This window comes from Calonectris borealis, chromosome 2 (genome assembly GCF_964195595.1).
Source record: "Calonectris borealis chromosome 2, bCalBor7.hap1.2, whole genome shotgun sequence".
NCBI lineage: Eukaryota > Metazoa > Chordata > Aves > Procellariiformes > Procellariidae > Calonectris > Calonectris borealis.
Window position 1 is genome coordinate 134858033 of NC_134313.1, and position 144179 is coordinate 135002211.

The following is a 144179-nucleotide window of genomic DNA, read 5'->3' on the forward strand; positions in this document are numbered from 1 at the left end:
AAAATATGCTTTAGCAGACACTTGCATTTGAAACGAATCACACATTGCCACTCCCTGGGAAAACACATGATAGCTGATGAAACGTGTGCTATTACTGGCCACTGTGGGAGATTATTACTGGAGCTAGCGATTCTGCAGCTCGGTGCTAATCCTAAAAAGAGATCTCCTGAGGATGTGTGGGTGCTTTTTCTCAGGATGAGGCTCTAAGAATGGAGGTTTATATTTTATTTTTTTATTATTCCATAAAAAGTAAATTATCACAAATGCAGATACTTACTTAGTTCCATTCAGGCTATTTGTTCAAATTTCTGTAAGCAGGTGCAACCCCAGACAGGAAATCTATTTATCATTGATTCACTAAGGATGTCACCTGGGGGAATCAGAAAGGGGTGATGGATTAAAATCTGCTGAAATTAATTGGAAGTTTTGGATAGTGTATGTAGTTAAACAGAACGGAATAAATGGACAATACTTTAGCTATATGCATTAACTGTTACCTGTCACCTGGGACTGTTCATTTAAGGACATACAACTTTTGTTCCAAAGCCCAGGTGTTACTCCATTAAGGTGTGGTGATGTGACACTTGTGACTATACCCCACAGCCTCAAATGTTCTCTCTTCAGACCACACAGGAAGTACCTGGCTGTAGAGTGGTTTACTTGAAAAGTTTAGTATCTTGAAAAACTACTCCTTGGGTTTCTGCAGACTCATCTATTTCTCACTGGATCGGTCCTTTGGCATCATAAGCAACCAAGTTATTTTCTTCTGGTGTTGCATTGTTTTCAAAGGGCTGAGATACCAGTATTTCACATTGCGGTTCATGAACCTGCCCCCTGTGCTCCGTTGACCACACTTCCCCTTTTCTGCAGTGCTGCTGTTCAAGGTCCCTGCACTGGGGACCTTGGCTTGGAAGCTCCCATTCAGACCGCTGTGACTTTGCAAGGCCAAGAGTGCCAACCCTAAAGCTGCAAAACTGCAGCCAGAAACATGGCAGGGCTGTTGCTTCCAGCAGATTTTGCACGCATGCTACTGACCCTCCGCATTTCTCACCACGGGTGATCCAAGCCAGATTTGAGAATATGTCACAAAAATTTCCTTTTTAATTGTGTCATAAAATATTACCGTCAGGCAATTACCAGTAGGGAAAGGAAGCTGCCTGTGTTATTTGATGGGAAATTACCACGCAAAACCAGCTGTCCCATCCCCTGGCTGAGCTGATGGAACAATCAAGTCCTCCATCTCAGCCCCTTGCAGGGCAGCCCCACATGGAGACCTCCAGCCGGGCATCTGTGCCAGACAGCTGCCCCCAGCACCATGGCACGCCCACCATGACCAGCAGCCCAGGCCGCCCATCCCCTGCGTGCAGCCACCTGATGGCAGGACTTTCAACCCCCGGGGAAGATGAGGCAAGCCCGGTGGAAGCAGGCGGGAGGGATGGCGAGGGAGGTATAAACTGCCCCGGGGTTTTGCAAGCGGACGAGGCCAGCGCTCCGGCCCCAACCAGGCGCAGCCCGGCCGACCTGCCATGTGCTGGGGCGGCGGCCCAGCGCGGCAACATGGCGGCGGCCCCCCCTCCCGCCTCGGCCCGCGCCCGGGGGCGCCGCCACCGCGCCCTCCCCGCACGGCCTGGGCACCCGGGCGGGGCTTGCGCTCCCCCTGCCTCGCCCCTCGCCGCGCCATAGCGCCGGCAAAAAAACCCGTGTCTTTTCAGGGCTTCCCCCCGGCTCCTCGCTGAGCTTCGCCCTCGGGACCTCGCCTCGGGGCGCGGCGCGGCTCGGCACACCCCGCGGGCGGAGCTCGCCGCATCCTCGGGGCCCGGCGGCGGGCATCGCCGGGAAAACCGTGAGTAGGGGAGCGGCCCCGGGGAGGCGGTGGGGGCTGTCCGTGCCCACCTCCCCAGCGCCCGTTAAGGGGCCCCGGCCGCCGCCGCTTCTCCCTTCCCGGCGGGCTGAGCCCCCTGCGTCCCGCCGGCTGGCCGGGGCAGGCGGAGCGGGGCCTCGGCGCGCCGTGTGCCCCCCGCCGCCGCGCCCGACCCTGTCACTCGCTGAGGAGGAGGCGCTGCGGCCGCCTCGCTGAACACCGGAGTCCTGCTTTCCTTCCCTGCCTGCCTGCCTGTGCGCGCCCTCCGGCTTCGCGAGGGGGAGAAGGCGGCCGAATGGCAGCAATTCACCTGTGGTGGTTCTGAGAGGGGTTTAAGCGTGGCGCGGCGGGGCCGCAGGAGCGTTTGAGGGGGGATCCCCGTGCTCGGACGCCCGCCTGAGCCGCCTCATGCGCGGGTTTTGGTGAGGTGGCCTGTTTTGTCCTCCGAGGACACGGGCAGCTTGTCTCCTCCCGGGCCTCACGCCCGTTCCCAAAGCATGCGGCTCCGGCCGTGGCCTTCGTGCCTCCGCCTCGCAGGACGGCACCGGCCAGCCCCGGGTAAGGGCGCCGCGCCCCTCTGGGTGCATCGGGCCGCTGTGCTTTTGTGTGGCGTCAGGTCTTTGGAGGCTCGTGCTGTAAAGTCCTCGAGGCACGAAGGAGGGCTACATCCAGGGCTAAAACTCATCGGATGTATTTTTGGGGACCACATGCGTTCAAGGACTGAAATTCGTTGTGTGGACACCCCTGCTAGGCTTTGTGTATTCGCTTGTATGGCTGTTTTTAAATTTAAATTATCTAGAAAGGAGGTGAAAATAACTGTAAGGTTTTGTAATAAAACACATGTCCTGCTTGTCATCACTTCCACGCTTTAGTTGCCTTTTGGCATAAACTCCGACTTCATTAGGATTCCAAGGCCGTTACTGCTGCTGCGCAGCAGAATTAATGCCTAACAGCTCTTCTGACACCGCGGCTCCTGCGTGGTCATCTTTGGCCTTTGGAGGTTGTATTTCCTTACAACTTGGACTGGCAAAGGGTGTGCTGACATTTGGCAATCCAGTTGTCACCCTCTTCCCAAATTCCCTGGGTACTGTGCCTGGTGTGCTGGGTGATCTTATGTTAAATGGAACACAAATCTTTGTTATATTTTTTGTAAAGGTCAATGTATGTTTATACATAATGTAAGAAGTACCGGGCAACCGTTGAGAACTTGCTTTTGTGCTAACAAAGGTAAACACTGATTATTCATAAAATATTTCTTTGGATCTGATATCCCACTATATTGGGTTAGGGATCTGTGATAAAGGAAAGAAGCAGGTTAAGATCTGTTTGTTTAAGTAAACAGTGAAGTTGCTGTAAATATCTTCACTTGATCTCATCCCCTTCGTTGAATAATCCTCCTGTAGGCCAGGTTCAGGCTAATTTTAAATTTCTCGGTAGACAAGGAGGATACTCCTCCTTCCTCTCCTGCTTTCACACCTAGCTATCAATCTGCAAGAGTGAATTCACTCTGACAGGCTTTTCCTACCAGCTCTGATACCTTCCCTTTTAATTCTAGCAAACCAAGCACAGCTCTAACAAAATTTCTGGAGGAAGAAACGCCAGAGGCAGAGTTTTCTTAATGCTGTGTCCGTAACCACTCCATGTCCATTCAGCCAGCTGCCGTCGGTCCTGGTAGCTGTATTAACTCCCTGATGTTGGCTAAGGGCCATTCAGTTGCTCTATGTCTTTGTTTTGTGAACTACTGAAACAAGATGTTCGGGTACATTTTAGAATTTGTGTTAAAGGCACTATATCCAAAGAGACATAAACAGGAGTGTGGATAGAATATTCTTGCTTTGCAGGTACAGCTGCACCAGCAAATATGCTCCCTGCAAAGACGTTCCCAGCACAGCGAAGTGTGGGAGACGCTGACGTTGTCGCTCTGAGGCTGAAGGCAGTCCCATCTCTCCTTCCTGGTGAGTCTCAGCAGTCCTCGTATGCACTCTGTGGTCTTTCCTGGATGTCCTTTTTGCTAGTCAAAAGCATGGTGTGACCGGGAGAGAAGACAAACCACCATGAATCAGAAGTTTTATAGAAGGTGTTAATGGTTCTTCTCACAAGATTTAGTGAGTGTAACGATGCCAAATCGCAGGAACTGGATTTTGCAATTTGTCTTATCATAATCTCCTCAGAAACTGGTGGGCCTTTTTCTTCTCAGAGGCTATGCCCATGTGAGTTGGTTATGTAGAATGGGATCAGAGTGAGTGAACAGTCATGTAAAGCACAGAAGTGTTTGAAGAAGGTTATGCTGGGGAAGAGCAGCTAATGCAGGCAATGAGAATTTTCTTGATGGTCCCCTCCATTACAAATCAGTTGGCTGTGAAATACAATGTCATGCAAAAGAAGTCCCAGGGAAAAAGAAAACTAGTTTTTTGGGCTGTTGGGGGGTTGGTTGGTTTGTTTTGGTTTTTTTTTTTTCCGCTGCAGTAGAGCTGCATTGCTTATTCTGTTGAAGTGTTCTCACTGAGATTAAAACCAGGGAAATTAAGGAGGAGAAATTTAAGAATGCGAAAAATCAATCTCAGTTCAGAGTTTAGGAAAAGGTCAGAGAACAAGAAAGTCAGTGGAAATATTCCCAGTGCATATGCAGGTGTTGTTGGGAAACACCCTTTACTTGCTTGCGTAGATAACTAAGGGTAGGCCATAGGGGTTTCATGAGGAGGTAGGTACCTCAGCATGAATTGGTAAATACTGTGTGAAATATTATCTGAAATGCGATTTGGGAAAAGCTAATGGAAAGATAAGTTCCCATCTGCAAAAAGGCTTTTTTTTCTCTGTCCTCCAGCTGATACTAAAACATGGAGCCTGTGGTCCAACCACTACTATCTTTATTCAGTTTTCCATTTTCTTTCAATAATCCTGAGTGCCCACTGTAATATCAATTTTTGTTTGAAGTCTGTTCTAAATTATTCTGGCCTGTATTTGTAAATGACAAATCTAACATCTCTGCGGAGCAAGACAGGTAATTAATCATGAACACGTGGATATACAGCTAAGACATCTTATGATCTTCGTTGAACTTTCCAGTCACTGTTAGCTGGAGGATTCAAAGGAATGCTGTCAACTTTAAAAAACTGATTTAATTCTGGAAATATCATTAATTCAAGTAACACAGAGTTGAAAAACTGAAAAAGATTAGATTTTTTTAACAGATCAAAAATTAGTTTATTAGAATTGTGTGTTTAGCACTTGTGAATGGTCGTTTTTACTGTTTCCCCTGTGAGTTTAGCCAGTTTCCCTTGTTGAAAAAGTTCCTTGTAAATACAGCAGTGCATTGCTTGGATAAAGGAAACTTTACACAATAAGAGATGCCAATATTTTTTAATTTAAGACCTTTAAAAGCTAGAATAAGATAATGTATGTAGCTGTTTAGCAGATAGAAATAACAGTTGCAAATAACATATGTTCAGTTTAGCTGTAGTTATACTAATGGGAAGTAGGAAATTGGAAAACATTGAAGGTAAAAAGGTTCAGAAAGAAAAAAATTAATTGGCACTTTCCAGGGGCGTAGTTCAGAAACAAAACATAGTCACAAAGATGCCAGCACAAATATTTGTTGCTTTTTATAGAGTAATTTTTATTATCCCTATATGTGTTTCCTCACTATTAAAAAGATCAAGATAATTTGTGTGAATAATACCCAATTACCTTATATGGAGTAAGATAATTTTATGTTAGGTAATAAAAGAAGGATTCTGCGGGGAGGCAGAAATCCCCTGCCATTGCACTGGTGCTCTTGTCATCCCAGCCGGTCTCTGCGGGGTGCTCATTAGTAGATGCTTTTTCTTAGAACTTCAGGTAAGCTGTGCAAGTTTTTTCTTCCCTAACAGATTAATTACCTGTGAGCATTCCTTGAAGGAACTTTTCAGCTGTAGATTGGAATGTTTATTTTCTCACACATTTGTTTTCTTTCTTCATTATCTGCATGATCATAAATTCCATGCATTATTATTGTAATGTTTAAGCCTTGCATATTGTGTTTGCAGTGCATTGTTCTTTGCTTATTCACGGTTGCTTATTTAAAATTTTAACTAAAACTCTTTTGTCTGTTACTGTGAGAACCTTTTTACTTTGGGATAAGTGATTTAAACTGTATGATTCCCAGCTCAGAGTGGAGAACGTAGGGTGAAAACACTAACTGTTCCTGATTAATACCAGTACTATGAAGAACTTCTTAAAGTAACAATATAAATATTTATACTTTCCAACTGTAGTTGTTGAAAAATGAATGTATTCTTTCAGACTTTAATTGATTCGTGAAGATGTTTGCAAAAGCAACAAAGAATTTTGTGAGAGAAACTGACAGTGGAGGTGACTTGATCCCTGTCTCCCACTTGAACGCCTCAGACAAGCTGCAGCTTCTGAGCTTAGTTACAAAGAGGAAGAAATTCTGGTGCTGGCAGAAGCCCAAGTATCATTTCTTGACAGTCACCCTGAGTGATGTGCTTACTGAAGACAAACCGATAAAACCAGGTAAAGCCATACTCGGGCAGCACAGTTATTGCAGATAAAAAGAATGCAAAGCTTAATCTTTTTTGTTATTATTCTCAATCGTGTTACTAGAGGGCTCCTTTCAGAGGAATGCTCTGAAGTATTCTCCATCCGTGGAAAAGAGATGACTTGACTATTCATTTAACTAAACCCAGTAATAATAAATGTTTGTTTAAAAAAAAAAAGTTTTGCCTAGATAGACTACTGAAATTGAGTGCTGAAGGTTGTCAAGCCGTACAGTCCTACTGTTTAATAACAGTGCTGTCTGCAGCCACAGGAGCTACCCTAGAATATTTTTGGGGAATTCCAGTATGTGATAGTAGTGTGAAACTGTACTGTGCTCCAGGTCGGAAAGCACTGGATAAACAGTGTCTTGTTGGGGACAGTAGCCCAGGGAGTGCTTGCGCAGGCAAGGCCAAGCAAGTTTTACGAGTGCTTCCTTTCTTCTTGCACAGACTGTTAAAAATGGTTGACCCTTGTACTTCTTTCTTCATCCAGCTGCAGCAGTCCTAACCAGGTTTTAGGAATGGAATCCCATATTTCTGGGCATGTCACAATTCTATACGGGAAAATAGATAAGTCCCTAAGTTTAGATGTTAATTGTAGCTGGCTTGGAAGATCAGCTGATTCTGAGTCAGTTCTTTGGTTTATAGGTGTATAAGATTCAGCGTTGGTTTAAGCCAATTAGATACTTCCACTGGTTTTCAGTGAGCTTTGGGACAGCCCTATAATGAGATATGTCAAGATAATGGAAAAATATTAACCCTATTGTACAAGCAGGTCTGCTTTGTAGTTTTTCTTTGTAGCTGAAGTAAGTTTCAATCATTCTTTATAAATCTTCCATAGCATCTGAGCTCAGCATTTCAATCACCTTATGTTTTCTTAAAATGGCAAAATATAAAAGGTGGCGGAGCGAAAATGATGAAAATATGGAGGAAGCAGAAGTAAGAGTTGCAGAGCTGTAGATTTCATTATTTACCTGCTCGATACTGTTCCTTGCCTTCGCTAACTTGTCATATTTTCTGTAAGTTTCTGTTTTTTCAATCACTTCAGGACCGTTTCAGCACTTCTCTTCACAGGTAGAAATGACTTTTATTGCTTTCCTAGTAATTGTGGAGTCTGACTTTGCAAAATATATGGGGAAGTTTGAAGATTTTGTTCAAGGAAGTATTGAAACTTCATTTGGAAAGATCAGCCTGGGAGCTGGAGGGAAGGGCTATGTGGAAAACCAGTCCTCATTTGGAAACCTGAGGAAGCAGGAGGTTGACTTGCAGCAGCTTATGAAAGACGTCAAGGACAGGTATGTTTTTGATGTGGGCATCGTAATGGCCAGGAAAGATTCCTGAGCTGAAAAGACTTGGGCCAGCTGTGGTCAGTGAACAATTGATTCTGTAGTATTGCCATAGTTTGAGAATTATTTTTATTGTAAGCTCTCATTTTCAGGTGATAAATCATATATATCAAAATGAAAAATTCCGGATTTTGAGCGCTTGATGGTCAAACCTTTCCCTTTCATTTTAAAAACATCTCTCTGTGATTTCATCTTACGTATTTGCATGAATTACCATGTGGAACAAGGGTCAAATCCTTCTTTGGGAGACTGTACTGAGGTAACAGTCTGGAAGAACAATGGATTGGTTTCTCTGTGTTACTGGGGAAAAGGCTATGGAAACTGAATTCAGAACTATCAATATTCTTGTAAGCATGCTTTATAATTTTTGTGTGTGTGAGCGACTGTGCTAGCAAATTGGATTATTTGAAGCTGAAGGAGTAGTGAAGGTGAGCAAGCGTGGTCAATGTATGTTCTAGTAGTTGAACAAAATACAGTTTATAGATTGTTGCTTACTGTTATACGCTGTAGTAACTGAGGGGAAAACCCCAGATTTTCCAAACTATAATCTTAATTTTACAAGATATGCAACACTTCCTGTCCTACTGTGAAATGAGATTGATTTAATCTTGCAATAAGACAGTCATGGACCAAAGCCTACTTGGCAACCAGCTGGCAGCTCAGGGGTCTACTCTGTATTGCAGGTCCTGACTCTTGGGAGATGAGGATGGTTCGTTTGTGACAGCATCCTAGATCTGTAGGAGGTGGTGTAATACATTTTAATAGCCTTTCCTGATGCTCTGAAGATAAAGATGATAGGTTTTTGTTATCAGTGTAAAAGTTGTCAGAAGCAGTGTAAATTTTCTTTAGATACACTGATGTTCTAGAAATAATCAATTCACCATTTTCACAGGAACAAATGGGTGCTGTTCTTTTTATTGTGAGCATTCACAAGTCAACAAACTTACTCTAATATGGCATCTCGCTATCTTTGTACTAAATGCCTTATTAAAAGCAGAAAATACTGGGCGAAATGTGTGGACCAGGCCTGTAAAATTAGTATGCATCTAGTATCAGAAAAATAGTGTCAGTCAAGGTTTAGAATCTTGTTTCTAACACTAGATAGAGTCCTACAGAAAACCAAACTAGAGTAATTCTATTTAGATCAGTAAGCTTTTACTTAGTTTTCTGCAGTAATTTACCTACTCAATTCAAACAAATAGTCCTCCCATAGCAAATCAAATTTACTTCAGCACAGGTTATAATCCTAAATGTAACTAAATACTTATAAATGTATTATCTTCTTTTGAGTGTGGAAGATCAGTAGCTCTACACTGATCTGAATATAACTGTAAATGAGGTTAATGTTTATATAAGGAGCTAATTCTTAGATGCTCATAGCTTATTAAGGCTTATGATGCAAAATGTATAATTGATATCCAGTCAGTCTGGCTTCTGCCAGGTCACTGAAAAGGATAAGGATAACATAATTTTTATTTTCTTCTTCAGCATAATGCCGAGGCTCTCTGAAGATTGTGGCAATTCCTTACAAATGAAATTCCAGTTACTCATTCATAAATATTCTATGATTTATGATGGATCATGTCCAAGCTTCTAGCTTTCGTCTCATTCATGGAGCATTGTGTGGAATTCAGGAATTCAGCATTCAGGAGTGCTGGTGCCTAGAAGTTAGTGATTTTTGGATGCAAAGCATTATGGTTCTAAGAGGATGTTTACCCATCAGTCCTTGTGAGATGAGAGTCAGCTAAGTGTTCTTGATTTCATCTAGTGACATACGTTGCTTCTGCTTTTTAGATCAATTGTTGTTTCCTTTATTATTTATATATATTTAGCCTAATTAAATTGCATTTTAAACCGTTGTTCTTGTATTAGGCTGTTTAAGTCAAAGTTGCAGATAAATAGCAGGAAACTCTAAAAAAAAAAAAGGCAAAGCTGATATGGCTTCTAAACTAAGTCTTCAAGGTTCAGCAAGCTGGAAGTGCTGAGTGGCTTCAGCCACTTCAGTTCACTTCTTATGTGAACCTTCTGAAGGAGAATCCTACTGATCTTTTAATTAGATTCCAGATGCCACATTGGCTCTCCTTTTCTGAAAAGGGATGACAACTGAACGATGTGGAATGAGATCCTTCTTGATTTGCAGAAGCAATGACATTTTAAATGCAGAACACACTTCTTAACATAATATTCAATATAAAAATAAAGTTAAATGGCACTTTTAGGTATATAAACTCGGCATAATTTATTTTACATTATTCTTCCTTTTTGTATTACATTGTGCTTGCTAATTCACAGAGTACTGTAACATACTGATTTTAGGTCAGAGTCCTATGCCTTTAACTCAGTGAGATTGCTATGGATTTAAGAGTATATTCCATCTTCTGTTTTAAGGCTTTCAGTACTGTCTGCCATAAGATCCTCATAGAGAAGCTGATGAAGTATGGGCTGGATGAGCAGACAGTGAGGTGGATTGAAAACTGGCTGAATGGTTGGGTCCAGAGGGTATTGATCAGTGGTACAAAGTCTAGTTGGAGGCCAGTGACTAATGGTGTACCCCAGGGGACAATACTGGGTCCAGTCCTGTTTAACATCATTAGTCATCTGTGTGATGGGGTCGATGAGTGTACCCTCAGCAAGTTTGCTGATGACACAAAACTGGGAGGAGTGGCTGATACACCCAGAGGGTCGTGCTGCCATCCAGAGGGACCTCAACAGGCTGGGCTGGTGGGAACCTCATGCAGTTCAGCAAAGGGAAGTGCAAAGTTCTGCACGTGGAATAACCCCAGGCACCAGTAAATGCTGTGGGCTGACTGGCTGGAAAGCAGCTTTGCAGAAAAGGACCTGGGGGTCCTGGTGGACACCAAGTAGGACACAAGCCAACAACATGTCCTCACCGCAAAGAAGGCCAATGGTATCCTGGACTGCATGAGGAGCAGTATTCCCAGCAGACTGGGGGAGGTGATCCTTCCCCTCTACTCAGCACTGGTGAGGCCACACCTGGGGTACTGTGTCCAGTTCTGGGCTCCCCAGTACAAGGGAGAGATGGACATACTGGAGAGGGTCTGGTGAAAGGCCACGAAGATGATGACGGGACTGGAGCACCTCACGTTTGAGGAAAGGCTGAGAGAGATGGAGCCGTTCAGCCTGGAGAAGAGAAGGCTCAGGGTGGGGTTATTAATGTATATAAATACCTTGCATACAGATGCAAAGAGGACGGAGCCAGGCTCTTTTCAGAGGAGCCCAGTGACAGGACCAGAGGCAATGGGCACAAACTGAAACACAGGAGGCTCTGTCTAAACACCAGGAAACACTTTTTCACTGAGAGTGACCAAGGACTGGCACAGGTTGCTCAGAGAGGTTGTGGAGTCTCCATCCTTGGAGACATGATCCTAGGCAGCCTGCTTTAGGTGGCCGTGCTTGAGCAGGGGAGTTGGACCAGATGACCTTCCAACCTCAGCCATTCTGTATTGACCCCTTCAGTGAAAAGGATTATGAGGAGGTTATAATCTCTGTAGTTCTCATGAATTAACAAATTCGCTTATTTGTTTTTACCATTTCACTAAGTTGTGTTGGGTGTTTGAAATAGAAGTACTTGAGAGGACAGCGACAGCAGAGAGAAAGAAACAGGACCATGTGGCAGCAGTCAGTCAGTCCATGTCAGCTGCAGAAAGGTTTGCCTGTCACACTTCCATCATTTCATGTGAATGATTCCTAACTCTATGGTTAGCATATTAGAAAAACAGGGTGTTGTTAGTAGTGTACTCTGGCATGATTGAAAGGTATTTTTACAGCATTGCATATTGCACTTTAATATGCACTTTCATTGATTCAATTATTGTCCACACTGACAAAAATAGGCACCTATTCCTAATCTGAGTACAGCGGAAATTCAGCCCATTTTGTTATTTATTCTTTAAAATTCCTCGAACATTTATGCATATGATGAGAAAACCATTCAGTTTTCTACCAAAGGTGCTACATGGGTAATATGAAGTTGCAGAATGTTAGGAGACAGGATTTAATAAAATCAATTGTCTGTGTCTGTGATTTAAAAAATAAGGAGGGTGCCGAATAGAAAAATAGAGGAACTATCTGTCACTTGCACTCTTAAAAGTCTTTGGCATGCTTGGGGAAGATGTTCTATGAAGTAATTGTCAGGTTATTCTGTAGGGAAAATTGTGACATGCTATCAATAAGCTGACTATAGCAGATACCGTGTTCCAGTATGACTGTAAGAAGTAGGTCAGAGAGGTTATATCTGAAATGAATTAACAAAAGTAATATTATGCGTCTGTGCTTGGTGAAAAGTGGCAGAGTAAGGTCTGGTGGATTTTACTCCATAGCATTCATCTAGACGTCTCTATTAGAGAAGGAGCAAAGCTGGGTGAAGGCTCTTTCTGTGCAGCAAGCAGCATTTGTATGGGAGACATCGGACTATTGCGCATTATAAATGAAGTGGAGAAGACTGAACAAGCTGAGGGATTCTGGCCAAGCAGTGAGAGAGGTTTTGAAGTTAGTTATGTGGATGTTATGGAAGAAGTTGCATTTGGGTGAGGCAGTGAGAGTGGGCCACCCATGTCTCTGCAGCTGGGAGAGGAGATGCGTTGAGCTGACGTTTCCGAGTGCAGGACTGAAAAGGTTTTTCACTCATGTGGGTAGTTTGGACTAGTGAAAACTTGTGCAGGCAGGTAACAGTGCTGACTTCAATGTGAGAATGGAGAGCGCTCACAGCAGTAACCATTCTTTTTGGTATTCGTAGTAAATGGGCAAGCACCTTGCTTTGAGGATTTGTGGGGTGGGTTACTGAGAAGACGAGACAGGATTTGGCAGAAAAATGGTCCTAGCCCCCCTCCTTTGTGGACAGTTTGGTCAGAGATTCTGCGCCTGAAGGAAAGACCCTCAGTCTCAGCTGTGGAGTTTAAAGCAGGCTCCTGCTCTCCCCTTTAACAGTGAGAGTCTGCTCTATTGCCAGGTGTTGTCTGTTTTCTCTTGCCTTCTGTTAGTTTCTGCCTTTCTCCCTTCTTTTCTGCTTCCAGTCTGCAGCAAATTGCCGATGTGCCTCTCTATTCTCCACTGCTTTCCTCATGCAAGAAGAAAAAGGTTGAAAAAAGTGAAGGAAGCCATTGCATTATAGAAGAGTGGAAGTGCTTAATCCAATTAAATATGGAGAGAGTGAGACCAAAACTCAAGGAAATTCTTTTCTGTTCATGACCTATAGAGCTTCCAGTTTAGTAAATCATTGACCTCTGGAAGGTTATTTAAAACCTTAGAACAAACAATCGAACAAAAAACCATAATCCTCATCTTTTAAATGATCTTTATTTATACAGGCTCATACCTTGTGTGTTGATAATGGGACTTAGCAAACCAACATCTCATTGTATTTTATATAGTGTTACTTTTGAGTACTTCAGCTCAGATTCTTAAGGTGGGAAGGAGTACAGTGATGTAGTACAGGTCACACAAGATCGGTGAGGGCTCCTGTACAATAGATGGTGAAAGAGATGGTAAGAGTGATGGTTGCAGAACAGAAATAAAAGCTCTAAAATGTGACCTGTAAAATAAAAAAATGCAATGCAGTTCGTGTGCCTGCATGCATGTATTCTCAGGCGTTTCACTCAGCCATCTCTTGTTATTCAGATATCTTCTTGATATTCAGTGTTATGCTAGCACAGGAGTTCAGCTCTTGCAAAAATACACTCATAGATTCAGCAGCCCTTGCCCTGCAATACTTCAAGCCCTGCTCTGATTGTCAAACTTTAACCCTGATGCATTTTGTTCGATAGCTATTTTCAATGATAATTTAGATAAGCTGGGTATTTGCTTACCTCACGTTGTCTCCTGTTCGAGTCACTGAGAAGATCAGAATGTTTTGCCTTCCCCATGCTGTGCCCCAGTGATAACCTGTGATGTGTCCACACACAACCCTAGAGTCTAAGGGGTTTTATGACAGAAAGTTCAGTGCCAGAAGTCTAGAGGAGAGCATTTAACTGTGCTGTCCTACAAGAAAAGGTGTTTGTAGCTGTTGGTAAGGGTTATGTGTTTTAAAGCTCTGAATCCGGTACTCACTAAACAGTGGGAAGAGGAAGGCATTTCTGCTGGCTTTACAGCGGAACACATCCCACTGAAGTCACTTGAATCCTGGGGCTGAGGCCGCGGCCGTGTCTCTGCCACAGAATGCAGAGGACCCCAGGTTACCTCCGAGACCCAGCGCCTGCGGCGGTGCTGCATCAGGGACCGAAGCCGGTAGCGCTGTGCCCCTGTGGTGTTAGTGTGGCTGCGTAGCCTCTAGTGCTGTGGCAGCTCATCCCGCGCCGCCTCAGAAATTTCTTCGCTGCGGCTCATTGCAGGTTTACCTGTGACTTCTGACTCTTTCCCTCTGCCCCTCTGCTGTTAGTTCTGCATCTGGACCTCAAAGCCAGGAGCATGAGGGAGTCTGAGCCAGTCCCACCTCAGGCGGAATACTGTAGAAGTAGATAGAAGAAAAAAGTCTCTTGAATTATTTTGGTCATTCATTTGTATAGAGTTAAATCATATTCTGTATGCTTCTTATGTTAACACTCATTCAGAAACAGCAAATCTCTAATCTGTATTTTTCTACCTTTGATTGTTTTGTTTCTTTTGCTCTAACTTTTGGGGCTATCCGGTGAGTTTGTCATCCTCTAAAGCAGGGAAAAAATACGTCATGTGAAAACAAATGACAAATTGCTTTTGTGCTTCTTCATTGTATTTCTTCCCCTGCGGCTTCTTAGGTTGAATGTTAAAATTGCAAGTTCTTAGTGCCTTAACTTGTATTTTCAAGGACACTTCTTGAGAATCATAAATAATTATTGTGAAGTATATGGTAGGCTTGATGGTCTGTTATTGTGATAACTAATAGCTCTGGTTTGGCAGACACTTCTAAGAGCACCGGTGTGTGTGATTGCTTGACATTTTTTCAATTTTTGCTTAATCCAAAGATTCATTGCATTCCAAGCATAAAGCATGGCCTTGCAGTAAAAGAAAAAAAGTTATATGAATAAGCTCAGGAATGTTTGGGGGTGCTTTTCTAGTGGCTGCTGCATTGCTTCAGAGGTATTTTCTTTCCCTTGTTTAAACAATCAACTTTAAGGTTTTCAGGCAGTTCATTCCAACTGATTGAACTTTCATATAAGCATGTAACTCTCCAAAGATCAAAAACTGCCTCAGGATATTTTTAATTTAATAAAGAACCAAGCTGACTTCAGACTTACACAGACTGCATAAATCCAAAACTCCAGAATCTAATAAATCTAAAACTTTTTAATTAAAAGTGGAGATGTCTCAATTTAAATAAAGTGGAGTCAGACATGTCTTTCAGTCATATTTTTGGGGAATTGCCATTTAGCCCCATGAATAGCCATTTACAGTAAAAGGGAGGAGAAAAGACTGAATAAGTTGAGCCAGGGATAGCAATCTTAATCTTCCAACTGTCTTGCTAGAGTTATCTGTTCATAGGAAATACGACATCTCATCTGAGGACCTCCAATGGGTATTTTGCAAAAGTATAATATAATTGACACATTTTAATCAATCAAATACAGTTAAGAAGTTGTTTTAACTGTTACCAGAAAGACTGTTAACACCCCAGAAGACAGGGTAGTGAATGTTGTCATCTTTCCTTAGAAAATAATCCTCTCTTGTTGTTTCTAGGCATTCACTTTCTTATTTCTGCTCATTCTAAGAAGTACCTAACTATAGATATAACTCCAGCAGCATTTAAACACACGAATTATGTTGTGGGGTAGGGATGACTTGTTAAGTTGGAGGCGTCGGCTAGAGATTTGAGGTCCCTACCACAGTTAATTATTCTTTTGACTGTAACAGTCCTGGTCATTAATTGTAAATTGTGAGGCTATACAGATGAGTAACACAGGAGTTTATAGTGGGTGATTTTTTAGTAATCTTTTCCAATTCCAAAATCCATGATATCTTTTCTCGTCCAGCCCTTCGAAGTACTTGGTCAGTGCTGATCCCTCTCAGCCGGTTCAGGGTTTCAGTGAACACTGAAACAGCTCCATATCCAGCTGTGAGGCTTGACATTGAGGTGTCGCTCTCTTTGCGGGCTGTTCATCCCTCAAGGAGAAATTCTGGTGACTCAGAATTTGGAGTAAGAACTTAAAAATTCGGCAGCAGCGTGTCAGGGTGCTCCTTTGCCTGCACATGGGCCTTGAGAGGCCAAACCAGCATTCCTAGTGATGGTTGCCTCAAGCTGTCCTAGTCCAGGGTGAATCTGGGCATCAGCACTTGGGTGCAAAGGAGCCCACGTCACCTCCCCTGTCGAGAAGCAACTGATGGCACATCTGCAGCAGGTAGAAGGATCTACAAAGACAGGGGTGAGAGGACTGAATGATGACAAGGAGATAAACGAGACCAAGTTTGGCCAGACAGGGCTGGAAAGCGGTAACAATAAACTGTGAGAAGGAGGGGAGACTAACGCTGGGAGCCATGGGCAGCTGGTGTCATCTGAGGGTAGAAGATAGAGAAGTGAAGTGGGATGGGTGAGCTGGCTGGCTGTGGGACAAAGCTGAGATGAATGAGAAGGAGCGGGAAGAAATGGGACTTGATCTGGTCAGGTAAGAGAGAGAAAACTGAGAACTATTGTAAGGAAGAGTGGGGTTTGATTACAAAGGGAGAAACTAACCGGCCTGGAAGATGGCTTGCCATATATTTCCTAACTTCCACTAGCTTGACTGCAACTTCACTTCACTCTTTCTAAGCAGAGCTTTGTGATGTGTGGATAATATTATTATGTTACATGCTTATTATGTATTATGCTATTATACGTATTTTTATTGTGCGTGTGCATGCATAATGTATGCAGTAGTGTGCTAGGCTGCAGGGAGTTCATAAGATGGACCATGAGCACAGGTCTTCTGTTTGTACTCCCTGGTAACTTTTTTGGTTGAAATAATTCTTTTGAGTAAAGACTGCAGGATGTGACCCATTGACTTACTGAGACTGTTTGTGCTACATGAGACTCTGAAGAGGATGGTTGGTCGGCGTCCCCTGCCGTGGCCAAGTTAATGGCAGTGTGAATTCACGGTAGCAGAGGATTCAATCAGTGTCCATGAGCCTGGCTGGTTGTTTGCATACTACACTGGCAGCTTAATGTTGTCTTTAGTTCTCCCTTGCTTTTTTTGCTTAGAAAGTAGCCAGACAACTGCCATTTTTGCTCAGAGTAGGGAATGAAGAATTCAACATGTGTGTTGGGACTTACTGAGTAATACAGATATTTACTGCTATCAAATAACAAAAGAGGACATAATTTTGAGGAGACTGCATATATAGAAACCATTGTTGTTTTTACAATAAAAGCTTCTTCAAGCAATTAAGAAAATGTTTTTTTCTCAGTTCTAGTATTTATGTTGTTAATGGCTTTTCTTTTTCAGAACAATAAATCTAAACAGTAGTTTACTGCAACAAGTGATAGAAAGAAAACGAGAAGTGTTGTGCATCTTGAGAGAAAAGATAATAACAACTCAGAAGTGTACGATAACTGAACATATCCAAACAGAAGAAAAAATCAGCGGTGTGATGGGATGCAGTACAAAAATAGTAAAGGTAAAAGTTATTAAAAATCTACAAGGAATAGAACAGGTTATCTGAAAAGAAATTATGATTTCTCCAAATAGACTTCAGAGTATTTTTCATGCTTCCTTAACATGTTGAACTCACTGCACTGCTTAGTTGTGAAACTAAGTTGTGAAAGGTAAAATGTTTTTTCCATTGCCTCACTGGCAAAAGATGCCATCTTTTAATGTGAGCCTGGAATGTGGTTTCCATCAATACCGTCAAATTGTGATTCAGTTTCTATGAAGATCCCTGCCTACAGCAGAACATAAACCAACCATACAACAATTCAGTGAAAGTTGAAGAGCAAAAAGCATTGCTGCAGCAAATTTATTTGAAAAGCCAAGTAATCATTCATCAAAAATGTTTACAGTGTCTATTGAGTTTTAATATTTATTGAGAAGATACTTGTTTTCACTCATGGGAGTAGAGATTAACTGCATTATGAGGATATCTGAAAAATTGCCTATGAATTGAGACGGAATTACCAGAGTCAAAACATATGCTCATTCATTGTAAGTTTTTTTTAAAGCTGCAGATGAATCACTTCTGTGTACAGGGTGGCTCCAGTAGCAGAAATCTGGGAGTTGCACTTCAACAACCCTCTGTGCAAGTGCCACCTTCCTGGTACCGGTGTCCAGCTGGGAAAAGGGGTGTCAGGATAGAAGAGGGCAGGGCAGGATGCTGAAGTGGGTGACACAGTGTTTCATGCGTGGCAAAAGCTGCACTTGGAGCTCAACTTTGTAGTAGGACAGGGTAGCTAAGAGTTTGAGAGCCGCTCTTGGCGTTGTGCTTCTACTTCGCTACTCATCTTGTTCCTTTCATAGATGTCAAATGTAACATGTGCTTTAGTTAGACATCATGGAGAATAAAGCACAGTCTTTCTCTGTATTTTTTCCCCTTAATTAATCCTGTGTTTAAGCTACACAATAGCTGAATCAGATAAACGGTGAATAAATCTGTCCTCTAGGTTTCAGTGAGTGAAAATGGAAGTATGATGAAGGATTCTAGTGTGATCCTTGAAATTCCTCCTGCAACCGCTATTGCCTATGGTGTAATTGAACTGTTTATAAAGCACAGTGGCCAGTTTGGTAAGTAAAAAGCTCGTTTTCTGTAGCACGCAGTTTAACTGTGGACAGAGCTGTCTGTTGGGCAATGATTTTTGCATTTCCCTGTGTATGAAGGTGATGATGTTTTATGGTCTCCGTTGCCTTGATAGTTATTTGTGCTGTGAAATGCTGCTCTTCTGATTTAGTAATGCTTTTTCACTTGTTTGCATAAATCATAAACTCAGAATAATTTAGGTTTCAGGGGACCACAGGAGATCATCTAGCTCAAGCCCCAGCTCAAGGCAGGGTCAACTTTTGAAGTTTGATCTAAGTTCAGAGTTAGATCAGATTGCTCGTATCCTTGTCTGTTCAAATTTTGAATATCTCCAGACAACGGAGATTCCATCGCACCTCTGGGCAGCCTGTTCTGATGTTTGACGACCAGCATGGTGAACTTTTCTTTCTTTCTTAATATCTAATGAGAATTCCCCTTTCTTTATCTTCTGTCTCTTGCCATTTGTCCTGTCGTCATACAGAAGAGTCTGGCTCTCTCCGTGCTTCCATTGGGTGCCTGTAGAGAGCAATAAGGTTCTCCCTTAGCAATATTTTCTCCACGCTGAACAAACCCAGTCTCTCAGCCTCTTCTCATACATGATGTTCTCCAGCTCTCAGCGATCTTGGTAGCTGTTTGCTAGATTGCTCCAGTATGTGAATGTCTGTCTTGTACTGGGGAGTCCAAAACTGGACGCAGCACTCTGAATGCAGTCTCCCAAATTGAAAAATCACTTTCATCGATCTGCTAGCTACGCTCTTGCCGGTACAGGCCAGTATGCAGCAAACTTCAGTAGCTGCAAGGGCACACTGCTGATCGTCTCGAATTTGTTGTCCAAGTCTTTTTCTGCAATTTTGCTTCTAGCTAGCTGGCCCTCAGCCCGTGCTGTTGCCTGCACCTATTGGCAGGGAGAGTGAACTGAATATAAATTGATGGTCAACGAGGAATGTTTAGATAACAGTCATGCTAAGAAAAGAATTATTCATGAAGTATAGGACTGAAATTTAAACTTTTCTGTCTATTTTACACTTTCATAAATAGATTGTTCTCAGAATGGTTGCAGAAATGTCCTTGTCATGTTTTCTGGTCATGCTTTACTTGTTTCAGGTCAAATACTTTCAGGTGTCAAGTTAAAAAAGTGTTGAAATTGGCTTTGTGGGGAGTAGTAACTCTTCTCTGCAGAATCCCCTGGGTTTTTCTTTCTTGTCTATCCTCAGTTGAACTCCCTAACCTAAAGGAGGTTTCAGGGGATGTTATGCAAGAAGGAAAAAATCAGATGGACTGTGTAGGGCTGGCAGTCGGAAAGGACTGATGTGGAAAGGAACAGGAGATACGTTGAAGAAATAATTGAAGTGCAGTTGAGATTTGAATCCAGGATGCACTTTATTTGGATAAGAAATGCAGAAGATACTCTCCATCATTCTTCTTCAACTGACTTCTGATATTAAGGAAGTCTGTAGGTTCAGGAATATAAGTAAATATCATGTAACCTCTAAAAAAATTTCTGAAATGTGGTATTGCTCTGACATAGACTGAACACAGAGATATACCAGCGGGCATTGACTTCATGGTCATAATAGAACTGTAATTCAGACTAATCAGGTGCAATTAAGGCTATCTGACTACATAGGTGTATAGGTGATAGCCTACTTATGTGACTTCTAGATGGAAATTCCTATGTCCTGCCAGCTGATAATACATGGGTCTTGTTAATGATCTGTAATTCTCTGCTCCTTTTCCATTTCTGCTTCTTTTTCCGTTTTTTTTTTTCATATTTAATGTTATGTCTTTTAAGCTTCAAAACCATCACAGCTTGTTTCATGTTTTATCTCAAACAACCTATGTCTTGCCTTTTTTTTTAATTTGTGCCATCTTCCCTTGCCTGACTGTCATTGAGAAGGTAAAGTGGAGGAACTAACAACAAAATTATGGTGGAGCCTAATCTTCAACTTCTTAATGTCTGAGCAGTGATCAGTGTCTGTTTATGGAAATAAAAATAGCCTTTGAAGTTAAATCCAGAGACTGATGTAGTCCTCTCACATGAGACTGAAAGTGACCAGTAGCAGGTGTAACATAATGGGGTTCTCTTCACAGATAATTACAGAATAAGGTGCATGTAAGTGTGTTTTGGGTTTTTTTTGGTTTCTTTTTCTTTGCCGTTGATAGTTCTTGAGTCATTCTACAAGAAAGAATGGTATAAAAGCTTTCTTTAAAATGTGCTGGCTAATGTGACTGGACATGCTTGGACATTTTTATAAATAAAAAAAAAAAAAAAGAAAGAAAAAAAGTCTAATCTTTTTCTGATCCCTTTACGATAATGTTTTCCTGTAATCGTTCTGTTTGATTTCTACAGGCTAGTTTTCCACTACATGTAAAAGCTGTTCCTGTTAAAGGCGTTGCTGTTTTGTGTCTTTAAAATTTCAGTGCAAGTCCTCTTGTTCTTGCTTTACAAAACAGGAGTTATAGTAGCACCCGGCTGATTTGCTTTGTTCTGTTGATTGCTATATATGTGACTTGCTTCCTCTTAAATGTCTGTAAATTAAACAGACATTCCTAAGACAATTCCTAATCTTTTCAGCTTCCCCCCGCAAAGGAGTCTCTTTGCCTTTGATTGTTTTCATTGATCATCTCTGGTTTTCTTCCATTTTTGTTAATGCTTCTGAATAATTAACAAGATCTAACTGCACTAGTGGAGGTTTGTCATCGATGGATGTAATAGAATTCAGTAGAGAAAATATCACAGTATTCTGTATATTCTTTCATTCATTTATTTTCCCTTCTCTTTTTTTTTTAAAGAGTATGACAAAATTAATGAGATACAAAATTAATTAACAGTCCTATTAAACAAAACTTACAGAATCCTGTATCTTCCTCTGAATCAAGTCCTATTACAAGATTTAACAGCAGGATCTGTATCTCTTAAAACTTTTCACATGGTGCTGTGTATTGATTTCCCTTATTAGCATCACTCTGCCTTAGAAGGGCAGCTGGTTTATCAGCGCTATCTTCCTGCTTCAGGGTTCGTGTGAAAGCCTTGGTATTATCAATGAAAGTAACATGAGCATATTGGCCTTATGGTGCCTTAGCTGCTGTCCGGAGTCTTGTTGCTTTGGGAAGTTTTTTAATTTGTATTAATCGTTTACTGCTTCTCTGTAGCTCTCTCTTCTCTGTGAAGGCTTATGGAGGCATAAAGGTCTCTGTCGTCTTTCTTTCTTTCTCTGTGGCAGAGATTTCTTTGTCTGCTCTCCCTTTGAAAAAGCTTTCTCTCGGAGTGCTCTCTGTGCTTTCTCATCTGCTTTGAATGTCCTTAATTTGGTGAGACAGACTCTTACAACTGGAGGAAGGTTATATTTAGGGTTTGTGCCTGGTACATGTGAGCACTGAGCTTGATTAGTTACATTTTTTTTCCCCTTTGCTGTCAGGTATTGCTTTAAAATTGAGTTCCTCTTGCTAGCCTGCCTGCGTTCTCCTCAGACCTGGAGCAGAGTGCCAGGGGTACAGTTTCAAATCTTGCATTTGAGCAAATAGAAGTTGCTCAAAATAATACATAGGGCTTTGTTTATATTCTGCATCTTTGGGCGCAATATCGGACACATGAGCACAGAACTTGATATTCCAGATTTCTCAGCATAACTCTTACAAAGGCTCCTGGTGTACCTTCCAGGAGTCCCTTAGCTTCATCAAGTCGGGGGCATTGGGGTGGCAGGAAATCTGCAGCCCTGTTCGGGTGAGTAGGCCAGTGCTCGTCATGAAGACAAAGAGAAAGGGAAATCAAGCCAGGGTGTGTTATTTTCTTCGTGAAGTTGTTCCAGAGAGAGAGTATATTGCAGAGTGATTCTGTCAGTGGACATGCCTGGATGAAGTCCTTTACAGGCTCTGAAAAGCCCCGTTTTCCACTCATCTGGAGAACTTGAGGATGGACCTGTGGCTTAGCTCAGAAAGAGGAGTCGTTTATCAGTGCCATGACCAGAAGAAGTTCTGTGAGTGACTCTCTGAGTTCTGATGAATCTCAGAAAGTGCTTTCAGGTGTCTCCGTCATGAGTGGATCCTGTAGCCTGCATTACAGCACATCTCTTAATTGGTAGGAAATGTGAAGAACTCATACCTGCATCTCTTGAATGCAGCATTCAGGTTTACGGTGTCGGTGAGAAGGTTTCGTGTTATTGGCTGTCTGCATTACGTTAATTCACAGGAGCTGGTGTCACATTTTGTAGTTGGTAGCTGCACCACGGGACCTTTGTACAGCTGCACGCTGTACCAAACATCAGGGCTGCAGTAATGCTCAATAATTCACATACATAGCAACCATTGGCATTCTTCCCATCTAGAAGAGGTGAGACATGGAGAAATCACATGTGAGAACACCAGATAATATAAGCTAGCATCTCATTCGGTAATTGCTTGTGTATTTTATTAACTTTTTTTTTTAATTGAATTTCTAATTACAGAATTTTGTCTGCTAGATGAACAGCAAGGAGGCTTTGAAAAAGAAAGCACAGAAGGCTCAACTTATCCCCATTCAGCACTATTCAGAGATGCTTCGTTTCTCTATCAGCCAGATGCTGTTGATAATAAGATGTACTCTGGGGCTAAAAACCTCATTCCCAGTGATGCTTCTTTAAGTGTATTGAAACAAGGTATTACCAGAAATGCTTTACATGATTACATTACAGTGAGTTAAGCAACATGATAGGAGGAAATAATCTGGTACAAAGTACATAAGAAATTATGTTAGTTCATTTTAATAGCCCTTATCAGAACTCTTGGGGGAATGCACTGAAAGAATAGAAAAATTTACTTCTGCAATAGGTATATGCAGTGGATTGTTCCCTAGGAACATCCTGAATCCCTTTGTCATAAATACGATCCTACAAAATCAGGTTTTTATGCCAGTTCTGTTACATTCCAGATGAGCTCTATAAGCATCATCTATAATGATGATTTATGCTTTCATTCAGACAGGGTCACTGAAAATATTTTTTCATTATTTGGAAAATACTCTCAGTAAAGCTTCTCAGTTAAAGGTTATTTTAAGTCTCAAAAGTTACAAAGACATCTCCCCCACCTTCATTTAGACTCGTTATTTTCTGAGAAGCTTTAGAGAAATCTTTGATAACAGCTAAGGCTGACGAAATCAAAACGTGATTTAAATGGAAGTTTGCAGATTGGTATAATGAGCCGGGCACAACCTGTTTATTGTAGGGATGTGGAAGGAAGAGGCAGGATTGTCACCAGAGGAATGAAAAAGGGGAAAACAAATCAAGGCCTCAGAACACACTTTACTTTTCATCAGTCCTTGGTAGAGTTCTTACAGCTGGTTCTAACGATGAACATCACTTTTGTTATCTCGAAATTTCACCCTTTGTTCATGGCTGTTCAATAGACTAACTGTGACCAAAATAGACATTTGTTGTCCTGAAATAAATTCTGTCATTCTCCAATGTAGACTTGTTTGAAAGCAATACTGTGTCTCCATGTGTATATAAAAAACACTTATTTGTGAAAGAATGGTATGCTACTGTTTTGGTTTGTGTTTTAGCTTGACATACCTTTGTGCCTTTCTTGCTTGAAAGGCTTGGACTCGATGATCTTAGAGGTCTTTTCCAACCTTAATGATTCTATGATTCTAATTAATTAACCTGAACTGTCTCTTGGAAAAAACCTAAAAAAAAAAAATTTGTTTCTACTAAAGCAATTTGAAGTAGGTTTCCTCTTCTGTTATTTGTATAGACAGTCATATGATTGTGTCAGGTAGAAAAAATATCTGCCTGTGGCTGGGCTTTTCTTTTTTTCCAATGAAGTAATTTTTAGATAGAAAAGGCATCTTCAAAGAGAGCGTGTTTCTTGACTGGAGTGACATGAAGGGAAATTTCTTTTAAACAAGGTTAAGAACGCTTGCATGCCCCTATTTTTGGAATGTAGAAAAACATATTCCAACCTTCCAGTTGGCATTATTGACTTGAAAACTTATCTTCTTTTAGAAAAGTGGTAGTTTGATGTCATAAAACATTTTGTTTTAGTGTCATAGTTGAATTGTGAGGAAAGAAGTGCAGTGAACTCTCTTGTGCTTCTGTTGTATGTATTGTAATGGATTCAATATTTCAGTCAAGAAGAGATTTTTGTCCTGATTTTTGTAATAATAATTAGGTCAGAGGTGAAGGGTTGTAATTCTTTGATGCACCTGATGAAATACAAGGACAATAACAATTTAGGATCACAATAGGAACTTCTAGTTCTGTGTGTGGACTCATACCATTGACTTTGTAATTCATATTAACTCACAGAAGTAAAGTTATCGGCAGAACTCTTCATTCTGCCATATAAATGAACAGTCTCTGGAGATGAACTTTCAAGTGAGAAACTTAATATATGGTTAGTTCAGTTAACATTAAAATACTGATTTGTAAAATATTAAAAATACTGTACACAGAATGTTGATCCTTGGTAGCTGTTCTTCTTTCTTAGAATTTTCACTGATGCTTTGTTGGCTCATTAGGGAAATATAACCAGATGTGTTCCAGCCTTGCCTTATAACTTGTGCCGATGGAAATCGGGATGTCAAGATGTGGTGATAAATGAGCTTATGAAATACATAGCAAAAATGTTAACTGTTTTTACTGGCATTTGTGTAGAAATACTTAGTTTTACTTTTTACTGCTTTCTCGGGAAAGATCTGTCACGGTTGAAGACTCAGTTCCAGCCCTTTGTGAAGCTGCCAGAAGACAAGCGAAGAGCTTTATATAAAACCCTTTGTGAACTCTTGCTCCATGAAGAAATGGTAACTGCTCTGGAGGACGTGGTAAGATGAAGAAACTTCTGCTTGCTTCCTAAAAGTAATTTCAGAATAGAGCTAGCATTCTCTTTTGCTTGAACTTTTCTCTTTTCAAGAAATTTTACTTATTCCCTTGCTTCCAGGTAGATGATATCTGCACAGGAGGCAAGCCAGATCTGAAGGAGTTAAAACCTGCACAACAACGAGACCTCATTGACTTCTTGCAGCTCTTAGGATGCAGTTTACAGAGTGAGCCGTTGTTGCAGAAATGTCAGCCTCAGGATGAAGAACTCTTCTCAGCTGCTCACCTCCTCATCAGTGCTATCTCTGGTATGTTGTGAATGAAGAGAAGAGCCCTTTTTTTAAATTTTCCTTTTAGAAGCTCCCTCTGCGTTTATGGCTCTTTTTAAGCAGTTGGTGAGCTGTGTGGAACATAGTTTGTTCTGTTCCTTTGTATAAGTTTGGTATACCATGCTTAGCATTCCTGGCTGTGAATTAAATTCAGCCCTCAATCACTGACGGATTTTGCTTGTAAAACACACATTCCCCCAAGATTGCTCAACTCTACTTTCTGCTGAGTGTGGGCATTTCCAGTTTGGCGAGCTAATTCCTGTTCTTATTGCATACCAGAATTCTTCCCGCCTAAATGCTGAGAATTACAAATTAGGTGTTGTCTTCTGTGTAACAGCGTATATTGTTGAGGTGCAAACTATATTTAGCAAAACGAATTTAACATAGAGACACTGCAATTAGAGGGTTGTTTTGCAGCTGCTGAAAAAGGAGATTAAACATAAATGTCAAACAAATGCCATCCTCACAATCTAGTTGGCACCACAGTGTTCATTAAAAGCTACCTGCAAAGTCCAAGACAGACTTTCCTGGCTTTTTCTCCTCTCTCTCATATATAAAGAATTTCCTGACATTAAGGTAACGAAGGGAAGTCCAGTGTGGTATTAGTTGGATGTGGCACTGTGCAGCAAAATGTCAGTGTGTATCCATATACGCACAGTACCCACGTAGGAAAGCTTAACTCATTTGTGGAGACAGAAAAGAAATAGAGAACAGGAACCTGCTGATGTGGTAACGCTTGTCAGAGGCTATTAGCAGCAGGGCGCAGTTAATTGAGTGTGTTGCATTATCACCTGGCTTTGGACATGTCTGCTGCTAACGTCCAGGCGTAAATGTAGCTGGATCAAGAATCAAAAGCTGTTTTATGCCTGTTGCTTCTATTAGGAATTACAGGAGTTAGAGTTGAAGGGCACCACAGGGATCATTTAGGCCGTCTCCCTGCCCCAAGGCAGTCTCAGCCATGTCATTCCTCTCAAGTGGTGTTTTTGCTGAAGAGTCAGCATCTTGCATAGATTTTGGCAGGGGAGGTTCTTGTTTTATTCAAGGCCTAAATCATTCATCCAGCCTGCAGACTTGGAGTGGAACCCTGGGGAGATACTTAGGGAGGAGACAAGAATGATGGGGAGGAAATCCCCTTTCCTACAAGCTGCCTTTTCTCAAGGGCAGGGGTACTCAGTGTGGGGCTTGTATCCGTCGCCCATCCCATTTTATTCTGCACCCTGGGAAGCAGGCAGGAAAGGGCTGGATCAGCCTCTTCCAAACGTCCAACAGAGCACCCGTGACAACTGTCCTCCGCATTGAATCGCTTTGGTCTCCAGCACCCATTTCACAAGGTGCTGTACCTGCCGGTGGGCCTCAAAAGTGTAGCTTGTCTGTCTTTGCCCAGCAGGAGAACCCCGTAACAGAGCTCACAGTTAAGAAAGTCCCCTTCCCAGCAGCCAGCCTCGTGCAGTGTGCACTGGAAACAATTTTTCCCTTTTAATGTTTCCTTCACAGAGCTGTCTGATTACACGCTTGTCCTGCTGCATGCCTGCTGTGATCTTCAGGTTGTTCCGGCATTGTGTTGTTTGGTGAGTAATCAAAATGTGACTGTGTAGCATGTGGGCCCCAGCAGCACTAATGACTCTGTTCTCTGCCTTACTGTGTTTCTCACCCAATAAAGATGTCAAGCTCCAGCACGGATTTCAGCTGTAGGCATTGCTTAGGCAAGGTCAGAGCCTGACAGTGGCAAACGGTGCAGGTAATTTACTGCAGGTGGATACCTAACTTCTAAAACATTTCTGTGTTTGGGAGATTCCATAGGCTGTGAGCAAAAGAAAATTGTGACTTAAGCTCGAATTTTAATTTACTGACAGTGTCCTTAGCCCATTTTACAGTCTCAGTAACAGTAATCACCTGCCCTTGGGAAACAGAAATTTCACTTTGGCAGCAGCAGTGCTTGGGCCTTGGCAAATTCTGAAGTTCCAAAACTCTGAGGCCATTCGTTAAAACTGCTGAAGGAATGGGGCAGGGCTGCCATTCCCTATGAACTTTTTTTAAGCTCGCTGACAAAAATAACAGTAAAAACCTTTAAATATGTAGAGGCAAGGGGAATGCCACTGTTTCCTGAGAGTGAGAGTTAAGTGTGATCTGCAGTGAGAGAAGTTGGACTGGGCAAAAGGACGCGGTAGGAGAGATGTTTCTCCGTAATAGGTGCCATAGAGCTTTGGTTCTGGATGAGCATGTGGTACTTGTCAACGCTAAATAGTAAAGAGAATCTTGCCCTTTTGCCGCTGCTTTGTAAGCTCTCCAGTGGTTTTGTAAGAAGGAGCTGAGCTATGTGATGGCAGGAACAGCACTGCTCGGAAAACCTTTTTAATGTCTCTGTCTTTTGCTGTCTCTCATAAATACAGCCTAACATCGCTTCAGCCGATGGCACCTTGGCGCTGAGCAGTCCTTTGGTGGCTACTCTCACTGACAGACGAAGATTTGATGTCATGCAAAGGCTGTTTGCTTCATCAAACATTAATTTGGAAATGACGGAGTCTTCTGCAAAAGCTGTAACTATGAAAGAACCTAGATTCTTCCCACTTGTTCTTTATGTTGCATTGTATGGATTTTGTGCCTTAGGTGGGAATGTATAGGAGCTTTGCTGAGTATCCAGTTACTGCTTTAGCCTGTTCTTTCTTCTGTAGCTCTGCAGTGTAGTGTTGGTGTGTTTGAGCTAGCAGTAGAGCCACTCAGTTGAGTACTTAGAGCAGTCCAGCCGGGGGCTATGGAGCTCGGGGTGGGCTCGGCATGCCTGGGGTGAGCACTCTGCGCTGCCGTCAGGTGTGCTACTGCTCTGCGGTTTCACTAACGTATATGTCTGCAGTGGAAAATACATAAATAAGGGATGAAGGGGAAGAATTAAAAAAGACAAGCCTGGAACAGAAATTGAACGTAGCAGTAGAAGCCTGATTGCTTGCATTAATATGCGTGGGAGAAAACTGCAAACAAGCAGGCTGTGGAAATCCAGGGTTCTGCAGCGCAGTAAATGTTTTGCTCGTTCAAGACTCGATGTGCAGAATGCCTTCACTGCGGAGCAAGTGGGATGGAGGGCTGTCAAAGAGGTACTTGATTAGGTTTTCATTTATTAAGTGTAGTTTGGCTTTACGGATGTGAACTGCACACTGCAGGAAATAAAAACACCTCTTTTTCAAAAACTAAGACCACCTTAGGGATTTATGCCTCTGTACAGCATTTCTGTTTTCTAATAAGTTTTTACTCACTTTAGCAAGTTTCAGTTGTTTAAATTGCATTCTGAACTTTCTCTTTGAGGTGTGGTGATAACTTTTGGGGTGTGCACATGAAATGTCCCTGCCGCACTCCACAAAAATTATCATTTTAGCCATATGACATTTTAAATGCAGATGTTTTGCTTGTTTCTTTGACTAACAGCAAAGTGTTAGTAAAGCACTTTGTGCTTTGAGCTATTTTGCCTTTTTTTCATCGTAATTTTTTGTAATTATGTGGATGGGACAGAAATGCAGCAGAGATCACTGTAAATACGGGCTTGGGAAGATGATGTTCCAGGTAAGTGGAGTATCAGCGCTTTCAGATAAGATTGTGAGATGGCTGACAGACAAACAAGCAGGCACCTGTGTGCGCGGGGGGGTGATCAGTAACCAGGCCCTGCAGCTTAGCTGGTGGGTAGGAGTCCTGGGTTCAGTTTTCTGCTCTGTTCCCACACGGGCTTGAGCAGATTGTCTGAGGGGTCTTTAAAAGCTCCTGTCAGTTAAGCTTTCCCTGAGGAAGTGGACTTTGCAGAAAAGCACCGTGGTACCTTTCCATACCCTGAGAGCGCAGGATAGCCTGGCACCCGAGCCGCTGGCCTTTCTGTGTCTCGTCTGTTAAATGAAGCTGATGGTGTTGCCCGAACCTTGCACTGGTGTATATGGAAATGTCCTTTAGGAGGATGGAAGCATGTCACTCTGCTTCTGGGACTGATGTCTGTTTGTAAATGGGAAAGTCTTTTGCCAATCACTACTCAAAAGTTGCCTCTGTAACTAACTAATTTATCAAAACTTTCTATTAAATGTTATGTCAAAACAATAGAATAACTTATAACCTCATGCATGTGATTTCCATTGTTCTTTTTTGGGGGGATTCCAGTCATTCCCTTGGCCTTGAAAGACGGTGCACACAGATGGCAAGTGGATAAGTGGGCATCCACGTAGCGCCGCTGCCCACGTGCTCTGATCTTCCTCACAGAGTTCTGGTGTAAGCCTGACGTGCGCTATATTGCGTGACCGCTTTCAGGGTGCGTGTGCTGTGTCATATATGTGGGAGAGGGGATTTGTTTAAAGGCTGCTGACAAAGCCAGGGTGAGGGCACCCGAGGGGCTGGCAGTGTTTATGGTACTGGGGAGCCCTAGCAGCTTCACAGCTTGACTGCCGGTAGCCGCAGGCAAGGAGGAGGAAGGCGCTGTGCTCCCTCACAGCGTCCTGCTGCTTGTAGCCCTTAGGCAGAGGGGAACTTGGGGAAATGGTGCATGAGGCACCACCATTGCGGCCTGCGTTTATGTGCGATACCTCACCTCCTGTGCAGGCCTGGCACCTGTGCCCTGTGCCTGAGGTGGGAGCAGGGGAGGGGGCAGACGCCCAGAAAGGAGGGAGGGGTCACAGGGGCAGCAGCACCGGGGCCTCTGCTCAGGGGGACAGAGGCAGGAGCCAGGGCAGCCTCGGACTCACGCAACATGGGAGACACTTGGGCAAACGGTGGTGTGCCCCAGAGACCGCAGACTTCTGCTGCTTCCTCCTAGTCGTGACGATGATTGCTTGGGTCTCGTGGCTCCTCGCCTCATTGCTGCCATACTTCTAGGATTGATCGGTGTGTCTGCAGCAGGCATTGCTTGCACTTCAGCCTTGGCTTTGTCCTTTTATGTGCTCTTTGTGGAAGGGTTTCCCAGCTTTCCTCCACTTGGCAGCACTTCTGTGGCCACAGAAGCACCTCCAGACCAGCAGGTAGCCTGGGATGGCCTTTTTAGAACTGAGTTAGCAGCACAGACAGGGAAAAAAAAGAAACACTACGGCAGTTTATATGTTCATCATTTTTCCTCCAGTTCCTTCTTCCACGCTCTTGAAAGCAGAATCCTTATGCACATTAATATTAAAAATAGCTCAGACTGGGGATATGAAGATCGGAAGAGAACAGCAGAAGCAATACATCTCTCTCCAAATAACTCTTGTCCTGCCCTTCCCTAAGCTAAACGAGGATAGCCGAGGGACCCAGCTTTGGCTGCATTGATCCAAATTAATTCAGAACCCACTTTAGACAAGCTGGATGTGCATCCGCTACATCTTAGATAAAACGGCAATTTCTTGTGCCAGGCCCGATATAGAAAATGCTTTTTCAAGGTTAGATGGGGTCTTCCCTAGAAAACGGAAGTAGTAAAAGGGCTGTAGGGTCCTTCAGAGAAGGTTGGAGCTTGTCTCATAACAGGTTCGATTTCACACCCTGACTTCCTTCCCCAAAACGTTGCTTCCCTTTGCTATACTTCCGCATTCCCCAGGAGGAAGGGGAGGCGCACCCACACCTTTGCAATTCAGAATCAGATGAGGGAAGATGGGGTCGGCAGCCTCCTGTCGAGGAGCCTGCGCTACCTCCAGAGGCCAGCAGGCTCAGCCTCGCTGTCGGTAACCAGCACTCGCCTAACACAAGCTGCAGTCCCGCGTCCCTTGGGCTCTTGCACGCTGGCTAATTACCTGCCGAGTGGGCGCAGGAGAATGAGTCCCTTAGTGCTGCAGTGCTCAGAAGAGCCCAAATTCCGCGATGACATTTATAGGATGGGTGAAGAGGCCCCAGGAGCTCTGTACGTTGAATGGGGATTCGGCGCCTTCAGGAACATCAAGCTACACAAAACCAACTGAAACGTTCCTTTTCTGAACTTCGAGCACTACACGGGGCCCAAACACGCTATTCCAGGTGCTGCGCTGAACAACCCAAAGCCCAATCTGTGCAGACGAGTTGGTCCGTGTAGTATTTGGTACTAGCACACCAACACGTTCGTGTACTAGCAGGAAATACTTGGTGTGTTAACGTGGAGCCAGTTTTCAGCAGTAAAGGACTGGGTAAAGATAAAAGGCAGATGTGCGCAGATTGCTTCTCGATAGCTTCCTTATTTGGCCAAAATTCAGAGTATGACCAAAAAAATCAGAAAAAAGCTAATTACATTTTTTCAATATTAAATCTTTATTATGTACAAAAATATTTTGTTGGGAATTAACAGAATTTCACAATTTGTACATTAACATTTTTATGTTTGGCTGTGTTTATTGTGAAAATATTAGCTGTGAAAAAGACAATGGGGGTTTTAGAAAACAAGTCACAATTTAAAAATGTCCTATGTATTAGCTGACTTTATCAATATGAAGTCAGAATGCTAACAAGTCCCATTTCCTAGGCCTGCTCTACAGTATTGTAATCAAATAACGATTAGGTACTAAATCATCTTCAGGTTTACATTAGAAAGTTTAGCTAATAGTTAAGATTTTTTTGTAGGATGTTTTCAGCTGAAGAAAGAGTATTTTTTTACAGGAGAGCAGTTTTTTAAAGTTTCACAAATGTCAAATCCAGTTTAATTTAATATGCTGCAGAAGAAAAAACCACGAGAGCTTCCAACAGGCAAAACCAGCTGTGAGAACAAGCAAGGTAAGGAAATGCGCGGTGACAGACTTCTAATACACATTTAAATCCAAACACTTCACCAAGATTTTACAGTTCTTAACCCAGTTTGGGGTGGGAGAGCAGCAAACTTTCTTGTATTTTAAAACCTAAGGAAACGGTCCCCCTTCTTACACCACAGGACACGAATGTTATACACGGGCAATATATGATGAGGGAGGGGAAGGAATGCTCAACATGCGTTTTTAAAGGGGGAAAAGCACACTTCAACAGTTATCTCCTTATATAATTGTGTACAAGACCTAAACCAACAAAAATCAGTCCAAAAAAATTTTTTTGGCAGCCAAGAATTTTGCTGCCACTCCCAGAACTGTACAAAGCAGTGCCATTCATTTTGCTTTACACTCTGTATCATGTAAGAGGTCAATAATGGAGAAGTTACTTGGGTTTTTGGAAGAGGTTTTACTGTGTTCTAGGTAAATGTTGGCTACATATGGAGTAATACTTGGATCAGCCGTGAGGTCAGCCAAACTTGCATGGACAAGCATTAGCATGGACCAGATGACATTCAAAGGAAAAGGATAAATGGGAGAAAGCGTTTCCAGGACTACTTCAACTATGTTAGCCTGGCAGGTTGGTCAGTAAGTATTCCACATCCAACCACTGCCTTGGCAGCAAAACAACTCCATACCCAACTAGGGTGAGAAAGGGTTAAAAATACTGAGAACAAAATTCACATTTACTTTAAGTCTAATTTATTCTATAAAATACAAATATTGCTGAGACCCTACTTAAAAAAAAATTCTATCTGGAGGTGAAACTACTTAACAGCCTTTACCAAGCTGGAGTTTGTTTTTAAGCCTGTAGAGGTAAATTCCAGCTGCCGTACCAGCAACTCAACTGAGAATTCAGCAGTTTAACGTGACAGTTTGTGGAACAGTATCCCACCATGGAGAATTCAGGAAAATTAGCAGATACTGTCTGAATTACTTGCGGTACTTACCCCTAAATTTTATTTATATATTTATATGCATGTGTGTGCACATCAGTGCACTTTTAGTATGTTTGGACCCCAAAGCTGCCTCTCAAAATTGGTTATTTTACTAGTGTTTTCACTCTTTTTTTTCTTCTTTTTTTTTTTTTTTAGTATCTATCTGTCCTGGGACTGAAAACAGTAAGTCATACCAGTTTTACATACTGATGCTTATATTGACCACTAGTTCCTCTACAAGACACAAGTTGAGAATCCCAGACAATTTCCATCAGTAAGCTTGTTAAAAATACATGAAAACCAAGAAGGGTAGTCCAAAAAAAGAAACCCAGCAAAAAAAAAAATTGGGCCAGGACTTCACCACCTTCAGTAATGACAGTCCACCAGAGAAAGCAAATGAAAGTACCTTTAACTACAGAAATCCTTTTAATGGCCCAGGAGAGGTTTTGTGTGGGGACTGACAGCGGGAGGGGGATTTAAGGCAAGAGGCCTAGCAGACTACAAGTCTTTGTATCCCATAACCACTACCTAGACATCGATAAATTGATTTCTCAACTTTTGCTAAAGTATCATCATGAAGTTTGGCAATAACAATACGGTACTTTAACTCTTCAGAATTTGTGTGAGGCAGGAAACCCTACATGAAGCAAACAGTCCATATACATTTGCATGATAGATGCAACAGACCTCCACCTGTAGTTTGTCTTCAAGCTGTACCTACAGGCACAATGAGTGACGGGGAATCAATCTATCTACTGCAGTAGGCACTATAGATATATTGAGAAACAGCATCTGCCTCCAATGAATGAGTCTGAATGAAGAAGCAAGACTGATGAAGACTGGATGGGAAACCAAGGAATAGGTAAAGGAAGTTTGAATTTGTTTGTGTTTACAACAACAGCTCATGTGTAAAGACGGGTAATAACCCACATCTCATTTCTGGAGTTTCTTGAGCATTCTCCCCTGGTCCTTAAGCACAGCAGCGAGGCAAGCTTGGCTCCAAAGGGTACCTGGCCAGGAATTTTCTGCGTTTAAAAGAGAAAAAGGTTTCCTATTTCTTATCTGAATCACCCTCTTCAAAACAAACAAAAACCAGATGGCTTCCTGAACACTGAGCTGCAGGCAATTTGTACTGCAAGTCGTTTAGGTCTGGTTTGAGAAGATGCAATGAGTTAGAATTGTACAGAGGATTGGGAACAAAGCGTCACATTTTGAGCCTATCCAAGATGTGACAGCTTATATAAACACAGATTCAAAAGCGATGAGCTGATCTGCCATCCTGCTCCACAAAGCTTTGTACGGCTAAGCACACAGAGCTGCACTGATCGGAGAACACGGCACAAGTTAAGGATACTGCACTGGTTATAAATTTGATTTCCCTTGCCTACGTCGGTCTGTGATTCTGCTCCAATTTTACTTTCATTTTATATTTGCAGAACACTTTGAAAGACCTTTATAAACCTACACAAGATGACATATCCCATTATAATTATCCCACTAAACTTCAATTGATGGCATCTTGACACACGATGTAGAACCTAAAGTAGACCTGCTAGTGTAATATTTAGAGACAGCAAGGTAATCACTTGGGTACACATGCACCAAAGTATTTACATTAAAGTTGAGACTGGTGCACATGTAAGGGAATTTTTGGTGCATTTAAGGAAATAACTTGCGGATCTTGGCATACTGACTGTACTTTTTTGTGTAACTTTTCATTCACAGGGCAACTACAGTGTTTCTTCTATAAGTCTCTATATGTACAGAATTTTACAGCACCTCATGCACTGTCCAAAACAGATAGAAATTACAGATAAATATAGAATTTTTAGATTGAAATATCTGTATTTAGAAAAATATACATTAGTAAACACAATAAACCAGGTAGAGAAGTGTACCAGTTCTAAAGTCTCACATGCAGGTACATTTCTGGATTAAGTCATGGTAGCTTAGTAATGTGATAGCAGACGTGAGCATTTTTTGTTTTACCATCCACATACGTACATATACACAGACAACTATTTGATAATTTACTTTTCTAAACTACTTAAATATTTATCTTGTGATTCATACCACATATCTTAAACATTTAGCAGCATCTTCACCTCGCTCAGACACACCTATTGCTATCATTAACAGTCAATACAAAAAGTTTTCCTGTTAGTATATGGAAAATGAATGTTTAGTACAGAATGAGATACATGAAATCCTAGTTACTTTAACTCCTCCAAAATACTTCAAACAGCTGTTAGATGAAATTTTTTCACTTGCTCAAAACTAGCCTTTCATAGTGTCTTTCTCCCCTACCTGCACAATGCACAGGTCTCTATCTAACATCGGATCTAGCGTACCCTGACAGGTAGAGACCATTACTGCTGTGTATTTGACTGAAATGGCAGCGTCATTCTAAGAACCTCCAAGAATACTGTTTTGTAAAAAAAGTAACAGTCATTCTCATTATAGTCATCCTACCAGGTAATGACAAACTAAACAGGAATATCTGATGAAAATCTGATTTTGCTAAAAACCAAAAGAAAACAAAACCCACCACCACAAAAACAAACCAACCCCTCTCCCCCTCCCAACATTATATACCTGCCAATCTGAACTCTCAACTTTCAAGATTTAACGAATAGATGCAAGGAGTGTGGTGTTTGGCTTCCCCTTACAACCTGCATGTGGACATCCAATTAAAACCTGCAGAACTTTGACATGATCTTTACATGCAACCTAAGCAAGCCATCTTCTCTTATTGCTTCAGAATTGTACTTCTCACTAGCATCTACATTAACACCACCAAATGGTCAGCCACGAGGCTCCACTGTGCTAACCGCTTGATTTAAAAACACTCTGTGAACCTGTAGTGAAAGCTAAAGCTTTAGGCTTTAGCAAATACATGGCTATTTGGAGACTGCTAACTCGGCAGGCTCTTTTGACAGTATTCTCTCTGGGATGGAAATAGAAGGAGCAGAGAGGTTTTCCTGACTAAACCTTGGTTTGGTTAAGAAAATTTACGGGAAAAAAAGATGAAAAAAGTGATATTTGCAACATAAAGTACTATGGTGTGGAAACTGAAGAATCTTCTCCTTCCATTCATTGGGGAAGAGTGAGCTCAGCTCACTTTTGGCATCACAAATAGAGTATTTTCTAACTCATAATGAAAAGGCATCATATCTGTCCAGATAGCACATCTTATTTACAGCATATGTACGTCTCCTATTACACAGTACACAAACACAGTTTAGTCACGTTCAGCATATAGTGCCAACAGCAAATCATTAAAATAGTCAAGCAATGGCTCTGCTATCATTGCTGCTACATACAACACTCGATCCATTTCTCAAAGCAGCCTCTGAGCGATAGGATCACAGAACATGTCTCCTGGGAAAGGAAAATAAAAGTCTCATGCTGGTGCCACATTTAAAAGCTCTGCCAAACTTAAAACCAGAGAAAACACATCCTGAAAAGCGTAACAATGAAACAAAACAGTGGTACAAATTTTCCTTAGAGAATTTCAGATTCCCTCTAAAAGACTGAAATCTCAGTATTGAGACCCACAAAGATTACCTGTGCTATACACAGTTTCGACTAACATTTTCCACATACACTGGAATCTCAAGCCCCCCTGCCCCTTTCCCCCCACAATAACCAACTTTATAGGCTTTTTAAAATCATCTGTAGTATACTGGTGTTTTGAGGTTTTTTTGAGACTTACACTTCTCCTATACTGCATCAACTCCATTTTTCTTTTCCTTATGCACAGAGAAGTCTTTAAGAGCCCCAGGAAGCAATACTGTTTTACAGTGTATAAGCCTCTTTTCCTTCAGAAATAGTTCTGAGGAAGTTGCCTTTTGATAGCATTCCATGTCACACTTTGATGTTGAATACAGAAGCCAGGTGCCTGTCACCAGATGGGAGAGAAATTAAACAAATAGATGACTTCAGTTTGGACACCTAACCTGGTAAGTGATGGTGAATGTTACTATATACAACAGCTGACATTGTAATATAAAATATGGTCACAAAAAGAGCTAGTCTTAGCAACAAGTTGTATTTTCATTTTGTTCTTCTTAAGCGGAAATTTACATCAGCATAAGTTTTGATCGATGAACCTAATACGAATTGTCTCTATGAGCCTACTAAGGGGAGAACTGTCACTAAACAAAAGGAAATGTGTTGTAAAACAAAAAGGTATAAACAACATTGCTTTTTAGCAGTTAGCTTCCAATTCACAAGCTATCTAATGAAAAATGCAATTAAAAACAATGTAACAAAAAGCACAGAAATTCCATTACATCACACTCATAAAAATACAGCAGTTGATCCACACACAAATATTCAAAAAGATAATATAGAACCCAGCTAGATCTCACAGGAGATTAAGCCACTGATCACTATACAAATATCAAACAATGTCCTAAGAAAAGAAAATGCCTTTTTTTTTTTTTTTTTATAAGCAATGTGTTTTCATAAGTGTGAATAAGTAGTCCTAAACATTAAGCATCACTGTACAAGGCTCCAAGTTATCAGGTTCTCTCTCAGGCTACTTCACCATTATTCAAATTGCACTGAATTATCTTGCATACAAGCTTTCTAATTTCAGTACTTCAACCATAATAGGTTGGCTCCCAAGAACAGCCTAATAAGCAGCTTGCAAGGTATTGCTTTACGTTATTATTTCAAGAGACACGTATAAGGAAACCTACACAACAGTTGTCTAAATCAAGGGACATCAAGAATTTGTGAAACATCAAGAATGCGCCAACATTAAGCTGAAAGAAGCTGGAGCAATGGAGCTGTGTGTTGGTTGCTGCTTTTAATATTTAAAATTCTGCTCCCATGAAATTATTATTTTTTTAAGGAAGAAAAAAAAAAACCAAGGAAATAAGTGTTCTTTCCTAATAAGAGCTATAGACTTTTGACTGGTTAAACACTGACGTTAACAAGTTTTACAAAAATTGTTTCAAGTATCCCTTTTTTAATCACAGTGAAAATGTAAGACCAAGACGTAAATGTTGAAGTGAATGATTGAAAGTTTCTTAGATGAAAAAGGCAAAGGTACTAAATCAAAACATATAAAAATGCTTAAACGCATTTCCTTCATGTGATATGAATAGAAAGGTTATCTGTAAAAAGTTAGAAAAATTAAAATAAATTACATATTTAAGTACACTTTCCCTTCAACATTTTTATAAAAATTCAGAATAGTGTACTTTTGAATATACACAGAGTAAAAATGCACAGGTGCCGTAGGTTATCGTCGGTATCTACACAACGTCACATTAGCATATTTGCTGCAGTTGATTTTATTTGTTACTTAAGCTCCTCTTGAGCAATCTAATATACCCAGCTAATTGGGACCCACTGTGGTTCCAGCCTCAGTCTCTCGATAGCAGTCTGTAGCTTCTCAAAGGCTTTGTCCAGGTTGTCATTTACAATGGTCAGATCAAAATAGTGGTTGTACGCTCTCTGGATCCGTGCACTTTCATCCACTGTTTTTTTCAAATCAGTGTCCTGTTGAAGAGATTTTAAAGATTACTAGGAACATAAGACTTGGCAAATCTTTATAAACACAGAAGAAGTAGCCCTTCATTACATACTGCAACTGACTATTTAAAGCTATGTACTGAATATATTTTAAAAATAATGAAAATTTTCATTTATAGCAAATCCACACAGAACTTAAGCTAAAATGCATTGAAAGGGCTGAAAATGTTATAAGCTGTGCCAATAATGTTAAACAGGGCAACCAAATGTTTACAAATCTTGCAGTTTTTAAGAAAGTCAATAGGAGCACATGAACTTGGGCTGATATGCACAACGGGCAGTTAGTCATTTTGTATCTGCCACCGACGATCCAATCAGAATAAAATTGATGCTTTAGGAATGACTGAATCAATCAGTTATGCAAATATATTTGTGCCCTTTTTCTATTTCCACAGAAAGCACCAAAAAATCCAAGAATTTAAATCAGTATGAAATGAAAGACAAGGAGAGATACATTTCTAGTACAATAAAGCTCTGGAATACCTCATTGCTTTTAGAGGCTACATTTCACAGCCTTGCTCACCCAACATCAGTTCCTCATTTGTAAACTACTGTTGCATTATTTTAGTTCTGACATGAGGTGCAAAATATGCAGGAAATTTATATTCCTACATTATGAAGCCTTCATAAAGTGCTGCCACTGAGCATGTTTTTATGTTTCATTAGTCCTACATTCTTAGAAAATTCCCCTCCATTTTTGCACAAAAGCAATTTTTTTGTAAGCAGTTACGAGATTGTCCCCTTGACAATATTTATTTTAATATTTTCAAGTCCGGATACAGTTGTAAATACAAAAGCCAAAATGAAAAATTCAGTTTCTAAATAGCCTTTCCTTCACAGTAAATGAAGGAGACAAGCAAATGTAGCACCACAAAAGCCAGAATTTTTGCAATGGAATGGATTAGGATGCTAGAAATAACGTAGGCAGACCCACTAGCAAGCAGAACATAATACTTTAAATGACATTTGTTTTTCATTTGTTCAGGAAGTACAAGAATATAAAATGGGAAATCATACTCTTTATATACATGTGCACAGATATGATTTAGGATCCGTAAAGATATATAAATGTATATTTTAAATGTAAGTATCCTCTTTATTATTCATAAGGACAAGTAAAACAAAGGCAAGGATGTCCCTTAGGGAATCAAATACTAGGAAGTGCAGGAAATTATTTTTATACTTGTCTGGACAGTTTTAACTTTGCCTTCTTGTATATGCATCACAAAATTCAGGATTCATTTGGGGCAGGGAGGAGGAAAGGCAAAGCACCCACAGAGATACTAGAATCCATAATAATCAGAATCCAGGACTAGGACTGGACAGTCTCTCATGTGGTTAAGAGAATGGGATCTCACAGGTTTGAAAAGAAAAAAAAAAAAAAAGACTAAAAATCCCATATTAATTTAGTGGAAATTAACCCATCTCCCGTTTTATTGCTTTGAATGTCCCGTTAACGTTATACAAGATATTGCTACTACCTAAGCCGCAGCACTATCGTGAGTTGTCAGCAAACCATGGCTTTTCTCAGATGGGGAAGTTGTACTGCTGAACACAGAAGATAGTTTTCTTAACTGCTCAACCTGGCTTTTTTTGCTTTGGTCCTGCAGCTGGGAAAGTTCCTGCTCACACAGAATATTTATAATTTGCTGGGCTGGAGGAAGCATGTCTCATTTCCCTCTGCTACACACTGTGTCTCAGAAAAGGAGAGAAGATCTAATGAATAAAATGTGCCACTTCGCTTTACATGACAAATCCAAGGAACTTCAGGGGAAGAGAAGCTATTCAACTCTACTTATTCTGGCAGCTCCCAGCCATTCTCAGTGCAGCATGTGCTGGTGCAGCAGTGGAAACAAGGCCTAGTTGCATTCTGTTGTTGGTTGTTGGTTTTGTTTTTTTTTTTAACGCAGGCTGCAATATCTTTCCTAAGAATTACAGATTCCTTTTTTAAAGCACACCTGTATTATAAGACAAAACTGAACAAAACTTTTGGGGAGGGAGAGGTGGGGAAAGTAAAGGAAAGACATTTACATAAAAGAACAATTGCCACCATCAGATATCTGCCATTTGCTGCAAATAATCAAAGGTGACACTTCCCAAAGAACACATTACAAGTAATTTTTGTAATCAACACTTCTCTGTAAGAGATCTATTTTTAAGAAAGAAGCAATCTGCCTTATACATAGTATTTGATTAACTTCTACTAAGTAATCAGCTAAAGTCTTGCCTAACTTTTCTTAGACACATTACTTTCAGAGCAAATTCCATCTCAAATGAAAAGTAAAAAAAAAAAAAAAAATCTAAGAACATCCTGTTCAAAGCAAACTAAATATGAAATAATCTGCTCACAGTGAGAAGTTTGGTTGTAATTCCAGCATCTACCACAGCCTTGTGCATAGCACGCAAAGTCTCCAATTCTGGAGCAGCAATAAACACTACATAGGGCATGAATTCTGAAGTCCTCAGTATTTTCAGGGCCTAGAAGCAAAGAAAAAGAAAAAACCCTAAGTTTGAGAATGACTCACCACATGTCCCCATTACTTAAGGGGCACTGCAAAACTAGTCTGTTACGATGGGCAGAAACACATAAGTGAAGATTCTTATTTCTATTTTAGAAACTCCTACACTGTCTTTTGAAATGGTCAACATCATTCTTTCCTTGGCTAAGTCTGCAAGACTCCTCTTCCATCCAGAATCTAAGTTGTTTTTTTTCCGTCTTTCTAACTCATTCCAACTAAGTGCCATAAATACAAGAATCCATTTGATATTGTAATCTTTAAACCAGATAAGAAGCCTTCAAATATAAAGACATACCTCTTCAACATTTTACTCCTACACTTGTAGTGTAACATTATAAATTATATACCTGTGGATTCACGTCCAAGATGCAGGTCCTTCCTGTCTGAACAACTTCAAGGATGGAATCAATTTTGGTGCCATAAAGATTTCCTTCATATTCTCCATGCTCTAAATATCTGCCAGCTTTAATATCCATCTCCATTTCACCTCGTGACACAAATCTGTATGCTTGCCCATCCTTTTCATCATCCCTTGGCTTTCGTGAAGTAACTGAACAAAAAATTTAAAATATAAATTGAATGTTTTCTTTTTATATTTGGAATACAAATATAAGACTGGCCTATTAAGTTAGGGAGAATATAATACACATTAATATACAATTATAATTGTTCCATATACAGATTAAATATTCTAGTGTAAGTTTCACAACTGAGCACAGCCCCTTCTGTTCCCTTTATTTCTATTCTTTCCTAAATGTTGCTTACCCACCCATTTACTTATTTCCATTGCATTACTCCTTCACACCATATACAATACTCATTCGTGTCATCGTTTTAATTATGCACTTAATAAAATAATTATTTAAGTGACTTGGAAATCAAATGGAAATTTAACTCTCAAATGCCAAATGTACTTCTGAAAATAACTAAGCATACATCAAAACCTGCCCCACCCTGCCCCCCCAACCTTAGCACATACTTTGCTCACTGTATTTGCTCTGTTATTCAGGGTAGAATTACTGAGTTAGCTATAAAGAAAGTTAGCTTAAATATCAGAAGAAGCCCAGCCACTGTAGCAGAATCTTAGTGGACGCCAGCTAATGCTGCTTTCCAGGACAACTTACCCTTTAAAGTGAGGTAAATTCACTGCAGAGAGATTAAAGCCAGTATTTAAGTAAAACATTAGCAGCCCTCTTGGGTATTGGCTACACTGTGCAGTACAGACATTATTTAAGCAAGAAAGTGAAAATAAAATAAAATAATAAAGTATCTGTTCACTGCTTGAATTTAATTAGATTTGAACTTTAGAACATATTAAACATAACACTGAATGGATCCCTTTGGTAATACTTGTATCACCACTTGGTGCCGTATCACCACTTGGTGAGGAGAATAATAACGTAGGGTGGACTTCTCTGGTCAGCAGTCAAACAGGAAGGGGCAGTTAAAAAAATTAAAGATCTTGTGAATGAGCAAAGTAACTATCTGGAAGGAAGGCAAGAAAACAATACTTCAGTAAGGGAGAAGTTTTTTTTCTGCAGTTTATAGGGAGGAAAAAAGAAAGATCATGGGCTTGAGGATAAATGTATTAAAAGATCAGATTATCATACAAATCTTGGAGATCACAAACACTTCAGTTTTATTGGAAGTTTGTTGCTTTTCCCTACATTTCTAATACTAAAGTAAAAATTTACAATGCCTACGGTGCTTCTAATAAACGGCAGACCTCTGAAACTCCACTGGCTGTTCATTACAAAAGACTACTAGGAACTTCTAGAATCCCCTCAGTAACTGATGGTGACTGACACTGAAGAAACCTTACAGACTGAAATACTGCACATACAAAAATTGTTTTTCTGCAGCATTAGTAACGTTTAACTGCTGTTACAAATATTTTCACTGTCATTATATGTTAGTCCAGTTGTCTGAGAAGATGAAGAACCTTTTGTTTTCCCACTCTATACAATTTTTATACTCTGACAAAATTACTCCTACGCTGAATCACTGGGATAAACATCAGGTATTTTCCAGATAATCAGAGACTCAAAGTATATTACAATAGGAATGCTAACAACTTACATGGCACTGTAGTTCCAAACCTAGTAGGATTCAGTACTATAAATCTGTTCTTCAAACTTCTTCGCCCCACTCCTTGGGCCCCGATTAAGACCAGTGTTTTCCTCTGAAAAGGAGGCATTTTGGCTACTTCCTCATAGATCTGGATTTCATGACGATCAAATTCTGCATTGAGAAGTGTACAAAAAATAGTTAATACACAGTCAGTACTGTAAGAAAAAAAATTAATCAGTCCTGCTATATATCAACAGACCACATGTGAATATAAATAGTAGTCAAAGGGCATTAAGTCTGATACAAGTTTTCTTGCTTTAAATTGGTGTGAGAATAAAATAGTTACCCCTTCATGGACAGCATAAGGTCAGATTATTACCTTTACTTCCAAGGAGAAAATTCAAGATTGATCAGAATGGGAAAACTGTAATTAACAACTAGAGAGTTTCACAGAATCACAGAATGGTTAAGGTTGGAAGGTACCTCTGGAGGTCATCTGGTCCAACCTCCCTGCTCAGCCAGGGCCACCTGCAGATGGTTGCTCAGGGCCACATCCAGATGGCTGTTGAGTATCTTAAAGGAGGGAGACTCCACAACTTCTCTGGGCAAACTGCGCCAGTGCTCAGTCACCCTCACAGTGGAAAAAGTGTTCCCTGATGTTCAGAGGGAACCTCCTGTGTTGTTGCTTGTTGCCTCTGGTCCTGCCACTGGGCTCCTCTGAAAAGAGCCTGGCTCCATCCTCTTTGCATCCTCCCTTCAGGTATTTATACACATTGATGTGATCCTCCCTGAGCCTTCTCTTCTCCAGGCTGAACAGTCCCAGCTCTCTCAGCCTTTCCTCATAGGAGAGGTGCTCCAGTCCCTGCATCATCTTCATATGTCCGTATCTTTCTTGCACTGGGGAGGAGCTCAGTACACTTCAGGTGTGGCTCCACCAGTGCTGAGTAGAGGGGAAGGATCACATCCCTCAACCTGCTGGCAACAAAGCTTTCACTTTTTTTCTCTTTTTAACACAAAGTTTTTCTCTGACTTCCACCTATCAAAAGATATACTCAGCACCACCATATCTTCACTGGTCGCTATTGCTTTTAAACCACAAAAACTATCTGATCTATCAAATTTATAATTAAATATTTTACTGCACATCTTTCAGCTTTGGATACACTAGACTCTGCAAGTTTAGAAGCCTGGAGAACTTTGACTCATATGTAATATTAAGAGATACCTGCATTTCTTGTAGTGAGATACATCATCTTTTTCTTTTTTTTGCTACTTATTGTTCCACAGAAAGGCCCTAGAAATAAAAATTGAGACAAATTCATCATTTTTGTTAAGTGTGTTTTTCTGAAGCTTATTTACATGAACATATGCAAATTTAGATTAATTCAATTTACAGGAACTTTTTTAGAATTTTATATATTCTAGGGCAGGAGACCATATCTATTTTCATAGACGTCAAATGGCATAGTAAGAACTGAACACAGAGAAAAAATTAATTTTCCTAGAAAGCTTTGTATAAAGCAGCAGAAAAATCCATCAAACGTTTAATTTATTAACTTGCATACTATAAAAACATAATTAAAAAAAAAAAAAGCTAATTCTTATGCCTTTCCTACCTTATTTAGCTTTTCCTCAGCAGGTGGCAAAACTGATTCATGTATCTATGAAGACTAAAGATAGACTTTAGTCTTTGTCCTTCAGTCAAAGCCAAAATATAATAATTAGTGTTTTGCAATATTCTGTGTATTCTCACACAGCAGTTTTCTAGTATCTATGAAGGCAGGAAAAGCAAAACAAATGGAGTCAGAGCAAAACCTATTCCTGAAATTCATTAAATCTCACCTGAGTTGTCCCAGTCCCTCCTAACAAAGGCCTTTCTCTTCTCTTCCAGGAACTGGCTAGGAATAAGACCTGCGCTCCCTCCTTCTTTAACATGACTAGCCTGGAAAAAATAAAAAATAAAAATCATAGGTAACTAGTGAGAAGCATTTTTCTTATCGACATGGTATTGACTGTCTTTCACACTGCCAGAGTTTCTTAGTGGTGAGTATTGATACATTTACTACCAAGACTTGGAAATTCAAACGTGGATATTAAAATTCTGTCTTACAGTAACAGTGTCTTGCCATTGAGTATTAAAATTCAGGAAATTTAAATAAATAGATAGAAGTTTCATTACTGGTTCCCATTAAGTTAGTAAGCTCCTATAGCCATAAACTTTTGGCATTAAAATCCTAAATGGAATTCTATGGCTCCAGACATTGAACTCTCAAGTGACAAAACTCAAGACTTTCTAGTACACAAGCACACTTATTTTGTATTCTTGAGCTGTTCCAAACAGGTTCCAGTGCAGCTTATTAACTCTCATTTCATAAACAGTGAATGCCATTAACACATGCCTAATCATGCCTTCAAGCTTTTTGCACTAAGTAACTACAGATATAAAATCTTAGTAACTTAAGTATTCGTGGTAATGAAAGTTTGGCTAAGATTCTCTATAAAATAATTTTATGGCAAGCTCAATTCTCAGCAAGCTTAACACATACAAACACACAGTTACAAAATGTTACACTTTTCTCCATAACTGGTTGGCCTGTCTCTTGCTAACAGGAACTGTTTGCTTTTCAACTTGTACGCTTTTACCTATGACTAACTGATTTTTTACAGTTAGCAAGTTTTCAGTAACAGTCTAGCATTTCTAGAAAGCACAAGGAAAAACTAACTTCTTTTCCTAGTGGCATGATCTACATAGCAATGCTTGCAATACACTATGCTGGTTTAACACATTTCATTTTTCCCACTGATCGAGTGTTTAAGATTTAAGATGTATTTCTCCTGGACTCCCACAAGTTAGAAGCTGGAGAATTTGAAAAGCATGTAACAGAAGATAGCATGTAAGCTAAATGTCAAACTACGCTGGAGTTTTGGAGTGTCTAACTTCTAAAACTAATTAACTTGGCAGTAATAAATTTTCTGCCTTCCCTCACACTTTTTATTTTCTTCCTTTCTGTTATTACTGTCACTGACAAGCAACAGAATTCAGCAACAGTTGTTGATGTATATTGAAATATTTTTGTTGCTTTTAAAGAAGTCATACATGTATTGCTCTCAAGTAACGTTTGGCTTACTATTGCTTGTTACCTAGCAAAGGGTGAGCAATTTAAGGGTGGAAAGGAAATTAATAATGCTAAACTCTTTGCCTAGATTGCCACTGCCACTTGCAATTTTGAGTATCTTGGTTGAGAAAAGTGTCTTAAAGGTTCACTCATCCTACTTTCAAAGGCATGATGATGTTTAGTTGCGTGTATAGTGTCTTGGAAAAATAAAAATAGCAAAAACACTGGATTACATTTCTACTGAAGGACTGACTGTAGAAATACAACCTTAAAGCAGGATGAACTGTTAATATTTGAAATAGTGCCAAACACTTTGATTATGAACATGCATGTTACAGCTCACAGACACTGACCACCACTGTGGAAACAAAAGATACAGCTTCTCCAAATAGCTATTCTCACCCCCTCTTCAAATCCACAGGGTTAATTTCCCTCTCTCTTCTCAACTCTGAGCACTCAGGAAGGGGTCCACTTCTCCCACAGTCACTGTCAGGGAAGGCTTACCACAGTTAACATAGTCAACCTAGGACTTTCTGCTAGAAATTGTCCACTTAAACTGATTTTGGAATGTCTAGGCTTACGATGCAAGAACAAAGACAAATAAATAGTAGTAATAGCAAAATGAGTGTTACATATACAATTTATACCATTCAATTTTCTCTAGTATTTCAATTGTTAATATCTTGATATTAGCTTGAAATTGGATTTTCTCTTATATCTACTGTTAAATGGAAGTAGATCATAATTTAAAGAGTTTATTATTAAGGCAACTAGTGAAGCTTTTTGGTTTTTTATTTTATTTTTTTAATCTCTTTACCAACCTGCCACCAATTTGGATCTTCCCGGTTTACAATCTGAAGAATTTCTCCTTTAGAAAATTTCAAACCTGCTTCTTTGCATGGGATGAGGTTGTCGTTATATGGATTATAATCAAAATGACACTTCACAAAAACCTAAAATATGTAAAAATTTAAAATGTTTAAACATTATAAAACACATTCTTACTAATTTATCTGTCAAACTGAAGTAATGTCTTTACCTACAGCATAAAAAGTTTTGACAAGTTGCATTTGGCAAGTAAAATAAAATCTATGGGAAAAATTGACATATTCCAGCTGAGAGAGTAGAAACAATCAGCAGTGCAAACCCTGGCTGAAGGAGCTTCATGATAAAAATAAAAAGCCAACTGCTCTATTTATGTATTACAATGTATTATAATACATAATGCATGTATTACAATACATAATGTATTACAAAACACTCGTTTTTGCATTTCAGTATATACAACTCAATTAGTATTCCGACTTTAAATTACTTAAAAATATAAAAAATTCTCAGTACGTGAGCACCGTATTCAAGGCTTGTGGAATCTTAAGAACTAATTTTGCCATGAACTCAATGTTTTAAAACAAACAAGATATGTGACTGCTTAAGACTCAAATTTGATGCAGGGGAAGAAACAGGAAGTTGCATCAGTAGACTGGAAACATCTTTTGACTTTTTTCTACCAGGTTGGGGAGCAAAGGGAGCAGTGCACCTGCCTCAAATACAGCACATTCCCTCAGCAGCTGCTCAGTGTAAGCATAGTCTATCATAGTCACGGGCATTAAGACCCACTACCTGAAGGAGTGTCTTACAAGATGTTTCGAATGCACTGTTTTAGAGCAACAAGTTACTTCTGCAGTGGGGAAATCGACAGCCTATAGCAACAACAAAAGGATAAGGAATAGCCACCATCCAAGTTCCTACTTAAGTCAGCAAGTTCAGGCTCATCTGTGAATTCAGTATGTTTCTGAATCCTATGAAACAGATTATTTGGACACTGATCATGTTATAAACACATGCAGTTCACTGCAGTTTCATGTGATTGTGGCTAGGTCATCAGAGGTCACTGGATGTCAAAGAAACATGCTTTATATGTAGTATACAAATACTTATCAATCTTAGATACTAATTTGAATTTTTTAGGCAGGCATATTAGGCATGATATTAATCTACTGAATAAACCCATTTCCAAAATGTACTTAAAGGTGAATACAGGTATCTATATTTTAGCCTTCCTGCTAGCATTAAATATACAAAATAATCAAAATATGTCTAATCCAAAATCTTAAAATAATCTTATGCGATGAAGTGCAGAAGTGCTTTTGACAACATTGTTAGAAATGTGCTACTGACCTGTTGAGGAATAACAGCATCTCTGTAGCTGGGGAGAATCTTCAGCGTAACACTGCCACTAATATTTTTCAGCAGTTCCTGCAATTCTTTTGGATTGTTTCCAACCTCATGGCCATTAACCTCTTTAATAATGTCACCTACATGCAGAAGACCTTGTCGATCTATCATTCCGCCATGAAGAATTCGTGCTATTACCAGATCATTGTTCTCAACTCTAAATGTAACACCCTGAAAGAGGAATGTGACACCTAGTTTACCATTGTTTGAATTTCAGTTTGATTTTACCATTATCTCAAGCAAAAATATACAGCTATGGGATATTCTATCTACCCCACTGAAAAGAGACAGTAATAGTTACTACAGGGTAAGAGTTCCTAATACACAGATAAGCGTCAGGTGACACAAAAGTGCTTTCAGACAAGGTTTTCATATGACTGAACAACAACTGTATTGTTCTTGATTGCATGCAATCCTATCATTTTGTATTGGGACCAAACAGATGTTGTGTTAGTCAGTTATGCTAGCAAGTCATTCAGCCTAGGGACTGCCTATTCACTATCCCATAATTTCTTAAAGAGAAGAGGATGGAGAACACACAAATATATTCTTATTTCAACCTCTCAATACTGATTCTATCACCCAATAAATTACACAACATAATAATGTAAACAATTAAAATGTAATGCAAGAAATTAGGCACATGCAAACGCTTTCACTTGCACTTTAAATTAAAGACATACTCATCTTTAATTACTTACCAGTGGTTCTCCTGCTCTTTTGTGAATGCCAAGAATACGAATAGCATCTACTGGAACAATCTGGTTGTTCACTGAAGAATTATTGACTTCTGGGCTAGAAGGAGGGGAATCGTAACATTTTGAAGCCACAATATCATGTGCTTCCAAGAGTGACTGTAAAGAAACAGAAAAAGCCTTTTTTAAATCATGAAATAAGCATTTGCAAAAGGATTTAGTGCTGAATAACCACTGAAACTGCCCTTTTGGGACCAGATCTTAAAACTCTTTCTTCACATGGAATGGAGCAAAAATTCACTTTCATGTTTGTATGAAATACAGGTACTCACATGGCCTGATAAGCCTACTGTCTTGGCACATATGCTCTCTTTTGTAAATACAAATGCTTCTTCTTAAGGAAGTATAGGAGAAATGTAATGAATTTAGGAGGAATATGTGAACTTGCAGGGAAGAAGATGGAAAAAGGAGTACCTAAAATAGTCTTTCACCTAGTGAGACAGTATCTGAGCAAATGTTTAAAGTAAACGAACAACCCACTGCAAAAAAAATGAAGATAACCCATCATTAGATACTTGTGTCTAATGTAATAAAATTTTCCTCTACAGTAATTTGGAAGTAACTGTAAATTAAAGATAATTACAGGTATGCAAAGATTTCTAGCAATCTGCAAAATGACTGCTTTCTGCTTGCATAAAGCCAAGGCAGAATTCTAGCATCAAATGAATCCAAGTAGACAGAATTCACTTTTTGGAAGACAAGAGCTCAGACCTTACAGTTAATGGTGTTTTCACCAGTCCACATACGTAAGTACAAACCAAAAGATAGAGATCCAAATAAACGTAATCATCTTTGGAAGACAATGCAATTTAGACTTGATTTTCTCGTAAAAGATACTTCAAGATTTAAAGGAAGTTTATAAGACAATACATGCAGGTAAAACAAGATCAAACTTGTGAAATTACACAGTGGAGACTTTCTGTCCTTAAGAGGAAAAGGGACACCCTATAACCACCATATATGGTAGTTCAAGATAAAGCATCCTGTAGCACAGAGTCTCACTGACACACAGGAAAAGGAAAAGAAGCAAGTAGTAGAAGCAAGTCTGATGCCTACTAGGCCTCAAACAACATAGCTTTGTTTCAAACAGTGACCTGATGAGATACGATCTTAAGTTAGATCACTGACTGGTGCCAAGTCAATAGCTAAGGAGAAGACACTGAGGACAGGACATCATAGGGACTATCATTGATAGTGACATGCACATGCCAGAGGAAGACAGCAAACTACTAGAAAGCAGAGCTGGTGAGCAGCTGACATTTAAGCAAATTTAACAATCTTGCTATGCAGTCTGCTCCATCCTTCTGCAAGTCACCTCTAACCTAAAAGTTGTGCAACCGTATTGGTTAGTGCTAAGCTCAACATACAAGCCCTCAAAGTGTCACAAACCTGAACAGTCATTTTAATCTGCCTATTACATGATGACCTTGCTGATATTTCAACTTGAGTTTAGAAGGAGGTACTAATTCACCGATTCTGTCCCTGCCATTAAGACTGTAAAGACAGCTGCTTATCGTGGCTGCTCTGATACTGTGGACAGAAACCAAATCAAATTAAATAGTAAAAACAATCATTTATTTAAATCAAGCAGCTGTCTGATGGTAGCAATTTCTAATTCTTCATTATTCAAGGCACATCCAGTCAGAAACCAGGAGCACAGATCTCTGTTTCCCAATGTTTGCAAGGAACGTTTTTGGATCTTTCTACATTTCCAAAATGAAACCAACTAGTATCAACTACACATTTTAACACATTACCACTGACTAAACCAGGTAGGTGCACCAGTAGGATACTTCCAGTTTTCTCTTTTAGTCACATGCTAGAACAAATTGTTCTCAAACTTTCTGGCCACAAACCACTAGATTTCTCATGGAGCCTTACACATAACCATGCTTGTACAGCCCTCTGCCCTTAACGATCATGTAATTTATGGATTATAATCTGATCCACAGTCAAAAAAGACTGTGCCATCCTTTGCAAATTAACATGCTCTGTAAGATTCTTCAGTTCGTAAATCTGATCCCATCATCCACATTCTGATCCTATTTATTCACTCAGTTTCATGGATAAGCATGAATTCTTTCAACTACTACTTAACCATCTCTCAGTCACAAAATCTTTTTCCTGCTATTTATGTGATGGCTGAGTCACAGAAGCACTATCAGGGACTGTACATTGCTGCCCACAATTATAAAATGATTTAAGAAAAGTAGTTTATTGGTTTCCTTAAAATAAGTCACAGTTAATTTATTACCTTCCCATACCTAACTCTCAGTTCTGAAACTCAAGAATCTATACCAGTTTTACGAGATTGTTTCCAGCCAGCCAGGTGACAGCATACAGTCCTGAAGAACACTTAAACAAAGCCACCCAGCAAGAGGGGCCATGTGTCTGTATCCACTGCCGGACTACTCTCCAACATTTTATGTCGCTCACAGTTACTTTCTTATTTCAGTAATATGGTTGAGTGATCTGAGAAATACAGTTGCATGAATTTCACTTGTTTCTTTCTTATTGTATCGGAAAAAGTGATATCCTGTGCTCCTGCAACTCCAGAGTTCCCCTGGAATCTGACCTTTCCCATACTGGTGCTAGAACATTTATAAAACCACTGCCAAAGTCTGCAAAACAACATGGACTGAATAATCAACAACCATAAAAAGGTTCAAAGTTTCCTCCATACCGCATATGCAAAGAGGATCAGCTGACTACCCAAGACTGGATAACTGTAGAAAGGTTCTCATGGGAAAAATGGCAATGTGCTGGAATAAGGCATTTAGAAGAACTCCCTGTGTATCACAAGAAATATCGCACAATGGACATACAGTCCTGTGGCAGACAGTATGGCCCCTTTGTGAAAGATACTGTCATAAAGTAATCCATAAACTTAGAACATACTGACTTCTTTATAGTAGATTCCTGTGGCTGTCCTTATTTGACAGGTTAAAAAAAAAAAAACAAAAAAAAAGTAATTCAAAATTCAGTAAACAAAGAAACATTAAACATCCAAGGCTCTCTACAGTGCTGAAGCCAAGTTCAAATTCAAAATTTGTTTTTCCTAAAAAAATTCTCAGCACAATCTATACAAGCTATGAAGCATTGCCTGACCTATATGATAACTATTTCCCCAGCTGTGATCCAATAGAACAATTAAATTACAAATTGAGGACTGGGGGTGGGGGGTATACACAAGAGCAGAACAATTCTATGGCCTTGAATTTAGGACTCCTTTCCTAACACTTCAGGCCTCAGAAGTACTTAAAATATTTCTGTTCCTCTTTTATGCACAGTGCTAGTCTTCTGTGATAACACTCTTCAAATATTAGAACTTAATAAATGGACTACAGGCCCCTAATGTACATGTGAAAAGAAGAGATTTTTAAGGGCTGTTCTGGAAAAGTGTGGAAATCATTTAAGATCTTAGACAAATCGGGGAGGGGCTGGTAAGGAGGCATGAATATGTGGGAAAAATAACCCTATAAATTAGATCTGTCTAGGAGGCAACTTAAGATCACTTTTCTAAATGAACCATTTTAAAGGTATGATTAGCCATTATAAAGCTAACTATCAGCAGAAAATATTGGCTGCTTTTCAGATTAAGTATTTTATTGCCAGCAGAATCTACTATTTAGGATAAATGGCTTGCATAATTTTTGGAAAGGTGAAAATAACTGAACAAGCTCTTCCATAAGCAGCAGAAGTGATTCTTCTGCATGTTTAACCACTCCAATGGGGTGATACTTTCAACTCCTCCCTCTTCCCTCAAGGCAACCTTTCTTACCACTCCTCTCTTCTGCTCTCCAGCTACTGTCTGGCAAGACTTGCTGTAGCCTTTTCTATGCACTGCATGTGCCAGGTGGCTCTTCAATACGTACTGGCCTGATGGCCAGCCATCAATACTGTGAAACTCATAAGAATTTAATATCTTCCACACTTGAACCCTGAAAAGTTTAGTTAAAACTAAAAGGAGTAAAAAGTGGAAGGGAAGAAAAAGAAAGGAATGAAAGGAGAGAAAAGGGAGGGAACCGACAGTCAGACATAATAGTATAACCATACATGCACCTGTATTCCCCAAGCCAGTCCCTCCCCAATGTACCCTCTGTAAAAATGTGTAACAGAAATGAAGTTCTATAATTCGGTATTTTCAGCACTAAATGATACATTCAAATAAGCTATTGCACTGATGACTGGTATACCACATTTGATACTTGTGTGTCGAGGTAGGTTACAACTGTAAGATGATGCTGTGATGAAGTGGCATCGTTCATTTGTAAAATACAGAATCAGCCTCTATAAAGACAAGGTGGCTTGTTTACACATTTACTGACCTGGAGAAAGGATGCAAATTACATTTTCTATAATTACAAATGACATTGTATTGTTCCTTTCTTCCTTACAGGTCCTTTCTTGCAGAATTTGGAATATACCTCCTTGCATCAAATGAGGCAGAAAGGATAGCACTTATTTCCTGAATATTTAGTTAATTTTCTGTTTCCTTTTCAGAGAGAGAGATATACAGTCTCCCCAAGCCTTAGAAAGAATATTGTATCCACATTTTGGTCTGCAAATTTTCCTGGAAGCTCTTCTAGAGTGGTCATAACTATGATATCAGTTAAATAAAAACACTTAATCAAAATAATACTACTTTGGCTTCAGTTGTCTTTGTTACCTGCCTCCAGATGGGGAACAGAAGCATAAAATTAAGGGCTGAAAAGTACACCCTAACTTTAGGCTTCCAAACTGAATCACATAAATCTTTTTAAAAAGTAAGTACCTAGCTGCTTTTTGCCTGTATGCAGCAGCCAAAACTGTTCATTGTTTCTGCAAATGAGACTGAAGGCCTCAGAAAATAAAAGGCCTTAGAAAATAAAAAAAAAAATACAAGTTAAAGCTGCTTCAGACTTTTTTTTTTTTTAAATGAACTCTAATTCTGACAGAGTGAAGGATAGGTTAGTTCTCCAGGGCAGCATTTAACTATCTTAACCATCAAATAGTCTTTTCTCTTCCTTTTGTACTTAATTCTTTCTGTACCATCCAGGTTTTGCAGCAAATGAAGTAGGGAGCTCTAGAAATAGCTTATTTCTCTTGACTCGCTCAACAGTATAGTGAAAGAAGCAGCATGCAATCCTGTTCATAGCATGCAATAATCATGACATGAATTTTTAAACTGGGTTAGAATCATAGAATCATTAAGGTTGGAAAAGACCTCTAAGATCATTGAGTCCAATCGTCAACCCAACACCACCATACCCACTAAACCATGTCCCTAAGCACCTCATCTACACGTCTTTTAAATACTTCCAGGGATGGTTGACTCAACCACTTCCCTGGGCAGCCTGGTCCAAGGCCTGACCACTCTTTCAGTAAAGAAATTTCTCCTAATGTCCAGTCTGAACCTCCCTTGGCACAACTTGAGACCATTTCCTCTCGTCCTATCGCTAGTTACTTGGCAGAAGAGACCAACACCCACCTCGCTACAACCTCCTTTCAGGTAGTTGTAGAGCGTGATGAGGTCTCCCCTCAGCCTCCTCTTCTCCAGGCTAAACAACCCCAGTTCCCTCAGCCGCTCCTCATCAGACTTGTGCTCCAGGCCCTTCACCAGCTTCGTTGCCCTCCTCTGGACACGCTCCAGCACCTCCATGTCCTTCTTACAGTGAGGGGCCCAAAACTGAACACAGGATTCGAGGTGCGGCCTCACCTGTGCCGAGTACAGGGGCATGATCACCTCCCTGCTCCTGCTGGCCACACTATTTCTGATACAGGCCAGGATGCCATTGGCCTTCTTGGCCACCGGGGCACACTGCCGCCTCATGTTCAGCCGGCTGTCAACCAGCACCCCCAGGTCCTTTTCCTCTGGGCAGCTTTCCAGCCACTCTTCCCCAAGCCTGTAGCGTTGCCTGGGGTTGTTGTGGCCGAAGTGCAGGACCCGGCACTTGGCCTTGTTGAACCTCATACAATTGACCTCGGCCCATCGATCCAACCTGTCCAGGTCCCTCTGCACAGCCTTCCTACCCTCGAGCAGATCAACACTCCCGCCCAACTTGGTCTCGTCTGCAAACTTACTGAGGGAGCACTCAATCCCCTCATCCACATCGTGAATAAAGATATTGAACAAGACCAGCCCCAAAACTGAGCCCTGGGGAACACCGCTCGTGACCAGCCGCCAACTGGATTTAACTCTGTTCACTACAACTCTCTGGACTCGGCCGTCCAGCCAGTTTTTTACCCAGCGAAGAGTGTACCTGTCTAAGCTGTGAGCTGCCAGCTTCTCTAGGAGAATGCTGTGGGAGACAGTGTCAAAGGCTTTACTGAAGTCCAGGTAGACCACAAGGGTTCCAAGGAAGAATCAACAAACTGCAAACCAGTAAGTCTGATGTTGATACTGAACAGATTAGAAGAAGTTTCCATAAAGAACAGAATGATTGGACAAAATAGATCATGGGAAAGCATCAACATGCTTTTAATAAAGGGAAGTCATGCTTCTCAAATCTAGTTAAGTTCCTTGAAAGAGTCACCAAGCATGCCAGCGAGGCAGTTACAGTTGATAATATAGATCAATTTCCAAAAAACCTGTCATATACTCCTGTATCAAAGTCTTTTAAAGAAACAAAGCTACTACAGGATAAGCAGTAAGGCTCTCAAGTGGATGAAAATATTGGTTAAAAGACAGAAAAATTGGGACGGGGAATACATTATTAGTTTTCACAATTCATGTCACCAGGGGATTTCCCCCAGGCATCTGGACTCAGTTCTATGCCTGACATGTCAAATAAATGATCTAGGAAATGGGGGTGAGAAGTGAAATGACAGGGTCTGCTGGTGCTGCTAAACTATTCAAGGAGTAAAACAACTGATTGTAACCTGCACGAGCACCATATGAGCCACAAGGCAAATGAAATTCAACACAGACTGCAAGGGAAAATACAATCCTAATTTAACATATTAACTGACAGACTCAGAAGTGGTATCTCAGAGGTGTAAACAGTACAAAACCAAACCAAACCAAAAAAACAACTCACTTCTGTGTTTACCAAGCCTAGAGGTACCTCTTCTTTACTGAAAGGGTGGTCAAACACTGGAACAGGCTTCCTAGAGAGGTAGTCGATGCCCCATGCCTGTCAGTGTTTAACAGGCATTTGGACAATACCTTTAACAATATGCTTTAACTTTTGTTCAGTCCTGAAGTGGTCAGGCAGTTGGACTAGATGATCGTTGTAGGTCTCTTCCAGCTGAACTATTCTATTCTATTCACCAGCTGTTAAAAAGGCAACCCAAATACTAGGAATTTTTAAGCAATGAGTAGGAGATGCAATGGAAATTATTACACCACGTCATAAATCCATGCTGCTGTGAATGACTCTGGGAAGCTGTATACTTCTGGGAAGCTTTGCTTCCCTTCTTTTTATTTATATGAGACAGACAGACATACATACATATACAATGAGGTCTCTCAAATCACGAGTAACATGGAAAAGCTGATAAAGAAAAATTGTTTACTCTCTTCCTACACAAGAGCAAGGGGATATTAAGTGAAATTGACAGGAGACAGTCTCAAAAACAAAACAGCATAGCCTCCACTCTGCTGGGGGATGTTATGAACGCCAGATTTTTACATGGGTTCAAAAAAACAACTGAACAAGCGGATGGAAGAGAACACCACCACAGGTGGATGATACTGCTTCTCACTCAGAAGTCTGAGCAACAAATCACTAAATCCTCACAAAACATTTTGGAAGGTATCACTGTTGGCTTGTCCTAGCTTTACAGTCTTCACTAGATGCCTACTGCTGGGGACAGGGAAGGAAAACAGAAGAGGTATTTGTTAAACAGACTTTAAAGTACAATTAGGAAGCACTAACAAGATCAGAGCAAAACTGTAAAGTTAATGTAGCATATATGCAATTTCAAGTCTGTTCTTTATAAATCAAACAACAAAAAATGTACAAGAAATAGCGTAAATACTGGCATTTTTGTTCACCAGCTACTCTGGAACTTTTCAATTAAATGTGTAAGTTGCTTAAGCCTGAACTAATGGAGGAACTGACACCAGCATCATGTTGCGCCCCTCTGTAAATATGACCACTGAACAGGAATGAATGCTGGGTTTGCCTTAGTATTGGTTATTCACCCCAATTAAGATTCTTATTTGATCTCAGCCTCCAAAGGCCATTTCCAGTCTCCACCACAAAGATTCTTTGCCCAGTTGGTCTCTGGTCTTTGCCATCTCTCTTCAGAGATCATCGCTACAGTGCCTTTCAGAGTCAGTCTACCCCAAGAAGTTCTTCACTTTTTAAGTCCTTTTGATCTTTTGATTCATCCTCTTTGATTTGTCAGCTTTAGTTTCTCTATCTTACAGAATGGATCTTTGTCAAGTCTGTCACTGCACCAGTTGGCCCCCAATTCCAATCTTTCTGCATTGTAACTACCAATTCCTCCAAACTCATCCTCTCCTTTTCCAGTACCAATTTCTGCTAAGGGATCAAAGACTGATTTGAAGGTTTATTCACCAGTAAGTCTCCAAATGATAGTCTTTGATTCCTCAGTTATGATGCCCTTCTGGACAAATAAGAGCACAAGAGAGGCCAACATACTGCTCTTCAGAAGAGGCAGAGGAACTGTCAGCACTCAGAATAGCTACTACTTCAAAAGCTGAGCTCTGGAAGTGTTCCTTCTTCCAACAGGCCACAGCTTGACAGCATTTCCAGTGTTTATCTATGTTAAACGGTAATGCACCTCACTGCTATGTTTGTATAACACATAACTGAAAATTTAGAAAAAAAAAATGTGTGTTTAAACTCATATAACCAAAAAATGTCTATGACACTATACCTGTCTGCCAAAAGAAGCACATTTATACTGTGGCAAAAGGTTTGCTTATGTTATTCTACAGGATACCTGTAGCTAAGTACTGAAGTCAGCTGAAGCCTGCCTACAAAGTCCAGAATCTACCAAGGATTTACAAACCCTAATCCTCAAGGGTCAGTATGGAAGCTGGTAATAGAATGGCAGCTATGGAACAACATCTGCTTTTGACAAGTGTATGTCAAAACTTCATTTATGTTAAGTAGAGCAACAGTGAGAGGGATGCAGAGTCTCAACTTAAGCTGCAGTGCAGATCACATCGCAGAAGAATCACGTTCCTTCACTCTGCAAACTGTACATCTTACACATGAGTATGAATGCCAACAGCTGAACCAAAGTGCAGAATGGTCAGTATCAGGAACTGAGACCACCTGGAAATGCTAAGGATGATGCCTTCAGGGAATTGTTATGGAAACTCCAGTCATATAGGAAGTAAATGTTTGTCCAAGATTTATAACAGAATCTCAAGTGGATTTTAATACCATGAGTGAAGATATTCTTGAGGTGATATCAAAGAATAAAATCATGCTCATTCTTAACCCCACATGGCTTCTGTTTTACCTTTCATTCGGAGTAAAATCCTACATATTAAAGTTTGCTACAGTTCAGGTTTTGTTTCGTTATTATTCCTAGGTCCCTATGTGGACACTGATACAGCAAGTTGGTAATACACAGTAAAAAGGTGGCACCTGAAAATGAGGCTCCTTGAGTATTCCAACCAATTCTGCAATATTTTCATCTTTGTTTATTAAGGGACTGATGTCTTCAAGAATTTCATTCACCAGCTCCAGGTTGTTGTCACTGACAGCCTCAAGTTTAGAATCTTCCAGTCGCTCATGAGCCTGTAAGATTAAATATATGAGACTATACTGTAAATAAAGTTTCAAGTAGTTCCAATTTTAAGCCTTTTAATTCATTTCTTGGTGCAACCTTTAGCAGGAAAGCCAGAAAAATTGCATATAGTGATCTGTATATTTTATCTTTATAACTGCTGAAGGATTTTGCATGCTTAACTACGTGACTGAACAAACTTTATAAGCAGCACCTGTCAGAGATGCTTGTACGTCCTTATTTCCTATAACCTCTACACTATATACACTAAACAGTCCTGTCTGAACAGTATAGCACCTCAGACCTTTTCTGCTTCAGAACTCAGTACAAGTACACCTTCTAGAAGAAGGACAAAAAAGCAACTATGGGATCCGCGCAGAAAAAAAGTAAAGTCTGCAAGAGAAGCATTTACTTCAGGTTCCACTCATTCAACACCTTCAAAACAGCAAATTCTAAAGGAAAGTCTGCATAACTAAAGGAAATTCTAAAGAAAAGTCTGCAGGGAATATGGCTAACAGTATCCTGGGCTGCATTAAGAAGAGTGTTGCCAGAAGGTCGAGCTTTATTCAGCACTGGTGAGGCCACACCTGGAGTACCGTGTCCAGTTCCGGACATACTGAAGGGAGTCCAGCAAAGGGCCACAAAGATGATGAAGTGACTGGAGCACCTCACATTTGAGGAAAGGCTGAGCGAGTTGGAACTGCTTAGCCTGGAGAAGAGAAGGCTCAGGGGGGATCTCATCAATACGTATAAATACCTGAAGGGAAGGTGCAAAGAGGACGGAGCCAGGCTCTTTTCAGAGGAGCCCAGTGACAGGACCAGAGGCAATGGGCACAAACTGAAACACAGGAAGCTCTATCTAAACCTAAGGAAACACTTTTTTATTATGAGGCTGACTGAGCGCTGGCACAATGCCCAGAGGTTGGAGTCTCCCTCCTTGGAGATATTCAAAAGCCATCTGGACATGGTCCTGGGCAACCATCTCCAGGTTGCAGGGGGTTGGACCAGATGCCCTCTAGACCTACCTTCCAACTTAAACCATTCTGTGATTCTGTGATAACTTTTCCTCTTTTTCTAGAGCTATTGCTGCAGACATAACCCTTTCCTAAATACTGCAGATACTTAAATTCATTGAAAGGTAGGAGCTTTGAGCTGCAAGAGAAACATCTCATAAATCCAAATGCTTCACTATTTGTTACAGGCAGTGCTGTATCACAAATATAGGGAATAAGAGGATGCCAAAAATAACTAAGATTCTCAACGCACTCAATTAAGAGTTATTTACAACACTGTAGCAACGAGAAGTTCAAAAAAGAACAATTGCTTTGGCATGTAAAAACACAATAAATAACAGATATATTTGGAAGTTATCTGTATATACTTCCCATATATATAATTCGAAGGTATGCACAACACATCTACTTTCTTATTAGTGCTTTAAAACAGATGTTATAATAAAATTTTCCTAAAACCAGAAAACTTTGTTTCCTGAAATCATCTGAGTATTAAATTCTACTTCATATCTATAAAATGGTATTTCTGCAGGATTGATGATCAAACACTGGAAAGGCTAACTTAACATAGAGAAAGACATTTCAAACATTCCCCAACTCCAACACACAGAAACCAAATGACCATGATTACAAAGTCATAGGAAGCTTGGCACCTACACACATTCTCCTTAATAAGGGAATTCTCTTATTATTATTTTGTACATAATACGTACAGTCAACAATATCCTTCTTTTAAACTTTACTTCTTTTACAGCAAGTAAAAACACAAATCTATTGACTTTTAAACACACTCCAACTGCAAAACCTTTATAAGATTAGAGAATATGGATTACCTTATTTCTCACTCATTTTCTTTAAAATACTACCACTAACACAGAGTATAATCTAAATACAAATACCCTCACCCTTCGCTCCAAAATCAAGGCCATGTATATACCGGGAAGCAGAAAATTTGTCAGCCAACAACCTCTGATCCTGTAATATGTTGGGGAGTAGCAGGATATGGAGTAATATGAATAATTAAAAAAAAAAAAAAGGTATAGCTAACTTACATATTGCAATTTTTTTTTGTTCAGTTCAGTTCATCATTTCAGAAATAGTGATACTGAATTGAGTCTTTTGATTCATTTGATATTTATTATACTTGCCAAATGTTGAAATAGTAAGTCTTTTGCCTCCAACAATCTGACACTCTACATACTGGACTCAATATTTATAGATTACTCCTAAGATGTTTTCTTGCTCTGGGTTAGGCATTCACCTGGTATGCTGCAGGCTATGCTACAATACTAAAAGCAATAGTGTAACTGCAGAAAAGAAGATAAAGTTTTGAGGTTCAAAAGAATAGTTAACAATCCAGGAGAAGGGAATTTTGATAAGACAATTCAGGAGCAAAACTGAGTAAAATTCATGCATGTTCCAAATTCAACAACTGTTTTCAAAAAAACATAACAATTCCAAGGCTAGTTAGTCAGTAAATGACAGGAAAATGCATTTTACAGTGATTACAGTTACTTCCCCTTTCCCCTACCACCCACTGAAGAATGGAAAGGTACAGTAAAAGAACCCTATCTGAAAAAAGCTCTGTAATTTCTACCTTGATGCCTTTATTCTAGGCAGAAAAAGTGTGAAATGAACTTAACACAATTTTAAAAGATTAGCCAAACTTTGCATTGCAAAATATTATAAACTAACTACTACGTTTATTACTTGCCTTCATTTTTTTAAGGACTGAAAAGAAAAAAAATGTGTGGCTCATGGCACATTTCCCTAAGTTTCTTTTTGTCCTTTTTGGGATACTTTACCTAATGATTAGTCTTAATAACTGACTAATAAAAGAAAATGAAAAAGCTTTTACATTTCTGGCCTGGTCTGAAATGAATCTGCTTAAACACTCTGACCACCTCAGGGCCCTGAGAATTGCCTATTCTGTTAAAACTAGCTCTTCTAACAGAAAAACAAGTTTTATATATTTTTAGAGACAAATGGATATATATGAACTACATATATTTCATGAAATATGTTGTCTTTTTGATCTTGTCCTTATTTAACTCTGCTGGTTAGGACTCAGTTTTTGGGTTTAATTCCAAAATAATTACAAAAGAAAGTATGAGTGAGGTCATGCCATATGAACACAATTAAACCCTTTCAGCATTCTAGATAAAGCAAGTTTATAGTTAAGAGTCTGTTTCCATTACAAGCAGTTTTTTACATCTGATAGTCATTAAATTCCACATAATTGTAATTGGCCATTAAAGCACAAATTCTTGATAAGAAAAAAATGCTTTGCAATGAACATTTTCTTCATGATAAATATTAAATTAAAGATGACGTATGCAGCAGATACTGAAGTTGGAAACAACTCTAAGTAAGAAAATGCTTTTACTTACTCTAGTAAACTTAGTACACAAATCTCTCCCTCTGCAGTCATCTCACTAGCAGATGAGATTATTTCTAAGTTTATTACTATGCAATGTCTTCCACTTACAACCAATTCTTTTGAACAACTAAACAGAATTCTTATATGAATTCTTATAAGAAGTTTTCCTTTCCAGATTTTTATCCTGAGCAAAATCCCTGCACAACAATCCTTTAGCTTTACAGAGTATTTCATGCCTGCCCAGAGGGCATTGATTTCAGATATCTATCTATATTAAAGAGACAGCTACATTTAACTGTTTTTTCCTCGTGAAAGTAGCTTATTTTTATGATGTAAGATTAAGAAAGCATGTAAGTGCTGTGCAATATTGACTGCATCTCCTACTACATTTTAATTACAGAGTCTAAAGATTTTTTGTAAATATCACCTTACATGTTTATAAATATGTACCATCTATAAATAAAAGATTTTCATAATGCAAGACCAAAACTAAGGATAGTCCATGTCTCAGAGAGCTGACAATCAAAGGTCCCAGTATTACTCTGAGATCCAGGAAAGGGCATGGAGAGAGTATTTCACTGGGCTGATCAGAAAGTCGTTCTGAGCCAAAAACAAAAAGAAAACTTGTTTCCACCACGGGGTAAAGAAGGTTATTGCTCTCACTTTTCATCTTTGGCAAAAATGCTAAAAGTCAGAAGGCATATGGGTTTTGCACACAACAGTGGTCACGAGACTATATTAGAACCAACTGCTTCTAATTTCAAGTATTTTGACATTTTCTTCATAAATAATTTTACCATATTACTTCTGGAGTCTCTGAATTTTTCTTCTTCCTCTAGATTCTCCTATATAACAATAAATGAGCATGCACAGAAATTACATTATACCAAACCTTCACCTTCAAGAACTCCTTCAAGTCTTTTAATAAGACATACCATACATAAAGCCATTGTTAATACCTCAAACCATACTAATGTTCACACAATAATTTAAGAGTTAAAATATCCCCAGATTCTACTCAGAGCAGCAAGTTTAAATACCTTAGCAAGTGATCTTACAATAGGGTTTTCCATAATTCCTTTAAGAAAAATCAGGTCTATTTCTTCAGCGCCTGTCGATGTTGGCAGATCAGTAAGGTTATCCAGGACCTGCTGCATGGCTGCTGATAAAACAAAAACAAAAAAGTAAGTACTGACCAAAATAGGCTTGCATAAATAGCAAAAGCTCTGGGAAACACCACAATATTAACTTCCGAGATGTTAAGCAGCCAACCACATCTACTGAGAGCAAGTGGACGGAATGGAAAAAGAACTTTTTTCTTCTGTTGTTTGAAAGGTGGAAATAAAGGATCTATCCAAATCCTTATCATCACAATCAACTTAAATCCACACCCAGCACATTCCTTTCAAGATTCACTACTACTTAAAGATTGAAAAAACCAAACAAGTATAAACTATGTATAAGGTATGTATAATCTTCCAAATACAGTAAAAGCAACTCATTCATGACTCTTTTCATTTAATCTCTCTTTTGGAGGAAGTTTTCAGCCCTCATACGTACACCAACCAACTACAAGTTTTACAATGCTTGTATAGGCAGACGTCACTGTTTTTAAAATGAACACATAGCTCCAAACCAAATTTTTTTAATCAAAAATTTGCTTCCAAGGCAGCTCTTACCTTGGGGACACTTGTGTCCATCCCCAGCAGTCTTTTACAACCGTTCTGACTTTACAACCAGTTCTGACTTATTGCACTCCAGCACTAAGTATAGGTGGTGCAGACGCTAACACCAACCTGGCACCACAACACATTGCAATGGGAAGTATATCCTACAACACGAAACGTATCGTGCCTGCCCAGTACCCTCAGTGGAGATCTTCCTGGCTATCTACAGAGTCACAGAGAGAACTGCAGCAACTTGGGTGAGAGTGAACAACAGTGCCCCAGAAAAAGTCCAAAAATCCCACCATCCCAGCTGTCCTGTCCTGTGAAATCATTGAGGTGAGTGATGACAACTTATTTGATAACTGTCTGCTTCAACCCTCCCATTTAAGATAAAGTTGAACAAAGCAGATCTTTTCTGTTAGACAACAGGTTCAGTATGTTCATGTATTACAGAGTTCTTGTGCATTTGGGCGCATGTGCAGCAGCCCTTAGCCCTTAGGGATTACATCAGCTAGCCCCGAGCTTGCAGAGATGAACATGTGTCAGCTTAGGCTGAGCGCAAAAGGGGGCACCCCGGGAGACAGTTATGATGTCCTTCGCAAGGTAAATGGTCATTCTTTTCCTGTTTTCCAACATATGATTAAATATTCTTATCTTGTAGCATTATCTTAGTACTGAATAACCTATTCTGTTCTTGTTTTTAACTGTATTCTTTTAAACTCCTGCCGAGTTATATCTGCATGCTCAGACACATACAAAGGTATACTAAAAAAATCTTCTGTTGAAATCCCCAATAAGCTGAAAAGCGTTAGAACAACCACTGTATACTGCAATGCTCTGCATGTTGCACAGCAGCATATATCAAGAGAATTAGAAGCCTATGTGTCCCTTCTCCCACACAGGAATTTACCCTTAACTTTCCTCATTGCTTTATAATGAAAGCTATTATGAAACGCTGCACAGTAACAGAACAAACAGCATTTCTCAACACCTACTTTCTAATTTCAATTCTTCCTAGAAAATTCCATCCCAAGAAAAAAATTTCTGGTCATTCTTTCTGTCAAGTGGAACTGACTTTTCAACAATCAAATCACCTTGTGTGCCACATTTTAAGTACAGCAGTGCATGTCAAAAGACTGCATTTTTAAAAAATTTATTTTAACCATACTTCTTGCTTTCAAAAAGTAAATCTTCTGTGAAACCATGAGTAGGAGGAAAAATGACACTTACTTTATGCTTTCAGATTTTGAAGCAATATTATTTCTACTTTATAATAGACAAAGTGCTGTTAGCAATCACACATTACGTAAAGTCACCAAATCAACCTGTAAGTAGTCCACATCGTCCTCAGACTAGGAATGTCCTATATCTTGACTAGTTCAGCTGCAGATGCAACTGTCATGTTTCACGTTTTCTCAATTCCCAGTTATAGATTCATGACTCAATGCAGTCATGCAAGCTACAGTATTTGCAGAAGTAGACAGATGTTTCTAGCCAATTTACGTAGTGTACTAGGTGCTGCATAAATACTGCCAAGTGTTATAATAATAAGCTTTCTTTACATTTTCAATAGTTATGTAAATTGTTTTAAGGGCCTTCAGGTTAGCGCTTTTGTTCTTATAAATAATCTGAGTAAAAATATAAAGCTTCTTTCAGGTCAAAGCACACATCTCAACTACCAGTTGCAATTCCAGCACTTGATGCTGACAGAGGCGTGCATAATAAAGACATTCCCTATATATCTCCATGTTAATAAGCTGTTTCTCATGTAACCCTTTCAGAATTCTGTCTATCTTAGAACGATCAAATTAAAAAATAAAATCCCTACATAAAAACTTTATCATCAAGGAGAAACTGTTAAGAGCAACGTGAAGCTTCACAAGAATTACTTTCAAGGTTTGTGCAGCTAGACAGGGTATTTTCCAATTAATATTTTATTTAATAAAGGTTTCACAAATTCTAGCATCAAAACTGCTTAAGTATATCTTAGCATTCTTGGAAAGCAGCCAACGCCTTTATCAACATGCAGAGTTCAAAAAATTCACAAAGGCAGACTTGCATCCCAGGTGTTCAAAACCAAAACCAGCTGTTTTCAGAAATAGCTTCCTATTGCTGTGCATCTGATGGTTGCCTTCTCTCACGGCACTGCCATCATGGCAAGAGTCTTCCTAGCTATAAATAGTGTTGCCTCAATATTAGAAAGAAAAACAAAAAGGCAGGCATATGTAAGTTGGGATAAGGCACCTTTACTCACCCTGGATTGTTTATGTTTGAACACAGTGTGGGTCTCTATATTGCCTCAGTGTAGCTAGTTCCCCATCTTAAAGGGAAGATCTTTCTAAGTAGTTGAATAAAAAATAATACTGTGAAGTACCCCTTTATTTTAACCAGCTACAAGGTTAAGTAAAAAATTTTTAGCACAAGAGAAAGCTTTAAGAAGCTTTAACAAAGTCTTTGCACCAATTACCTTGTACACGGTAACTAGAAACTAGAGCAACATATATATGCTTCACTTGTTTATATGCTTCACAATGTTTCACTGCTTTACATTCACTGGGCAAAAAAATTCAGAACATGATCAAATGTTATTTTTCAAAAAGTCATCAAGACCATCTTCCAACAGGAATTATGTCAGCTGGTTTATTTAAAAAGAATAGACAACAATACATGGGTACTTTTTGTGACAGACTAGACTAAGCACTTTAATTTCAGTGTTTTACATTTATTATGCAAGTCACGGGCCAGCTTCAAACATAGTTCCCGTTTAATGTGAAATGCTAATATTTGCTCACATGTGAAAATAGCTTTGAAAGTCTAAGCAACATATTGACCTACATACACCTTAGATCTTCATGTGTACTTTCAAACAATTTGATTTATCCAAAGACAATTTAATGGCGGGGGGGAGAGGAGGGGAAGACCCTTTGGTAAATGTATTATAGACCCTCTTTTTATGTATCTATTCAACAGGCTTTTGTTTATTCATTTCTAGGGAAAAAAATCTTATTAAAATACAAACAGCAGGAGATACATTGTTTCCAGGCTTAATTATAATGATCTTTCAGAATAATGTAGATACACACGGAATTTCAAGTAGCAGTCTTTAAAACAATTTCACACGGAATTTCAAGTAGCAGTCTTTAAAACAATTTTACTTTTTTCTTTCCTGGGGCAAAGCCAGCTTAGCTGTTTTAGAAAAGTATCTTATCTTTGAGCAGCAGGAATGAAAGCTGAAGATGTAAGTACTCACGCAGGAAAGTTTTACTTAAAAGATCAGGTCCTATGAAGTAAGAAACAGATGGAACTCTGGAGTGTAGAGACTACCAAATCTAAATACCTTATCAAAAGTTGCTTTTTGAGCCTCCCATCTCTTCTCTGGCAAATCTGTCCTTGAAATGTTGATAGAGGTTACTCGCTGGGGGGGCGGGGTAAGACCCGCAGAACTTAAATGTAAGTCAGGCATACAAAAACTAAGGACTACAGTGAACAAACTGCATAAACCAGGTTGTCAGGAGTGCTCCTTATTGTTGAATACTTTGGTGTCCAGTAAAAAGCAAATGTGTGCTTTCCTTCAGTGGAAAATTAATTGGGTCTCTCTTGCCTCTCTTGTCCTACCTCTTAGAGGAAACTGGTAAGAACATACTCACTTTGAGAGCTCTACCATGCACCTCCTTCCATCTCTGAAGACAAGCCTTTTTCTATATTCAAAGACCCATCTGGGTAAAATTTTAAATTCTTATCACAACACAAAAGGATTTGCTTTTGTGAGGACAGCATGAGATAGGCACGGTTGACTACAATGGTTAACAAAACCACCTAGGAACACACACATTACAAGAAACACACATTGACAGCAGCCTCCAGACAGAACAGGAGGAACTGAGCAGCAGAAACCGGCTCTCAGTTGAGGCAAGGTGTTGAAATAAAGGGATCCTTAGGAAAAAGCGACAACAGAACTGAGTCTGAGCTGGGATTCCTAAGAGAAAATGAGATTACAATGGGCCACCCTCCACTCCAGCCCCTGGCTTTGGTGACAGGGAACATACACACATGTAGAATTAATTTCCACAGTCAATTTTCAAAGAACATCTTCATAACCATAGAAAGTTTAAAGCCTCAGGCAAGACTCAGCAGGAGCGTACTGGTCTGCTGTGTACATGGCATTGAACAATTTAATCCTACTATGCATAAGATCTCATACTCAGAGAAACTAGTTTGTCATTTGAACCCCATATCAAAAAGGGAAAGGGAGCGGGGGGAAGACATGTTAATTGATCTCTGTGGCAAACAGCGTGCATCCTGAAGCATAAGAATACAGAAATCCCACTTACTAATGCAAAATTTACTAACCAGAATTAACTACTCCTAATTCACATATAGCTCTTCAGACAACCAAAGGATGCTTCAAAGGTTTAATCTACATACTGTACCTTACAATAGTAAATTCAGATCAAATAGAAGTAAAAGATACTATGATAACTCTTCTCTTCTTGTATTTGTAAGAAAAAGACAGGTTTTCACCAAGCTCTCAACTGTGACTCTTCTATCAAATTTGATTTTACTCTTTCTTTCAGTGCCTAATTCTTGTCTACATTAATGCTATGTAAAGGAAAAAGGAAGCATACATTTAAATAAATTTTCCAGATTTGCAGACAGAAGACAAATGTGTCGCTCACGGGGGAAAATTAAAGCTTTCCAGAATGAATACCTTGCACAGATTTTTTTTAGCTCAATTTCATTTTATTAGTCTCCAAGCCTACAAACTAACAGGAATGAAAATAAAATTATGTACAATATATTTAAATAAACATATGCATATTTATTTCCACATGACCTATTCATCTGGATAGGAAGGTATAATAAATACCTCAAGGACTATTGGTGAGGCTGGTGCTTCACACAAAGTCTAGAAAGTTAGATTAAAATCTTATCACATACATAAACTTTGGAAACAATTTCTTGTGTGATTTAAAACCTTTTCAAGAGGGATATATCCAAAAGAAAAGTTTCACAAGACACCCAATATGCATAGACAAAAGATTCATTTGTAACTCATATAGCCCTTAACCAATGACAGCTGTGTAAATTTTTTCCATTTGTATTCATGTTTTTAAAAAAATGGATTTATGCTTTAACGTAAGGTAAAAAAAAGAAAGTTATTTTGTATTGGCCACTTCTCTACCCAGTTACAAATTATAACATTTTTGGCAGCCTAGGTCCAAGAAAAGGAGTACCTATGAACAAGTTAACATTTTGATCTAGTACAAACAAGTTCATTCACTAACAGACTATTGACCAGGAATATACGAAACACTGACAAAGCCCTCTGTTACTACTTTTAGAGTAAGTTTCAGAAACCAGGTTTTAAGATAAAGTCTCTGGGAAAGCATTATGCAGTGAGCACATACAACGTGTTTATGTTTTCACAGCCAGCAACTATATTCACTGAGCAGAGATCACATTTAGAAATACGTCCAGAAAAGCGCTATAAAAGTGATGTACAATTGCAGTTTAGCCCCTCTGCTCCTCTACGCTGGGCTACAAATTAGTTACATAATCCCACACAAGATATGCCTACACTGCTTATTGTAGGGTACAATGATGCTTGGGCTCTCGAGCATCCACAGACTTTGCATCTACATCACTGTGAGGTTTTATCCAGGCTATTTGACAAATAATTGCCAAGCAGGGAGTGTTGGGCCAATGCAGCTACAGCCCTATTGATAGCCACCTTAACTCAAGTATTTCTGGGCGGCAGTCCACTGTAACATCATGTAAGGACATCTTCTAATCGGGACCCCTTCCTCATTCAGTAAATACAGTGCATCTCCTCTAGAAAGACAGTAAGACTGCTTAATGAAGGAACCTGTTGTCTGCAGCATGCATACTTAACTGACTGCAGAATCAGAGAAATGAACAACATATATGGCATTGAATTAGTAAAGGAAGGAGAAAAAGTCTAATGGATAAGAATGAATGCTCCTCTGGCTATTCAAATTCTACTCACTGAATTTTCTCATGTTGAAAAGAAATAACAAATGCTTAAAAATGTTTACTAATTTTTTTACTTCATTTTCTCCAAGTCTCCTGGCAAGCCAAGATTGAGCTATTTTAGCGTAACTGTAAATAGAAGCTCGAGCAGTCCCTACCCTTATCAAACCTAGCTCAACTACATCTTACATGCCCATTTTTCATGACTCTTAAGGTCACAAAAGCTATGGGGAAGAGCGAACAACCCTTCCCCATCCCAAACACTGTAGCCACACTTCTTTCAGGCTGTGAAGTTTGTCTAAAAAAAGATGAAGCACAAATTTTCTGATGAACAGATGGACCTCACAGCTGCATCTTTTGGAAAGAAAAGCACTATTTTAAAACTATTTCAGCAAAGATAAAAAGGGAACAAAGCATCACATCTCCAAAACCAGCTGAATTAAAAGGTTAAGTCTTATTTGTATATACATATCATGACCAACAATAAGATATTGATAAGAGATACACTAAAATCCAGCACTGAGGAAATTGTGTTAGACATCTCTTTCTTAAAGGATTGTAAAGAAAAAGATCTCAATTGTAAAGTACAAAGGCAATTAACTTAACTTGATGCTCACTAACTAAGCTTGATGCTTTGAAGATAAGCCTATACAGGTGTTAAATATTACCAAGTTTTCTGACTTTTTTAAATTAGAGAAAGACTGATGCAAGCTTCAGGGACACATGATGATTAACTGAGGAAGTATACACATGCACACACACAAATATGCTGAATATGTCTTTTCTGACAGAAAGAAGTTTCTCATATAATGGTTTAAATTGTACAGGTCTAACCCCACAGTTGAAAGCTCTCTGCAGCAAACAAATGGTAGGATAGGAGAAACCTGCATGGTGATTCCTCTATTGTAGTCTGAGCCACCTAATGAATTTGCTTCTTCATTATGGTATTTGTGCTACACTGGAAGAGGCAGGAGGGCTTAAGATGCCTTCTGAAAGGTTCAGGAGATGCAATTATTTAAAAAGAGAATTCACTTTCCCATTTTTCTGCTTAAACAGTTTTCATGCTCCACTAAAAAAGTAGCATTTCTTACTGAATTGCAGCATATACAACTGTTTGAGAGTAATCTGTTAAAACAAATTATTACTAAAAAGTAAACATTTTACTCCCAGGGGTACATTCAGAAAAATAATTGGATCGAGTTATGAAAGGTTAATTTAAGTGGGAAGGGGCCCCACGAGGTCTCTAATCCAACCTCATGCTCTAAGAAGGGACAGCCATGAGAGCACATCACGTTGCTCAGGGCTTTACCCAGTAAAGTCTTGAAAACCTCCCAGGATGGAGTCTACATAACTTCTCTTGGCAACCACTTCCACTACTTCCTAATGATGAAAAAGGTTTTCCTTACCTACAGCCTGAATTTCTCTTGATTCCATTTATGTCATCTGTCTCTCATCCTCGCTGGAAGAGGTTGCCCTCAGAAGTTGTGGAGTCTCCATCCCTGGAGATACTCGAAACCCAATGGACACAGTCTGGACAACCTGCTCCAGTTGATCCTGTTTGAGCAGGGGAGTTGAGCTTCAGATGATCTGAAGAAGTCCTTTCAACCTCAATGATTCTGTGATTCTGTAATTATTTCCTGACATCCTTCATTCAGGTGGAAAGCTTCTCTCACTGCTATTACGCTTCTTGAACATTGCTATATAGTCTTTCACACCATGTAAATACCACATTTAAATAAATACTGGAAACTCATATTGATACTATACTGAAAGACAGAAATCTCCACTCCTTCTGTAATATAAAAGGCCTCACTTTAAACCCATAAACACCAACAGCTCAGTTATGGATGCCTGCACTTCTCCAGGGCAACTCAGGCAACACTGAAAAAGCTAAGCTATCAGTGGTCGTTTTGAGGTAAACATGAGAATTTTCATACCATTAAAAAAAAGAAAAAAAGCAGACCTATGCCTCCAAAAATTACTTTATGAATTGATACTAAATTGCTAATATACTGTTTTACAGCTTCTAAATACTGTTCATCAGAAACTTAATAACTACAGTAAATCTTTGCTAGAACATCTGAACACCACCACTGCCAGTTGCCAACAAATAAATTTACTTCCACAGTAGTAAAGTGATCTTTTTATGAAAACTTTAGACATTGCCCTAAATATATGAAGCTTTTGCTCTAGCTGACTATTGCATTAGTCTTCCCAAAAGGTAATACTAAGGAGCCAAATTTTGAAACTAGTTCCATTTCCCTTCTGAATTGTATATTATACAGTTATGATAAGGCACAGCTTAAAGGAAACCACTACTTTTCCTCTTACTATTACAAATGTTCATATGTTGCCATTTAGAAGAAATAATCTTTGAGGAGATCTTTGAAAAAAATTCCAAACATAAGCATTTCTCTGTACCTGCCAAGTTGCACAAATATGAAGACCAAATATTCCAGACATTGAAGAAATTATTAAAAAGTGTTTAAGTAACCCAGAAATCTAAATCTGTTGGAGGCAGTAGAGGTCAATGGAAAGAAAAGGAGATATTCTATACTTTTGAAAGCCTCTACCTATAGTCTAGACAAGTAGGGCTGTATATATGTAAAAGCTTCCATTGTAGGAAAAAATTTAAGTGCTCCAAGAGGAGAGAAATTAAAAACAGCATTGTGCCTCAAGTTACAAGCAGCAGTTGCATTTGAAATAAAATATGGAAGGAATTTAATGCAAAAGCTTCAACCACCATACAGCACAAACTAGAGTGTGTAAAAGCAAGTCAACTAAAAGCTTTTTAAAAAGGCCAAATAATTTCTTTTTTTTTGTAGTATTCTAACTTTTCAGCTACAGATGTTAGGAAAGTATGTACTGATGTCACACAAAGACTACAGTCAAAATCTATTTTGACTTTCTCACAGTTATATCATAGTCAGCTCAATCTACCAGTTTGTCACAAAAGAATATAAAAGATCATTTTGAACCTCTGTCTCCTCCAAACCTTAAATTTGTAGCTGAACAAAGTGTCCTCTTCCTCAAGTACAGAACACTACATGTATATTTTGTCCCACTGCTATTACTCCAGGCTTCAAATCAGTTTTTGGCACTTTGGTTTTGATCCTCTTTTGCTTCAGTGAAAATGCTTAGACAATTAATTTCACCAGAAACCACCTTTCATCCAGATACTACTGCTGCTTTTAACACTACCTCCTTCTACAGCTTTAAGTATAGGAACACTGAGGAATTCCAACAATTAAGAATTTTATGATGAAGGCTTTTGATATCAAGTGAAGTAAAGCTGTATTAACACATTCTCAGACTTATTTCATAAAAAAGCATAAAAAGCTTTCTATAAAAAACAGAACGCTTTTTTAAATGAAAGAATCCAAACACAGCACTTTCAAAATCTGATCGCGCCATTATGATGCAGCCACTCCAAAAACTACACCTATGCCCTTTTAATACATCACACCCATATATTAACATTTCATGCATGCCCTGTTTCAGATCTCCATTATTGTGAAGTATTTGTTTAATTATCACTTCCAACCTAAAACATTGGAGTATTTAAATTAGATCTGCATCAATGCAGACATAAAAATATTTTTATTTGAGGTTATATTACAGATGCTGCACAAGCATTTGAAAATTGCTCAATAAATTCATATGCAGAAAACAGAAACGCAAGACAGCTTTTTAGAGCACAAAATAAATTAAAGCACTTTAGAAAACACATTATTTAATCAAAAATGAAAGCAATTCTAATTTAAAATAGAAGAGATATTTGACTATTATATGACTATTATATCTAGCCCATTTTTCTAGAAGGAAAAAGACCCACCATGCAAAACTTCCATAGGGAAGTTTTGGGTTAATTCAGAGTCTACCTAATTTCACTTAAAGTCTTCCTCTGCTTCGCAACTTGCAAGTGAAAAATTTAAGAAAGGAGTGAAACTGCAAAAATTATAAAATATAAATGAAATTATTTCTGGCCTCAGTTTTCAATTTTACATGATCACCTAGTACATTTTCCACAAGTTTCATTTGAAGTTCATTCCTAAACTCTAACGCTCCCACCTCCACTAAAATAATCCCTCTTACGCAAGCACTCCCCATCTCTGCCCAAACAAACTTATTGGGAAGCTGTAAAAGCAAGTTGCTAAATTAACAATGTTACAGTTCAGGGTGACTTGCAACAGAGGGGGAAAAAAAAAGTTTTCTTTACTACCCTTGTCATATGATGAAGTTCTTGTTTCTTCTAAGGACAAAAGGTAAAGCCTTACCTACAAAGGAAATTTACCAAAACACACTTGGAATGTTAGTAGTGACATAGAGGATAGAAAATGGCTTTTCCAAATTTGTTTGCAGAACAACATTGCTGATGATTTTAAATGGTGAAAAATACCACATAAAACCTTTGTACTTTAATACATAGATGGCAAAACACGATGGCATGTTAAATGCTTACTTGACCTGCATGAATGCCCAAAATGCATCTCAGTCACTTCCCTAGTAAGAGACACTATTCTATACTTTTCTTTTAATTTAACGCAGTGAAGATTTACACAATTACCTATTCATTATCCTCAACAGTTATCTTCCTTTAGTCCTTTGAAGGGTATGTTCAAGAACCCTGGAAAAGGAATAAAAAGATCACCTTGACACTCAGATTGTGAAGGGAACTGAAAAACTCCATGGAGTAAGTAACACTGCACTTAGTCATGTGTTTCACCTGCCAGACTACTCCCTCACAATATGCTGTCAGGATTTATTTAGGATCACAAATGCTTAATTAAAAGTGGGAAATTTAATTTCAATTTAAGAGTATCTGGGCACAATAACAGGGGGAAAAGTTATTTCTAGCGGTCTTGGGACAGCTTGCATTAAGAACTACACGTTTTTAAGAAAATTACCACTTTGAATGTTCACTTTCAAGTCAGTTTCCAACTTACTGCTGCAAACACTGCATGACAATGTTCTGTGTTTTATAAGGTGGACACAGACACAGAAACTGCATGGTATCTTCCAAACAGTATTTTGCACTTGTACTTGTGATGCATACTGACAAGTTTGAAATTTTCTACTCTATTTCCTTAGAATACCAAGTTTGGTTTCATTAAGTTTTGCCTAGGAACTTCTGAATTTTCAGTCATGTACTCTGTCACTCCAGCTGAAGCAAAACCAGAGAACTTTTAAGTAAAGGCTTACAGTGAATAACTTGCGATCAAATAGTTACAAGTTTTCTAATTAAACAATGAGTTTTAAACATCTTTCCATTCAACTCTTCCTTTGGAAAGTGGGATACTAGATGACAGAAGCTCAAGGACATAACTGAAATTTCAGAGTGGTGGAAGGGCTGCAGTAAAAGACAGGGGAATATAGTTCATGCTCAGAAATACAATGTTCAGCTTCATATATAAACAAGAATCTTGCTTCCAACAACTATTGACGGCTTCATTCCCAACATCCAATGAATGTGCTTAAATGAAGTACAGCTTACTACCAGAACTAAAGATTAAGTGGGAAGTTAGAAACATGTTACATGCCCAGATATAATCTGCTGCTATTGTACCAAGCCCATACCAGATGACATGAAACACGCAGAGCCTAAAAACTGCTGTAGTGGAAGGCAGCCATCTCACTTCAGTTTATTTCTCTTCTTTGATAGCGGTAACTATTCAATTACATACTTCCTGTTACCCACATTATACAAATCACTCCCTCAATTACTGTTGCACAAGCCAAGTTCTGCACATCTTCAGTTCAATTATTTTCTTCTTTTCAAAAGAAATTCTGGCAAATGCAAAGACAGCTGAACTTTTCTTCTTGGACAGTTCACACCACTGTAAAACTTAATCAAAGAATACAAGGCTTTTTATCATTTTCTGAGACAGGTAAATTGCTGTAATATCTGAAAGTAGAAGTGTTTAAAACTACAACTTTTGCTTATATTTCATTATCTTTTTATAACATGTTTTCTTGTAAAAATAAGTCCATGACAGAACTTGGCTTTTTCAGTGCATCTGAAACATGAGAAAGTCTACAGAGGCGAAAAAATTAAAGAAATTTTAAGATCATTTCTTTCTAGACTCCAAACTGCAATTACTGTTTCTTAAAAGCAGTTCATACATACCCTCGTACACTAACTCTCTTTAATCCCATTTATGGTGAAACAATAAAAGCCACAGACTCTCTTGGTTTTGACCCAAGTCCTTTGTTCTATTCTTTCCCTCACTGCTTAGGGGTTTCAGAGAAAGCGATGGGACAAGAGAAGAGAGGAGGATGTTAGTACAAGCAGCACCTGACTGAGCCAAGAACGTCATTGGTTTTTGACAATGGAACCTCTCAGATTTGCACAAGTTTCTAGGCCCAGTTACTTGGGTATCAGTAGTCAGAATTACTTAGAATATAATGCCATCAACAGAAAAGAAGTGGAGAGGACTCTCAAAATAGCCTATTAAAGTTCTCCCATGTACAATCAGAAATGGCAGGTTAGGGACCATGATTCTTCTCCATCCCCAGCCTTGAAATTCCACTGCAATAGATAAATAATTCCATGTTTCAGCTTTTCCACAGGAAGGTTTTATGAAGTCTGGGTCCTGACCTGGAAAAGAGTAATTGCTTTGCCAATCATCTTCAGCATGGCTGTTATGAAGACTGTCTCATCACACTAAATGAGTTCTCAGAGCAGTCAGTCCCATCCATAGTAGCTTCTGCTTATTGTACTCCCCATTAAATTCCTGTTTACCAGAAGAGTATTGGGCCTGAGAGATATGTAAAAAGGGAGCAATGTACCCTCCTATGGATAAATTGGTTCTTTGGACACAACTAGCTTCAAAATTGCAGAATAATTTAACATGAAGTTACCCTCAAGCTCCCAAGTGAACTTAAAAGGGAAAGTAATGCTATTTCTGTAATGCTAAGATACCCAACATTTTCTGAGTGTTACAAGGTCAAAAAAACATTCATGACATTCATAACTACTGGCAACAGAGAAAATAAGTGCTATCTCAGCAGACAGGTCATACAGCACACACAAGGTAATAAGAATCAAGTCGATGGAGTAGTCATTGTCTCATGCAAACTCAGCACTGAAGTTTAGTGGTCACATTCTTCCTCATAATTTTGAAAGGTCTGAAACAAAACATAGTCTAAGAATGCATTTTCAGAAAATGTAAATTCCTCTTGATAAAAAGGAAATCAACCTGTTTAGTTGTTTTTTCAAATAATCAGCTGTATTTCTTTCATTTTCCACTACATTGTTCCTGGAGACGTGCCCAAAAACCAAGTGAAATCTTGATTCTGCTTCAACTTTTCGGATACCCTGTCTGTTAACGTGGCCCCCAGCATACCTGCACACATTCCACTTGTCATGTGGTGCAAGAACAAGTCTTATACTCAGGAGAGAATCTGGTTGGCTGTCTCTCCTCAAAAGGCAGCTGAGATTTTTAAGCAGCCCAAGCTTGCACTTCCCTAAATCAACGGATCCTGATAGCTCAGCTACAAGCATCCTACATGTCAGCTACATGTGTGTGCAAAGCTGCAAGGTAGCATGCTGGACTTTGGCTTGCTTTTTGGTCCAGTTGGGAGGGGAAAATAGCTTGAGGAAACGGATAAAAAGTAAACCACATGCAGGTAGACTGCCAGAACACCTGTTCCTGGACAGATCCAACCGCACACTAACAGAGGCACAAGCCCAGTTGCCTGTTCATAGCCAGGCAAGCACTCACTGGATTGCTGGTCCACCTACTAGAGTTAGTTTGCTAGAGATAGAGATCCATTAGAAGCATCAGATCTTCATGTTGAAACTTCCTTTGGAATACTCAGTTTGGAAGAGACCTTAGCAATAATAATAGCACACTGCTGGGAAAGGTATCTTTTTATTTTCATTACTGTAATATCCTTTCCATAAATCAAGCTTACTGATGGCACCAAGTATTTCTCTACAGAAACTTGCCATGGTAGCAAATAGCAACGACATGTGATCCCGTAAGAAGGAATTTGTGTTCAATGACTGAAACAGTTGAAACATGAAAGAAGCTTTCTCAATTGCAGAAACTCTGGCGGAGCTTCTATTTTTCTAAACACAGTGTCAGGATTTAAATACCACATCACTTCTCAGCGTAAGTTTTCAGATCCAGACAAGCCAACTTTCACACAGAAGGAATCAACACTGGCTTTTTAATACCAGAGAGACTGCTTTGAATGAGTTCCTGCCAGTAGTTCAAAAAAGAAGCCAAGTCTCTGTATTTAAAAATTCTTTTCTCAAATTAATTACCATCCCTCTGTCCAGTACAATGGACATCGAGGGCTCTGAAGGGAAAAGATACAATCAAGCTCAACATAGGATTAAATTATGGCTGAAAGGGTTGCGAATTAAATAGCTTAATGATAATTTTTTATATAGATTCTAAGTACTTGAAATTCACAATGCAATTATGTAAATTTCACATGTGTTCAAAACTGTGATTTTCCTGTGCTTAATAAATGAATTGTTAGCATATTGAACAAGTTTAAGCAGAGTACACCAAGGAGCGTTGTAATTTCCTGGTCTCATGTGCCTGTTATACTTTTCTTGCTCTAACAATACCTGTAAACCCATGCTCTGGCTTCATATAACTCTTCTTGACCTATATTATACATACATACTTGACTACAAGAAGGGAAAGAAGTGTAGGAAGCAAGTGGACATGTAGATATCCAAACTTAAGATTGGGTATGTGAAACATGATTCAGAAACAGCAATTCAGATTTTCACTACTGGCAATAAATTGAGTTTTGTACAAATGGATTTTACACCTCTTTAGACTCATGAGGTGTCAGTCTTCTCTGTTCCTACAGGTAGTGAGTCCAAATCAAATTAAGCATTACTGACTGCCTCAAGACAAGCAACAGAGTTCAATTACCCACATACTATTGCTGTGTATGACAAATGTCAAATGAAAGTCCCAAGGCAGTTATTTGATCTTAAAGCCAAAAGTAGTCAATGGACCATATTCAGTAGTATAACACAGGGAAAAAGAGAGAGTCTAAACTTAAGTACAAACCGAAAAATATTTTCATCCATTCTGAAGACAATACAGACTAACAGCAGGAAACTGTAGAACCCTTCCCCTAATGGATTTTCACCAAAGACTTATAGATAAAGCACTGTCTGTCAGTTTTCCTAATTCTTCTTTAACCAAGTCCCTTACTCAGCAGACAGTTCTTGTTCTAGATGGATACCTGAACCTAAACAGGTATCTTTTTGTGAGAAAGGAACATTCATACAATGCTGTATGAGCACATATGTCAGATCTCTCCTGATTTAAAGTTATCAGGAAGACTATCTTAAGTTCAAGACTTAATAAAATAAATAAATCAGTGAAGTAATTCTACCAGTCTTGCTCTTCAGTTATGGGGCTTTCTAAGAACAGGTGGATACATGTTTTTCTGTATGACAGATAGAGAAAAACAATGCAAAGACTGACAAGAAAAGAAGTGCATAGTGCAGCACAAATTTGCTAGTTCAGCAGAGCTGCAAGACTCTACTGTAAATCTGAAGCACAGAAACATCACTGCAACTGCATCTGATAGACATTCTTGCTTTCCCTAAAAATTTTTACTTGAATCTACAGTGCTAACAGCAAAGCCAATGCAACACACAGCATCCTATAATTTTTGAGGAAGGGAAATAGATTCCATAAAAGACACACACTACAATAAGAGCACCCCAAACAAACATACAGACACAGCACTTCCGACACCTCGTACAAAGATGCCACTAATAAAAGAAGTAGCTTATTCTAATCCTTTGAAGGCTTTTGTTGGATTATATTTTTTGGAGGGGTAGAAAATATACTTTAACGAGTCTAATCACCACTGAGATGAAGAAATTCAAGATCATCTTAGTGTCAGACTATGTCTCATGGTTTTTTGCAGTCATCTGTTTTGTACATTTCCAAATTATACCCGCCATCATAACACACACGCATGCACACACACCCCAACATCAGTGTTTACAACATTTAGCCAAAATTTAAACCCTACCATACACAGAGAAGTTGGTCATCTCTCCAACACCTGGCCTGTCATTTTTGCCCACAGTCTAGCATTAAAGATAGTGCCTTCACCATGCTGGAAGGGGTAGTGTTTTAAATGGGACTGCCTTCATGTACACAGTCTGGCACTTCTATCTGGAAGATGACATTATGCTTAGTACTCCTTCCTTGATAGGAAAGAGAGGGAGGTTCCCAAAGCTGAGTAGGTTCAACTTGCCACTCATTGTGCTCCTTATTCAGCCTACTGCCTTAAAAAAAGTTCGTTAGACAATATTACAGAGCAGTGGGATTCGCTAAAATATTACTGAAATGATTTAAGTATATGTTCAGCTGCAAGCAGGTAAGTAGTCCCAGTGACTTCAAATTGAAGGCATCTGTTAAAGTTGTTTTTGGGAATTAGGCCAGAGAAAAAGAGCAAAAAGGAAGGAAGTGACCTACTTGAATGAAAGACTCATTCTGAGGTTTATATGTTCAGAACCCCTCAAAAGAGGCTGACAAGAGGTATTTGCATATATTTCCTTAAGTACAAACTGTGAAATGTCACATAGTATAACTCTTGATTAACCCATTTGGTTCACAAAGGTTATTCACTGTCCTGGTTTCGGCTGGGATAGGGTTAAATTTCTTCCTAGTGCTGTGTTTTGGATTTAGTATGAGGAGAACGTTGATAACACACTGATGTTTTCAGTTGTTGCTAAGTGCCCTCCTAGTCCAAGGACAGCTCCCGTGCCTACTGACTGAGCTAGGTACACAAGGTGAGAGGGAACATAATCAGGACAGCCAGCCCAGCTGACTAATGGGGTATTCCATACCATGTGACGTCATGCTCAGTATATGAACGGTAGGCGTGATCCAGGAAGTACCGATCGCTACTTGGTTATCGGTCAGCGCGGGTGGTGAGCAATTGCATTGTGCATCACTCATTTTGTATATTTTATCATTATCATTATTATTTTCCCTTATTTTTCCCTGTTCTATTAAACTGTCTTTATCTCAACCCACGAGTTTTTCTCACTCTTACCCTTCCGATTCTCTCCCCGTCCCGCTGGGGGTGGGGGGAGTGAGTGAGCGGCTGCGTGGTATTTGGCTGCCTGCCAGGTTAAACCACGACAGTCCTTTTTGGCGCCCAACGTGGGGCTCGAAGGGTTGAGATAACGACACATCTGACCCGAACGGGTTAAAACAAATTTGTTATAAGCATTCATTATATCAGTTTAGTACTCGATGTTCACAATGTTGATTTATTTGCTCTCAGAGTTTTTGGATCTGTTTTTGGAGTTGTGGTATATAGCACCTTACTGGCTGTCTATACTGCTGATTATCAGTTTGCATGTGGGGTTGGTCATCTCTGGGAAATGGATTAAGGTCATTGCTTTGCTATACTGTGTGACCTGGCTTTATGTTATGATAAAATTATTGGTCACGAGCCTGTACTCAGCACTGCCATCATTCCTGTTCTTCGGGAGCTATCTTTTGGAAACTATTAATAATTACACTTCTTATGTCTTCACCTCAGAGGATGAATTTAGTGGGGAGACAGGATGGGACACTTTCTCCCACTTGTTCACCTTCCCTTCCATATCTTCAGAAACTCCTTTTTCTTCTATCCTCTTCATGAAGACGTCCACAATATTCCCTGAGAATTTTGAATATCCTTGGGATGTTCAAACGAGCATGTTCATATTGCTATGTCTTCTGAATGTGGTTCAGGCCTTGTTTAGAGTTAAACAACTGTTCAGGAATACTGTCCAGAGATCAACCCCGGCAACAGACATGGTGACTACTCAAACCCCCACGACAGGCACTGCAGCTACCCAAACCCTCGCGACGGGTACTACAGCTGAACCAGAGGACCAACCGTCGCTGGTATCCATCGCCCCTGTACAGAAGAAGAAATCTTTGAAGCGGAAGTCAGGACGTGTAGAAAAGGATGATGGAAAAGCAGGGCCATCACGAGGAGGGGAGGAGGAAGAGGAAGAACTCATAAACAAGACGGAAACCACCCGATCCTTATCCCTGAATAAGTTGCGAGATATGCGGAAAGATTTTGGCCGTCGTCCAGGCGAGCATATTGTTACCTGGCTGCTCCGATGCTGGGATAATGGGGCCAGTAGCCTGGAATTAGAGGGGAAGGAGGCCAAACAGCTGGGATTCCTTGCTAGGGAAGCGGGTATTGACAAAGCAATTGGAAAAGGGACATAGGTCCTCAGCCTCTGGAGGCGACTGCTGTCAGGCGTAAAGGAAAGGTATCCCTTCAAGGAAGATGTTATATATCGCCTAGGCAAATGGACCACTATGGAGAGAGGTATCCAGTACCTGAGAGAACTAGGCGTGCTGGAGGTGGTTTATAGCGACCTGGACGATGCCCGAACACCCAAAGATCCAGATGACATCCAGTGCACCCGACCCATGTGGCGGAAGTTGGTACGGAGCGCACCAGCATCGTATGCCAGTTCGTTGGCAGTACTGTGCTGGAAAGAGGAAGAAGCACCAACGGTGGATGAGGTGGTTAGCAGACTTCGGGATTTTGAAGAAACTATCTCCTCCTCCCTTGTCTCGGCTGTGGAGAAACTGTCCCAGAAGGTCCAGCAACTCGAAGAGGGTATGTCCTATTCTCCACCTGTACAGACCAGTATCTCAGCCATTAGGAGTCAGCGTTTTTCTCCTCAACAGAGAGGATATCGAAAGTACACACCACAGGGCACCCTGTGGTTTCACCTGCGTGACCACGGAGAGGACATGAGGCAGTGGGATGGAAAACCTACCTTCATCCTAGAGGCACGTGTACGTGAGTTGCAAGGAAAAACAATCACACAAGGGGGTTCTCCCAGGAAAAATGCTGCTCCAGTTGTCAGGAAAAACCTGTCTCACGATGGTCCAGTTTCCAGTGAACAGTTCCCCAGACAGAGTAGAAGGGCTGATCTTACTTTGGATTGTAATTGCAATGAAGGAATTCTTGACTCACGTTTGCAAGAAGTGAGAGATGGATACTATGACCAGAACTAGAGGGGCCCTGCCTCCAGCCAGGTGGAGGAAAGGGACAACTGGGTTTACTGGACTGTGTGGATTCGATGGCCTGGCACATCAGACCCACAGGAGTATAAGGCTCTTGTAGACACCGGTGCACAGTGTACCCTGATGCCATCAAACTATAAAGGGGCAGAACCCATTTGTATTTCTGGAGTGACAGGGGGATCCCAAGAGTTAACTGTATTGGAGGCCGAAGTGAGCCTGACCGGGAATGAGTGGCAGAAGCACCCCATTGTGACTGGCCCAGAGGCTCCGTGCATCCTTGGCATAGACTATCTCAGGAGAGGGTATTTCAAGGACCCAAAAGGGTACCGGTGGGCTTTTGGTATAGCTGCCCTGGAGACAGAGGAAATTAAACAGCTGTCCACCTTGCCTGGTCTCTCGGAGGACCCTTCTGTTGTGGGGTTGCTGAGGGTTGAAGAACAACAACTACCAATCGCTACCACAACAGTGCACCGGCGGCAATACCGCACCAACCGAGACTCTCTGATCCCCATCCATGAGCTGATTCGTCGACTGGAGAGCCAAGGAGTGATCAGTAAGACTCGCTCACCCTTTAACAGCCCCATATGGCCAGTGCGAAAGTCCAATGGAGAGTGGAGACTAACAGTAGACTACCGTGGCCTGAACGAAGTCACGCCGCCACTGAGTGCTGCTGTGCCGGACATGCTAGAACTTCAATACGAACTGGAGTCAAAGGCAGCCAAGTGGTACGCCACAATTGACATTGCTAATGCCTTCTTCTCCATCCCTTTGGCGGCAGAGTGCAGGCCACAGTTTGCTTTCACTTGGAGGGGCGTCCAGTACACCTGGAACCGACTGCCCCAGGTGTGGAAACACAGCCCTACCATTTGCCATGGACTGATCCACACCGCACTGGAACAGGGTGAGGCTCCAGAACACCTGCAGTACATTGATGACATCATCGTATGGGGCAACACAGCAGAAGAAGTTTTTGAGAAAGGGAAGAAAATAATTCAAATCCTTCTGAAATCTGGTTTTGCCATAAAACAAAGTAAGGTCAAGGGACCTGCACAGGAGATCCAGTTTTTAGGAATAAAATGACAAGATGGACGTCGTCAGATCCCAACAGATGTGATCAACAAAATAACAGCCATGTCCCCACCAGTTAGCAAAAAGGAAACACAAGCTTTCTTAGGCGTTGTGGGTTTTTGGAGAATGCATATTCCAAATTACAGTCAGATCGTAAGCCCTCTCTGTCAAATGACCAGGAAGAAGAATGACTTCAGATGGGGCCCTGAGCAACGACAAGCCTTTGAACAAATTAAAGAGGAGATAGTTCAGGCAGTAGCCCTTGGGCCAGTCCGGGCAGGACAAGATGTAAAGAATGTGCTCTACACCGCAGCCGGGGAGAATGGCCCCACCTGGAGCCTCTGGCAGAAAGCACCAGGGGAGACTCGAGGTCGACCCTTAGGGTTCTGGAGTCGGGGATACAGAGGATCCGAGGCCCGCTACACTCCAACTGAGAAGGAGATATTGGCAGCATATGAAGGGATTCGAGCTGCTTCAGAAGTGGTTGGTACTGAAGCACAGCTCCTCCTGGCACCCCGACTGCCGGTGCTGGGCTGGATGTTCAAAGGGAGCGTCCCCTCTGCACATCATGCAACTGATGCTACGTGGAGTAAGTGGGTCGCACTGATCACACAACGGGCCCGAATAGGAAACCCCAGTCGCCCAGGAATCTTGGAGGTGATCACGAACTGGCCAGAAGGCAAAGATTTTGGCATATCCACAGAGGAGGAGGTGACACGTGCTGAAGCAGCCCCACTGTATAATAAACTACCAGAAAACGAGAAGCAATATGCCCTGTTCACTGATGGGTCCTGTCGCCTTGTGGGAAAACATCGGAGGTGGAAAGCTGCTGTATGGAGTCCTATACGCCAAGTTGCAGAAACTGCTGAAGGAGAAGGTGAATCGAGCCAGTTTGCAGAGGTGAAAGCCATCCAGCTGGCCTTGGACATTGCTGAATGAGAAAAATGGCCAGTACTTTACCTCTATACTGACTCATGGATGGTGGCAAATGCCCTGTGGGGGTGGTTGCAGCAGTGGAAGCAGAACAACTGGCAGTGCAGAGGTAAACCCATCTGGGCTGCCGTGTTGTGGCAAGATATTGCTGCCCGAGTAGAGAACCTGACTGTAAAAGTACGTCATGTAGATGCTCACGTGCCCAAGAGTCGGGCCACTGAGGAACATCAAAATAACCAGCAGGTGGACCAGGCTGCTAAGCCTGAAGTGGCTCAGGTGGATTTGGACTGGCAACATAAGGGTGAATTATTTATAGCTCGGTGGGCCCATGACGCGTCAGGCCATCAAGGAAGAGATGCAACATATAGATGGGCTCGTGATCAAGGGGTGGACTTAACCATGGACGCTATTGCACAGGTTATCCACGAATGTGAAACGTGCGCTGCAATCAAACAAGCCAAGCGAGTAAGGCCTCTTTGGTATGGAGAACGATGGTTGAAATATAAACATGGGGAGGCCTGGCAGATTGATTATATTACACTCCCACAAACCCGACACGGTAAGCGTTATGTGCTCACCATGGTGGAAGCAACCACCGGATGGCTGGAAACATACCCTGTGCCCCATGCCACTGCCCGGAACACCATCCTGGGCCTTGAAAAGCAAGTCCTGTGGCGACATGGTACCCCAGAAAGAATTGAGTCAGACAACGGGACTCACTTCCGAAACACCCTCATAGACACCTGGGCCAAAGAGCATGGCATTGAGTGGGTCTACCACATCCCCTACCATGCACCAGCCTCCGGGAAAATCGAACGATACAATGGACTGCTAAAAACTACGCTGAGAGCAATGGGTGGTGGGACATTCAAGCATTGGGACACACATTTAGCAAAGGCCACTTGGTTAGTCAATACCAGGAGATCTGCCAATCGAGCTGGCCCTGCCCAGTCAAGACTCTTACGTACTGTAGATGGAGATAAAGTCCCTGTCGTGCACATAAGAAATATGCTGGGGAAGACAGTCTGGGTTACTCCTGCCTCTGGCAAGGGAAAACCCATTCGTGGGATTGCTTTTGCTCAAGGACCTGGGTGCACTTGGTGGGTGATGCGAAAGGATGGGGAGGTCCGGTGTGTACCTCAAGGGGATTTGATTTTGGGTGAAAATAGCCAATGAACTGAATTTTGATGTCAACTGTTACATGATATTGTATATCATTATTTCTATGATATAGCAGTGGTATAGCAGTGAAAGTCACCCAGATTAGTGAAGAATGAACTAACTCCGATGAAACCGAGCGAAGTGCAACGATGATAGAACTGGACGAGCGCAGCAGTACCGAAATGAGAACTGGCTTCAGGATGCAACGGCCCAGCACCGCACACCATCTCTTCGGCCCTGAAAGACTGTTACAACAGATGGAGCCCAAAGTCATGGACTAAATGAACTCAGTGGACATTTTAGAGGGATAGTCCATACAGCAAGGGAATGATATCTGTGCGTGCATATATATATATGTGTGTATATATAAAGAAAGATAGTGGTGGTTAATTGAAATGTATTAAAAAAGATGTGAGACCTAAGCACGACGTAAATGGTATGGAATAAGGGGTGGATACTTTCCTGGTTTCGGCTGGGATAGGGTTAAATTTCTTCCTAGTGCTGTGTTTTGGATTTAGTATGAGGAGAATGTTGATAACACACTGATGTTTTCAGTTGTTGCTAAGTGCCCTCCTAGTCCAAGGACAGCTCCCGTGCCTACTGACTGAGCTAGGTACACAAGGTGGGAGGGAACATAATCAGGACAGCCAGCCCAGCTGACTAATGGGGTATTCCATACCATGTGACGTCATGCTCAGTATATGAACGGTAGGCGTGATCCAGGAAGTACCGATCGCTACTTGGTTATCGGTCAGCGCGGGTGGTGAGCAATTGCATTGTGCATCACTCATTTTGTATATTTTATCATTATCATTATTATTTTCCCTTATTTTTCCCTGTTCTATTAAACTGTCTTTATCTCAACCCACGAGTTTTTCTCACTCTTACCCTTCCGATTCTCTCCCCGTCCCGCTGGGGGTGGGGGGAGTGAGTGAGCGGCTGCGTGGTATTTGGCTGCCTGCCAGGTTAAACCACGACATTCACTCATATATATTCAAGATTTTTTCCACTATCCTTCCATTCACTGCCTATTTCTGTTTACCCAAGAAAGTACTCCTCCTGTTTCCTAAGTATACCCAAATACTTAAAAAACCGAGTAGAGACTAAAATCAAAATGGCGCTTAGCTGCATTAAAAGGATGAGTAGTTTGACTAAAAACAATCTGTGCTATAGACATTTAGCGATCTTTCTAACATGTTTAAATTCCATTTTAAAAGATGGCCAGGATCTAGACTCCTAATGACTCTTCACTCCTTTTGTCTTTCTTCATCTTGTTAACTCAGCCAGAAGCTGCCAATGAACTCTAAAACTATGTAATAAAAGCTTTAGCAAGATTCTAATTTTGGTCACAGATAACCAACTACAGTAATTCTAGATAATATTAGCTGAGATTTATGACACATTCAACATCTTCAGATGCACAAGAGTATTTTTGGGCATGACTTGAACAGACAATATTCAATGTACAGCTGGTAAATTTTACTCCTCTTTTTTCTCCTATTTTTAGACAAGAAATATACGCGTGCTGTACTTTATCTCCATTTTCTTCCAAAGGATCTATTTCTTCAGCAAGAAAAAAGACAAGTCTAGTCAAGCCTCACTTTCAAGACATCAGAAGATCAAACTAAAGCTATTTTTGAGAATAGAAGTTAGATATACCATTGTCACTTCTCTGAGCAAGACGTACCAATAGTTAGAGGAAGACCTGCCCTCCTGGTGCAACTTGTGTAAGAAAAGTTGGTCAATTTTTTCTGAACTCTGCATTATTTCTAAACTACAAAAAAACCCCAATTATTTGTTTTACTTACCACTATCAAAATCTCTTATCCCAAGAAGAAAGAGCAGCTCAAAAAGCCTAGATCAAGTTCTTGGTAATGGAACTGCTCTTATTTTTATACACTTCCCACCTTATGTCAAGTTTGAGAACTTCCACATTCCACTTATTCCAAACTAGGGGTTTGTCAGTGACTACGCTTCTCATTCAAAGGTAATGAGAAATTCACCTTGAAAAAAAATTTTTTTAAACATTTTTAGAAAACTATATTGGAACACTGCTTCTTTATCGCCTCTTCAACTGACTGATGAAGGGATCAAACACAAGAACCTCGACTTCTACCAACAAGTGTGAAAAGATGAAATACTGAAAAGCAAAGAGGAAAGAGCTCTTTACATCTCTCTCAGTCCTTGTCATCACAGTTCCAACAGGTAACAGAAACTATTTCTATAGCACTATGCCTCTATTCTGTATGGTAATCACTGCTTGGATTCTAAGATCTCATATCAAGCTGACTTCACTGAACAAAATACATCTCTTGTTCACTGCTAACACAAGATGGTCTAGAAGTCCTGACTCCATCCTTCTTACTTGCATCAGAGGACTGAACCAAGAAGCTTAAAAGTCATTGGGTGTTACCGTAATCTTGGAAGTGTTTTCCAAGTGATACTGAATATAAAAAACTGCTAGCTACCTGTAGAATGGCTGAAATGAGTGGAAGATGAGCCGGTTGCTACAGTTTGTTCCCAATTCTGAGTATAGATATAGGACAATGTGAAGAGGGACTTTAGGAAGAATGTTTTTTAATCACAACAATCTAAAACAGATCACTGTTTCCTTATTATCTATGCATTTCCACAGATCAGTTGAAGATCTGTTTCCAAGCACAGGATACCATACTGTCAGTCTGACTTGAAAGAGTATTTCTATTGCTAATCTAGAAGTCTTTCCTTTAGCTCCAGATGACCACCTGTTATCAGCACAGACATGTAAGTTCAAAGAACTCTATGATCAACCAACCCAAAATTCAAACTATTACCATTTTTTTTCATCTAGCCCCATCACACTGTATCCTTCTGTCTTTATAAAACCCCATGCTGAGGGCAGAAGAACCTTTAAAGCCACACCAAGATCTTGGCCAAGACTAAGTCCACCTTACACAGAGTGCCTGTGTGGAAGATGGGATCAGAAGGAACATGTCACACAGCAGCAGTCAGATTTCTGGAGAGCGGGTAAATATGTAAATAGGCATATAGGCTCCAGTGCTTGGAGGCTAAACATCTATTTCTGCTGTTCCATCCTGACACATCATTAGGCAGAATGGAGCAATGGCCAACCAAAGAACAATATGTGGGTATCCTAGTCAGTCTGACATGCTTTCTAAACTACATAGATGGGTAATTATTAATCTGCTGCAAACTTACCACCAGCTCTATTACCAAAACAAGAACTAGTACTGGCTCAATCTTCACAGTAGGCTACAACGATACACATATCACATCTCAGTTATCAAGCACTCCAGGGAAAATCCATGTCAATTATTTAAAGAAACTAAAGTGTAATCCAGTCCAAGGATAAGAGTTTCTCATGTTTAATCAAACAGATCTCCTGTGCACAGTAGCAATTTATATATGAATATTAGTCCATGAAGAAGTTGAGACTAGTTTTGAAATGGAAGCATCTTGAATAGTAAAAGCACACAATACGAATTACATAAACAACCCACAAACCTCATTTGGTTCAAAAAGTCTTCAAGTTAAACATTAGTTGGATTCTGGGAGGTTTCCTGGGGAAAACATCATGTATGCTTACTTTGGTTTTATACTTTCCTAGACACCTTATGGATGCTGGGCTTTTTGTTTACAGACAAGTGTTCCGTTTTTTAAGATATATATGTATGTATGTATATACACACATACACTCTTAACACATATAGAAAAAATAGTGTACTTTATAAAAAATGCCCTCTTTTTATGTATGTATCCATATATGTATGTATGTATACACTCACATGCACACATACAAACAAAAATAAAATATATGTATTCTTTTAAAGAGTATTTAATGGATTGTCTGCCAGCTCCAATCCATTACTGTTAACAACCCTGTTCAATTCAAATGGGTAATATCTCAACACAGAGCAAGACCACATCAAACAGGAGAAAGGTCCTGATGCAGGGTCTTTCTTCAGTGCAATATTAGGGAGTAGGAATCTTTTTCTTACAGCTAGCCATACCCACAGTGTTTACCTGTGCCAGTATTTTAGATCATCCTCTTGCATTTATACTGGCTCCCTAATGGCTTGTGGAAAAGCAGAGAAAGAGGAAGGGTGGCAAAGGTGTTATCTTTGTTGTCTACAAGGGGACGGACTTTCTGGAGACCTTCAGTCTTATGCCTATAGCATTATCAGTCATTCTGCTGTCTTAGTTTTCAATCCCCTCTGCAAAGCAATCAGATCTTTTTGGAAGCTGTTAATATGCAGGCCCAGGGCAATTACATAAGATGTTATTTTAGTCGCGAACAACACGTTAAATTTTGGATTCTGCCACTGTTGCAGATTAGCACAATGAAATTCTTCACCAGTTTTTGGCTAATGATGTCTAAGCGCTTGGGGACCATGATAAGCTTCTTTATCCCTTTTTGGAAGCTGAATTTAAGGCTATCCAGACACTAAATTTTCTGGCCCCAGCTCCTTCTCATCAAGAGACATCCATGTCTTCTGTCTTCTTGAAAATCTGCTCAGAGGTAATGTTAATAGGAGTTCCTGATAGATTCTGAATGGTTTCAGAAGTTGCATTGTATGTTGGAAAAAGCATATAGAGTTAGATGTACCTTCAGTCTGACCTAGTGACAGTTCTTATTATTTGAAAACTTACCGTATTAAAGAGCACCCAAATACTTTCAGGTTTGTAATGGACTCAAGTATTATGTAGCTAGGCTGTAGGACTTCACTCACAATGCAAGTAACAAGTTTTGCCCATTAACAAACAAATCTTGCATTAGTATATAACGCTCCTGCACTGATATGAGATGCCAACTACAGAATTAGAATGAACTGCCTCTACAGATATCCTAGCTAGTTTTGTATTCAACACAAACAGGAAGTCGTGTCCTGAGACCTCAAAACACCAAAGATTTCCTTCTGCCTATTTCAAAACAGCACTGTATTCTCAAACAATGAGGTTCACTTACAAATTCATCTTCGTAGATTTCTCTGATCTAATGCTTAAGTGCATAGCTACTTCTTAAAGTAAGTAAAATGCAAATAGACACAGGCCATTTATATAAAAGCATTTGCATTTTGGAATTAGTATCCCACCGTGGTTCACAATCATCTATCCAGAGAATTGTCCTTCCTGCTGAAGTTCATCAAGAAAAATGGGAAAAACATTTTCTTGACTGTAGTACCTCCCAAGACTAACTCTGCTCCTCTGTTTATTTCATACTGACTGGCTTTCTGTCCCAAGATTTTGTAACAGAGGTAAAATGCAGTAACTTGTTTTATTCACGCAACTTACTGACAAACCACTTGAAAGGTTTGCAAACCCAGAAGTCTGGAAATACAGATTTAACAAAAACATTGCTCTAGCTAGACTTACTTAAATGCCACAACTGAAAGATTTAATGTGCTTACTCTCTGGTTATTAAGTAAATATTTCCAGTATTTCCAAATTAAGAAACTCTACTACTGAGACTAAGAGAATACAACATAAGCTCCAGGAGTAGAGCAGATACCTACCTGGAGAAAATAAAGTTACAGGTAAAAAAAAGTTAATGTTAACCTTTAAAATGCAAGTATTCTTAGCTATCCCAGTCTAGTAATAAGGAAGAATAGTAAGCATTAAAAGTGATCTGAATTTTGAAGTAATTACAGAAAAATAAAACTCAATGTATTAACTCACGCTGGAGGAAAAAACAGGGTAATCTAATTCAAACTAGTCTATGGCTGTCCAGAGAGATTACGTTCTGGAAGTACAGTAATTATATTTGTAAAGTAAAATCACTCATGCCTGGAGTGGGGAGGCCCAAGGGATTTTTTTTTTTTAAATTTGAAATGTGTAAAAGCTTCATAATGGCATAAATACGGAGAAAAGAATTTTGTGTACAAAAGTACACATTCTGTGTAATGGTCTTTTTCAGTGGTGGTAAACAGATACATGTAACCGGTAAGATTGCGGAACACCAGCTGTCAAGCATGAACGGATATATAGTTCCACTTTTCCATATAGTGCCCATATGTTCTAAGCTAAGGATCAGAGTGTTTTGGAACTTCTTGCAAAAGCAGTTCTTGCCAAATTGGTAATTAGACTAATCCTTATAACTCTAAAGAAAAAATTCCTACTGGTTTCATTGAAAGTTTCTCTATATAGGTTTTTGCCAGTACCTTACAAATAAGATTACTTTAAAAAAATAAAACACTATGTTCTCAGGAGCTCTAAATTACTTAATCGTCCACATAAAGTGTTTTAATTCAACATCTCCAGTTAATAGCAAGACCTAACAGCACCATTCTGACAGTCTCACTGTGATACAAAACTGTCTCAAAATAGTTTTGGTGGCTTTATGGAGAAATAAGATGTGTGGTCAAACAAGGCCTAACTTTTTTTTCTTGTCTATAAAAAATAACTTTACTAGGAGCCAGAAGCTCAAGTTTTGAACAGTTAAAAAGAAACAAAGTGAAACAATACCAGAAGCTTGAAATCAGGTACAAAGCATTCACTTCTCTTGGAAATTTCAGATGACTTATGACAATACATCTTGAGACCTTCCACTTTCTTAGGAGTCCAGCTGCTGAACAGTCCACCCTTCTCTTTTCCATCTCCTATTCATTAGTACCAATGACGTACTTCCTTCTGAAGACCCCTGTTTAACAGTTTTACTGTTGCTGCTTACAGCTTTCCTGAACTGTAATAGCATGGAATCTGATCTAAGACTGAGAACTGTATGGTAAACTTGGTAAGAACTATGCATTTCATTCTGTTGCTGTTTAGTTAGTCTGTGCTGTTCGCAGAGCTATTTGCCAGGATTTGCCAGTTAAATGCGTACGCTTTAAAGCATAGCTAATGAATTCTGTTCATCAGTAAACTTGCATGCTTCCAGGTGACAGCACAAAAAGTCCCAGCAAATAGGCTGCAGCGACTTCCCCAAGCAATAGACTACTGGATGGGAGATTCACTTTTTGATCCAATCACTAGGCCAAGATTTCTAAATGTATCAAGTTTTGGCTACATTTTTTTTAATGTATTTAGCTACTTACTTGTTAAGTAGCACCGGCTTATCTATCACTGTACACAGCTAAGCAGGCGGACACCCATACAAAAATAGTGGGCTGCTGTCACTCACGCAGCGCAGTAACTCCGACTTCCCCGAGCACTTCCCCAACTTCTGTGTCAGTGTAACCACGAGAGGGAGCGTTCGAGCCACGCTTCTGTTGAGAAACAGGAGGGGCTCTGCTTCACGCTTTCATGCTTGACACTCGAAACTTGAAAATAATAAGATAAAAAACACCTTTCTACACCTTTTAACAACACCCGAAGCCTCTTACCCTTCTCACCAGTGTACACATCCAGTTACTCTCCCATCCCAATAGCAAGATTTCTAACAATGTCTCGATCCCCAAGACCTACATCTTGGGAGCTGGGGCAGGGGGACACGGACAGATGGATGGATTTTTTCCTACCTAATTATGTGTCAAGAGACAGTTCAACTGCCAAGTCTTCAGTTGAACCTCCTACCCCTTTCATAACATTTCTTTTAGTGTATTTATTGCCTGTCCTCAAAACTGCCCAACCATTTCTCCCTTCTAGCAACAGGAACATGAAACAAACATGATCCCTGCAGGCAGCAGCCGAAGGATGAGGGTTCCCAACCATCAGTCAGAGCAACTCAAGCACAGTCATTACCTCTATGTGACCAGCTAATGTTACAGAAGTGGTGTTTAAAACCCAGTAACACTGGTTACCAGTTTATCTTGCTTCCCAAAGAACAGCAACTCAAATGTAGTGTGTCCATTTTATCACTCTTGAGCCAAGACACCTACAAAATCACCACAGAACTAATGATGGACAACTTCTCTCACACAACAGGTTCATGCCAACGTTAAATTTTATCTATGCAGCAAGTGGGCCACCCCGGAGAAAGCTATGAAAGAATGAAACAAAAATCACAGAGCCAGCTCAGATATCTCTAGTGTTTCACATCATAAAGAAGCTTCACTTGAACACTGCTTTAAATATCACACATAGCAATGTACACAGAGTTTGTCCTCAGAGGGAAGATCACATATGACAAATGCCAATTACATCAAGCAACATGCTTCTGGAAGTTGCTCAAATACTACATGGATTAAATCTATATAAAAGACCTTCACTGATCAGAACTGACTAAATAAAGCACTGCTCATCCCATTTTGCTATTGTTTACCAAATCTAGTGTAAGCAGCAAAACCGTACCAGTAGATCTGGGAAGAGGGACTGAATAGCTGCATGATTTGCATTCAGATGACTGCCTTACAGTCATACACTCTATAAACATTAAGTTTCACTTAACAATTTCTCCCTGCCCGCATGGTTCTTTACCAATGAATGCATAAACTGAACTTTCAATTGTTAATTACACCTCCTCCTCCTGCACTTCTAGTCACCCAAAAAATGCAAGTGAAGCTGTAAGAAGCAGTATGACTACGGTAAACTTAATATCATTCAAGCAATTTCTGTCCAGCAACACTGTGCTTTGCTACAGCACAATAGTTCACAATACAGTAAGCCAGAATGGCTTGGAAAGGCAAAATAAACTTTTTGCTCATCTCATTCACTAGACTGCAGTTTGCCTTCTCAGTTTCAGAACTTCTGCTGTATAAGCAGTTTCATCTTGCCAAAAAGACTTCTGTAAACTTCAACAGTGGATAAGGAAAGACCTGGGGTGGAATTTTAATAAGAAGATATGTAAAGGCTGACTTACCAATTGGCCCACTGACTTGTTAAAAAAATAAATCAACATTAAAAGTTGTTGAGATGTTTTTCATACAAAACCTCTCACATGACAGCTGCATGCATATCTCTGAACGTAACACTGGTAACTAATGAATGAACAAGGAATCAAATTTTTTTTTAAATGTATCAAGGAATGTAATAACACAGTCAGAATGGCTGATATCTTTTTCTTTCATTCGCCCCCAGATTTACTTGAGTGCTCCCCTACATTGTGTTATTAGTCTTAAGAAAAAGCTTTACCCTATCTTTTTACCCTCAGTATATTTACCTTATCTATTTACCCTCAATCTGCTTTCCTCTGTCCTGTGTTTAGATATTTAAATAACTCTTCATTAATGCACATTTAACCAGTGGGTGGAGATAAGGCTTTAATTAGTAAACTAAACCCAAACTATTTGAGTAGCCACTCTTACTACAGAAATAATATTTGAACGCCAACACTACCTCAGCAAAAGAGGCTTAAATGAACTAATTTAAAATTAAAATTTAAACTACTTTTCTTACCTCCTAATTTTCATTATTTCAACAGTATCTTGACAAAATGTTTGGAATCAAAAAGTAAAGGCTTAAGCTTATTTGAAATCAACAGTTGTTCTCCATCTACTGAAAAAGTGAATTTAACTGAATCAGTAATTTGATCCTTTGAGATTTGGGTAAGCAAAAGCAGTAAGAGCAATGTTTTCGTGTAACATGCGAAGAAATGGTTCCCCAACCCTCCCCCCCAAAAAAAAAGTTTGCAGAAACCACTGACATTCCCCGCAGTCAGCATGGATTTCACGAGGTTCCTACTCTCAAACAGTTGCTTGTCAGAATGCAAAAGTAGTCAATACTTTTAAAATAACATATCCAAGTAATTTCCTAAATAACATTTGTTGCCAGTAAATCTGAAATGTCATCTAATTTCAATACCTTGCTAATTTCCTCTATGCTTTCATGAAACCAGGATACTAACATTAGAACAAGTTCCTTAAATAACTGACATGTAAAACCCACAGAATGGTTGCTAATATGAAGCATTCTCAATATCTAACACTTTTTTTTTTAAAGCCAGAGACCTTGAAAATAATTAAACATGAAGTAAAAGTATAAAAACTTCCATTTTCAAATTTTTATTTTTATTATTTAATACAGGTTGTGAAATTACTTACCATCATTTTAAAGACTCTAATTAATCCAAAATAAGAATGTAAATGTTTTGGTATGGAAAAACACGTCTCCTAATCTCTCTTTTTCTCTTTTTTGTCTCCATTATTCTTGTAAGAATGACATCAGCTGTAACCAAATAATTCAGGCTTGCTTTATTCTGAAAAAAGCAATTTTTAAGCCACAGGACAGCACATTAATATCACGATGCCTTGTGATATTATGCCACTGCAAAAGACAACAGTTTTGCTGTAGTATATAACCTGAGATCCAACTGCAGACGGTTATAATGACTATGGAATCAGATAATACCTTAACTTTAAAATGATCTTAACTCCCCCCCCCAAACCTGAACCATTATTCTGACATTTTGATCAACTGTCACAACCGTACTGAGCTAGCCAATAACACCTACTGGTCCAGCTATTTGGCACTGCCTTCTAGCTAGCACACACTTAAATAAAATCTTAGATCTGTTTTAAGATCTCAAACAATCATCATCTACTATTCATCCTGTGACAAAAAAGTCACACTGACACCTTCCTATCAATGAAAACAAACAATTATATTCCTCTAATAGTATTTGTGACCGGCTCATCTGTATTTCAGTGTGCCTCTCACATGTCATCCTGAGCTAAACTCACTTCTCCCCAGGACCCTTTATGAGCTTCTTCTATTGTGGAGGACAGTAAAACCACTTTTCCTCTCACAGACTCACTCTTAACCCAGCCATCATATTCTACTTCATATTTCCACACAAATAATTCCAATAGCGTCTGTGCCACTCCCGTTGTAGGATGTTTCTAAAAAGTCAGTTTTTTACCACATGTGCAAGGCCAAACCCATTCCAGTTTGCCTCAGTGCTGAATTTAACTACTGGTACAGTAAGTCGTTTGGCTTGTCAGAAGAGTTAAGAAGAATTTCTCCCTATACCTCAACTCCTCTATTGGTTTTCTTTTCCTCAAAAGAACAAATATGAACATCTCATTCAAGGCCAGCTCAAAAAAAGGAAAAAAAAAAGAGAAAGAATAAGCAGCAAAAAGCAAAGCAAGTTCACATGTATGTAGTGTTGAGAACCCATCTGTCCGTCCTGTGGTACTCCTTCTGCAGCAAATACTCTTTCCTCATCTAGTAGCATGATCACTACCTCAGTCAATTCCCTCAAACCAGGATGAGTCAATTTTTATCCATTTTTACCTAAAACACAGAACACAACAGGGCATTTTATTTACACCTGTGTGAGTTTTTCAAATCTTAGGACAGTATAATTCATTCCACATCTGGATGGAGACTGCAACACCTAAAGTACTACCACAAACATTATCACAATCCCAACTGCATACCTGTCTCTTAAGTAAAAAGAAATTCCTCCTCCTTTTCTATAGCATAAGAAAAAATTCACTGATCTACAGATCAGTGTCTTGCACAGAGGATGATCAAAGGGCACCCACAAGAGCCTGGGATGGTCACACTGAGTCAGAACTTTAAATCACTTTATATAATCACTTTATAACTATAGCAGAAAGCATGGTTTTAAAGCAGGACACTAAACTTTTTTAAAACTGCATTCAAACTGTAAGTAATTTCTACAAATAAGTACATTTAGAAAAACAGAATCATTCAGGGACTGAGTCACTGTAGGAAGAGACTCATGCTAAAGACTTTTTTGCCTGTCATTATGGTACTGTAAAGTTTTCCCCAGATCATTGACCTGTTTCTGCATGTAGAAATATCCAACACAAGGACCTAATATCAAGCTGGAGCTTGATTCTGACTGAAGAAGCCAAGTGTTTGAGGACAATACTCAGATCACATCCTTAACAGCCCAAAATAAAGCCTGCCAAATTATTTGGTAGATTATTCGGTTTTCCTGCTTTCACTGTGGTTAAACATCAACTAAAAATGCCAAAAGTGGTAAATTATATTGCCTAGATTTCTGTTCCTTTCTACCTCTCTGAGGTTTGCATACACAGTAACTCAGAAAAAAAGATCAGATTAAAGTTTTATGCTTTAAATAAGAAACATGCTAAAAGTCAGGGTTGTTGCAGACATTCATCCTCTCTATTAGCCTTTGGTAAGACTCCTTCATATTAGCCAGACATGTTTTCACTACTTCCTTTCTTATTTTTATTTTATTTAAAAAAACCCAAAACATATGTGATTAAGCCATGATTTAAGTTAATAGCTTCCATTATTTGTTTAAAGAAAAAAAAAAGCAACAGGAGGTAGTTCAAGAAAGGTCCAGTTGCACATATGTTGCAACAGCTTTTCAATCATTTTAGAGACTTTTAGTATGCACAGTTAGGCCACTAACATAGCAGCAGAACAGACACCATTCCACATAGCTGGTACAGTATATTTGTCAATAATTTCCATATTAAGTAGTTCTTGACAAGACAGGTTGAAACAGCAGTGATCTGTAGGATCTGAAACAAATGCAAGCATGCAGAATTCAAAGAAGCTGAATATACACACTTTTGGTTAGATGCTGAAGGTTCCATAAAAAAAAAAAACCACAAAAAAACACTAAAAAACCCCCTTCAAAACCCAACAACAAAGACAGTAGTAAAGCGTCTCCTCTAGAAAAGACAAGAAAATAAAAAACTAACAATGGTACCAGCATTATGACACCATGCCTCAGTACTGCAGATTTTTCACAGCAATATGGACCTCAGGTAATCTATATAGTGCAATACTTCGAGAACAAAATAAGGAGAGCAAGATCATCAATTCCAAACATTTCAAGGGAGGGAAGAGGAAATTAAAGATTTCTCTGAAGAGTCCTTTAAAAATCATTCATGAGCTCAAACTAGACCCCAATTATCAGCACTTTATTTAAATGAGAATTTTCTCTATCGCATTTTCAACACGACTTTTGTGACAGATGTTGCATGGTCCAGTCACATGTCAAAGTGTTAAAAGCCAACCACCTCAGCAGAAATAAAAGGAAACATTATGATGCTAGTGTCAACTCAACCAGTTTAACAGACACTATCTGTTCAGAAACAGCACGCTAAGATTTGTTCAAAGCCTCCTCTAGTCCGACATCTATTTATAGCTGCCCAGCCTCTCTACAATTTCTCACAGCCCCTCCTCCTCTCAAAGCCAAGTCAGGGAAGTTTAATGGATATAATCCTGCGCCTTGTACCGCAAGACGGTCAGAAGATCTGCAACTCTCCTCCAGTGATCCCATGTGTAGTAAGACCAGGAGTAATGAGAAGAGAATGGTCTAAGCTACACGGGAGCCAAATACATAGGATAAACCTTCTCTCTCCTCTTCAGGAACAAACTCATTTTTCCTCTGTCAGCATGTTGATGGTAATGAACCACATAAGCCTCAGAGCCTAAGCAAAAGATACCTGCCTCCTTCTTCCTCACCACAGAGCAATAGCCTAAGCCAACTGCCTCGAAAGCCGAGACAGAAGCTATCCAAGTCAGCTTTGACCCCTGGACAGCAGCAATGTCATCCATGCACCTTCCCACTTATATTAAAATGCTACTACTATATGTTGTACCTTCCTCAAAGAAACTAGGAGGCTGTTGGCTTTTTTTCAGCGCAGTTTCTGGTTAACATGCGATATCCACCACCCAGCCGTGCATGTACATGTCTTTGTAAAGCATTGATCCAGATAGGCTCTCTTTCACCAGCATCTCCACCAACAACTGTAACATCGCAGAAAGGGTGCAGATATTTTCCTGCATACGGAGCACAACGCCACAGGCTGAACTCTGCCACAAGCTTTGTACATCCTTGGTGCCTCTCCTACAACCTACATCCACTTGCCGGTAGTACTAGTACAGAGACCAAGAAGATGACACCACTCCTGGAAACTCCTGCCCACCCGATTACAACCACATTTTCTCCCCTTTCCCCAGTCAGAGGCAGACGGAAGGGGAGGGATGACTTCCTCGGGAGGAAAATAAGCAAGGAAAGGCCGGGGCAGAGATCAAGAGAGGAGGAATCACCCCGAAGGGAGAGCAGATAATCCCTGAGAGGCGAGGCTGCGGAGGGGCATAACCAGGGAGGGAGGCACCAGGACAGCGAACCGGAGGGATAATCCGGCAGAGAAGGGGAGAGATAATCCCCTCGGAGGAGGGGGAAGGCGGAGGATCCCGGAGAGGGAGGGGCGGGAAATCTGATAATCTCCAGGAGGAGAGAAAATACCGGGAAGGGGGTGGGGGAAAGAGGGTGGGCGGGTAGATAATCCGGAGCGGCAGATGAAGAGCGAGTCTCCCGGGGACGCATCCGGAGCTGGCGGGAGGAGAAGGGTTAATCCTCGCTCTGGGGGCAAAAATCCCTCTTCCCCGACTCCGGCGCTGCCATGTTCGCTCCCCTGCAGGCCCGCCCGGCACCGGTACCTGCGGACGGGCGGCTCTTTCCCCCTCACGCCACACGCACACGGGGCGCCTCAGCTCCCGCCGCCGGGGCAGCGCAGCGCGCCCCGCTCCGGCCGACCGACCCCGGGGCAAGGGGCTCGGCCGGGATCGCTGCGGGACCCCGCCTCCCACCACCATTTCCCCGCCGGCTTGAAGGGAGGGCGAAACAGGCTGACGAACCCTCCCCCCCGCACACGCGACCTCCTCGCCGGTACCGCAACTCACCGGCTGGCACCGGCTCCCGCTCTCCGTCCCCTCCTCAGCGGGCACCGCTCAGCCCCATCTACGAACTCGGGCGCGCGAGCTGGCGGTTGGCGGAGGGAGAGAGCGAGCCAGAGGTGCCGCCGCTTCCCCCGCCGGCTCCGCCGCCGCCGCCGCTCCTGCCGCTCTGCGCCCGCCTCGGCGCGCGCCGCCGGCGTGGCTGTGGCACGCGCTCGCGCTCCTCCTCTCCCGCCCCCTGCCTCCCCGGCGCGCGCGCGGCCTCCGCGGCGGTGGCGCGCGAGCACCTCCCCCGCCTCCCGCAGCAAACGGCTGGGCGCCTGAGGGGGCGCGCGCCTCTGCCTCGCTCCCCTGCCCGGCGGCGGGCCCCGCCCCCGGGAGAGAGAGTGGGGGGGGGGGTGCGAGGGAGGGCGTGAGCGTGAGAGGGCGTGGGTAAGGTGTGGGAGAGCGTGTGTGAGGGAACGGGGGCTATATCGGGGGGGGGAGGTGTGAGAGGGAGCGTGTGCGTGTGACTGCGCGTGTCAGAGCGTGTGTGAGAGAGGGCACCGATGTGTGTGACTGCGCGTGTGAAGGAGAGCGCGTACGGGTGTGTCGGGGGGGGGGGGGGAGTTGGTGTGAGAGGGCGTGAGTGTGTGTGCGTGAAAGCGAGTGTGTGTGAGGGCGAGCGAGTTTGTGATGGAGAACGCTGGTGTGTGAGAGAGCAAGCGTGTGCCTGTGCGGGCGCGTCTGCGTCCCCGTGCTGTGGAGCACGGAGCACGCGCGCTCCCCGGCTGGGTTTGGTGTCGGTGTTCGCTAGGGCGGGTTTGGACTGTCCCCGGTCCGAGTCTGGAGGGGACGCGCCAGCGTTTCACTTGGCGCTGCCTGTTCAGTCACAAAGTGCGAGAAACACTGGCAAAGCGTACCTCAAATGTTTCAAAGGGGGGAGGGGAAATTTCCCCTAATACTAGTAACAGCCAAGACCACTGAGATGGAAACAACACTGAAAAACTGATTTTCCTGCACTTCTGATCACTGCTTACTTTAAACATTTCGTTTGTTTTGAACGGTGATAATAGAATAGCTTTTGCTTTTTGCTTCTGGTCGGTTTTGCGGAGGCTCTCACCTTTGGATACTCTTGGACTTTCTGAAATTTGCATTGCAAACATTAAGTCAGTCTTGCATGCACAATTCTCACTAAAGCTGGATTGTATAACTAAGGGTAAAATTTGCCCCAGAAAAGAAAATGTTCATTTCCAAAACAATACTTCATTCCTCAGCTTGTTTTCATTCACTTTTTTCTTTCTTTTACCAACTTTTCAAAAAAATTTTTAAATCCAATGTACAGTTCAACTGTAATCTACTTAATTATGCTGTTTTAAGAATACGTGATAGCCTGGTGTGACATATGGTAACCCTTAATAATAAGCTGTCTGCAATTCGCACTGGCTTTTGCTTTGGGAGCCACTGGGGAGAAGGGAAAGCCAGAACTATGTGGGGGTAGAGTTTGAACAGAAAATCCACTAGGTATCGATTTTCATTTTAACAGGTTCAGATTGTGCTTTCCTACTAGATAACAAATAAACTGACTTCTATGCAACCAAAGATATCAAAAGAAGCAGCACATCTGTGATGGGCATGATTAAAGAAATTGTGGAACAGCAGCCAGCAGGTGAAAAACCTTTCTCAGATTGACCAATAAAGATACATCAAGTAAATTGTTGCTGTCCTCATCTTAGGAAACCAGCATGCAAAATTCCTTTAGGAGTTATTTTTACTTACTCTTCAAATTACAGTAGCTACCCTGTGCTGAGAGCTTCACAAGCACGTGGAATTATGCATCCCCGGGTCCAAAGAGCTTACAGCCCTCCTGCGATTTCTCAGTAAAAAAGTCCAAATTGAACACATTTTTGGTAATTTACTTCACAAGCAGTTATCTTTTCCTTACTAAACTGAAAGGAAACTTAACGCGTCATGAGGGATTCTAAGCTAAGTAATGACCTACCACCCTTTCGGTGTTCGAACGCCTGCGGGTACAATGGAAAAACTGACAGGCATAGAAAATCCTCACACCCCGAAAAATAACTCCAGATCTTTCACTCTCCTTTGCCCCTTATTTATTTTTTGTGATGTTCTAATGGAAAACCTTTTGAACCAGAGCCACAAAACGCGTAACTGTCGTCTCGTCCTGTATTTCACAACTCCACTTGTTGACTTCTCCTCTTACCGTCCCTGCATTTGAGGAGGCTGAACATTATTCTATTAAGGAGAAAGGGTTGTAGCAATTTATGCTGGCACCTTTCATGATATCCTGACTTTACCTTCGTGGCCAATGAAAGAAAATTGCTTCACTGCAAAACTTTTGCAGTGAAGAGATTCCTTATTACGGTTCAACTCAAAGCTTGAATCCAAACCTGTGAAACATGAGAGCCCGTTTTTGGCTGTAACAGAAATATCTAAACACAAAGTACTTTGACTGCTCCACAGCCTTTTGAATGTCTTCCATGCTGGCCTCTGCAGCTGCTATTTGGCTATTGAAGCCCTTTAGGGAATGTGTCCCAAATGCTCACACACCATTTCTTGCTCACTACTTAATCCATTTGACCCATTAGGGTCAAGGAAGAAACATAGATGTATTGTTTTAGAGAAGAATTCAGAAATTGATGTTTACCCTCTGGCAGGAATTATCATATCCTTTTGATTTTTTATTACTTACATTCACATGCTGCTCATAACAGAAATCCCCCCGTCCAAGGATGGTCGTTAGGACCCTGATGGTGCAGTTCAATCTGATAGCTTTGCATCATTCCCGCAGTGCAAAATGACTGTAAATCTCTCTTACCCATTTAACAGGCAATTACTGCACTTCAGCCAAGCCTCACCCTGTTCCCAGTTTAGGGCAGAGAAGACGGGGACCTGGCCAGGGCTGACTTATGCCCCAGCAATTTCTGGCTAGTGATCATGGTCAGCCAGGCATAAGTTAGAATAGTGCCAAAACCGAGCTGCTTTATGCCAGGGATTATCTCAGTCTCTGTCTAGCCACAGGATTCAGGGAGCAGAAAGGCTTTATGGTAGGTCAGCCCCAGCCCTCATACTTTTGGGCTGATTGATTAGTATTCACTTGAACTGGAGTTTATGACTCTACAGAGCTTTGAACTCTGCCTTTGATGATACAGATCTTACTCAAGCAAAAGGTTTCTTTTACTATGAAGTCTGACGCTCGTCTCTGAAAAACTGCAGAGACTAGGATTGCTAATGTTGTGATAGCTCTCTGCTGGTGCTACAAGTAACATGGTAAAGGTCTTTCTCCAGGGTCTTCTGGTGTTACTAGGGCTCCTATCCTGATGTAGAGGGATTAGAGAAACAGACACTTGAGTGTACAAAATGTGGGAAGGAGGATGATGTGGTTTCCAGGCCCCTTACAGTTCTGGGTGTACAAATGGAAAACAAAACCTGTAATCGCCACCAGCACCACCACATTTGCTTATTACTGGAGGAATGATCTACTGGCTGATATCAACTGTACCAAATTTTTCTTTGTCTTATGCCCTGCAGAATTCTGGGTCTGAATTCTGAATTCTCTGTCACTGTTCTGATGACTGTTTTAATGACAAAATGAACAGATGTACCCACAGAAGAACTTCTTCTTTGAGTTAGTTCCCCTTTTTATATTTAATTGTTGTGGGAAACTGGTGTTGAGCACTTGAGTGAAGTGAGCCCTTGAGTGAAGAACTTCGAGACACTACATTTTTTAAATGAAGCTTTAAGGTGATTGCTGGCATACTCTGCAAGTCCGATGTTCTGTGTACTTTAGTTTACCAATGTCTGACTTGGATAATCAGTTGTTATGGTCAGTCTTCAGACAGCTGGAACTCTAAAAAACTTCTATATTTGATAACCCCTAAAATATGCTGTCTTCATCACTGGTAAGTTACAGACAATAACGCGTCAGCTTCTTTGCTGTGTTTATGACCATTTGGGAATCTTATGATGATAACTTGTTTATGTATCCACTGGCATACCATCCAAGATCATCGTCATCAAAACAGTGAGGATTTTTTAATGAAGTTCTTTGGGCCAAAGAAATGAGCTAGGGTTTTTTTTTGTATACAGGATGATTTCATGTCTGTACACAAAACATCATCCAAGATTTTCAAAAAGATCCAGCAAAGACAGTAAAATCTATAAACTACTTTTCATAAGAAATTGCATTATTTTCCAAACTACGCCAGAGGAACATATTAAAAGATCACATGGATGATTACAAATATTGAAGGTAAAATAAAAACAGTTTCTTTTTGGGGGGGTGATCAAAACCACTATAGTTAGGAGAATGTTGATTTACATGGAAAGGCAGTATGAAAGAATAAAAGGAGACAGTACCTACAGAGTTAAAAGGCTATACATCTAATTCCTATGCTATTTTCATCACTGAGGTCTGTTTGCATGTGGAATTCAACTCCACAGGAGGAGATAATCAAGACAAATAGTATGGCTTTATTTTTAAAAGGGGTGGATAATTTCATGGCAGCTTACAACATTGGTAACTGGGCAAGCTAAGATAATAAGGCTAATCAAATCTCATGCTTCACAGCACTAGTTCCCTGCAGGGTCAGGAAAAATCTTTCCACTATATACAACACTATACAATTAGCAAGGTTATTATTGGGGAGCAGAGGTACAGCCTTCTAAAGCAACAAGCTTTCACCATTATCAAAGAACAGAGCCTGTACTTAGCCAGATAGAGAGAAGAGCATTATTTTCTTATGCCACTTCTGCTGCTCTTCCCTGCCAGAGTTTTGAATTACAATACTTGGGTTTGTTAAAAAAAAATATATTTCTGCTGAACATGATTACCTGAGTGCATTACTGTCTGAAATCTGTCAAAATCTCTTACTCCTGTGACTGGTAGCCCAGTTCAAAAATATCTGTCACTGACTGGACACAGGAATGGTATTGATTAAGCTGTTGCAGGTTGCAAGTGCACATTGCCCTCTGGTTAGGTCACTACTGTTACAGAATTTGCTTCGCAGTAGTACTTTAGGCAGAAAGACATAGTCCCAAATGATGATCAGCTCTTAGCTAGGAGCTGAAATGGCATGTGTTTGGAATATTTAGTTTTGGAAGTACTGTTCATTTTCTTTAATTGCCTGAACATATTGTTGTAGGTGTTCTGTGTGTATACTTGAATTTTATTTTCCATCAGTGTGTGCATCAGAGAAACGATATTAGCTGCAGTTGAAAATATTTATCTATTTTTTCTGCAAAATTTATGTTCTGTATATGAACATTAAACTCTTTACAAGGAGTTTTTTTTTTTCTTACGAGGCGGAGGAAGCATAAGAGCAGAACAACATTCTTTGAAAACCTGTATTACGAAAAGAACTCTCTTTCTATGAGCTATACCTCAGACAATGTGTAGGTGTTTCCTTGACCCCTATTTCAAAGATATTTATTTTAAATGTACTAATTATTTTCAGGTGACTTATTCTTTTCCCCTGTGCACAACCTATGTGCATTCTCAACTCCTAGCCCACATACTGTTCAGAGCGGGGAAAAAAAAACAAGACACAACCTTACCTCTATCTTGAAGTTTGGCTTAAATGACAAGAAAATCTCAAAACATGAGAGGAGCTTACATAATGTCAAGCTTTCTTCACAGGTACAGGAGTGCTAATCTTTCTTATATAAAGAATATTCAACCCCTTTCTTTTGCTAGACTGCATGACCATGAACCGTAGAAGGTTTAACGAGATTGAAGTAAAAATAAATTTTTGTTTACTCCTCAGGACTCAGTAACAAGTTCAGTAAAGGATCTACTGTCTACAGTTTCCTCCTGAATACAGAGTTAGGCACAAAAGATCCATCGAGCTGAACAATGAAAATGTGGGTCTGTTGCTGAGTAGGGTAGGTGATTTAGTGACAACAGACACAGCTGTTTTAGGTACTCAATGCCTTCTTTCCCTCATTCTTCACCAGCGAGGTCTCCCAGGCCTCTGTGCAAGGAGGAGAAGTACCAGCAGTGGATGAAAATAATGACAGGGATTACTTGAGAGAACTCAGCTCATACAAGTCCATGGGACCAGATGGACTGCATCTGAGAGAGCTAGAAGGGCTGGCTGATGTCCTTACAAGGCTGCTATCTACCAGCTTTGAAAAGTCATAGAGATCAAAGGAGGTCCCTGACAACTGAAGAAAGGCAAATATTGCACCCATCTTCAGAAAAGGCTAACAGCATGATTTGGGAAACTGCAGGAGCGACAGCCTCACTTAGGTTCCTGGGAAAATCCTGGAGCAAGTCCTCTTGGAACAGATTTCCAGGCATATGAAGAAGGTGACTGGAAAAAGTCAGCATGGATTTACAAAGAGTAAATCATGCCTTACCAACCTGAATGCGTTTCTATGGTAAAATGACTGGATTTGTGGATGAGGGGAGAGCCGCGGATGTCAAGACTTTAGCAAGACAAAAAGCTTAATAGACTACAGCCAGGTTTTTGACACTGACTCTCACAATGTCCTTTTATGCAGATTCAGATGTTTCAGTCTGGATGAGCGGACAACCGGATGGGTTGGATGGTCGGGTCCAGAGGGCAGTGGTTAATGGACCGTGCTCTACCCAGGGGCCAGTAGCAAGAGTAACAAGTGGAGTATCACAGTGGTCTGTCCTGGAACCGGTCCTGTTTAACATCTATAACAATGACCTGGAAGAGGTGACAGAGTGATGGTTGCTCAAGAGATTTGTAGATGAGACCAGGTTGGGGCTACAGTTAACATGCTGGTGGGGAGGGCTGCCATCCAGAAAGACCTTGACATGCTGGAGGAATGGGCTGACAGAAACCTCAGGAAAATCAGAAAGGACAAATGCCAAGTCGTGCACCAGAGATGGACTAACCCTTTGCACTGATCCAGTCTGGGGGGAAATGTGTCTGCCTGGTTGGGCAGCAGCTGTTCTGAAAAGGCCCAGGAGGTGTTGGCAGACACTGAACATGAGCCAGGGGTGTCCTCTGGCAGCAAAGAAGATCAACAGCAACCCAGGCTCTATTGATATAGGAGGAAAGTCAGTATATTATTGCCCCCTGTTACTTGGCACTTGTTAGACCACATTGAAATAATGCCTGCAGTTTTGGGACCCCCAGTACAAGCAAGACATTGAATAAACCAAAGCAAGTTCAGCAGAGGGCCACCAAGATGGTTGGGGGCTGGAGCACTTGGCCAGTGAGGAGAGGCTGAGGGAACCGGGCTTGTCCAGTCTGGAGCAGAGATGGCTTTGAGGGGGACATAACAGCAGCCTGCCAGTGCCTACGAGGAGGTTATCGGAGAGATGGAGGCAGGCTCCTCAGTGGCACATGACTGAAGGATGAGAAACAAAAGTCATAAATGAAATCAAGAGAAATTCAGGCTGTAGATAAAGAAAAGCTTTTTCATCATTAGGAAGCAGTGGAAGAGTTTGCCAAGAGAAGTTGTACAGTCTCCATCCTGGGGGGTTTTCAAGACTCAGTTGGGTAAAGCCCTGAGCAAGGTGGTGTGCTGTCATAGCTGTCCTTCCTTGGATCACAAGGTTGGACTAGAGACCTCCTGGGATCCCTTCCTATCTGAATTACTCAATGATTCAATGAGTTCACAACTTGTATATAAAACGTGGAGAAAAGGATCTATGTCTACAGGGAGAGAAGACAGTTCTGGCATATATGGTTTACCCAGGGCAACGATAAATCTTAAATTATACTGGGAGCATGGACCAGAATCCAGGCTACAACTGCCCAGCTGTGCTGTAATATGTTGGCTGTAGTTTCATACTCCCCCTTGTTTGCTCTCCTTTTGGCCTCAGCAACCTTGCACTCTAGGCTGCACAGCTTTAGGAGGAAGGCTTGCATGTTTTGAAGTATTTTTTGGCCACCAGCAAATTTCTTAGTTTTTTCCCTTTCCATAGCCTCCTTCCCAGAGAAGAAGGTCCCCAGCGTGAAAAATAAACCATGGCAAAATTCTGAAAATAATGCTTGCCAGGTCTCTTGACAAGATACTCATATCCGAAAATAATTTCTTGAAAGAAAATGCAGAAGTTCCCCTATTTCACCATCCTGTCTTCAGTCCAGACACACAAAGATGAAATTCCAGAAAAATAAAATACAGACATTCTCATTTTCCCTAAGGTTTCCTTTACATTGTTAAAATGATGTCATTTACGCCCACTTCAAAATTCTTTTACACTACGTGATGGCTGTAAAGGGATGCTAGTTTAAACAAAAATCAAGTCCCAAGAAATCTTTGTCACATTCAATAAAATCAGAGTACCAATGCAGAGAATTTTAATTAAAAACTTCAAATAAACTCAAGGGAATCAAATCATTTGTGAACCTAAGCATATCAGAAAAGCCATGGCTCAGCGGCCTATATGAGTAGACTCAGCTCATTTCCTAACAGTGTTCTCCACATTGCAAAAAGTGTTGCCAGAGAGACTGCATCCTCTTGCTTCAAGGCAAAATTAATAGTTAGCTAAGGTCAGGAAGAACCATCCCTTACAACAGAAAAATGAGCAGCATTAGCAGCTTCGGACTCCTCCGAAGCAAGGCCCTCCTCCCTGAGCTGCTGTTGTGGCTCTGGCTACAAAAGACAGTTCCTTTCCCCAACTCTCTGGCTGCAAGTCTTTTCAAGACAAAACACATTGCCGTTCCTGTCTCCAGCTCAATGGGATGCCAGCAAAAAATGGTGTCCCCAGCGAAAATCTAGTAGAAGATAATCATTGTCAGTAGCAAGCATTGCTGCCTGTTCCCTGCTATCTGCCACGGTAAATTCATTTAAAGAAACCCACAAGTCAGCCTGGCAAAGATGACAGCAGCATCAGAGGACACTTTTCTGCCTGAATGAGGCAAAGAAGAAATAGGGAAGACAAACTATGAGGTGATTTTAAAAGGCACATGGATTGGAAAGGGGAACAAAGGGAAAAAGAAATGCTGATTAGTATTTTACTTTTTAGAAAGGACTCAGTTTACTTACAACCACATTTAGGGATCAAATTCTTATTTTAGACAAACTTAATATCATGTGAAGAGTAGTTAAGGAATTATTCCACCAATATTGATCTTACCTAACTTCTGGTTCCTTTTCCTTCTTAATTTTCAAATGCTTTTAAGACTCTAATATGTAATTTTAAGATTTGAGCCCGTTTGTCCTAAAAGTATTTGAAAGAAATCCAATTATGCCACTACAGCAGACCAGGCTAAAAAAAAAAATTGACTGTAGGCACATGTAACACGGTGTCTCCTTTTAAAGTTTAATTACTTATACACACGGTCTAAACAGACCCAAAAACTGTTCCTGCAGTTAATTTCATAAAATTGCTTATCATTTGAGAAAGTTGGCTTGTAGGACTAATGGTATCCTTTTGTTCTGAGTTTTATGTCCAGTCAAAACACCACTTTTGCTCTGGAGTGCATTTTGGAAAGCCAGGGAAAACTGGGCCTTCTGAACCTCTTTGAGCAATTTCTTCTGAGGCAAGGGGATGGTTACAAAACAGACGTATGGAGCTGCACGGCACAAATATGTCCGTGGGAGCTACAGACGAAGCTCTCATTTCCTTTGCCTCAGACAGATTTCTGGCAGAGGAGGCAACTGAGAACAAAGCTGACTAAATGTGGGGCAGTACCTGCCAAAGGGGAGGTACAAACTAGTTACTTTATGTTTATCACAGGACAAAGGCTGTTGGCAGGGCTGAATTTCTGGTTATTGGTTAAACTCTCTCGTGCAAGATACTATTTTTCCACATTACCTAGGAAATGTGGCAGAATTTCCGCCATTATCAGTCTTTGAGAACCGTCAGAGTATCACAGGTATGGTTCATCCTGCCTTGAGACAGGGACAGGGACTGTTTGACTTTTGAGGTCCTTGCATTCCTAGTTTTCTGTCATTTACAGAGAATAATTTATAAACCAAATGGAAATTATATTTATCTGGTGTTTTACATTGCACTGGCTTATTACAACATCATCTATGATCTTTTACACAAAAGATGCTGTAATATATAAAGGAACTATCCTTTTTTACAGGATTTATCAACTATACACCCTTTTCTTTATTATTTTTCAGACTTGTTTATTTACATTTAAGCTCCATAAGGCAAGGATTATCTTCATTCTGTGTCTGAACAGTGCCTAATCTGTTAAAACTCCACTTATTGTTGGTCTCCAGGCACTCCCATGAATAAAACTACTAAAAATAGTAAATTATGTTTCTTAGTTTTCAGCGATATTAGATACAGGGTCCTCTTTTTTGCTGTGACTTCAGATTTTAGCAGACCCTCTCCTAGGTGTTCTGGTGTATTTTTATGCCTTTCAAAAGCTATGTACCCACCACAGGACTTCCTTTCAACATCTTAAAGATTTTACTAAAAAGTAAATGGTATGAAGCTTAGGGCTTTTTTTAAAGCAAAAATTAGAAGTAGCAATGGCTGAAATCCACAGCTGAGTTAGTGCTATCAGAAAAGGGTAAAAACCCTTTTTCTTTTTTTCTAACAGACTGCCAGTGACTTTTAATAGCACTTCCTTCCTACCTGGCTTTTCATTTCTCATTAAAGAAAAAAAAAACCAAAATTAAATACGTCAATCAAAATTGAAAGTTGGCAGCAGTAGTTTCCCAGGCATAAGACTACCCAGAGCAAAGCTAGATAATAGTGGTAACTATCTACAACTTTGTAGTGTATTGGACTTCAGCCTAAGAGAGACCAAATTACTTTATAAACTCACACACATGTTATGTGGAGATACTAGTTAGTCTACCAGTCAAATACTGGAATTTGGAGGGGGGAAGGGAGAGGAAAGAGGACATGCCATTGATACTTAATGGTGCACAGCTGTTTCAGAAAAAAAAATTAAGACAAGGAGTAAAGAAAGTATTCAGCTGTAGGTTGGATTTATGAAAGTGGTGCACAAAATTTGGCCAGGTCACAATCACGTGATTTCTTCTAATCACAACCAGGGATCAGGTTTCTGAATTTATATCTTATCTAGATTCCTATCTGTGTCTGAAGAATGCAAGACACGGCTCAAAGGCGGGGCAAAAGTGACTTATAGCAAGGCCAGGTGCACTCTGTAGATGCAAGGGCATACATAGCCATATGCTGCTTCCATATCATGCGATCTCAAAAGCACGCTGTACCCACTGCTACTATTGCGGAGGCTACAGTTGTGCTGTTCTGGTTATCTACACTGACTTCATGGCTGAGCACGACTGCTCTTATCCTTATAGAGGACAGAATGCAATCCACTAAGCACTGGGTGCAGGCTCCAAGACCAGACTTCCAGTTCATTGCTGCTTCTGGGGGAGATGCATCCGCTCTCAAATCACCAGTACCATTGCTCACGAGAGCTCATGTTTCCAGGTGTACCCCACACCGCTACTGCTAAGGCCAGCACTTGAGCTGGCTGTGTGACAGCTAATAGGCTTGTTCCTCAAGCTGGAAATGAACTGGGATCCTCCAAATACAAAGCAGAAAAAATCAAAATCAGGCTTAAAAAGCCAAACACTGAATGCAGGTATCAGCTGTTAAAAAACTTGAAATAAATGCTTAAAAGTTAGGATTCAAGGTTCCCATTCTTTCCCCAATGGCGAAGGCTCATCTCTGCTGCTTACAGCAAATGCAGCCCTTCAAAGGGGCCCGTGTCCTTCACAGCAACAGTCCAGGAGTAAGACCTACCTTAGAAAGAAAGGGATATCGAGTCATCATAGGGGATATGGCATAAATTAGTCCTTCCAGGGTTAGAGAAGTGTTTCTGCGTTGCACTGAAAGCCACCATAGAGTTGGCAATCCCTACTGGGGATCCATCCTGTTGCTGAGATGTGCAGCTGTCTGCCCTCTCCCACTCACAGAAACAGAAGGGAACATATGGTTTCATACATCTATCTTCTGTGGCATGACCTTTTTTCCGCTGCGTAAGGGAAACGGAGCGTTAAAAAATCCTACCTTTTTAGCGGCGTATTAATCACCGAGTGCAAATTCGCAATCATCTAAACTAAACACTTGAGTTTGATTTTTATTTAAAAGAAATCTTAACCCAACAGATATGATTTGTGATTATCACTTACATTTCCAGTGTACTAGATTAAAATGACAGCTTTAAAAAATCGTTAGAGAGTGCACTAGAAGACCTCTCCTTTTATTACAATCTATTTTTCCCTAAATAGGAATATGAATTCATTGAAATATATTTCATTAAAATGGATGTTTTTTGATAAATACTGGAGAACCATATTACTATAGGAATAGCACAATAAGGCATGTATTAATTAACCATTAGTACAGTTCTTGGGTAGCTGAAGTTACACAACCTTGAGCTTCTTGAAGCACACGAGGTGCGTTTTAATAGACCATTAAAACATGGCATGTTTTATCTTATCGCAATATATTATAGAGTGAAACAAGCTGCATTTCACTAGGAACATATTGACCACTTTTAGCCTGAAAAATGGATGAGAACACTGTGTTCCATACATGTTGGGAGAACCAGAAAACTGTGGCATTTCTCCCCAGTGACACAGAACTTTATGGAAAGATGTGAGTCATACTGGGTAGGAATCTGTTGCCTAAACTAAGACATTTTTGACACTGCAGGCAGCCTGCATGGTGTCCAGCTGTCTCTCCAGAAGGTGCCAGCCTCTTCTAGATCTCTCATCATCTCCACTGTCATTTCTATGCAAATGTCTTACATACTTTATGTCATCTGAAGGACGTCAAATGCCTACTTGTTGGCACCTGAATGACTACCATTGCAACCACTACCTCCCATAATAAACCTGCTAGACCAGTACATAAATACTTCAGCTGTGAGCTATGGGTGGACAGATGTATGGATAGACAGGTGGATAGGTAAGCTCTCTGCAGCACAATTTTCCAGATTTTCCATGGAGCTTTGTTGTTGAGGCGTCCTGGTCTTCCAAGGTGATAGGAAATAGATAACAGAGCTGGTCTTGGTGCAGTTGTCTCAGCTGAGACCGCTGATACATTTCCCACCAAGAGCTTTTACTGCTTCAAAGATTAGTTCCTGCAAGGCCTTCTCCATGAGCTCTCAGGCTCTTCCTCAGAAGGGGATGAGCTAAGGAAAACTGCCAACTAACACCTCATGAAGCTTCTCAAGCATCCGTGTCCTCTCTGTGGATATCTAGCAAGGACAGGAGTTTCAACCCAAAGTGTTGAGATTTCCTCTCCCTGTCACAAGTCAGGCAGTGTTATCAGAGCTCAGGATGAGTTGCCACTACTGCTGCAGATACTGGAAATGAGGGAGAAAAAAGCTCTTAGACCAGAACAGATTAATTTAGAAATGTTCTAAATTTACCTGCTACTCTAGTGGTCTCAGTACATTTTTTCTTCTTTTAGTGTATAAACTTTTACAGCAAAGAGTTGTCTTTATATTTGTGCCTAGTACTTTATCAGATCTTAATAAACACATAATAATAAATGATCCCAAACTGGTATGCTGTGATAACTTACAAATACGGCAATGCTTTTGAGTTTTCTGGTGCATTAAAAAAAGATTACATTAGTGCTTCAAAAACAGAGTGAAGTAGATAAGCTATGACAGTATAAAGAAATGTTGGAGAGAATGGAATCAAGTTAGTAAAAGAGCTTCTCTGTTTACTCAGAACACAGTTTGATGTGCTAACTATTAAACATTAACGTATTATCTTGATGGATTTTGTACCTACACACTTTAACATCACAGATGAAAAAGCTTTAAAAATAGCGCATTGTAATATGTGCTTCATTTATTAAAAATGTATGGGCAAAATAGATTATATTTTTCATCCTCCTCACATTCTTGTCATTGTTCTCACAGTGAAAATCACAAGTTCTGTTTTGAAGCTGAAAATGAATTGCAGTTGTCATTAAATGTGGGTGTTTACAGATGTTATTAATTGAGAAAATAGTACACTGTTTTCGACAAGAGAATGCTTCATTTATACTCTGGAGAGCTGAAAGCTGCCCTAGAAGGAGAGAAGAGCACTTAGCAGCTTTTGAGACATGAAGAACACGGCACATGAAGAACATTATCTCTCTCTTACCTTTTTTTATTAATAACCTGAAATAGTTTTTACTGTATTTCAAATTTCTTTTATCAAATTTCACCAATAACTTTGGCAGCCAAAACTAGGATCTAATCCTTCTGAATTTTTGATAACTCTTACAAATTGTTGAAAACAGGCAATGTCCAAGGTAGATTATGGAGTGGACAGCAACCAAAAGCTTCTACATCTTGTGTCCCCCTTCTAGTTCTGCTAGTGGCCTAACCACACCAGCTTTCATCAATTCCAGTAGGAGATTCAAACTCCATTTGTATCTCGGGATCAGGAAATTCATTTCCACCAGAAATGTTTTATGCAAAATACATATGCTCCTGTAAAAAAAAAAAAATTCTTTCCTATTTAAAAAGTATTTTACTCCAGATTTTTTTGTTTGAACTGCTTTGTATCAATGGAAATCAGAATCAGCATTTCTAAGTTATGATAGGAAACTGAAGGCAGGATCGGCCTGTAATTATCTTGCTCATTCCAAAATAATCTGAATTTTAATAACATACAATTGACTCTTCTCCTTCAGGAATCAAAATACAGGCTATTAAGACAGATGTTCCATTAAAGCAAGTATGCATCTAGATTTTGGCAGGTAACAGAGAATGGGCAAAGTACAGAATGAACAATGTCTATAATGAATTTTCAAATTAGCCTATTAAAGTTTTTCAAAATGGTTTTGTTGGTTTAATAGGAAAATATAGAACGTCTCTTGTGGTCAAAACATTATCTTTTAATTCCCTAGTGTGGTATCCTAACCTAGCACATTTGACTAGTAACACTATTTATCCTCTACACATTTCAGTAGCACCAAATCGTGTTGCTATGACTAACATGGATACCAAGATGTCCCTTACATTTTTTTCTAATATGTGTTTTTTACTGTACCTTACTACTTCTTGAAGAAGAAATATAAAAGCAAAAAGTGGCCTATGTAAAAATAACCAAAAGAGTAAAAAATAAATACTGCATGCCAAGATGCCCACACCTGCACTGCTTCACACTGTGCAAAACCACTTTCCAGCATTGTGGTGTCTTATAAATACGTGTTTGACAGCTCAGTAGCAAAGTATATTCCCACTTTGGATGGAACATTGCAGTTCCATAGGATGTTGGTTCATTGTGAGTTTGTCCAGTTGGCAAGTTAATTAATGTCAACCAATGAGAAGAGTTATAAATATCCTCATACACTATACTCTTCCTTTTGCTTCTTCAGCCGTACTATGTATGATGGTTTTGACCTGGGCATGACTATTAGGTGAGCTTGCATCGTGTCTTGTTTAAGTTGATCATTTAAACAGTTAACCCTTGCTTAACACGGTGGCTCGTTACTGAAGGGCATCTCAAAGCTCAATCCTTTGTGGCTCAGCAGGGGCTTGCAGGCAGATGATGACTGCTTTTGTGCTAGAAAATGCTTGAAAAATGACACGTCATGTCATATTTCTTACAGGATTCTCCAACAATGTTTCCCAAACTGGGGTCTTTTGAACCTTGTCAGGAAATGGCTCTGCTGGGTTTGCAAAATACTGGAGAAAATGCAATTGCACCAAATCAGAGTTTTCTTCTCAGATGAGGTGGCAGCAGCTCAGTGCCCGTAGTGCTGGCCAAGGAGGAGCACTGCAGTCGTGTTTGTGCAGCAGCGCTGCAAATGGCTTTTATTTGCATTCAACAGTTTGCAGGTCCATGGTCCATACAAACATCTGCAGGCGATGTGTATAGCAGCTCTCATTCTGTGCCCCCGAGGGACTAGGTACCAGCTGACAGCTTTAGGACTGCACCCCTGAGCTCAGCCAAGCTTGGACTTAAATTCAGCTAGGCTGAAAGTGGCCATATAAGTCTTCCTACGACCTGTCTGAGAACTCAGACCAACAGCAGTTTTTGGTGACCTTTCCTAACTGGGCTCTTTCAACTAAGAGTTTTCTCCCAACAAGATGGTTTCTTCCTGGTGCCTCTCTCTTATTTTAATGGAAAATACTGAGCGCTGCTCATGTCCCTGTAAAGCAGCTGGAGACACCTGGGCAACAGATGTGAGCGTGTGGCGTGAAAGACTTGTGTATGGCCAGAGCATTTCCTATCAGCCAGCCCCAGGTGCCTGCGTGCTCTCTGTTCACTGCTGCAACTCCTTTCCGAGCAAGCCCTCTGCCCCCACACCGAATTTAGGAGCTCAGGTACTTACTACAGAGTATGGCCTCCCATTCTCTGGGCCAAATTCAGGAAAGAGGCATTTCAATGCCTCAATTTAATTACCCATGTTATTTATTGGCTCCATCTTTCCATTGATTGTATGTCAGAACCTAATTTAACAGTAGTGGAGTGACAGGGAACAGAGGGCACCCGGGGGCTTAAGGCACTTACATTGTTTTCCTAAAATATCCTGAATCACGCTGCTATTTTTTTTCTCTCTAGGGAATGGGAGAATATACATTAAAATCAGAACTAAACATTTTGACACATGAAGTCAAGAAGAATTTTGCCGTCAGCTTCAGTGGAGCATGAGTAAACTGTAGCTGACCAGCTGCTAACAAGGGAAAAACATATCCATATGTTAATACATTTTCATGATGTCCAGATGTGTACATTTCCAAGCCCAGGAAAGGGCAGCCTTGCTAATCTGAATTACAGTGTGTCTTTTCTGAGCTGACAGAAGTGCTACTCTTGCTGCTACTCTTTAATATGGGACAGATCCTGTCACCTGCCAGGAGGATATCTATTCCCTATATTCCACTGTTTATTTGAAACATTTATGTAACAGAACAAGTAGGGAAAAGCTTTGTCAGTAGAAAAACATAATAAACAGAAACATACAAGTCTAAAGATGCACATTCCAGGGAAAAGCCTAGCTTTCCTATGAAGAGCACTTCACAGAGCAGCTGAAGTCAAATTATTAGAAATTTGAATGAATGAAAAGTTTCTCTCACTAGTCTAGAGGCTACTCTGGTCCTGCAAGCCAGCCAGCATCTGATGGGGCATCAGATGCATAACTCTCCCACTGGAAAAAAATCAGATTCTTTCATGTCCTGAAGTTAAGATTCTTTCATTTGTATATAGACTGTTGTATCACTTTTTTGGTGCCTTACAGGAAGATGAGTCATTAGGAGAAACTTGAACGTGGAGAAGGTTTGATACTCTGGGATGAGGAGGATAGGAATAATAAAAAAAATGAATATGGGTGAGGAGATGGGAGGAGAAGGCAGAAGAGATGACTAGAGTATTGATATTGTCTGTGACCAACAGCCTCAGGAAAACTAATTAAAGCTGAGGAAGCTGATGAATTCCATATGAGAAAATGCAGTTTGAATATTAATACGCTCTGCCCCATTATTGTCCAATTATAAATCCATTAAATTTGAAGGGGCTTAAAGTTTGGGAAAACACGTTTTCTCATTCTTGTGACATGATGAATAATGCAAGGATTAGGAGACAGTACTTTTTGCAAGGGTCCAAACCCATGTATATACTGGGAGTTAGTGCATAGCTAATGCACAACTGAAGTCCCTCTTAAATAATTTCTTTTTTGAGGGCTTCCATGAAACTTAAACAGTGAACTGGGCTCTGTTTCTGCATAAGCTTGGCAATGTCACTCAGTATTTGCCGTCAGACAAGGAAAAAGTGTTACACAGTGTATTTTTCATTTGTTTTGCTATTATGTTGTTTTAAGAATAATGATTTGCCATTGCTTGGCTCTGTGATTCATTTGATTGTTTTCCCTCATTTCAAGATGAATCGTAGTTTTTAATCTGTTTGCTGTCATCTCTCATTTCACTGAAGCACACATATTGCTCTTATTGCCATGCAAATAGGTGTTATATAAATAAAATGTATTATTATGACCATCAAAGTAAAAGAACCCAGAGTTATCTGTTACACAGCGTGCTCTTTGCCAGACTCGGTGCTCGCGCTCACAGTCCGTCTCTCCACTTCTGCTGGCAGTGCTCTGGGGAGGTGGCGTTTCTGAGCCATACCGACGGAGAAGCACCAGGGCAAAAGAGTAAATGAAAGTAATGGGGCAGATTTATCACCGATACTTCCAGAGAATTACAACTTACTTTCCTCAGGCAGAAACCAGTGATAAGAACACAACTGTGAGTTTTAAGCTCATCATACCTCAGAGGAACGGAGACAGCAGATTAGCACTTGGGTGGGAAGCCTCCCAGGAGCACCTGTAGCCACAGTCTGACAACCGTATTCCCATGTCTCTCTCCTGCACTTACCTGCTGGATGCTTCCCTGTCTTAGCTGCCTCCCAGAGGAGTAAAAGCAGCAAGTGCAGAGACGCAAAAGCATCCCCTCATTTGCCTTTTGCCCAGCTTTCCTTCCGTCAGGCAGCGCGTGGAGAAGCACACGTGGGGATATGGGAAGAAATTCTGGGGTGGACACAGCTTGAAAGGGCTATAGGTCCTCCTAGTCTTACTAACAATATTGCCATAATGTCGTGAGGGGTTTTGTTTGGGGGTTTGAATTGTTAACTGAACTCCTGGAGATATAGATGTGACAACCAGCCATCTCTTGCTTGGCTCAGATGGACGAAGATGCCTGACGTGTTCACTCCAGAATGACATCTGCTTGAAGATAAGAAACCTCAAGGAATATACTTTGGACTGCTGTCTGCATGGGTGTGTTGGAGGGGAGGAGGAAGAGATCTTGCTTACATTCTATTAATTAAGTTGTTCTGCTATAAAACAGAATATATATTCTGCTAAATTAGGCCAAAAAATTAAATGTGTTTCCTGGATGCCTGGGTAAAAAAGGCTGATCCGTATCAGTTCCAAACACACAGTGATTCATTGTATTCTCTGGACTGCTGAGAGAGGCTATTTAGCCTGCATTGGTCACATCTTGCTGCTGCCACTTTCTGTGCTGGCATGTAATGTACCTACAGGCTCTTAGATTTCCTAATTACTTGTGTTCTTACTGCAAGCCAAAACTAGCCATATTTTACAATGTTCCTGAGGGAATAAATATATTCAGTCTGTTGAATCTGAATGCTCTCTCACTTCTTGAAGGTTTTCTTATCATTTATCCCAGCCACCAGCTGGCGTATAGTGTGATCTGCTTCCACTGGGCTTCTGCTGAGCATCCTGAGGACATCTGGATGCAGGGTCTACACCGGGGAGGTTGCGCATACATTACAGGCGTATCTCAGAGTGGGAAGAAAAGCCTGGCTGGGTGTGGGGCACAGGGAGAAGGAAACTGCCAGACTGCAGTAGCTCTTCATGACAGGGAAACGTTATTTTAAGGTTTAGGACAGGATACATGGGGGCTTTTAAAGCCCAGTACTGGGCAGAAGAGCATGGAAGGAAGGACAATTGCTTAAGAAGACTTTATGGGATACAGTGGCAGATACAATGGTTGACTCTGAAAGAGGAATTAGGAGCAGCAGGGGCAAGAGATTGTTGAGGCATCTGGAAAAAAGCAGTGCTTGAGAGTATAGAAACTACAACATATGCATGCAGTGCCCTTTAACACGGACCTGTACAGACACACACCGTACCACAGTCTCCCCTTTCCTTGCAGGACTCTAATAGCTGCTGGTGGCACTATCAGGCAGGGAGAAACTCTCCTGAGTCCTGGCTGTGGTATCACACATCATGTCAGCAGCAGTGGCAACCAGCAACATGCAATATGTTTGCAGAGTGAATGCAATGTGGAGGACTCCTCATTGGAGTGTATTGGAAGCTGACAAGAAGTGTATGGTGTGGATAAATCAGGTGACAAATGCCCTCATACACCTTTGAGGTAGTACAAAGGAGTAAGGGAAGCTGCAGAGCTTAAGCTACCATGTGGACGTGTCTGATGTGGGCCAGAAGCAAGTTCTGCACATGGGGCACTGCAGTGTGGACACAACTGGACGAAGCCAGTTGGCACAGTGAATTTGACCCCTAATGCTCACTGCTCCAAGCAGCGTGGCTGAGTCACTCCCCACTGAGCTGCTCTCCTCACTAAGGCTGGAGGACAGTGACACTGGGGGTTGGGTAAGAAACAACCCAGCTTCTTCAGGGTTTCCTAACCATATCAGTATTACCTCTGTCCTAACACCACTGCAGCTCAAGGATGGCAAATTATCAACACTGAGATCCACCTCAGAGATAAATCTCTGCTCTTCTGGTGCATTTCTGTTCTGGCATCTGCTCCACCCCTGAAGACACATCGTATGATAAGCTACAGCAGAAATAATAGCACGTTTTTAGCAGTGACACCTTTTTTTACCTGGCTGGCAAGCCAGCCAAAAACACCTCTGGATTTGTGCAGGAGGGTCAGAAACGAAAGCTGCCAACTGAGTTCCTTGACAGCCCTGTTCTTAGTTAATATGTCCCAGCGTCCCCCAACGTCAGCCTTGTCCCAGTTTTTACAAGTGATCCTCTTTTTAATCCAGTTTTTCGTGGCGACCCTCAGGGGTTGTTGTAACTCCACCGGTTAACAGCTATCTGCTCCACAGCACCTGCTGCACCTTCCACCTTCCCGTCTCCATGGTCTGCCTCCCGGTGATCAGAGGGCAGCAGCTTTTTGCTGGCAATCTCTGCTCAGCAAGGAAGGGGCATCCCCAGAGCCGCCATTTTAAGCACAGGAACCCCAAGACGCCTGGCTTGCTGGTGCTTGATTCATGCCAGGAGCATTCTGCAAATTTACTGCATTTCATTGATCTGTTGAAGAAAACAGCAGAAAAAGTTGTGGCTTCCCTCACCCTAACAAGAATCTTTTCCCTCGTAAGTAAAATACCAGTTTTTTCCGTGAGCAATCTCACTACTTGTTTTGGTGGGACCTTTAAATTCAACCAGACAACATTTGAAGCAAGGTAAAAACTATCAGAGAACACAAAAATGGCTCTGGATGTACTGCTGATCCAGACAAACCGCTGCTGACTCACTGCCAGCTCATGCGGAATGCAATTACAAAAATTTACAATTTTAGCTGTTTCCTGGTTAAGTATGAAAACTGGAGGAGTTTTACACATCCACTGAGGTGTGTCGTACAACGTTGAGGGACAGATCAGCGCAGCTCCCAGCTGCTGAGCCCACACAAGGCGTTTATGCTGGCCTGTGAAGTAACACTTCATGTCTCAGGAAAGCCATCTTACACGCCGCAGGAATTCTCTGGGGAATCACTTCCTGAGGTCGGACTGTTTTTTTTAATAAAAACCTGGTATTTTTCATTTTGGTTATCAAGGAATTGAAACAAACACCAAGAAGAAATACTGAGGTACTCTCAGAAACAGCCCGCAAGAAGGAAAGCTGAGCAAGGAGGATTTGTGGTAAAAGGCATGAAGTTATATCTGGTACAGACAACCCAAATACCCCTGCAAATGGCTCTGCCGCTTCAGAGCTGAGTCTCCAGAGCCAAGTGGCTTGAGCTTGATGGATCCGTGTGGACTGTGAGGGCAAAGCTCGGGCTTGCCTCTGCACTTGGATTTTCCTGCTGGGAAACCAGGATGCTTCCTCCAAGCTGGAGGCAGAGCATGAGACAAAATTGCGGACAGCTGTAGACAAGCAGGGAATGGGAGTGCGGCCACAGTCCCAAATGAACCTGACGGTGTGGGTGCACCTTCTGACTACTTCAACCACTGCGAAACATGGGACTTGCTGAAAAGATAAGGAGGTTTAGGCAAGAGAAGCAGCTAGTTAGCTGTGGACTGAACAACAGGGAAGGACGACCTTCCTCGCTCACTTCACAGATAATCCTGCCTCTCGATGAAAGTGCTTATTTGACAGCGTGAAGTCCCTTCCAAAATTTCCATTCATAACAAGTTATCATCAGTATGGCTGAAGATCCTTTCTCACCAAATGTGGAAGAAAAAGGGGAAAATTTATCTGAAGTTGTTAAACTTCTACTTACCACTGAATCTTAAAGACAACTTCAAAACTGCCGTGTTCTGACTTCCACGGCAACTTGGTCAAGAACAAGGATATCCATCAGGAAATAGATGCTCTAAAAAAATCCCTCTGCAGAACTTCAGCTACTTCAGTGGAGCAATTCAGACTATCTATATCTCAGTAACATCTGGTATATGTGTTTGTTGCTCAGCTTTGGTTTGTAAATATGTTTGCTCTTAGCGCCATGTGTTAATATAATTTTCCTTGTATGGGTGGATTATTTTCCACTGTGTGACACAGTTAAGAATTTCCCATTTGTAACAACGTATCTTAGCAGTTTTGTCAAAACATATCCATCGTTATTAACACGATATAACAATCGTTAAAAGCTAATAGGTAATTAGTATTAAATTGCACTGAGTGTTGGTATGTTCTAGATTTGAGTAATCCTGAGTAGAGGCTATTGATTTTACTGGGCTATCCATGTTCAGCACTTCTGAGACCCGGGTCCATAAAATGTTGTTGGTTTTATAACTGTCCAAACTAATTGCCTTAATGCCTGAGAATCGTCCTTTCCTCTCTTGAAAATAACGATTACATTCTTATTGTGACTCTTACACTCCCTGCAGGTTTGTTTGCCGAAAGACCAAGGCAAATGACTACAATCTCTAGCACACCAACATTTAAAAATAGCATCACAACACTAGTCTGTACATACTCTGTCTTCATCACATCAGAGACTGAAACTTCCTGGCAATTGGAGAAAAAGCCATTAATACTCATAGCCTTTTATTAGCCAAGCCAGATTTGTTTTAATTTTCCTTTAGCAATAGCAGTAGCTCCTTCAGATTGCACAAACAGCAACACCTGAGCAGAATCGAAAAAGGACACCTTGCTTCCACCGCAGAACTGTTAACTCTTGCACGGTGGCTGTGAAAAAGCTCCCGGTACTTCAGTGCCAGCAGAGTCCTCCTGACAGTCAGACAGCTAAAACTGACTGTAACTCGCAATACAACCATTCTTTTAGCCAACGTAACTGTAAGTATGAAGATTCACCTAACCTGCACCGCATGCCACTGCTGAAAATCTTCTAGTGCTTTTCAGATGCAGACGCTCCTGGTTTATTCTACTCAAGAGAGAAGACACAACGCAATCTCCAAATGCAAAATTTATTGGTGGTATGAAATCAGGTGTTTGTAGAGAAACCAATAATATCTGAGGTAATAATTTGGTTCTGATTAAGCCCATTTCTAGGCGATCGATTTTTGCAGTCTGAAGTGCCTCCCCCAAACATGATTTTCGTGCTGCTTGTCAAAGCTGTGAGTTTGCAAAATTGTTCAGGCCCTCCCACTTGGAGTCAACTCACTTGAACTGTTGGGTGGTGGTGACTCCCCTGACACTTCCCTTCTGAAGGTGATGGCAGAGCTACCTTTAACCAGTCATTCCCCCCACCAACACCACCTATTTTTGTATTCTGTTCTCATCTCAATTCTAGTGAGAATCGTGCTTTGCAAACTAAATAGGGGAAAAAATGCAGTACTATCTGCATTCAGTTTTATTTTGTTCATAGTCCAACCATGCATCTGAAAAACTTTGAGCTTTTTGTTTCGTTTGAAGCCAGCACATTAAGGTTCATTTATACTTACAAAAATATATATGTTGAAGTTGTTGTCTTTGAGAGCATCTGATTGTTATTCTTTGACAGCGCTGTCACTAGAGGGTCCATTTTGAGCTCATTCATTGAAAGCCGTGGCAGCAACAGCAGCAGCCTTAGCTCAGTTCTGTCTCCAGAGATTTGCAGAGAAGCTATTTGGAGTTTATCACACAGTTTTGCAAAACACTACAGCCTCGGCAAGCTGTCATAAAGAACCTCTCATTCCAACTGGGCTCCTTTACAAGTAATATTTTATTACTCTCTGCTCTGTTTTACCCTGCACCTTGCAAAATCTTTCTTCACCTTTTTTACTCTCTTGATAGATTAAAAAATTCTGAAATACGACTCTGAAAAATGCTAGGTATTTTTAATGCATTTATAATTCAAGAGCTATCCAGCTCCACTCAGACCGGAGCTCTTTGATGCTAAGCTGTTCCACATCCTGTGCCCCCCTGGCCAGGGCTTGCAGCCGAAAGCCTTATCCTGAGCAGAGCCACTTCCCAAAGCCGCTCTGCAGGCCCGCGACTAGTTCCTACCCGTGCCTGTGCCGTTTGCTGACAATCAGCCACTTCCATCTGCTCTTTTCGTAAGAGAATTTTTAACTTGAGCACCAAAAGCCATTGGCGTCTGAAAAGCAATGCACTTTTCATCCCATAAGGAGGATATCAGAGCAAATAAAAAAGTCCACGAGACCAATTTCACCCCTGTACCTTGCCCTGTATATGTTGGCTCTGCCATGAATGTCTCCCAGGGGAACTCCACCGGGAGCCGGCACAGCAGCTCCGTGCTACCCTTTGCTCGACATAGCGTGACAAGGGATTTGAGGGTGTTCCGGGTAAGAAGCTCGAATTTGGGGTTGTATCAGACTTGTCATCTTAAGTACACTAATCTGCGTCAATAGAAACCTAGGTGTGCCCTCCCCACCAACTCCTGGCACTCCAAGCAGCAGCGCTGCCAAATCTCACAATTTTATCTCAAGGCATATAAATATTTGGTGCTTTTCCCAAAGCCTCAGCTCCTCGAGTCAAGTGATTATGTGTGCACACCAGCTTGTAAAGGTGAAAAGCCAAGTTCTTGCCACCACTCTGCCCTTTCCAGCAGAGCTAAAATGTCATGGGAAGAGAAGCAAAATGCCCCATTTGACAGGTAAAATGTAGTGGATGATATGGTCTTGCAAGCCAGGTGCACATCGCTGAGGCTCTGAGCCACATCCGCCAGGAGCAAGGATATAAATGAAGGAGCCGGGTTTGTGCAGCTGCCCGGCCCCCCGGGGATGCTCCAGTTTTAGTTCCATGTTTGATGCAAACCCATCCCACAACGCTGCGTTTTCCGACTGGGAGAGAAAAGCAGCTGCCACCTTACAGTTGCTATTTTGCACATGACTGCCTGCTAGCTAAGCTTCCCTCCCTTCCAGCGCTTACAGCAGGTTAACTCCTGCTCTGTTTTCCTGTGCCTCTTAATCCTCAGAGGCACTGTGTCCTCACATACTTTTCTAGTTGAGAAGGAGCTGTCTTCTCCCTATACATCAGTTTCATCAGCCATATAAATTCTGTATGAGACTTAAAAATCATTGGCCTGCATTGGATTCTTGTACCTATTTAGTGGCAGTAATTCTGGTGATTTTTCTCTTTCACTTCTCGTTCATCCACGTTAGTGGGTGACAGCCTGTAACAAATACATTCGTACCTGGCAGATAGTATTTATTAGCATAAATTCCAGCTCCTTCGTGAGGTAATTAATACCAAACATTTCTGTCATTTCATAAGATCATGATTCTGAGAACCATTTTTTTAACCCATGTAAACCATGACAGCTTTGCAGATATGTGACTGAAACCAGCTCCTCTTTTTTATGCAGAGGGCTCTGTTTGTTTTAAAATTAAGTTTTCTCAAAATCTGGTCTATAAAGCAGAGTCAACCCACATTAATTTATTTCTCCTCAAAGACTTTCTCGTACTTAAAATAGTAACTCCTTTTAAAACCATGTATTTGTGTCTCTGATGTCTGTTGATATAGCAGCAATTTCATGATTGCCAGGAGTAAGTTTTCTGGGTGATGACACCAAGAGTTTCACTTCTCTTTTGATGAGAGGAACTCAGTTTCCTTCTCCAGCCCAACCTGGTCCTTCGAACTATTGCATTCTCTTACTGAGATAAGCTTTGTTTCCACATAGCTTGAAAAACCCAGCAGGTACGTCTGCTCTTTCAAATTGCTTTTCTGACACAAGAAAAAAAAGTTAAGAATATCGTATCTGATTTAGAAAATGTTGTATACCCTCTAAAACATAACACCTCATCCAAGAACCCTGCTACTGATGTCTGCCAGAAGGTCGGCCACAATTGCAGTTAGTGCTAGCATTAACCAGAAGGTTTGTGTTTCCTCTCCTTCCCTCCCCTGTTAGCAATTTCTGCCTAATGAGAAGCGTAACTGATGGTATTGCTTGCACTTGTGAGAGGAAGGACAGTCTTCTGCACGTTGCTGCCTGAAGCCCCATCCATCTGGACGTGTGTTTCTGGATCTCTCTCCTCATGCCCTTACCAGGCTCCGGGGTTGGGAGCAATGCAGTGCGGTGGCACACACCCTCTGCTGGTACCCCTGTTGCCGCGAACTCTGTGGGTGCAGCTCTCTTCTGGGGGATGCACAAATCCTTAGTGGAGAGGTGGTGGGGACAGGCACCCCAGGCCCCCTCTGGGGACCCCAAGCCTGTGTCACAAGTGAAGGCTGAGGGGGGTCTCAGCTGAGGGCTGCGGGTGCAGGTAGGCAGGCGCGAGACCCTCTGCCCGTTCCATGTGGAGTATTGAAGGGCTCATCATACAGGAGCTTTTGGTCACTACCCACTTTGGACAAGAGCCAGAAGTAATGACGTAGAGATGAAAGCTTCTGTATCCCAAAAGCGATCCTGTAAGCCATCCAAGTCTCTCTAAAGCTCCGATTGTTTGCTAGCTGAAGAGTTTTAGGTTGGTTATGTAGCAAGGATAAGAGTGAAAACACTCCTGTAGAGAACACCAGTGCTCTTTTTATTTTGGATGCTCAGTCTGTTTCCTTTCCAAGTATTTGTTTGTTTGTTTGTTTGTTTTTGCTGTACCACTGCCCTTTGAGACATTCATGTCCCCTCTATAGTAAGGGGGATGTGGCTGGCTTAACTTCTAAAAATGTGCTACCTTGCATACCTCTTTTGTTAGTTCATACAAAGGAGTCTTATTAGTATAGAGTGTTCTACTTAAATTACATGTTTATGCTGCTTGAGTTTATGGACTTACATTAGCTTTAATTCTTACACTGAAATAAGCAGTAAAATAAAGCTGAAAAACATCCAGTGCTGCCAGGGTCACATTTTTCAGCTGAACTGCTAAAGGGATATTAAGCGTGCTTTGGCTTTTTTCGATAAATTGTGATTTCTCCTTCTCCCAAAGTCAATGGAGGAGTAGTATTATGTGTTCGTAAAACTCAGTGTGTTTTACAGTCTTTGGTACAGGGGGCCTAAGTCTGCAAAGCACTTATGCACGTACAAAAAAATCCTCAGAGCAACTCTCGAAAGCAGCTGATTAAAATCAGACTGATTTAAGAGGTGGAGAATATTCCAATCTGCCTGATTTTAATCAGCCTGTTTCAGGAGGTAGCCCCGACACTCTGTGTTATTTTCAAACGCTTGATCCCCGTGCTACATGGATTTGCTATTACAGCAGGGTCAGTAAAGTGCTATCTCTGCTGAGATCAATGGGAGTTTTGCTACTGACTTGAGTGGAGTAGTGATTCATCAGTGATATAGCTGGGGTTTATCTACTTTTGATTTGACTGCTGCAGCATTCCCCCATTTCTCATACATACGAACATGGATATTTACACATATTTGCCATCTGTGGACATCATTGGCTTTCACCAGATAACCCCAATGCAAACACTAAGTTTAACCATTACAAACATTAAATGTAAAATGATTCTAGTAGTGAGGATATAACGTGCAAATATATATAACACCATTTGATTCATGAGCAGATGAGCTTTTGTGAAGAGATTTGATGATCTGTTTGAAGGCTGTTAAAATCACTGTGCAGGATTTGAGCGAAACAGAAGAGCTCACAGATCTGGACTCTTATGCAATGATTTAAGTTTGCAGAGCAAAAGGTACCCAGGAGCTCTCTATCAAAATTTCAGATGCACTTTTTTCCTAGTTACAGAAATATTTAAATAAAATCACGCTCCTTAGCACTCTCTCCACCAGATTACAAAGTTTAAAAGATGCCTCTTTCAATGCACGCCTAGAAACATGCCGATTCACTGCTCGCTGGAGAAAGGAACTACGCAGCTTGATGCTAAACATGCTTCTCTGATCTGGGCTGCTTCTCCGTTGAATCAGGCTGCTGTTGCATGCTGTGTAGCTGGTAGAACTGGTCTAATTCCCTGGTGTGATAGTTCAGGGAGTTTAAAGAAATAATCCTATACTGGAAAGTGTACAAAGATATAAATAATTTAATTTACAGTTTATATGTACAAGAATCATAAATAGAATTAAACTAATTAATAGAATCATTTGGCTACATTCACGGCAATGTGCAAACCTACTAAAAGCTCCAAGTCAAATTCTAAATAGAAAGTTGAGGGTGGCTCTTCATTTATTTTAAAAGCTTTTTTTTTTAACCAAGAGACTAACTGTATTGTGGGCGGTGTGCTTCTACTGCTGAATAATTTCTGAACATCAGAACCCTCAGTACTTCAAAAAAGGTGATCAGCACCTCAAAGAACATGGACCTAACTCTAGCAAGCAAGAAAATTTTGATCATTTGATGTTAATGAAAAACAAATTTCCAATAAACACTAAGCATGCTAATGAAATTCATTCTAGTGGTGGTGGATTTATGCTCTATTTATTATTTTTTATTCAAGCAATTGCAATTACCTAAAGAGAAACAGACATTCATACCCAAGTTATTAGTCTGAGTTGTTAAAAAAAAACCCTTAAGAACTCTATAAATCTCTTTGAAATTTCCCTTAACTTTAGATTCCTATCAAGGAAAGTATTTTAATGAGGAAATGAAAGTGTAAGTATGTCATATCTGAAGTTTTAATTGAGTTTGTTGACGATACTCCAATAGCAGCAGCAGAGCGCAAGCAAGGGCTTTGAAACAAAGGCAATGAGCCAGCCAGTTGCTGAATGGCAGCTTATATGCAATTGAATATATAATCATATAGAATATTTTGTCCTAGTTTCCATTAATAAGAAAGTGTGTGTGTGTGTGAGTGCATGTGGGCATGTGCATATATGTATTTTCAGCTTGAGACTGAGACTCCGGAATCTGCATCCACAGCTGAAAAAGTCTGGATGCAGCTGTGGTCCCGATTCAGCTCTCACTACTACTTTCAAGAGTCACAGCACACAGAGGGATCGTTTAATTCAAGCTGTACCTATGGAGATGGTGGGAAGTTGGTGGAGAGAGCGCAGCTGCCTGTGCTCCGGTGGCTAAAAAGCAGTTTCTCCAGACAGACACCCACATTACCAAACTTGCACTCATCTGCACCGTACCCCAGGGTCAGAGGCTGCTTTTGACAATGTTTGCTTTAACTGTTTGTTTAGGATTTTTTACATTTGCCAAATTAAATGAGTACATTAGCTAGTGCCCCAATCGTCAGCTAGTAGGATATGATGTCAATGGAGTAAGGTACACAACTAAAAGTGTTATTCAAAAGGGCACATTCAGCCACGTTCTTCTCATCACCCAGAAGAAAGAAGTCAGAAAAACACGGCACGTTATCTCTGGGCATCGCCAGTGGTACTTCTCACGTACACACGGCCAGGATCAAAATAAATTACTGGAAATATCAAACTATTTACAAATATAAATGCTACTAACCAGTTGACTTACAGCTCAGTCAAAGAGGAATCACAGTTTTCTTGCAATTCCAAGTCTCATGTAAAATATCAGCTGCTTCTGGCTTCAGAGTAAATATATGCTTTTGTTATCAGGCCCCTGACATTTGCAGGATGAATCCTGTGTGAATTTTAAAATAGAGAATGAAAGTGAAAATCCTTCTCATTTGATGAAAGGTAAACTGAGTAATTCCTGGAAAGATTACAATTTTCTGCTCCTGAAAAGAAACACCTGGGTATTGTCAGGGCAATTTAATTGTCCTTTTCCAGCAGATAACAAGAAATGAACACTACAAAGCTCTGTTTGTGTCACCAGTGCAGATCACAAATCTTTTCCATAGAATTGAGCATTGCTGAGATTACTCAGAAACAAACTTTAGTATAGGAGGAAATAAGATCTCTTTGAAATATCACGCTAAAAACTTCCAGGCCTACACAACAAGATACCTGAGAGGGAATGAAAAACAGCAATTTCCCAAATAATTTGATTTTTAAATCAGAACTGCAATGATTACTTCAATCCTTTTGTATTCCTGTCCTGAGAGATAGAAAATGTTTCTGAGTAAACAGGTAGGATGAGAACTAGGTAGCATTTAAATTCTGTTTCAAAGATCTCATGAATTTTACCTCGTGGTCACCATGGGTTTGAAACCATTGTCTATTCTTGGCACAACAGAAGGAACTAGTGATTGAAATTGCATTTCTGTGGGATGGGGAGATAAAGACCTACAGAGGAAAAATGTTAGCAGTTCCCTGATGATGGGACTCCACCAGAGTTAAGCCAGCAGAGAAGGTGGCCTTTTTCCCTCAGAAAAATAACACATTCCTGTAGAAAAACTCCTACCATACACAAGACACTGTGTTTTTAGGAGATGGGGCACCCCACTTTACATGAGAAACATTAGTGTTAGAAAAGGTATTTTGGTATTGTGGAAGTTCATTTTTTGTCATTTCAGTTCCATATCCAACCAGAAGAATAATAACTACAATTAAACAGAATCAGATTATGTTTTGCTGCTATTTACCAGTAAAATTAGTGATGTATTAATGCAAGACCTGTGTATTGCAAAAACTTAAGCCCCAGTGACCTGAGGTTCATATTCATGTGTTTAGATTGTTGTCAGTTCCCAGGATTTGAGAAAAGCCTGAGATTTAACAGCATGGTTAGAGTAATCATAGGAGGCTGCTGCTAGAAACGCTGGATTGAGCTTGAACTGTCAATCACTTCTAAAAGTAATGTACGTATATAAACAAGGTTATCAAGTGACCATGAAATGTCTTTTGTCATCAGCTAGTGAGAGCTTCAAGAGCTACAGGCTCTTGAAGTGGCAAAACTCTTGGAGGCTGGATCAGAGGAAGGGCTCGGAAAGCCCTGCAGCTTCCCCAGCGCGGGGAAGAGAAATGTCTATATTCCTGGCTGCTGCCATGGCAAATGTTGTTTGGAGGTTTTTTTCAGTTGGAATAGCTCTTTAGAAGTGCCTATGTTAACAGAAGAGAGAGTCGTGGTAGGAAATCCAAGCTGCTGCCTTCTTAGGAGAAACTTTAATGCAGCCATACAGCTTCATGGGGAAGGAGGGACGTCACTGCTCGTACAGTATCAGATATAAAGCTTCATACAGAGAAAGTTCTGTTCCGACTGGCTCACATGTCAATATAGTAATAATGGCAAAAAACCCAAAGAAATATTGGAAAAAATATGTGGAGGAAAAAAAAATTTGGATTTCTTTTGTTGAAGTGCTGTACAACAAGCCTCAGTATCAAACTGTTCCCTCTAATTTTGAGTGGGAGGGATGAAAACCTGACATAATCTGGGGCAACGGCAGGGACCATAATTCCTCCATCAGCTGAATACAAAATAAGATGCCCTGAGGTATTTCAGTGGGCCTGGGGTAATCAGTGAGGCGCGAGAAACAGATCAGGAGACCGACTCCTGTCTATAGCACTGTCCTCAGCCGACCCCGGGGATTTCCGACTGGAAATGAGAGCTATGGCTAATGCTGCTTGACACAGAATTAACTCTCCCAGGGCCTCCTCTGCTTCTGCAGAGCTGCCATGGACAAAAAAAATCTGAGTTGGATTGTGTGCTCCCCACAGGGTCGTGCTGCGAGGAAGACTAGAAAGACGGAGGAGAAGCGTGAAAGGGGAATCCCTTAAAGCATCCATCTTGCAGCCCCATAGGGTACAGTCTGAGGGAGAGTCCGCAGTTTAAACTTGCATAAATACCATATATCTCCCATATCTCACCCACAGGAATAACAATGGTCTGCAGCAAAAGCAGCAGGAGTTCTGTATCATCTTTCATGCTGGTGTATTTGGATAGGAACTAGAAAATAAACTTTGAGTTTCATCACCTTTTCAGACTTCAAACACATATATAGCACTGCTTTCTCTCTCTTATAATTGCAAGCAGAAGAAAGTGTTTTATCTGTTACAACCAATTTAGCACCACTCAAGAGCATAACAATGATTTCCTTCTCAATCATTTTACCATCTCACTTTTTAGGTGCAATTCATTGTTTTGTAGATTTGCTAATTTAACATGGACATATCTCTCCAGTGGAGAATGGTAACAGGAACTTTTACATCTAGAGTAATGCGAAATTGCTCCAAACTCTGCACCAAGATGTGAGAGACACACCCGCGGTGTGGAGCCCCTGGGATTTCCTCGGATCACCTCTGCAGCATCACCTAAGCCCAGGTCCCTCCCAGGGAGGCAGGGCCCACCTCACGGGAGGCAACCCAACCTCACCGGCCTCCCGGGCACGAGGGCCTCCTCCCAGGCAAGAGCAGCTGTCATCACGGAGCGTGCAGGCACTTCTCGAGGTCGGATGGGGAATACAGCATTTCAGACCAGAAAAAGGAGCCCTTCCCAGAACCCGGGCAGGCCGCGAGGTGCCGAGGAACCGGAGGCAGCAGACCCCTTAGCTGGATGTTTTCTCCCCTTTGCAGAGAGACGGGTGTTTTCTGCCCTGTGAACAAGCCGACAGCTATTCACCAGGAACTCGGTACAGCGCTGGACCTCCAGTTAACCGGAGCGTGTCAACCCCAGATCAGCCCAGAGCTGCCTCAGCATTTACAAGGGAGCATTTACCTTCGCCCATGGAGCCCCGGTTCGAACTTGTTAAAATTTGCAATCAGTAACGTAACAGCACAAATTCTTCCGCTGACGCAGAACGAAGAACTTCCAAGGGATGTTGAGAAAATCGTGGGTTAGACATTGCCCTGGAAACACCCCTGGAGCTCCCTTCATACGCTGCGTTTTTTTCCCTCCTGAAAAAGAGGTATTTGCAAGCCATGCAAACGAGTGAATTCAGCATGTGATTGCAGAGCAGTATGCAGCTCTTCTTTTGCTACATACACAGACACAGTTTTTAGTGCACATCATCACATAGTGATTAATGGCAACATGGCATTTACTCCAGGGAACACAGCCAGCTTAAACATGAAAACCCACATTGACTCAGATGGACAGACAGGCATATAAACTTTATTTATTTTGTCAGCCAAGTAAGCAAACTGTAAAAATAAGAATACAAAACTCTGCTCTGATGTTTGCTTTACTCGGGGATAAAGAGATTTAACCGAATTACCAACCATGATTTTTTCTGAATAGGGTTGCACATACTAGCCTGTTACCACCGCTGTAGCTAAGCTGCGCTCGGCACAGTACCAGATGCAAGAGAGAGAAAAGAGAGAGGGACTGTCTGCCGCCTCTTTATTCCTTTCTTTTGGTGTTCTCGAGGGCTACCATAAAGATATTGGTCTTAGGAACGACCTCAGCTGTGGTCAAACCTAAGGGGCTGTTGCAACAGCAAAGGGTCACTGGCCCGCCGTAGCATTTACATTGTGCTGCCTCCTCCTCCCCTGGCTGCTCAGTGGCGAGGGCTGTCACTCGGGGTCCTGCCGGGACAGAAAGGCTCCTCAGGAGACCACTTAAGTTGCTTTATGGCTCTTTCTGTCATGCTGGAGTTGCAGAAGTGCTATATATATTGTGAGACTAACGTTCTGGTCTGATATTTGCATTCCATATATATTTCATGTTTCATAGACATCAGAGACTCTATCAGATGACAAACTGGCTCTCCAGATATTAAAGGTTTAGTGCCACTGATACAAATAAATGAAAAGGACAAAAGTTTATGCTATAAATATGAAAAATGGAGTGCAATTGAATTAGGTTATTTTTACATCTTAGATTAAAATGGCCCTTTCCCCTTAATTTTTCTGATTTTAGCGTAAATCTTTCAAGGTCACTGCTTCTCTGGGGTAGTTTTTTGTTATCTGATATGCCCTTTCTTGATTTTCTCAATGGTGTTCCTCAAAAGGATTTTCTCCTAAAATTTTCATCTTCTTTAATACAGGCTTTTTTTTTCCTGAAATTGTTTCAAGAAATGGAGATAAATCTCTTTTTAAAAGTGGTGCTTTTTTTAGAGAAAGATTGCTTTCTGTCGGAATCATTCCATGTAGCATGGCATTATAATTCAGTTTTGCTAGCCAGCTACAAGAAGAAGCATTTGTGAATAGGGTTGAAAGGACAGGAGAACAGAAACCAGGAGTCTAATGCCATTCAAATGCACTACTCTATGTAAACTTTTTGTGATAATTTTCCCCTACTCCATTGGACTAGATGGGAGTCTATAAAATAGACAATAAAATATATATAAAATATATAAATATTTATAAATTTAATATATAAATCTTAGTTAAAGTCCTTTTGATGGAACACAAAATCCTCCATTTATTTAGTTTCCATAAGTTTACATGAGCATATAAAAAGAAACAACACATACAACATACTAATTTCATGCTGGCAGGGAGAGGGAATCCTTCATTTTCATCACCAGAAATATTTTTAAATAGCTGTCTGTCCATGGCTGAATTTTAAAATATCAGAAATCCAAGGGATTCAAAGACAAATATAAAACTCCTTACATGATTCAGGCATGTCCTTGCCTTGATCCACGCAAGTATTTGTCTATCTTGGATAATTTTGCTGGCTCAATGTTTTAAATCAAGACTGTGTAGAGAAATAAGACTAACCAAATTATCACACTGTGCTACATTTCTTTACACAAACACTGCCATAATTTTTAGTAATGAACCCAAGATAATAGGAAACAATAATGAACTCTTTTAAAATATAAACCCCAAATTCTGTGCAAATTGCACTATTATCAGGAAGCCAAATTTCTCACTACTACGTTATGGACTTCTCAGCTATTTGCATGCAGCAAGGGTATTAGAATGATAGTGTTTTAAAAATAGGCTCACATAACATTTTTTAGTGTAATCAACCATGGATTGATTTGGTTGGCCCATCTGTCATATCTAGTCTGTATGACTAATTGTTAGTGGTCTCTAATTGAAATTTAGAGTCATTAAATAAAGAGAGATGCCATTATAAATGCACTAATTCAATATGTGGAGGAGGGAGGGCAGGATACAAAATTGGGCAGTAGTTTCTGAGCATTGTTTATGTTTATACATATTCAGGTTAATATGTTCCTGTCTGCTACTGGGCCAATCCTTCTGCAAGGCACATCAGAGCAGGCTGGCAGATGTCTAAATCATGGCAAATATTCTCCTTCTCATTTTTCCAGACTTCAAAGAGGGTTGTGAATGGAAGGTGGGCTTAGCCTTTTTGAAGGTTTATATTTTCTAGAAGCTCCTAGAAAAAAAAGGGGTCCTTGTTACCATTATAAAATATGCTAAGCTCCAAAAGATGACCTGGGGTTTTATATACACCATAACAGTGGCCAAGGCCAGCAGAGTGTCAAAGAATCTGTATGCAGACAGCAGACAGGTCTGTTTTATAGATCTAGAATGAAATCTTAGCCAGATTGATGGCAAAACTCCCATTAACTTCAAAAGAGTCAGGATTTCACTCCTTGGAAGTGAAATGCATTTCTGTGATGTGCTAAGCATCCTCAGCTGGCATCAGGTAAGCTCATCGAGGAAGGAGGTTGCTCAGCCCCTGGAAAATTGAGTTCTTCATCCCTAGAAAGCAAAGCAACATCTTCATGCTCTATGAGAAAGTGTTTTCAGAATGACTATATGGCTAATTTTTCTTCAGTGGAATAAATAACCACTGAACATACACAGATGTCATCACCAGATGCAATTTCTCCGTTGGTGTCACTGTAGAAGCTAGAAGCAGAAAAATCACCAGTGAGCTCTGCATTGCTTTATTTTTGCTTTACTTTGTCACTTATTTTAGCAACTCCATATTTTCTCCGCTAATCTGTTTTATTGTGGGGGTGTTTTATCTTTCTGTTTGGAAAAAAAGGCTAAGCACCAGATTTAATCCCAAGGATATAAGATCACGCCTTCTGTGAGAGCCTGTAATTCTTTAATGACTGCAGCATCGGCGTGTCGGGTATGTGCATGGGCAAGAAGTGGGGGATATTTTTTAGCAGCTAGTAGCTTGATCTGCAGCCTCCTGAACAGCTTTAAATTGCAAGCACTATCCTGAGAACTGAGGGCACTCGGTGCCCTGCAGGCACTGCCAAGGATTTCACAGAACTGGCACTTTCAAAAGAGTGCAGCTCTGTGTGTTTTCAGAGATGAATTTTGGGACTTTGCCACACAGAGGTCTTTTCTTGAGTTTTTTTCTGTTTTGAAAGAGCTGCTTTTTTTTAATAAGAACTAAACCAAATCCACTCAAAGTAAAAAATGCTCATTTAAATACATAACCACTTATAGCAGATGTACCAGAGACCAGTGTCAGAAAAAGGCTGGAAATGCTAAGGCTATTAACATAGGAGGTCAACTTAGATACTGCTCTTGGATTCAACAGACCCTCCAAAAACAGTTTATGACCAGAAAGGTCTCCCTTTTGCTTAGGTATGTCGCTTTTGCTTCTCAGCTCTGCCTTGACCTGTTTATATTGGCTGTGGCAGAGCTTCTTTCCAGAGCGCACTTGCAATTAGAGTAGGAAATTTTGTGGGGTTGTTAGGAGACTGCAAGCAGTTTTCACATGGAAATACGCAAGACCAAGTGCAATGTTTTGGAGAAAAAAAAAGTATATGAATATGAATGTCATGGTTGCTTAGTTGAGAGGAATGAGGAGCCGCTGCGGGAAGAGAAGTCAGATCCTATCTTTGTCTAAAACATTAATGCCCCGATTCTGACTGCTAAACATAGAGCAGGATCCACAGTCATTTCATTACCCATAATTATAATGATCATGCCTGTGTGGTTGCAGCTTAAAAGGATATTTTTATATTCTACTACACATTCCCACCATTGATGAGAGACACTCTTCTTTAAGTGTGAGCAACGTTGCCCTTGAAGCTCAGTTATTGTATCAGGTGAAATCATGGATAAATCCTATGCTTGTTCCTACCTAAGCACATAACCAGGGAAGGAAAGAGCGGCACAGGCTTTTGCTGACGAGGAAGCACATCAAAAAACTTCATTTTCGTGCTCATACCATTCAAGGCTGCAACAACTGTTTGTTTTATGGGCTAGCAGGCATTTCCCCCACTTTGCGGTATGCAGCCTTCCTTTCAGTGCAGAGCTGGTACGAGGCGTTGCTCTTACCCAGGATTGCTGAACTGTTGCATTTGTTGTTCTGGCTGGAAGATAGAAACTCTGCAGTTTCGGGTAATCTTCTGTGCATCTTTCTCTGCATACTTCTTGTTGGCTTCCTATTTTATACAGTTGATGATGCTTTTTCTTTGTAAGCCAGTGTCACAAACGTTAGTAGTCTAAGTCTGGTCTTCATTATTCTTTTGTCCCTTTTCCAAAAACCGATTTTCTCTCCTTGGCTCTTTATCACTTTTATGGTGGCTTGCTCATATTTTAATCCTAGGATTTTGCTTACTTTATGCTGGCAATCCCTTCTTGTGGCTTGCTGTAAATTACAAATTATCAAAACAACCTAATGTTTCAGAAAAGTGTGTGGGATGAACAGAGGGAAGGAAGAATTTCGTGTTTCTTTGTTTCAAAAGCCAGTCTGCTGCCTGATTTTACTGTCTCACTCTTCCATCAGGCTCTGCCTCCCTAGACCTGAGGAGTACTATTTTAAAAACATTCCAAGTGACTCGGGAGCAAAACTTAAGGAACTTGAGAAACTTGAGCTGCTAATTTACAACAGCATTTGAAAATGTTACTGTCAGCCTCAAAGAACCCGCTACTTTAGCTGCTGTCCTGGTGTCAGCTCATGCGATCTCCCGCAGCGGGTGCGTGCTAATGCCTTTCATTTTGCTGAGCTGCATGCCATAAAATCCGTCCTCCTCTGCCTGCTCTCTCTGTAGGATCCATTCCCTCTCACCAACCCCCAAGCAGAGGCCAAATTCGTCTTCCAAATTTTGCAGACTAGATGCTCAGCTATGTAAACTGGCATCACACTGCTGACTGCAATTCATAAAAGACAGAAAAAAGCATAATGCTTTAGAGCGAACGGTCATGCAATATTAATGCAGTGCTCAGGGCTGGGAAGGATCTTTTGTCTTACGCCTCAGTCCCTGAAATGTAACTGAGTTCTGTTGCATCAATAAGCCATGAATGAACTCTCTGATACTTCTTGTAGCTATTTTAAATCCTTTTTCCCAAAAGCCCAAGCCTGGTTTGCTCTGCCCAAGCCACCTGCTGGGAAGACGTGTGCCCTGCAGCTTGTCAGCTTTGCAGCCTGTCAATCAGTGTTCACTGTCATAGGACATCAACATCTTGAGATCTGGTAAATAAAAATGAGGTCAAGCCTATAACGTTTTCCACTGAGTGAAAATACATAAATGTTGCCACTGCGATTAAAGTCTCTCTTTTCTCCACTTGTCTTAGTGATTTATTGCTTACACGCAAGCTTATCAGAACCATAACTCGTTCAGTTTTGCACCTATGCCTCCTAGTTTTTATCCAATTATTTCAGCTCTCTGGTTTTGTAAACTTTTATTTCTTAGGCTGTGCCCCTTCCCATCAGGAAATGTCTTCTGGCGTCAGTTTTGAAAGCAATGCACTATGATTTAGCCTCATGCCTGCCATTAATGTCAGTGGGAATCAGGCTGCTAAACCTCTGAACACTGTCTTTAAAATGTACCCCATAGTATTCAAGCTCTTACTGCATTTATAAGCATTTCTTTATAAGATGTCTCATGTCAGACACATATATGCTGGTGCACTAACCAATGAAAACGCGCTTTTTTTCTCCTTTCTTAAGTGAACAGGCAGAGGAGAGGAATGAAAGGCCGGGGGCGGGGGTGTGCAAATAAAAGGGTCAGGGTCAGACAAAGGAGGTTAATGCTTTCTGCAGAATCTCATCACAGGACTTAGGAGTGCTACGGCACAACCGCAGAGGACATTACACGGCTTGGGCAGCAACGTGCACAGGACAACAACATCAACACTGAGCTAATTAAATGAACACAAATTACGACAGCTTTCAGGATCAACAAGTCGCCTCGTAGCTCGTGTTTAAAACTGATTTCAGATATTACCAGAATGAGCAGCTCCATGTAAGATAAAGCACAAGATGTTTACAAAACTGCCTACTACTTCCTTATGTCTCCCCCCTCCCATTCCACACAGAGTTTGCATATGAAATTTTACGCAAAGCATTCAATCATCCTTAGTAATGTTTCTGTAGTGATCAGCCTGCCTAGACACCCCGTTCCTCTGCCAGGGAAAATTGAATGAGGGAAAAATACTGAGTCAGAGAAATGTTTTAAAACATTTGCATGGCATTTGCTAGCATCCCAATAATCAGCTCTGTAACTGTGCATTTTATTAAAACCCCACATGTTTATTTGAGCTGCTGGAGTTGTTCTGCTTAATTAACAAAAGAGAGGAAGGCAAGGCCCTGCCTTAAATTTACACATCCAGACCCGAATCTGTAAATTCCTGTGCACCGGCTTAATTTTACACACCTGAATAGCCTCTCAGGGACCAGAGCTACCCAGCTGTCTTGTTACGGAGGGGTACTCCGCTGACAGAGGTTCACACCGAAGTACCTGCAGGCTCTTGGAAGCGCCCCAGGTGCATCTAAGTTTCCGACGTGCGATGCACTTGGCTCCGCTCGAATTTCTGCAGCTTTTGCGATGCTGGCGCGAACGGGTGCCCTCCCGCAGCACCCGCATCCTGCAGTCACGGGAGGTACACACGATGCTTGGACAAAGCCAGGGAAGGAAATTAAGGTCAGTGGGATCATTCAGATGAGAAAACCTGTTTCGGGAGCCACAGCCTCTGTGTGGAGACAGCATCCAGCAGAAAGGGGCAGGGTGTCGTGAGGAGCCTTGATCAGCTCCTAGGAAGTGCTGGGGAGGACCAGATGGTTGTGGTCCATGTGGATAGCAATACTGTAGAAAAGGCAAGGCAAGGAGAGGGGAGAGTGGGAGAGAGGAGATGCAAGGTGCTAGAGGCAAAGCTGAAGCTCTGAGGTGCTGACAACCAGCAGCAGTCTGTAGCTGTCCCTGAAATGCTCCTGATTCCCATGCGCTACCAGGGAAAGAGAGGCAGAAAGGCAGTATATTTAATGCCTGGCTAAGAAATAACATAAAGGAACAGGCATGTGTAGTCTAAGCGAAGGGGTCAACATAACAGACATCAGAAATACACTGGAAAGAGGACAGTAAGTGTGACACTGTAATACCAAATATTCAGCAACTTTAGAGTACGCCATGCTAGAATAATAATGAACAAATTAACCACATTAGTGTGAAACATAAAATCTGTGTGGACTGAAATTCCAGACCTAAATAGGAAGAATACAGTGTTAACACTATAGCACGGGAAGAACATTGTGTATGCTACTGCCTCTGCGGCCAGGATGTCGACACCGGCTGCAGTATATGAGGGAATTCCGAGATGCCAGAGAGGCAGGAAAGGCAATATCAAACATCAGACTTCAATTATTTCCATGCAAATTGGCCAGATATTGCACAAGGATGTAGCGTGGAACAGTCAACAACTATTGCATGGAGGAACTGGCTAGGGATATTGATCAGAAAACAGGCAATTCTGGAATTGGCTTGGAGGAGAAACATATATAAATGAGGAATTTTGTTTAAAAGAAGCACAATAGGGCAACAGAAAAAATTAATTCTTTCCTGCAGGCAAGGAGTCTGCTAAAGGACACTGTGCTGAAAGCACAGGCCAGGGCACATTATTCATCAAATAGGCTTGAAAACGGGCAGTATATGGTCGCTTTGCAAGACGGCAAGATAAGGGAGCTTATTAGAAGAATAACTGCAAATCCTTCAAACAGCTAAAGTTGGATCCAAATGTATAAGTTAGAAAGTAACAGACACCCTGGAAGATTACATGTACAAAAACAATTAGACAGACAAAAAGGATTTTGATGAGTTTCTAGCAAAAGGAATCAAAACTAGCAATAAATCTTTTTTCCTGCACATCAGGAGCAGGAAGCCTGCCAGAAAATCTGTGGAGTCTGTTGATTACCAGAGTTTGAAGGAAGCACTCAGAGAAAATAAAGCTATTAGAGAAACTAAGTGAATCCTTTGCATCACTTTGTTCACTGTAGAAGAGTAGAGTCCCATATCAGAAAACTTTTTGGGATGGGGTGACCCTCATCAGCAAGCGTGTCTGAAATAGCTGTGCCCAGGAACCAGGTCTGGGAACACTGTAACAAAATGAGCAGCAACTGGTTGCCAAAAAACAAATTGTATCACCCAGGAGTTTCGATGGACCTCAAGGATGAAATCACTAAATGATTACAGCAGATTATAACTCTGTGCTTAAAACTCCCTGAGAGTTTCAAGAGTGGTTAGCAAATATCAAATGCCAGGCCAACATTTTTAGAAAGGTTCCAGGGAAGATGTGAGAAACAGCAGACCTGAAAGTCTGAAATCTGCACTAGGCAAATTAGAAGTAGAAAAACTATTGAAGAACAAAATTCATTGACACTTCAATAAATTTGATTTACTTGAGAAAAGCATGACCTTTGCCATTTTTACGTATTGGAGTTGTTTGATGAGATCAATGAACATATAGATAAGAGCAATTCAGTTGATATAGTCTACTTGGGTTTCCAAAGGCTTTCAGCAAATTTGTCCCTTGATTCCCCACTACAGGCTTTTAAGGGAATCAAGCAGCTACATCATGAGAAGGAAAGTTATTGCATGATAAAAAGACGTTTAAAAGATAGGAAACAGGAGGGGACTAGGCAAATTCTGCAGGGCTGCATAGTGCAACACTTACTGTCAGGGTATTCATAAGCAACCTGGAAAAGGGAGTGAACAGAGAGGAGAGAAAGTTTGTTGGCAACAGCAAAATATTTATGTTGTTAAGGAAAGGGCTGACTTTATGAGTAGTACTTTAGTAGTACTTTATGAGACTCAGTGACTAGACAATAAAACAGTAAATGAGATGCAGTGTAGAAAACTATAAAGTGATACATAGGGGAGAAAAATAATCATAGTTTCACAGCTAAAATGACATGCTGTGAGCTGACCACTAGCACTCAGGAGCAAGATCTTGGGACCTGTTTGACAGCTCCATGAATACGCCAGCTCAGCACTCAGTAGTGGTCAAAAAAAACCCCAAGTTAAATATTAGGGCTTAGTAGGCTAGGAATAAAGAACAAAAGAGGGAAGAACATTATGCTAGTGTGTAAACTCATGACTGACCCATATTGTGAACAGTCTGTGCGGTTCAGGTCTTCTCATCTCAAAAAGGGTACAGCAAAACCAGAGAAAGTTCAGAGGACAGCAACAAGTGTGACCAGCTTCAATATCTGATCAGCTACAGAAAGCTTCAGTACAGGCAATGACTTTACCAGGATGCTCCAGTCTGGAAGAGAGGCAACTTAATGAAGCAGTCTCGCTTTCAGCAGGAAGAGTGGCACGGTGAGGATGCTCAGAAATCAGTCACTCGCTGTCTTCTCCAACACAAGGACTGGGGGGGGTGTGCGGGGATGTTAATACAGAGTTACAAGGAGCCACAATAAGTTCAGGGGACATTGGAGAAGCTCATGGATGGGAATGCCTTTGGAAGCTAGTGAATACAGAGAAACCACATATCTCTCAGGAAGTTTCTGACAGAAAATAGCTTGAAATTGGGAGAGTACCATTTTGGGTATCTGGGAGAAACGCCATGTATGTTCATCCTGCTCTTATTCTTCACTAGGCATCCACTTATGGCCGCTGATAGAGAGAGGACACTGGGCTAGCTCAGTTTTTGGGTTGAATGGGTGCGGCCATTTGTGTGCTTTTGTGCTATCAGCTACGCACACACACAGAGTGTTTAGTCCCATCCTAGGTTGGGCTTTCCTGTGTGAGAGCCCACACCAGGAGGAGCATAACCTGCACCACACACACATGCTCACACATGCTCATCTCTTGGTATAGAGCCAGAAGGAGGGAGAGATGGGGATCTGCTGGGCAAGCAGCACAAAAAGAAAGGGGCAGCTGCTCCGTAAAGCTGCCGAAATGCTAAAAGCTGGAGAACGCTGCCTACGCACTTCCCCAGCCTTTCCCTTCCCCAGTGCCCTGCCCCATGCTGCGATCTGCCGGCAACCTCCTCCAGGGAGGTGGTGACTTGGGGGTGCAGCTCACAGCTGCCTGGGAGTGCAGGGCAGTCCTGCTTACCCAGGGACACGGCGAGTCCTCCCAAAGTTTGCTGAGCCTGGAGGATAAACATGTAATAAAACCCAGAAATAACATACTGTTGTCAAGTGTAAAAACCTTTCCCTACCCTGCAGCAAGCTGTACCGGCCTCATCCAGAGGTTGCTGGCAAGCATTAAGCCTTGAAAGCCAGCCCCCCAGTCACAGCCCAATCCACGGGGTGCTCGCCCCATCAGAAGATTTAAAACAGAAAATGTTTGCATACAGGCTTAAGCCACTTTATGGGGCCCAGATCAACTACCCAAAGTCTACAGTTAGAAATTATCTTTAGATCAATGCATCTTTGCTTTTTTAAGGCCAGCTCAGACCAGTCCCAGGCTTAGCCTTTTGATTCCGTTCCACGTTTCTACTT

At 40.7% G+C, this 144179-nt stretch overlaps 2 protein-coding genes across 7 annotated transcripts; one reads left to right on the plus strand and one right to left on the minus strand.

The window, feature by feature from the left end:
* Positions 1 to 1716: 1716 nt before the first annotated feature.
* GSDME (gasdermin E) lies at positions 1717 to 29640 on the plus strand. The gene is made up of 11 exons (XM_075143559.1): positions 1717 to 1843; positions 3703 to 3816; positions 6176 to 6373; positions 7499 to 7691; positions 17150 to 17321; positions 18301 to 18421; positions 22880 to 23068; positions 25103 to 25230; positions 25347 to 25533; positions 27049 to 27122; positions 27945 to 29640. Exons 2-11 carry the CDS (start codon positions 3723 to 3725, stop codon positions 28173 to 28175), a joined length of 1587 nt encoding a protein of 528 aa, XP_074999660.1. The 5' UTR covers positions 1717 to 1843; positions 3703 to 3722; the 3' UTR covers positions 28176 to 29640.
* A 7579-nt stretch (positions 29641 to 37219) lies between these two features.
* Positions 37220 to 101095, minus strand: PALS2 (protein associated with LIN7 2, MAGUK p55 family member). Of its 6 annotated transcripts, XM_075143560.1 has the most exons (14): positions 100896 to 101071; positions 74741 to 74800; positions 71580 to 71727; positions 63556 to 63677; positions 58981 to 59133; positions 49376 to 49528; positions 48618 to 48845; positions 47261 to 47392; positions 45166 to 45265; positions 44549 to 44617; positions 43333 to 43494; positions 41601 to 41803; positions 41084 to 41212; positions 37220 to 38701 (listed from the first exon to the last, which is right to left on the minus strand). In XM_075143560.1, exons 3-14 carry the CDS (start codon positions 71605 to 71607, stop codon positions 38525 to 38527), a joined length of 1656 nt encoding a protein of 551 aa, XP_074999661.1. In that variant the 5' UTR covers positions 71608 to 71727; positions 74741 to 74800; positions 100896 to 101071; the 3' UTR covers positions 37220 to 38524. The 6 variants fall into 6 exon arrangements, with proteins under 6 accessions (XP_074999661.1, XP_074999664.1, XP_074999662.1 ...); XM_075143563.1 differs by lacking the exon at positions 71580 to 71727; XM_075143561.1 differs by lacking the exons at positions 71580 to 71727; positions 74741 to 74800 and having other exon boundaries at positions 100896 to 101095.
* Positions 101096 to 144179: the final 43084 nt, after the last annotated feature.

Excerpts from the sequence above, each read along its gene's own strand:
- PALS2 (XM_075143560.1), bottom strand. The coding sequence starts at position 71,607 with ATGGAATCAAGAGAAATTCAGGCTGTAG. Across the intron at positions 47,393-48,617 it reads ATGCTGTTATTCCTCAACAG|GTTTTTGTGAAGTGTCATTT; the intron begins GTCAGTAGCACA and ends TACATATTTTAG. Across the intron at positions 41,804-43,332 it reads GTTTGGAACTACAGTGCCAT|TTACTTCACGAAAGCCAAGG; the intron begins GTAAGTTGTTAG and ends TTTTTTGTTCAG.
- GSDME (XM_075143559.1), top strand. The coding sequence starts at position 3,723 with ATGCTCCCTGCAAAGACGTTCCCAGCACAGCGAAGTGTGGGAGACGCT. Across the intron at positions 7,692-17,149 it reads ATGAAAGACGTCAAGGACAG|AACAATAAATCTAAACAGTA; the intron begins GTATGTTTTTGA and ends TTTCTTTTTCAG. Across the intron at positions 17,322-18,300 it reads GCAGTACAAAAATAGTAAAG|GTTTCAGTGAGTGAAAATGG; the intron begins GTAAAAGTTATT and ends TCTGTCCTCTAG.